This window comes from Lynx rufus, unplaced genomic scaffold, assembly GCF_022079265.1.
Source record: "Lynx rufus isolate CCGP_SWC_20201006 ecotype Redwood Valley unplaced genomic scaffold, mLynRuf1.p SCAF_10, whole genome shotgun sequence".
Taxonomy (NCBI): Eukaryota; Metazoa; Chordata; class Mammalia; order Carnivora; family Felidae; genus Lynx; species Lynx rufus.
The window spans coordinates 3,174,341-3,316,186 of NW_025814824.1; positions in this window are offsets into that span (position 1 = coordinate 3,174,341).

Here is a 141,846-nt window from a genome sequence, read left to right on the forward strand (position 1 = left end):
GTTTCCCGCAGGCACCCGAGGACAGAGACCTCCCCTTGCTCACCGAGGGACCGGCTCACCCGGGGGCCTTGTGCTGGGGAGTTGGTTGTGCACCACGTCAGGTAGCAGGTGATTGTCACCAAGGAGCTGGAAGTATGCGTGGGAACCATCCCAAGAGCCTGTTTGCCAGCTCAGCTCCGTGTCTCTGAAGGGGACGGTTTCCCCCCATTCCCCAGGAAACGGAAGAGACAAATGGGCCACTGAGGGGTTGTGGAGGTGTGGCTCCACAGGCCCCCATGCACTCCCAAGCGTCCCCAAGCGTCCCCAAGTGCCCCCAGGTACCCCAAGCACCCCCAAGCACTCCTAAGTGTCTCCAAGTGCCCCCAAGAGCTCCCAAACACCCCCAAGTCCCCTCGAGCATCCCCAAGTGCCACCAAGCACCCCCAAGCCCTCCCAAGCACCCCCAAATGTCCCCAAGCATCCCCAAGCACCCCCCAGGCTCAGGAATGCCCGTTCCCGTCTCAGGGCCACTCACTGGAGATCCCGTTTCAGCTCGAGAAAAGAGCTGAGGGCTCACTTTTCATTCAGTTTGTTTTCCTCGATAGTCTCCACGGCGGTGACCACATCCTGCCTGCCTCAGAGCCTCGAGAGGTTCGCGCGCCTGGGAAGTCGGGGGCCTGCCGGGGGGGCTTCCCACTGCCCCGTGCCTGCACCATCTGGGGAGCTGCGGGGGGCAGTCACCGTGCAGATTTGGGGGCCAGATGTGGCTTCCCTCCCCATTCAGCAGCCAGTTATCATGTGCGTCTCGAGCTTTGTGACCAGCGAGCGGAGGCTCCTTTTTCAAACGATCGGAAATCTGAAAAACTGGTCATGAAAATGATTGAGACGGGCGTCTCCTGACTTGGAAAAAAAAAAAGCTGGTGGTCACTTATGTCTTTTTAGGACTCTGGCTTCTGGGGTTGCAGCGTCGTTCGTGGCCCTATGGGCCGGGGCAGGGGGGTAACTGGGTGCCTGTGCTCACCTTGCACAGAGGGAGCCCGTGTGCTGCTGTTTGTGGGGAAGTGATGCGGGGGTCCAGTGACAAAGCTTTGAGGGGGTCTTCCCCAGGTGCTAAGCAGACCTCTGCCAAGCCCCAGGGCCTTGCTCCTCCGGTGGGGTCGCCGGACAATGCCATGGGCATCACCTGTCACAAATGCACTCAGGTGGGGTCCCTGGACCGCGGCACGGGCACCGCCTGTCAGGAACGCGGTTTCAAGCCCCGCCCTGGCTCCCTGCCTCAGCGCCTGCATCTTGGCCAGATGCCCGGGGATGTGTGGGTACCACGGACCCACCGCCACTGTCTTTGGGCTGCCGCAGGGCTCTCCTTACCAACCGGAGACTCTGAGGGCCCAGGATGGCCACGTGCACCGGGTCTGAGCAGAGCAGAATGAGCGGACAGACGTGTCCCACAAACCTCCCCTGCCAGTGTCACGTCCAGGCAGGTGGGCTCTGGGCCTCACGTGCTTGGGGCCCCAGAGGTGCTTCCTGGCAGGACCCGGGCTTGGGAGACACAGGATGACGTGTGAGAGGGTCCTGGGCGAATTGTGGTGGGGGCTGTCACGTTGTCCCCTACTCTGCACCGTGACCCTCTGGGTGGTCCCTAGCTCGCCTCCTCGGCACCGGAGGGGCAATGGTGCCCGAGACCGGGCAGCGGGATTCCGCAGCCCCGGCTCTCTGACCCGCTGGCCAGAGGCCTCCCGCCAGTGCCTGCTCCCGGCCACACGAGGGTCACAGACGCATCACAGCGTCCCCCGTGTGTTATTCATCTCTGTGCTTTTGCATAAAACAGGTTCCTGTTCTGTCGTCACCACGCTGCTGGCTGTTTCCCAAGCCCTGGGCACCAGCAGGCCCCACCTTGGTGGTAGTGTGGCTTAAAGCTTTGGTCCCAACACCGCCCACGAGGTCATCCGTGTCCTAGGGGCCCTCAGAAACCCTGCAGGCATCCCCCTGGCAACATGTCACTGGTCATTGTCACTGGTTGGCTAAATCTTTTGCAACCTCAGTTTTTTTTTTTTTAACATTTGCTTATTATTTTATTAAAAAATTTTAAATTTTATTTATTTTTGAGAGAAAGAGAGAGACAGAGTGTGAGCAGGGGAGGGGCAGAAAGAGAGGGAGACACAGAATCCGAAGCAGGTTCCAGGCTCCGAGCTGTCAGCACAGAGCCTGACGCGGGGCTTGAACCCATGAACCATGAGATCATGACCTGAGCTGAAGTCGGACGCTTAACCGACTGAGCCACCCAGCTGCCCCGCAACCCCGGTGTTTAAATCTGACAGTTTTTGCAAAATCTGCGGCACAGGCCATTGAAGGTTGTCTCCCTCAGTCCATCTTGGAAATTCTCTGGGGGAAGGATGTGGCCTCAACAACAGTAGCTGTTTTCACGACTGGTCGGCGGGCAGGACTGTCTCTAAAGACCCAGGCAGGTAGCGTGCCCAGTCCTGGGCCGGGCGTGAGATGAACTCACGGTAAGCGATCTACACGACTATTGCTGGGGGCTTGTGTTGTGATTTTCATATGCCCTCAAATATGGGCGAGTGTTTCCTAACCAACCTGGAGAGCTTCCCCCAACCAGCCGGGCACCGTCCCCAGCACATCCTCGAAGCTCCCCCAGGGCCCAGGAATCTGTATGCTAACGAGACCCCTGGGAGACGCAGAACCACAGTGGATTTGGCCCTGATGTCTTCAGGACACGTTAAGCAATATGTTGCTGACTCCATTCTACCAGGGATGGCCATGAGGCTGTGACTCAAAGTGGCCGACGTCACTAGGTGATTGATGCCCGTGCCCCTACAAGCTCCTTGCGGGGCCATCTGGCCTTGGACAGTGAGTTACGGATACGGACATGCGGGTCAAGGGCAGCAAGGGGCCTTCCTCAGGCAGAGAAGCCCTTTCTCCTCTTCTGCTGTCAGAAGGTGCAGAGCTGGCTGGGAGGTTCCAGAAGCAGGCTGGGCCCCAGGGCAGAGTCTCATGCTGGGTCCCCTCCTGTCTCTCCTTTTCCGGTCAGCATCTGAGGCTGTCTGTCTTCCCAGGCGACCAGTGAATGGCTCGTAGATACGGAGGAGAGCAAGAGAATCAGAGAAGTAGCCTTAATGAGGAAGCTGGTGTCTGGGACTGTTCCCACGGCAGGTGGATGGTGGGCGTCGTGCTCTAAGGTCAGGGGGTGGGGCCCCCGCCGCCAGGGACAGCAGCACCCCAGACAGACTCGCGGTGGGCACGAGCTAAGGCTTTCCGATGGGGTGTCCGTCCTTGGCACCGGTGGGCAAGTGCGGTCTGGTCTGATCTGCAGGACCGGGACCCGGAGGTCACGGGCGCACAGTGTTTCGGGCTTTTGAATAATTTCATGTGCCGGCAAAAGGCTTTAGGGCATCCGCCTGCCCGCGAGTCACGACCTATTCCTGCTGAGAGCCCTGTCACGGACATTGACACCTCCCGAGCCAGTGCCCAGGGCAGGAAGTGACTGGCAAGGACACCTTTCATTCGCAAACCAACCCGCTGACAGCCAGAGCCCAGCCATCTCCTCCGTCTGCCCCCCTGACCGCCCCAGGGCCGGGGACCAGGTCCCTGGGGATAGCCCACTGGAGTCACTCCAACTAGCCGCCCCCCAGCCCGCTCAGCCTGCCTCAGCCTTTCCGTCTTCTGGAAACACACCAAGGCCCTTGCCCTCATTTTCTCCCCTTGCTCAACCTCCTCACCGACCCTTGTTCCTCCCCAGGCGGCCCCACACGTGTGCCCGCGTCCCGCTTCTAAGGATCTGTTCCGTCCTTCCTGACGGTCGTTCTCGCCCCTGCGTGTCTTACCCTGTCCGATTAAAACAAGTTCCAGTTAAAAACAATATACCATGGCACACTCCTGAGCCTTGAAAAGGAAGGAAACCCGGAGCCCCACTACCGTGTGGGTGAACTGGGGGACCTCAGGGAGGTAACCTGTCACCCAACGGCCTGTGCACCACGACTGCTCTTGCGTGAGGGACCCAGAGTGGTCAAATTCGGAGAACCAGAGAGAAGATGGGGGAGGGGAGGAGGACACAGCTTTTGAGCGAGTCGGGGTCTCAGTTTGGGGAGGTGAGTTCTGGAGACGGGTGGTGGGGACGGCTGCCCTTGAGATGGTTAAGACGGCAAATTTCGTGTCGCGTGTATTTTCCACGATCTGAGACAACATCTGGGCTGCCACATTTAGCCCCCCCCCCCCCCCCCCGCGGTCTCGGGCCCCTGAGGGCGAGACACGGCATTGCCACATCCGCGCAGTGGCCGTGTGGGGGCCCGTCCCCGGAGCTCCCTGCTGTCCTCATGTCGTGTCCGCTGCCCGCTGGGACCGGGGGGCTTCGCTGGGACTCCGTGGCAGCTACAGGGTCTCCCTCTTCCCAAAGCAGGGCGGGGAGGCGGCTCCCCGGCAGATGACCCAGGAGAGGAGGGTCCGGGGCTCTGCTGGGGGCACCAATGTCGCGCTCTCTGCCTCATTTTGCTTTCCTTGCATCTGGACACCGCCTGTCCCCCTTGCCTGGAAGGCCCGGGAGGGGCTGCAGGAGAGACACTGGGTGGCGGGAGCCCCCTTGCCTCTGATGTGACGCCACGCAAGAGCACCTGCCCTTTGGTTTCATTAATTAAGTTTTCCGGTTGGAGCCAAACGAAACCACAGCCCGAGCTCTCGGCTGTGCCAAGGAGGCCGAGGACCCAGCAGAGGACCCCCAACATCACGGGCCGGAGCCGCGGGGCCTGGGGGTCTGGGGAGGCTTCAGATCCTCTGCTTCCTTTCAAGGTCCCAGGCTGCTTGGCCTCCCCTCCGGGTCTCGCAGGTTCTTTTGAAAGGCCCAGACTCCCGCTTTCAACTCCTGCCTCTGGTCTCTGATAAAAGGCAAATTAAGAATCACTTCTAACAGTCTCCCTGGGAGCTGAGAGGCCTTGTCTGCAGAGACAGAACATCAAAGCACGGGGCTCAGGTGTGCCCCTGGCGTGTGCAGCCCCCGCCTCCCTGGGGCCAGCCTTCCCTCTGCCTCTGCCCCCTGCCCCAGGCCGCATGGCCACAGGGGCCGTGCCTGGTCTCCTGAGCAGGGCTGCGACCCTGACCGCGTGCAAAAGCCGGGGCAAAGCCTGCTGGTGGCGTCGCACGGGCACTGCCCGGGAAGAGGGAGCCTGTAGGTAGAAAGTGTTTGAGCGTCAGAGCCGTGCCCCCACCCCAACCCTCACCCCCACCCCCAGCTTCCTCGTGTTCACGGCAGCCTGGTGAGGCTCCCACGGGCACGCTGGGCTCCGACGCCGTGAAATGGGAGCAGGTCTGAGATCTCAGGGCACCCCCATTTTCAGGGAGCCCCTCTCCTGCCCCTCTCTGCCCGCAGCTCCCGCTTAAAGACATCAGTGGCCCCAGGGTGTCCTCCACGCGGCTGGGCCCAGGGTTGGAGCCGGCAGGCTGGTTGAGCTCTCTCACCCGGCTGCCGTGAGGGCCCTGCCCTTGGCCGTGGGCTGTGGGGGAGTGGGGACCAGCACGCACCTCTTGTTCCACTCAGGGCTGGGGATCTGGTGGGTGGCAGGTTATTCGTACGTTTGCTTCCTTCTTCTGGAGTCTGGCCTCCCTGGGGGGGACAGCACGCATCCACTCCTTCCCCCCCTCGGCTGGGAGAGCTCCGAGCCTGTGGGACGCCCGCTGGAGGGGAGACACTCACAGGTCCAGCCACCAGACGCTGAGCCACCGCCCACCCCATACCGGTGGCACGAAACGAGCCTCATTTCACTGCGGGGCTGGATTCGGAGGCCCGGGAGTTCAGGCAGGGATTGTGGGCAGACACCCCGAAGGGGACAGGCCAGCCGGGGCCCTGGTGGCCCGGATGCACTTTGCCCACAGAGCCGTGGCCCGGGCCGGGCTGGGAGCTGCTGACTGGGCTTCCTCCCAGCCTGGCGGCCAGTGCTCGGGGGACCCGTGTTCGCCGGGGGGTAGAAGCTGCGTGGCCTTGCAGACACAGCCTCCTCGGCTGGAGCAGTGGAGGTTCACGGGAGGCAGGAGAACCCTCCGTCGGTGGGCAGGGCAGGCCCCTACTACCTTCCACAAGGAAACCGTTTGTACGTGGAAAGCCTGGCATCCAAGGTCACACACCCCGGAGGGAGTCTCCCCCTCTCGGCAGCCAGGTGACAGATGGGATGCATGTCCCACACAGGGCCCCCCACCCCATCCCCCGTGTGCGGCAGGAACCGCTCCTGATCTGGGTCAGGAATGCGCCGAGGCCTGGGTGCGGCCGGGAGGCTGCCGAGGAGAGCAGCTGCCTGGATGGGTCCTGGAGCTCTCTCAACTATGACGGGAATGTCGGCCTGAACCTCTTTAGGCTGGGACGGGCGAAACAGCCGTTTTTAGCAGCCTCTCGGTCCCTGCCCGGCCTCTGCCGAGCCCGTGGGGCTGGAGGCTCTGGAATCTGCCCGGTGGGCGTTGCACCTCGCAGGGCAGGTGGGCAGGGCTCAGCCTGTGCGCATCTCTGACAACGGTTAGGCTGGACCCCAGGAAGGAGACGCACGGGGGCTCCTTTTGTGGGGAAGCTGGAGTCCTGGGCGGTGCGGGCAGGTGGGGGGTTTGTCCCGATTCAAGGAACCTTAGAGCTGCAGGGACGGGGTCTCTGTGCACAGGAGGAGGGCTCGTGGCCACGTGGACCTCGCCCACCCCTCTGTGGGCTGCTACTGGGTCCAGCCCCAGGGATGCTGGGTCCCAGGAGGGACGAGGAGAGGGTTTGGAATGTGCTGATTCTGACCCACCTCTAACACGGATGAGATTTTATTGTTTACCCTTCTGTTTTGGTTGGTGATGGGTCGGGGGGAGCCCAGCGTACAGGGAGAGGTGGCTCAGACAGAGGCCAGGGCCTTGGCACCTGCTGGCCGCCTGGTGGTGCCCCGTGGGAGTCCTCACCTGTGAATGGGGGTGGGTTCTGGAACTCCCAGGAGGACCGGACTTGATGTTCGGGGTCATCGCAGGCCCCGTAGAGACAGGACGAGGGACGGGATGACGGCACGGGCACTCTCCTGCTGCTGGAGGAAGCAGAGGACTGCAGACCATCTGCTCAGAGCCCACGGGGGCTTGTGGTCCGGTGTCCCGTCCACACTGCTCGTGAGTCGTGCAGCCCTGGGACCTGTGGCCGGTGCACGTCCTGGTCTGTGCACCTGCTGGTCCTCCTGAGTTCCCTGCCCCTTTATTCACTTCTCTTACAACTGTTCTTTCTCCCAAACAGCCAAGAATCCCCCTACCTGCGCCTCGGAAGGGGTCCCGGTGGGGGGGCTGCTTGCCCGGCCGACCGCAGGCCCTGCACACCCACTCTGAGCCCAGCCGACCTGCTGCTCTCCCCCCTCAGCTGCCCGAGTCCTCGTCTCCGTGCTCTGACCTTGTCCCAGAGCTGTCCCAGAGACCCTGCACTGCAATTGATACGGCCTTTCCGAGGCCTCTCGGCTCGGGCTGGGGGCAGAGGAGGAAGTAAGGTCCTGAGGAGACCCCGTAATGAAAGCGACAGGGGGTCCCCCCACCAGCTCCGTGCACAGACTTGAGTGTGGCCAGAGGCACCTACTGTGGGGAACGGAAGCACAGGCCTGGACGGGCGCCCCCGGACTCCCCTGTCGGCTTCAGCTCTGGGTGGCCGAAACCACGGCTCAAAACTCAGGATCTCGGGTCCATTCCTCGCCCCGTGAAGCCGGCCCCCACGTCCACTGGTCCTGGGCTGGCACTGTCCTTCTGGAGAGACCCTGAGCCCCAGAGAGACAGGCTCAAGCCACATGGCCAGGCCAGTGTTGTCTCTGCAGGTGGGGGAGACCGGCTCAGTTCATGGTCATCAGACCCTTCAGGGACGGGAGCCCCCCAGAGCCCGAGGGTGCAGGGACGCGTGTGAAGGCATCTGCTCTGCTGGTAGCTGCTTGGGTACCATCCGGTTCAGGACAGCAAATTACAGTCACAGGATGGCCGAGCTGGGATGAAAAGGGTTCCGGAAGGTTCTGGAGTCAGTAGCAGGTCTCCGGACCCTCAGGCCGCTCTGGCTACCGCACAGCGCCCCCTGCAGCCTGAGAGGATCCGGAGGCTGGGGGGGGGGGGGGCTTGGGAAAGCTCCTTCGGGTCAGGAGTCATCACAAGGCTGGGCTCAGGGGCCTTTTGTGGGTGGGCGGGAAGGAGCTGCGAGCGTGGGCCGGGGGTCCCGCTGCCTGGAGCACCTGTTAGCAGCCCCAGGGGACGGCCCGCACCCAGCGTCCACACCTGGGCACCGTGGGTCACACATCACCCACCGCTGCGTCTCCGGGACGAAACGGGGACGCACCCTGTGTCCAGCACGACTGGTCACTCTGCGTGAACTGTCCCTTTAACGTTACAGGGGCGGGCGTGCTGGAGCAGCTCCGTGGGACCCGTGGACAGAGTGAGCGCATGTCACAGAAGACTGAGGCTTGGCGAGCTTCTGTTCCTCTTCCCGGGTGAGTGGGGCCAGGCGGCCCCCGGCCCCCCGGCCCCGAGGCTCGCGGGTGCGGGCTGGCCGGAGCTGTAGCTGTGGGATCCGGGGCCCACGGGCGCTGTGCTGGTGGCCAGGGCTGCCCGGGGCCGGCTCTGGGAAGGGACGCCCGTCCCCAGCTGTCTGCTCCGCCAAGGTGGCCGGGCCCCACTGGCAGGCAGCTGTGTGCAGGGGGCCCCACTAGCAGGGCGGGCGGCGCATGTGCTCTCTGGAGCTCATTACCGCCTCTGGCCCAGAACTGGCTGCTGCTCGTGGCTGGGCGGTCCTGCGGGGGGACCGGGCGGCTCCAGTGGGGGGGGCCACGCTGGCTCGGCGAGCCCAGAGGCCATCCAGGACCTTACGAACACGGTGGGGGAGGACCACGCAAGCAGAAGCAAGCACGAGAAAGCACCCACGTCATGTGTCAAGACGGGGAAAAAAACCTTGTGACCGTGCGAGGTGCTTCACGGCCTTGGGCTCTGCCCAGACCTCTGCCCCGGGGCCTCGCGGGGTCCACGGCCCTCCCAGCGGCGGGCGCGCGGCGGGCCACTCAGGTTCTTCCCCGGGGAATCGCTTAGACCGACTTGCTACCACTGAGCTTAAAAAAAATACAAGCGCCGTGTGGACAATGTAAAAGAATGTGATTTATTTCCTCTTTAATTTGAAAAAGTAAAGCAAAACCGTGGCTAAAAGAAAAAAAAAAAAGTTAAAAAGTAATAAAGTAATCTCTGAGCTTTCCGGGGTGTTCTCCCGGCTTACGACTGTGGATACTGTACTTTGGGGGACTGCTTATTGAAGCAGAAGGTCCACGTGGAGAAGGACACACGTGAGTCACAACTGTGCGGCGTGACCGTCCTTCCCCAGGTGACACGCGTGTGCTCAGCTCCAGAAACAACATTACTCCCCCAGAAGCGCCCCTGGCGCCCCTCCAGCCACCAGCCCCAGCAGACGCGCCCTCCTGTCTTCCCGCGGTCCCAGGGCAGCGGCCTGGCGTCCAAGCCGCGGCGTTTCCTCGGAGGACGGGAGCATCCTCGGGCCATCTTCCGACGGAGCCCACGGCTCTCTGCGGCGTCCTGGGAGGGCCGTCCTCTCCGTTTCTCCCGAAGAGGCGTGTTTCCCCACCCCCTGCTAATCTGTCTCAACGTTCAAGTTGCTCCGGGGGCGGGTCTCGCCGTTGTCAGTGAGCGGAGAAACCACACTGGGAATCCGGAACGGCCGAAGCCACGCTCGGTATCCGGGGATACCATCCAGAGGGTGGAAGCGAATTCCGCTGGGGGGTCCACAGCTGCCTGCAGGGTAAGTGGGCGCTGCTTCTGGAGGCAGGACCCCTGCAGAGGGGGTGCCGTGCGCTGCGCCCTCCCCGTCCCCAGCTCTGTCTCCTGGGTCTCACGGGGAGGGGGCGCCCACTGGGCTCGCAGTGTTAGGTGTCTAAGATCTTGCGCGGGCCTCCCTCTTGTTTCCCAGTGCGTGGCCACCAACAAAAGGGGAGGGCACAGGGCAGGCCACCTGTCCTGTGAACGCCCGAAGCCATCACGTCTACGGCCCAGAAGCTTGGTCCACGCCTACCAGTAACTCAGGCCATCTTGGCTATCTGTCCCTGTCTCCTGGGACACTCACCCCGAGACCCTGGCATCCCTGCTTTTTGTATGTGTCTCCAAGCACACCCATCCTGGGGACCCTCCTGCTCGGGTGGGGACACGCTCAGACGATGGCAACAGCTTGACGTATTGACGGACGTGTTCTCGGCCACTTAGCACGACTCCGGGCCGCGTCTTCGTTAGGCTTCTCAACATGAGCCCGAACGAGCGTCCCCACCCTCAGACCCTGCAGCGCACGCACCCTGGGGTGGTGCCACGGTCTCTCCCCCCCACCCCCAACATTTTATTACGACAACCCTCAAACAGGTGGAAAAGTCGGCACGGCTGTGCCGCGGACGCCCTCTTTGCATCCCCGGATTCTGTGATTCCCCTTCCCCGCATTTGCCTCATCGCACGCCACTTCCTGTCTCTGTCCTTCGGTCACTCGGCCATCCATCTTACGTTTTCCTGCCCAGGACGGGAGGCTGCTGTTACCAGTAGACAGCCCCGCACACACATCATTAACTGGGGTTAATATTTGTGCGGGTTCCTTGTGGGGACAAGATACATTCAGTGAAATGTCTGTATTTTAACAACACAATCTGACGCCCGCCCCGCCCCCACCTCATCCAAACCCTACCAGGATACGAAGCATGCCCGTCGCCCAGAAAGTTCCCTCACGCCCCTGCCCGGCCGATCTCTGCCCTCACCCCCAGAGGCACCCGCTGTCTGCTGTGAGCGTTGCCTCTCCCAGCCCGTCATGGGCCGGGGGGGTGGAGCACACGCTCTTCTGCGCGGGACCGATTTCTCTCCGCGTGTTTCTGACGCGTCGTGGGATGCCGGCACAGATCCGTGGTCGGTTCCTTCTTTCTGCTCGTGGGGTTCCGCGTACGGACGCGCCACGGCTCTGCCCAGCCTCCTTCCCGTCTGGGAGCCGATGAAAACCATAACAAGGATGTCGTGTATCTCCTCGGGCCATCTCTGTGTAGACACAGGCTTTCGTAACACAGGCGGGATTGGGGCCTGCACACCCGTCTCTGTGCGACATGCCCTTTCCCCGATTCCGCCTCATAGCCAGGCCCGTTCTCAAGTCCGGGACGTGGGTCCCCACGCAGGGGTGGTGTGTGGTGAGCCCGTCACGTCTGACACTTGGGGTTCCAGAGACCAGAGCTGGAGATCCAGACTTCCCTTAGAGGCTGCTTCCGGAAGCACTGGTGGGCGTGGGGAGGGGACCGTCGCCACCATGGGTGCCTGGCGTTCAGCACTGGGACCTCGGGGGCAAGCGTTCCCTCTGGGAGGTGAGGGGGCTGGGAGAGGGGTGTTTTCCCTGTGACCTCACCCTTGTCCCCATCTCTGGCTGAGCTGGGCTCCCGGCCCCGTGGCCGTCCCGGGAATGGGCTGGCCTACCTGCACAGCCCGGGACAGAGACGGCGACGTGTTCCAGGACGTGTAGTTCCCAGGAAAGGTGGGCGGGACCCCCAGCACGTCCGCCCGCCTTCTCAGGAAGCCTCCCCGACCACCTGCAGGCCGACTTCGGTAGCCTTTTCCTCCGCGCTCTGATTGCACAGGGACACATGCCTAACGGCGTTCCTCCCGCGGTGTCCCAAGGGTCTGTTTACCAGACCGTCTCCCCGCGCGAGGACCCGCAGATCCAGCACAGCCTGCTCGCGAGCACGCTCAACAACACCCCAAGCGCTCAGGTCTCACCCCCTTTCCACCCGTCCCATACCCTGAACTGCTTCCCCAACTGCCGGCCCTGGGATTGGCTGGGATTCCTGGCAAATGTCCCTGGCTCTCTGCCCCTCTTCCCTGCCAAGCAGGGCCTGTGTGCCGTGTGTAACTTCTCTCCCGTCCGCTGTCTAAAGGTTAGGCTGGAGGGGAAGTGAGGACAGCGCGTGTTGGCAGTTGGTGGACTTTTGCCAACTAGAGCAAGTTTAGTCCAGACCTTGGGTGAGCAGGACGTCGTGAGAAGGCCCCGCCTGGACGTGGGGCTGCCCGGGAGGGCCTCGGAGGCTGGGCCGCGCCAGAGGGCAGGTGCACCTGTGCCCTCCTGAACGCATCTCCCCTCTGCCGTCTGGCCACCTCCTTGCGGGTCGAGTCCCGTTTGCTTCGGGCTGAGAGTCTCCTCCAGGCCACCGTCCTGAGGATGAGTGGGAGTCCCCTGATCACCAAATCAGCTATGGGGCCTGATATTTGGAGCTCGTAATTGATCTGGTTTGCCCTTATGGACCCACATACGTGGTGCAAACAGAGACATTCTGTTCTCAGCTGTCCTAGTGACTCCATTCGTTCCGCACGGGTCCCTGGAGGCCCTCTCGGGGACAAGGTGGATGCCACGCTGGCCGGCCAGTGTGCTTGGCTTTCGCCAATGAGCCCGAAGCTTAGCGGGGGTCCCATGGTAGAAGGGGACATCTGGCTCACCCCCCTGTGTGCTGAGGGCTGGCGGAGGGTGGGCGGGGGTGTGGCACCCACGTAGTTATTCGTGGATCCGTGACCCTTCTGTGTGGGAGGGTTCTGCCATCTTCCAGGGCCTGCTGGGGACCCAGGTCCGAATCCAGGAGGCAGAGCGGAGGGGTGTGGAGGATGGGAGGAGGGGTGAGGAGGGTGGGACGGATGCGGGATCGGTTGGGATGCACACCTCGTCTGCAGGAACTACCACACAGCTCTATCCAGGAGGCTTGGGGTCACGGCCCAGCAGCGCGCTGGAGAACTGGACCTTTGCGGGCCCACGGTCTTGTCTCTGCCACGCACGGGAAGCAGGGGTTAGGGAAGCGGGTCAGCCGCAGGTGGCTCCTGAGGTAGTGATGCGGCTCGGCCACGCCTGTGTGATACAACCACCCACAAAGTGCCCTGTGCCCTCAATACAACGCCTCGACTTCTGATGGTCGGAAGCCGTGTTTCTGAGAGTGGGAGACTTCAGAAACGGAGCTCTTAGGCGCAGTGGCCTCCAGGGCGGCCAGCCTGCAGAAAGTATGGTTACAAATTCATTTTTAATGAACAAGTGAAATTGCATCAAGTTACGCTTCTCGCTGGAAATCTCAGCTTTGAGGTGGGACAGCTGGGGCAGAGGCAGGGCCGGGGTAAGGGGGTGTGCGGCCCTTCCCCGGGGAGGCTCTGGGGGGCGTGGCCAGGGTGGGGGTGCCAGAGGCCGGACGTCCCGGGACTGGGAGGACGAGGGCCTGGAGCGGCTCGGATGGAGTCCTGGGGTCGGGGCCGGAGACCTAGACGCCTCTCTTTCCATGGGGGAGGAGTCCGGCCTCTCACACCTGAAGCGTTTATTACCCTACGATTCTTCCACACTTTGTGGGCGCTCTAGGGGAGTTTTTATTAACCGAACATTGCTAATTTATCCGGGATGGCAAAGAAAGGAAAAAACGAGCATCAGGAGGGACAGCAATGACACTCAAGCGTTTTTGGGTGAATAAAAGGCCAACCACGGCGGGCTGAACGGCTTTGCTTTGCAATGAAAGGAATTAGAAGGAAGCCTTAGAAATATTCATGTCCGAGCAGCTCTTGCTTTAGAGGGATCAATTTTACCTCGAGGTACAGTGGACCCCCCCCCCCCAAGATGCTTTCGGGCCTCAAGATCTTTCTGGAACTCGTTTGTGTGGCTGAAGATCACAAACGATCTTTGCAAGATCCTGGTCGGTTTCCAGCTGAGGCCGAGGCCCGAGCTTGTCCACCATGAGAGTCTTGATTTGCTAGTGCTTGAGTTTTCTGCTTTTAGGGCGGCCGGCACGGGGGGGGCTTTGTTTGGGTGTCGACCGCTCTTGTTTTCCCGTCAGTCAATTCCTCGCTCCCTTGTGTGCCCAAGGAACCAAAGATGATCAGCAGGGAAAGAGTGAAACTCCCGGCCAAGCGGGGGGAAATACCGCCATGCTGTCACAGTGGTGCTGCGGTTATTATCTGTCTAATTATCTATTATCTCTTCTCCTTGCGCTCAAATGCTGTGGTGACATCGGAGTAGAGGGCCGAACTCTCTGTCTCCTGGGACCATTTCCACACGAGCTACTCGCTGGACTCACAGATAGGACTGAAATTGTAGCAAGGCGACCGGATCGTCATCAACATAGAACCATAAATATTTCTACTGCCCTGGAGTCCTTCTTGTTTACATCCAAACACACTTCATGCACATGCAATAGCTTTACGTGGTCAGCAGGCACAGAGAATCCAAAGACCCAGACGTTTCTGGGGACACGGGGTTCAAGGCTGGAAATAGGTTGGGCAGGTGGGGCAGGTGTGGGAAAGCAGCGACATCTGGGGGCCTAGTGAGCTGACCACAGGCCTGTGTTGGGGTCCGAGGCAAGGAGAGCGAGCCTCGGCGCTGGGTGCTGGAAAAGAGCCCTAGTGTTATCGATTGGGTAATGACAACCTCTTTTTATTGTCCTCAGTTATCACCGAGGCAATGACAACAAGCCTGTGGGGCTGATGGGCCATCTGGAGTTGGGTAACGTAGCACGTATTGATTTTGGATCAGCCGAGATGCAGGTTAATGACTGTTTTTGTTTCTGTCCCAAAGCAGCTTGCGTTATGCTTACGAAATAAACATAATATGCAATTTCTGCACTGCTGGGCCTGTCAGGTGCCGGCTCAAAGGAGGTCACCGTGACAGTAATTCCAGAACTCCATGGGCCTCCCGGGGCCCCCTCGTCCTGCCCTGCTCTGCCTCGTTCTCTGTTGAATTAAGACCTCCTCACTGCCTTCCCCGGAAGCTTACGTGACCCCCGCCCCCGCCCGCCACGCCGCTCCGTTTCTTGTAGCCTCGTGGAGGCTTCCCAGATGACAGGAGCTATGCCAAGCCCCTTCTGATGCTTACAATTCGTTTCTAAAGAGGGAGGCCAATCTTTCTTAGTTTTTGTCCACTCGTCACGTGCATCACTTAGCTCTCAGCCCCACGCGTTCCCCCATCAAACGAGAGTGCCAGGCACACACGGGGGCTACGGTTGTCACGTGCGTAGAAATATTAGGGCCCTCCCCGGTGGACCGTAGGCCCTGTGGAGAGGACGTGACGGAAGAAAAGAGCGCCGACAACAAATCTTACACCTTGGCGAGTCCTAGGAGTCTACTGAGCCCAGGGTCGTGGCGGGGGGTGGGGGGGGCGTGGCGAAGGCAGTACCTGCTGATGCTGGGTGGGTGGGAGGAGGCTTGTCTGAGCCGCTGAACCTGGGACGGGAAGCCAAGTGAGGAGAGGTTGGAGAAGTTCTAAAAAAATTTTTTTTAACGTTTATTTATTTTTGAGACAGAGAGAGACAGAGCATGAACGGGGGAGGGTCAGAGAGAGGGAGACACAGAATCTGAAACAGGCTCCAGGCTCTCAGCTGTCAGCACAGAGCCCGACGCGGGGCTCGAACTCACGGACCGCGAGATCATGACCTGAGCCGAAGTCGGCTGCTTAACCGACTGAGCCACCCAGGTGCCCCAAGAAGTTCTAAGCAGAAGGAGCAGGTAGGGTGGAGGGAGGAAGTAAGGAAGGGTCGGCGGTGGCAGATACAGCTGTGGGACCAGGAGCGGCCCCGCCAGGCCACGGCGGCTGCGTTAAGGGGCTTGGGTTTTACGCAAGACCAAGAAAACCCATTAGAGGATTTCAAGCAGGACTGACCAGATCTGGTTTCAACTTTAAGAAAACGAGGAGCTGTGGGCAGAGACTTGCTGGGGGAAAAGAAAGAGAAGGAGGGGAGGAAGAAGCTGTTTCTCGGGGCGCCGGGGCGGCTCTGTCAGTGGAGCGTCTGACTCTTGATTTTGGCTCAGGTCATGACCTCACGGTTCGTGGGATCGAGCCCCGCATTGGGTTCTGTGCTGACAGCGCAGAGCCTTCTTGGGATTCTCTTCCTCCTTCTCCCTGCCCCTTCCAGCTTGTGATCTCTCGATCTCTCTCTCTCTAAAGAAATAAATACACTTAAAAAAAAAGAAGCCCTGCTCTATTTCGGAGAAGGTGTGCTGTGCTGGGACAGAGAGAGAGGACTGGAAAGAGAGAGGAACACAGGTTTGAGGCACGATCACCTGGGAGACCAGTGGTGTCGTTTGCTGGGGGGACGATGGGGTAGGACCAGCTTGGAGAGGAAAATCAGGAGACCCAGTACGGATCTCCTTTTAGATATTTACTGCTGCTTAAAGAAACCACCCAACTTCTAGGCTGAAAACGGCAGCAGTTCTGTGCGCAGCCTGGAAGAGCCTGTCGGCTCCTGGGCCGGTCTGGCTGGGGTCTCGTGTGGCTACAGTCTGCTGGCTGCTGGGGCCGGACGTCCAAGATGGCTCGCGTCAGGTGCCTTGGGGGGTGGCCAGAGGCTGAGCCTGGCCTGGACACGGGGGCGGCCGGGCCTCTCTCTGTCTCCGTGGACTCGCGGGGCCTCTGCACATGGCCTATCCAAGGGCTAGACCTCTTCCCTGGGTACTCAGGAGCTGCGAGCTCCCCTCCCACGCCTTCTGCTGACCAGCCCAGATCCGGCGAAGGAGGGGACAGCACGGGGTCCCTTTGGGGGCTGGCCATAGAGCTCCTGGGTGCAGACGTCCGGTTGGCAGTTGAGCAGGTAAGTCTGCAGTGTGGGGACACGTCTGCACAGAAGGCGGGCATCTGAGGTTGCCAGCGTGTAGGTGGTATTTCGAGTCATAGGAAAGAGAGCGGATGAGACCCTCCAGGGAGCGTGGAATGGAAGGGGTTCGGGGAATGTCCATCATCCGGGGCTGGGAGATGGCCAGCCAGCCGGGCGTGCTGAGGAGGGAGGGCCACCACGGGGCAGGAGAGTTACAACTTGAGGGAAAGGCTCAGAGACGTGCGTGCTCACCCTGCCGGGTGCAGGCGAGGGTCGAGTAAGACCGGGTCCGTCCACGTGGGGTGCGGGCTGGGGGTGCCCTGGGAGGGACGGCGGGTGCACACAGGCCACGTGGGTGGACACAGCTGACCAGGCGCTTCCCCCGGGACGTCCTGCTGAGGGAGGGCGCAGGACGGCGCCCCAGGATGTGCTGGGGACGTGGGACCCATGGAGCTTCTCCACTGCTCCTCACTCTCTGCCCGGCTGCACTTCACATGCCCCTGTCCCTCGGCAAGTGACACGTGTCAATGTTATCTGTCTTGTCGGGGACTGGCCTGCGTCCTGGGTACTGCCCGGGTCACCAGCTGACCGTCACTACCTGTGCTGGCAGCTTCCACACAGGGGAGGTCAGGAGACAGCTCTGAGCTTTGCCCTGGCCTGAAATGTTGGGTGCGTGGTCTCCACGGACGGAGGGGCTGGAGGGACGGGGCGGGCGGGGGGCAGGTCACCTGTACTCTATACGTCACCCATCCCCGGTAGGATTGTAAATGTTTTCTTCTACTTGTGTTAACAGGACCATCTCTCCAAACAAAATTCCATGCCGATGCAAGTAGGGTGTTCTGCTGAGTTGCCGTGGCCGGTGGCATCGGCCCTGGGGGTGGGGGTAACCAGCAGCCTCTCCTGGATCGTCACCTCTTCCTGCCCTCTCCACCAGCTGGCACCCTGGCTTACGTGCAGAACTTTAAAAAAATTTTTTTTTTCTTAATGTTTTTATTTATTTTTGAGACAGGGAGAGACAGAGCATGAGCAGGGGAGGGGCAGAGAGAGAGGGAGACACAGAATCCGAAGCAGGCTCCAGGCTCTGAGCCATCAGCACAGAGCCCGATGCGGGGCTTGAACTCACAGACCGAGAGATCATGACCTGAGCCGAAGCCGGACGCTCAACCGACTGAGCCACCCAGGTGCCCCCGTGCAGAACTTTTTAAACATCATTGCCTTAGCCGAGAGGTGTGTGTGTCCTGTTCTTCTCCACGCTTTTTTTTTTAAATAATTTTTTAAATGTTTATTTATTTTTGAGAGAGAGAGAGAGAGAGAGAGAGAGAGAGAGAGAGAAACAGAGCATGAGCCAGGAGGGGCAGAGAGAGAGGGAGACACAGAATCCGAAGCAGGCTCCAGGCTCTGAGCCGTCAGCACAGAGCCCGATGTGGGGCTCGAACTCATGCACTGTGAGATCATGAGCTGAGCCGAAGTCGGATGCTTAACCGACTGAGCCCCCCAGGCGCCCCTTCTCCAGGCTTTCTAAGAAGAAACACTGCACAGCAGACGGACTTGCGTTCCCTTACGGAATTCCGAACGTGTGCGCTCTGGAAGGTTTCTCCTCTCAGCCTGCAGGCAGAGGAGGGGGCTTCGTGGAGTGCACCTTCCCCAGCCTGTCCTTGGACCGCTTCAGTCTGAGCCTCGGAGGTCAAGCGCTTCACGGCCCACAGTCATGGTACTTGTCTCACAAGTGCCTGGGGATGCCCATCGGTAACGGGGAACGCTACCCGTCGAACCCTCCAACGTAATTAGGCATCTTTGTACTAACTTGAAAAATCAAAACAGAAAGAATCTCATTAAAAGGAGCAGAGAGGAAATTTTATCTCTTTGGACGTCCTTCGGTGGCCCCCGTAGGATCCGCTCTGGATGTCCTGGCTAGGAGACAAGCTCATTGACTTCCATCTAATGAATGAATCCGTCGTTCCTCTTATCTAACAGATGACGACTAGAACCTCACGGGCAGAGAGAAATGTCAGTTGTAGGTGGAATTTCCTTCGGGCAGCCTGGGTAACAACATGCCTTCAACAGAGACTTTGCAAAAGAAAAATGCTTAATCTTGAAAGATGAACGACTCGTAAGTATGAATGATTCCTATACACTCACCCCGTACAAGCCGAGGGGATAGTATTAAATACTCACTGGGTGGCTCCATTTCTCGAGCTGCCAAGAGAATATGGCGATGTGGCCCGGGTGTGTGGCTCTCTGAAGACAGAAGCTAAGGACAGCCACATGTCCCGTCCCGCGCCCCCTCAGATGCCAATATGACGAGGCTTCTGGATCCAGCACGAGTGCCCGCGCTCATGGTGAGCGGTCAGAGGGGAACCTGGGGTGCTGGCCTCCGGCTGGACACGAAGACAGAGCCACAGCATCAGACAGCGGCCAGCAGGTGGGACACATTCCTCCACCGGATGAGAGTCACCTAGAGACACAATGTTTGCATTGACTGTGCTCGTGTTGATACATGCTTTTTAATCTAAAATTTGAAAAAAAAAAAACCACCCAGATTTATTGGGTTATTGCTCACATGCCATAAAGTTCACCCATTTTAAGTGTATAGTTGAACGATTTTAGTTCCTTTGCGGAGTTGTGCAAACGTCACCCTGAGACAGTTTTAGAGTGTTTGTGTCGCCCTGGGACACGTCCTTCAAGGCCTTGAGATTTCTGCCTCCCCCTCCCCAGCCCCAGGCAACCTCTACTCGGCTTCCTGTCTCCAGGTTTTTTTTTGCCTTTTCTGAGCATTTCGTATACCTGGAATCAAGCAAGATGTGGCCTTTCACTCAGAGCCATGTTTTCAAGGTCCGTCCGCACTGTGTGTTAGGGCTTCGCTCCGTTTTGTGGTGGGGCCCCGTCCGCTCATCTGGGGGCCCCTGCTTCTCTGCTGTAGACGCTCCGGCCACTTCCACTTTGGGGCTATTGCGAATCACACTACCTACCGAGTTGTGTTGGTATTCATGATTTCTGCTTCCTGGGTCATTTATTTATCTGGGACTGACGTCCCCAAGGTGGGCTGTTAAAAATCCAAGTGCTGATGGCGAGACTGGACATCCCAACGTCCATCTCGCGCCTTTGACGCCATCCCCCCTGAAGAGGCTTTAGGCGTGGGCAAAACTCACACATTCAGGGCCGTCGGCGGGGAAATGACAGCTGATGTGCTCGCCAAGATGGGGTCCCTTTCTTCCCCTTGTGTTTCTTCCACAGAACACAAAATTTACCATCTTAGTCACTTTTCAATATAATTTAAAAACATTTTTTTTTTCAACGTTTATTTATTTTTGGGACAGAGAGAGACAGAGCATGAACGGGGGAGGGGCAGAGAGAGAGGGAGACACCGAATCGGAAACAGGCTCCAGGCTCTGAGCCATCAGCCCAGAGCCTGACGCGGGGCTCGAACTCCTGGACCGCGAGATTGTGACCTGGCTGAAGTCGGACGCTTAACCGACTGCGCCACCCAGGCGCCCCTCAATATAATTTTTAAAGCTTATTTATTTCTTTTGAAAGGGGGGGAAGAGAGAGAGAGAGCAGGAGAGCAGGGGAGGGGCAGAGAGAGAGAGAGGGAGAAAGAGAGAATCCCAAGTAGGCTCTGTATTGTCAGCACAGAGCCCGACGTGGGGCTTGATCTCACGAACTGACCCGACATCAAGAGTCAGATGCTCAACCAACTGAGCCACCCAGGCGCCCCCCACCCAACTAAGCCATTTTTAGGGGAGCAGGTCACCAGCATCAAGTAAAGTCATGTTGTCGTGCGGCCGATCTCTGGAACTTCTTCATCTTGCAAAACTAAAACTCCTTCCCCAGTAAACTCCAGCCACTCTTTCCCAGTCGGCCCCTGGGGCCCAGCGTCTACTTCCTGTCTCCGTCGGTTTCACGACTCCCGGGATCTCTTGTAAGTGGAGTCACACAGTACTTGTCTTTTTATGTCTGGCCTCTTTCGCCGAGCGTAACGTCCTCAAGCTTCATCCACGCTGTGACACGTGGCAGAATGTCCTTGCATTTTGAAGGCCGAAGGATATTCCACTGTGTGTGTGGATGGACCGCATTTTGTTTGTCTGTCATCTGGCCACTGGACGCTTGGGTTGTTTCCACCTTTTGACTGTTGTGAATAATGCTGCTGTAAACATGAGTGTGCAGACGTCTCTTCGAGATCTTTCTTTCGCTTCTTTTGGGTGTGTACCCAGATGTGGAATTGCTGGGTCATGTGGGAATTACATTTTCTCTGGGGAACTGGTTTAGGATGGATTTTCTTTCAATGTTTATTTATTTTTGAGAGACAGACGGAGTGCAAGCAGGGGAGGGGCAGAGAGAGAGGGAGACACAGAATCCGAAGCAGGCTCCAGGCTCCGAGCTGTCGGCACAGAGCCCGAGGTGGGGCTCGAACCCACGAGCCGTGAGATCATCACCTGAGCCGAAGTCGGACACCCAACCGACTGAGCCACCCGGGTGCCCCTAGAATGGATTTTAAGTGAGACTTCATTTCTGATTATATTATTTTTCTTAGTGAGCTTTCTTTCTACAGTGTCTGTTCGGTAGCATCAATACTCAGATTTAATATTTAGAGAGGTAAGAAACATTTTGATTATTGTGCTTTGCACTGAACACAAATTTTGACACCAATGGCTAGTGTAATAAATAACTCAAAGTACCTGAGATCCTTTATTATAAAACAAGAATGCATTAATAAATCTCTTAGGGCTAAGAAAACAAGAAATCTTCATGGACTGCTCATGGGACTCTGCCCCATGGAGCTTACCCAAGGGAGTGGTCACCCTCGGGCCCCTCAGTGGCTCTGGACATCCTTTGGGTCTTCAGACCCAGCACACGCGGGGCATGGTGGGTGCCTCAGTATTTGGTTGTGGAGGTCACACGACCAGACTTGCATTTATTGTCAGGAATGCGTCCGCGAAGTAGGAATTTGGGAGAATGCTTAGACACGCCCTCCGTAACTGGACTGGGGCAGGGGGGTCCTAGGGCAAGATGGCCCTGTATCCTTGGCAGCCATGCCGAGCCAACTGGAACGACTTCTTGAAATGTTCCCCCAAAGTAAGCAATAGCAACAGGGAAAACGCGTCGGTGGCGGGGTTGAACCCGCGCGGGCGCACTCCAGGCGAGGGGCTGGAGCTGCCGAAGAGGGGCTGACCCTCCCCCCGGTCGCCAGGGGCCGGCCCCCCACCGCCCTTTGCTGCCCAAGCAGAAGTGACATCCCAAGGTGTGGCCGGAGCGTGGCCGTGGCACGTGGCCCCCACCTGGGTCTGCGGGTGTCCAAGGCTCCTTGGGGACCAGGTCCACCTGTGATCTTTCTGGAGCAGGCCAGCGTCGTGAATGGCTGCCCGCCTGCCTCCCGGGTTGCCGTGAGAATGAGGGGAGGTGAGGTGTGTAACGTGCTCTGGGGCACGACACCCTTTCCAGAAATGGCAGCAGGCACGATTATTCTGGTGTGCACAAGCGTCCGGGCAGCTGAGCGTGCTGGGGCTGGGCAGGAGCAGCGGGAAGGTAGATGACCTCTCTGGTGACCGCCTGACTGCTGCCACTCAGTGCCGGGCGATGTGGGGTCCTCCCACAGGTCCCGGTGACCTCGGGCGCTGCGAGAAGGGGCTCGGGCCGGGTTGTTCTGAGCAGGGGCGGCCTCTCTGTGGTCGGCTGGAGGGTGCGGGCGGCCGGAGTCAGGTGTGTGTGTCTACGTGCCGTGCATGGGTTTGCCCACACTGTCCCGTGTGTCAGTGTGTGTGCAGGATGTGCATTTGTGTGCACGCGTGTGTGTTTGCATCATTGGGTCTCAGTCAGGGCTGGCTGGGGTGAAGGGGTCACGTTTTGAGAGAGAGAGAGAAAGAGAAAGAGACAGAGAGAGAGAGACAGAGAGAAGGAGACACAGAATCCAAAGCAGGCTCCAGGCTCCGAGCTGTCAGCACAGAGCCCGACGCGGGGCTCGAACTCGCGAACCGCGAGATCGTGACCTGAGCTGAAGTTGGACGCTCAACAGACTGAGCCACCCAGGCGCCCCTACACTTGAAGTTTTAAGAATTTTTAAGAAGAGTCCCTATATTTAAGAGTCTCTTATGTTTTGTCTCCCTCTCTGTTTCTATATTATTTCTGCTTCCCTTTCCTTATGTTCATCTGTTTTGTATCTTAAATTCCTCATATGAGTGAAGTCATACGATATTTGTCTTTCTCTGACAAACTGAGGGTTGCTGGAGGGGTCGTGGGTCGGGGGATGGGCTAAATGGGTCAGGGGCATCAGGGCGGACACGTTCTACCCCTGAGACCACTGTTGCACTATATGCTAACTTGGATGTAAATAAAAAAAGAAAAAAACAACAAAAAAACACAGAAGACCAAAACAAAACAAAACACAACACAAAGAAGTGGCCGGTGGAACTCTGGCCGGGGACAGGAGTCTGCAGAGAGAAATGACCAGAAACGGAGCCAGAGGCCCGGCCTGGAGTGGCTGCCCGTGTGCTTTTTCTTTTCAAACACTTGACCTTCAGTTGGCTACAGCCGCTTCTCCTCGCCGTGAAGGAATCCCGGAAGCCAGCCCTGCACGCTCCCTGGGGATTTTTCTGGTCCACGGCTTTGGTGTTGGAGAGGAGAAGGCAGCCCAGAGTGGCTTGACATCCACAGTTCCTGATGCGGGAAAGGGGAATGAAAAATTGATTGTTTCCAGAGTAGATCACTTGAGTGGCCCGCTTCTGGGAAATTCAGGGGTAATGTTATTGACTCCACAAGGGATTAATTTGTCTGCTGACGGTCAGAGCCCCGCGGACCCGAGTACACACGTCTGTGGTGGGAATCTGCGGGTCTTTCTTCTGCGTGGGTCTCTCTGGGAGGGAAGGGACTGGTAGTCGGTCTTCCCCACGGCAAGGTCGAGGAGGCGGGTGGGCCTCCAGGGGCCGCTAATAGCTTGTTGTGCTTTGGGGCTGAGCGGGGCCCCGGGCAGGCCGGGGTTTTAGCCGGGCTCTGGGAGGGAGGCCAACTCCCGCCTCTCCCCTGACTTGCCCTGATGGCGTCAGTGTGGACGGCCACGGAGCCACCGCCATGGTGGGGCCAGCTTTCCTATTCAGTAAGGGCAGCCTGGAATCCCCTTGGAACGATACAGTGTTTCTTTCATGTCAATGGGTTAGGCGACTGATTCAGGTTTGTCGTCCAGTGGAATCATTAAAATGTGTCCAGTGGCCAAACTATACCACTGGAAATCACCTGCATTCTCTAAGTGAAGGGCGGTGGGGGGGGGGGGTCCAGCCGGCATCCACACTCCCTTCCTTCCTGGGGACAGAGGTCACTAGGCACGTCTCTGAACGGTCCCTGCTGCCTCAGGGCCGACGAGAGGGATGGCGTTTCTGGAGCTCTGCTCCTTGTCCTCTCCCCTCCTTTCATCTTCCTGATGGGAGAACAGTGCGAAGCCCGGCGCCACTGCAGCCCCCGTGGCACAGGAGGAGGACAGCGGCTTTCAGGAGAATGAAGCAGAAGTGGGGGTCCCTGATGGGGGTAGAAAACCTGGCCCGGAGAAACCACCGCGTCCAAAGTCACGCGGTTAGAGCGTCACAGAGCCAGACCGCCACAGAGTTACCTCTGTCACAGACCTACCTCCCGGTGGACCCCAGGGCTTCCCTCGATTATCTGTGTGCGGAGAATATCTTGCGCTTAGAGCCGCCTGGCTGTGGGTGCTTTTGGGTCTCCCACAAAATGATACGACCTGACATTAAAAATTCTCTGTGCCACGGGTACAACCCGAATCCGTGGCGGGGACATGACGGGTTGGGGCTTGGAGCCCCCGAATTGCCCGATTTGGTCTGAAAGAAATAGGTTGAAAATCGTGCTCGGTTCTGCTGCTCATTTAGCCCCGGTGCTAGAAATCTCAGGCATATTTAAGTACGGGAAATTGTGAGACAATTTGGCCACTTTACCCAGAGACATCTCTTTAAAAGTGACTTTTGGGGGCGCCTGGGTGGCGCAGTTGGTTAAGCGTCCGACTTCAGCCAGGTCACGATCTCGCGGTCCGTGAGTTCGAGCCCCGCGTCAGGCTCTGGGCTGATGGCTCAGAGCCTGGAGCCTGTTTCCGATTCTGTGTCTCCCTCTCTCTCTGCCCCTCCCCCGTTCATGCTCTGTCTCTCTCTGTCCCAAAAATAAATAAACGTTGAAAAAAAAAAAGTGACTTTTGAAGATTGCTGGTTGGCATTATTTCTTTTTTAAAGTGTATTTATACAGGGGGCGCCTGGGCGGCTCAATCGGTTAAGCGTCTGACTTCAGCTCAGGTCACCATCTCACGTTGGTGGGTTTGAGCCCCGCGTCGGGCTCTGTGCTGACAGCTCAGAGAGCCCGGAACCTGCTTGGGATTCTGTGTCTCTCTCTCTGCCCCTCCCTTACTCGTGTCCTGTCTCTCAAAAATAAATAAAGTGTGAAAACATTTTTGAAAAAAAATGTGGCACGTATTGATGAAAGTTACCCAGCATAGTTTTGTACACGCGCTAATCTCGCTTCTCCAGAAGGATACAAATCACGGATGCGCACGTCAGCCATCTTGCTGGGAAGGTGAGGAGGAGAGACTTGATGAGGACCCAGTCAGGGGAACCCAACCCCCTTTGGGCGCTAAGCTTCCCTGCACGATTCTGTGATGTTGAAATAATAGTTGTCCCCACCACCAGCCTTTTGATCATTTGCATGAGGAGTGTGCTGTGTATTCACCAAGGTCTTTGCTCGGGTTAGTACCTTAAGAACTTTCCGGGTGGGAGGTGAGCCCCAGGACAGTTCTGGTCCTGGTCGAGAGGGAGGAAGCACGATCCACTCTTCCTCGCCCGTTGGATGGAGTTCAAACACTAGATAGAAAAGCCACAGCAGCAGCCGTGTCTGGAAGGAGACCAGATGGTCCTGGGTGTGACTGGCCCGGTGGTCAGTTTCTCGTTCTTTCCTTCTTTCCTCCGGGAACACGGATCCTGGCATGAGGTACCAGGCAAGACCAGAGAGCGCTCCAAGGGAAACTTTGAGGGAGGGAGGAAATCTTTCTCCTTTCTCTTTCGTGAAAGAATACGTCTGAAAGGCATGGGTAGACGCTCCGTCATTTATGTCGCGTCTCCTTCTACCTTCCGGTGCACGGACACGCTCGGGGTAGGTATACGGCAGACCCAGAAAGCTAAAGTTTCTAGCTGGAGGAGGGGAAGGCAGGCTGTGGGAGAGCTGTGAGGAGAGGGCCGCTCCAGAAGCTGCTGCTGTGGCTTGCGTACACGTCTTGGCCTCGTGCACGGGACTGACCCCAACTGCACCAACAGCGCTGAGAGCCGTGGGGCGGGCCATCCCCAGGATTCAGACGTGCCAGGCAGGCGGTCCACACACAGAGCAGATCCGACTGGCATGGCGGGGGCTTTGACAACCCAATGGACGCAGGGCCATAGCTCACGGAAGGCTCGTGGGAAGCGCATTCTGGAACGTCGACATCTATGGCACGCCAGAGGATGTATGTCCAGCCCGCAGCCCCCAAGTCCTCAACTAGGGGACCCAGCGCGTTCTCAATGGAAAGGATGAGGAGCTCCCACAACCCCAAGGTGACCGGATGTCTGCATCGTCAGGGAGCATTGATGGAGGCCATTGGAACGTGCTCCAAGAGGGGAAGAGCGGCCAGTCTTGGGACAATGGGGCTTGTTTCCCGGGCTGGAGGAGAGGGTGGCCCTGGGACCGTGGGGCACAGGAGGCCCGATGTGTCTGCCCCAGTGTCCTGGTGAGTCTGAACTCGAGGCCCCCGGCTCCCCGGGACCCGCTTTCACCCAAGGGGGCATCTGCTCGGCAGGTGCACCGGGGATGCGCGCTTTCCCCTCTGGGCGTTTGGGGGCACGTGACTCTCCAGGGCACAAGCCTGACTGTTCCCAGAACACTTGTCTTTTCCAGGATCACGTGCAGGCTTATATCAAGCCGGGAGCCTGGGGCATTGTCCACCAGGCCGGGACCACGTCAGTGGGCACGTCTCCCCAAACACATGCTTCCCTCCCTCTCCCCAAAGGCACGGAACTCCTAAGAGGGAAAAGTCATGGCTGAGGGAGGCAGGCTGGGGGTTGAGTGAGTGAGGGGTTGGGGGTAAGCAGTATATGTGTGTGTGTGTGTGTGCATGTGGGTGAATGGGATGTGACTCTCAGGCTGAGGGAGGAGGGAGCGTCTCAGAAGCTGGGACCCTGACCCCTGCACGTGGGGGGAGCAGGCCGGCTTCCCACCTGTTCTGCGCAGGCAGAGAGCAGGCCCGGCGGGAGGAGGCCCCTACTCTACTCTCGGCCCCCAGAACATTTGCCCGGCAGCCCTTCTCGGGGCAGCTAGAAGGCCCCTGGGGATGCCTGTAGGTTGGACCCCCGGTTCTACCCCACCCTCACCTGAAACTCCGGGGGCGTCGGGGGCGGGAGTCCCGCAGGCCTCACCCTGAGCACTGCCTCCCTCAGACGCTTCCCCCCGTCCCCCCTCTCTTTTCTCCACTCCTCCCCTCCCCCTCCCCTCTCCTCTCTTCCCCTCCTGTCCCCCCAACCCTCCCGCCTCTCCTCTTCTCTTTTTTTCTGGCGTTTTGCTCATCTTCAAACGTGGGCACGTTGCCAGCACGTAGTCTGTAATCCAGGCCCGCACGTTTCGCGTAAAGGTCGCACTGGCTGTGAGTTGCCCCGCTGCAGTCTTGGGAACACCCGCTTCAGGGGCTGCTCCCCTGGCGTAGGGGTGGTGCGGGAGGGAGTCCCGTAGGCCGGGCTGACGGGCTCTCCTCCGTCGCCTCAGGGTGTCAGCACCAGCTGCTCCCAGCAGGCTGTCTAGCGGGCGCCCACGAGGAGCAGACCCCTCCGAGGAGCCGGGTCAGTTCTCCAGACCACCTTGCAAGGTCTTCCCGGGTCACGGGAAGGAACTGTGCACAGAGCAGGTTGAGTTCTGTCTGAGATCCCAGCAAAGGATCCGTGCTTGGAGCCAGGAGCTGCGATCCAGAGCCGCAGGTCGCAGTGCTGAGGGGCCTCCGGTGACCTTGACCAGTAGTGCTGCGTCTAGTCCCGGGAAAACCAGCAGCGTCCCTGGGGGACGTGTTAGAAGTCCAAATCCTGAGTTCTCTCCCTTAACTGAGCCGGAACTCGCGACCGGGCCCGCTCGGGGATTCTGACCCAGGAGAACTGAGAACCACTGGTTTTCCCCAAGGTCACCCTGCAGACGGGTGGCCTGCCTCCCTCCCCCCCCGCCTGCAGGGTTACCCATGGGCTTCCCGATTCGCTCATAGACGGTCCTGGAACACCGAGACCCCTTCCCAGGCAGGTTCTCCTGGCCAGGCTGCCCTTCTGAGTAATCGGGAAGGAAACCCAGCCAGTGTAGACGAGTGCCAGAGGAAGGCAAAAGTCTCCCGGGACCAAGAGGACCAGGAAAACCGTGGGGGAAAGTTTCCCACTCATGGTGGATTGAAAACCCGCGTCCAGATGAGCTGTCCCCAACAGCAGCGTGCCGGAGAGCTCATAGAAGTGGCCTTGTATTTGCCCTTTAGTGACTGACGGGCGTGTTTCATTTAACAGAATGTTGTCAAGTTCACGCCCGCCATGTTGGGGCAGGTGTCAGGATCTCCTTCTGTTCTAAGGCTGACTGCTCCGTTGTGTTGGCTGCACCACGTTTTATTTGTCCATTTGTCCGTCCGTTCGGGTTCTCCCCCGTTATGGCCGCTGTGGATGACAGTGCCGTGAACTTGGGGGAACAGAAATCTCTTTGAGACTCTGATTTCAATTCCTTTGAATAAATAGCCACGAATGGAATTGCTGGATCATACGGCAGCAGAGTGTGCTTTTGATCACTTTTTAAAAGACTATTATAGGGAAGCAGATTTAATGCGAACACTACCGGCCGGTCTCCGAGAATACATCGTCAGACCACGTCCTGATTCGGCCCTCCGGCTCCAGGCAGGGGGGCGTCACTGTCTTCAGAGAATCCCAGACAAAACCAGCTGGTCTGTGTGCTGTTTCCTGTCACCGCGCTGGGGATTCCAGACCACGTGGCGGTAAGATGCCGTTTGCCTCAGACAGTGGCTTCCGTGGACGTGGGATTTCAACCACATCACGGAAGCGTCACGTCGGCCTGTAATACGGCTTCCGCTTCAATGAAATCCCCTCTTCCATGGGAGTCCGTTTGGAGTTAAATTACCAGTTTACGCTCTATTACAGTTGAATAACCCAGTTACACGGCTGGCCCCCCACACGCGTGCTTGTTCCAAGAGGAAGCTCGTAGCCGCGGAGAGTCATTTCAGGTCCCCCTCGCTCTGGGGTTCGACCCCTGTGCTCACACACGTCCCTGTGCCTAAACACCCACTTTGAAAAAACCGGAGAGGACCGGTGGATACATGGACGAACAGGGCGGAGTTACAGCTCTGTCCCGTGCACGCGGGAGTGACGGCAAAGTCTCGGGTCCGGGTGCAAATCTTGGCGGATGTTTGCTCCGGGTCATGAGCGTTTCCGATATTTGTCATCATGGAGAACTGAGTTGTAAGCACACTGTGCTCACGACGCTGAGTCGCCTCTTCGCGGAGGCGGGGCTCATGGCCCGAGGGGGTTGGATGGCCCGCGTGGAGGCCGAACCCGGAGGCGCAGCGGAAGGCGGCCGGTTGCTCATTGTCAGAATCGCGGACGTTACCAGTACCTCAGTGGAGACGACCCACGTGCCTTGACGGGCACGTGTGTCTGGCCGGGAAGGCGCGAGCCTGTCCCAGTGCGAGGGGACCGAGGGAGTGAGCGGGGCTCTGACACGCCCAGCGGCAGTTCACGCACGACCTGACCTACGCGCGCCGTCTCTGTGACCATACTTGTCGCTTCACAACCGTTTTCTGAGCTTCGGCCGTGGGCGACATGGTGTGGACGTGGCAGGGAGCTCCTTCCGCTCCCCCCCTGCAGCCCCAAGCTTGCGGAGTTCCCGAGAGGCTCCAGCCCGTCCAGGGAGACGGACAGGAAACGAGGGGCTTCCTGCCGAGGTGGCCACCCCGGTGGGGGTCTGCGCTGCCGCGATCCCATCTCTGGGCTTTCCAGGATGGAGCTCCGTGCTGGCCCCTCACCGTGACGCCAGCCACAGCCCTACCGGCCGCCGACCTCCGGGGTCGCAGCCTCCGCAGCCCCTCCCTGCCCCACGACCCCTCAGTCCTTGTAATTTCCTTTGGGGGCGCTCAGCAGACACGGCCCACAGTGTCCTCACTATGGCGAACGCTTGTCATGCGGTGGGGGCTGTGCCCGCAGTCCGGGGTCAGGTCCCCCGACGCCAACATACTCCTCGTCAGGCCGGGCCGCGGCTGTCCAGGCCACACCTCTCCCTGCTCAGAGGGGACGAGGAGACGGGCTGGCTGTGGCCGAATTCATCACCGTTTCCTTGAGAAACCAGAGTAGGTGTCTCCTAGATCGGCTGCTTCACGCCCGTCACATCTGGACGGACGGGCTGAAGACTTCGGTTCTGAGCTCCTCTCCTTGGGGGTCGCGTCACTGCGTGGGTTCCCGATGCCAGTGAACGTGTCTCAGGGTGGAAAACGGCCAGTGCTCTGCAGGTTCGAGGGCGGGCACAGGAGGATCTCCTGGTTGGCCTTGGAGATCGGACGCCCTGGACCCTCAGATGCACAGGGCGGGACTGGTGGCGGTGGGAGCTGGGAGCCGTCGAGGAGCGCGGTGCCCTTGAGGCCCAGGCGGGTCGTCGCGGAGGGCAGACAGGGGCTCCCTGACGGTGGCCACGCACCGAGCAGGGTAACTAGACAGAGACTGCGTCCTTCGTGTCCTTTCGGAGCCACACGGTTCGAATACGACCACACGGCTGCACTTTTCTCTCCTCCCAAAGTTCCCGGAGCTCCTGGGCTCCTAGAAGACAAGAGGTTACATGAACGCAAACCGTCCTGCTTTCATTATGAGAGTGAAATAGCGTAGACACCTTCACGTCCACACCCCAAGGCACACACGGGATCCGACTTCCACCGTCTTAATAAAATGAAACATTTTGGAAAACAAACGCAACAAGACTCCTTTCCCTTGATCTCCCTGCCCCTCGCTTTTCATTCATTTGCTTTTTTTTTTTTTTTTTTTTTTTCTTTAGGAAATGTGGGGAAAGAGCTTTGAAGTGTCTGGGTGCCTGGAGGTGGGAAGGGGCGGCCTGTCTGCCCGGGAGCAGTGGGCTTCCCTGCCCGAGCGGAGCGCAAAGCCAACAACTGTAGCCGGACCCTTCCCTTTGATGTGAGAAGATTAAACATCATGTCAAGGGAGCGGTGGAAGCTTGACTGAAATGTGATAATATGGAAGCCTGATACCTCGGGGCCAAAGCCTTGCAAAGATAAAAATCAGATTATTAATGACAGTTTCCAGTTTGGTGTTTTTTCTAAGTCTTGCGATGTGTTTGATCAGCGGGTCCCACGCCGACAGCCCCTGCAAACACATGCAGACCACATGCTCGCGCATCGGCGGACCCCGCGTGCAGAGGGGACGCTGCAGGAGTGACGGGCCCGAGGCCCTGCGCCCCCCCACCCGCAGCATCTCAGCGGGAGGCTTAGCGCCAAGCCAAGAAGTGCCCCCCACCCTCGGCCTCTCCCACCTTGGAGGGCGCCCCGCACGGTGTCTCTGTTCGCTCGCTGAGGGCTGAGCACGCCGTCGTTCCTGCTCTGGAGCCTATGAGACTGAGGGCAAGACCCTCTTTCGCTCGCAGAATCTGCAGCTCCCCTTGTATTTGGGCGGGGGGCCAGGTGAAGGCCGGTGTGTCCGCGGGCAGAACGGGGGACTGGGACTTGAGCGGCCCCCAGAGAGCATTCCTGCCCAAGATGCATCTGTGAGGGCCCCGTCCTGGTCCTGTCTTCAAACAAGGTGGTTTCAGCTGGATGACGATATATTTGACGCACGGGGAAGACGTTACCCGAGCTGTCACAGGGACGGGCGGGGGGTGCTAGACCACGCCCCCACCGGACATGTGACTGGAGCCTCACTTCCCTCAGCTGTAACCGCAGAGGCTGACCCACGTGACGACTGTGGTCCTGGGCAGCCCAGTGCCCCACTATCAGTCATTAACAGCTTAGCATAAAGTAGTCCACCACATCATGTTGGGGTGTGCGGCTCGGTACAGACAGGGGAAAGCAAGAGACGGGAGGAGAAGTGTTCGAGGGCAGGGATCCGCTCAGCTGGGAGTTTTGGGGAGCCCTGGCCAGGTTGCAGGAGGAAGTTGGCTATGGGGCAGGAGAGGTGCCGGGAGAGAAGACACACGTGTGTGGGGTGGGGGAGGCAGACTGTAGGTGTCGTGTCGTCACCAGCCCCCTGCCTCGGGGGACACGCCAACCCTGTGTCATTTGTCTGGGATGGGCCAGCCCATCCGCTGAGTCACGATTCGAACGCCAGCGTCTTGGACACCAGGCTAGGTCTCGTGACCACAGAACATTTAACGTATCACTTGGATTTATCCACCTGCAAAGCCCACCCCTGCCCTTGGCCACCAGCCACCTTCTCTCTTCTTGGCTGCAGGCGAAAGCAGCCCCGCCCAATGAGGGAGCCATGAGGTTCTGTGAGGAACATTCCACCTGCTCGCACTAGACGGGCCGCGAAGGCCGCCTGCTGGGATGTCAGGGCCCTCGGCCCCAGCGGCACGGTGGCTCCAAGGACAGACAGTGTGGTGTGATGTGGCTTCTGGGACCGGACCTAGGGCCCCACTCTCAGGGCTCGGGCAGGCCTCCCTCCTCCGTCCTTCCCCGGTCAGCGGGACTGCTGTCATCTGGCCGTCCCTGGTGCAGGGGCTCCCGGAAAGCACGGGGTCCAGGTGTGGACATTTGATTGAACACTTCCCGAGCGCGAGGGCAGAGCCGAGCCCTTGACCGGGACGCTGGATTTGCTCCCAGGTGGGTCTTTAGTACGAGTCTGATGACAGCGGGCTCGCCCACGCAGGGTCCTCCAGGGGCGGCGCAGAAACGGCGCGGGAGAAGTGACCTCCAGCCACCGGCCCACGTGTCTCAGGAGGACAGGGACTCTGGGGACGCGGGAGCGTGAGTAGGCAGTGGAGGGCCACTTGCTGGGCCCTGGTGACTCACCTGGGGATGGAGGGCAGGAGGTGCTGGCCGTCTGCCTCCTCTGGGCTTGAATGCAGCCCGGGGCCTGGGGGTGGAGGTCAGCCCGCCTGTGCGCCCACAAGCTGCTCTCTTCCCCTGGGAGATCACCCTGCATGGGAGGGGACACAACCACAGGCCCCTCAGAAGAATCCCGCTGTGAGCCGGGCTGGAGAATCCGCTCCGAACCCCGATGTTCTCAGTTGCGCAGAAAGAAGTCCTGACCCACTTCTGCCTGGCCCGCATCACACCCCCCTGCACCTGCCACCCCTGAGGACGTCAGCCCGCCCTCGCCCCCGGGGCCTCCGGAGCCCATCCTTTTCAAAGCTTCAGGCTCCTTGCCCCGCGGCTGGGGGTCCTTGCACCGGTGCTGGCCCCTCACCCTCCTTCCTCAGGACGTGTGGCCCATTGCTGGCCAGCGGCGAGGCCACACCTTTTACCCTGACAGATGGACGGCTGTGCATTTCACGTTGAGTCGGAATCTCGCTCTGCACACGTGAGGCTTTGGATTACTTTTGTGGTGCATTGCTGACCCGGACAGGGAGATCCTCACGTGTTTCTTTCCAAAGGTGTGTGAGGATCGGTCCCAAAGTCACACACACACACACACACACACACACACACACACACACAGCATGGAGACCCATATCCGTGCTGTCTCCCCACCGACACTGTCATGACGCGGGGCTTACGGTCCAGGGCAGACGGGAGGGGCGGTGTCTGACTCCCAACTTGCCTGCCTCTCGTGTGCTGAAAAGTCGCTGTGATGTGTCCCATCGCTGTGGAGCCCGTCCCCGCCGATGCGGGCCGTGCCGCGGGGACAGGTGAGCAGGCCGCCGGCCAGAGCTGCCTGCCCGCACCGGGGCGCAGCCGCCCTGGTCGACGCTCACCAGCCGGGTCCTGGCCTCCCCTCCGGCCCCGCACCCCGGGTCACCCAATACAAGACCGTCCTCCAGTCCAGTCGCTTCCCACCGGCTTATGTTTTTGCCAGAGGCAAATGGGAATGCGGATTTCCTTCAGTGACTTCATCAGAAGAGTCGACTTCCCAAGTGGCCACGGACATAGTCTAAAGGCGTACGCAACAGTATGTAAAACTAAGCTTTTCAGCTGTAAACCCGTCCCCACCGGCCACGCCGCCTACAGGACGTCCCGAAACATGAAGAGGCAGGTCCCTGGGAGGTGGTCTCCTCTATCTTCTCTAACAAGCGCCTGGGGGCCCGGACACGCGGCCGGTGTTGATCACAAAGTCCCCGCTCGTTCGTGAAGTCTCAGAGTTGCCCCCACCGCAAGCCACCCGCACGGTTGCGCGTCACTCCCACGACTCCAGTTTTGGTCGAAAATGTTCTGACTTTCAAATTTTAATGGTATTTGATATCAGCTCTGGAATGCACGACCAAAGACAGACAATCTCACAAAAATAACCTCCCACGTATTTCAAAATCGTAGCGTTTGCTCTTGCCAACCCGTGCTCCCGGCCAAATATGGGAAGAGAGATCCACTTTGCCAAAGCTGGTCGGGGCCTGCGGGAGAGGCAGCTCCTTGCAAGGCGGCTCGGTGAGAACCTGGTTCCCTGCGAGACGGCGCGCCGCCCTTCCCATCTGCACACGGCCTGCACCTTTGAGGCCATCCACGCGCCTCGCGAGAAACCGCACCGCGTTCCAAGGTGGGATTCACAGACGGAGGAGGGTCAGGACAGCGGCTGCGTCACAGTCGGGGAACGAGGATCTCGAGGGCAAGGCTGTGAGTGGGGCCAAAGTCAGTGACCACAGCCACCTTGGCGCCCCACCTGCACCGCTCTCCGTCCCCCTGGGCTCCCCCCGCATCGGGAGGCGGCCCCCCGCTGAGTGTGTGTATTCCAGGAGAGGCAGGAAGGTCAAATGCGGGCCTTTGATGTGGCTCTACGGAAGAAAGGGAATCACATGCAGACTCCTGAAATCTTAGCAACCCCGGTGATCGCGTTGCCTTGTTCCTGGGTTTTGGAAAAGGTGATGCAGGATCACCGGGGACGTGACCATCCTTCTGTACGAGCTGAGGAACACCCCTCTTTCCTTTCTTCCCGCTTCTCCGCTGGGCGCCCGGTCAGGCATCTCGGCGGCGGCCGGGTGGCCCCGGGGCCGTGTCTACAGCTGGACTGCCAGACAGACCGACCCCTGTGAGGGATGGAAGCCAGCTCGGGCCCCCAGTCTGCCCTTCTTTCCCACCCTCGGGGTCTCTGTGAGCTGTTAGCGGGCTGTCCGTGTGTCAGGCCGCCCCGGCATCCTGACACTCCAGCCCCGGATCCCAGTGTGAAAACGCTCCTGACGACCTCCTGCCTGTTCCCACTCTCAGGCTGTGTTCACACCTGCTCGCCTCTTCTTGGGAAGCCGGGCCCCGCGGCCACACCGACCTCGTGCCGAGACCGTTTTGCTGCTTGAGGAACGAGGCAGTCTTCCTGCGCCTGGCTCGTGACTCAGTTTCCCAGGGGTTATGTCACATTTTGGGGGGAGTCTTCCTCCCCTTTGCACTGGAAAAGAGGCTGTGCTCCTACGGGGCTGGCCAGCGGTCTCGCAGGGTCAGCGACCTGTCCGGAAGGTCGTAACCTCCAGGGCAGGCTGTAACAGAGACTGCTGGGTCTCAGGGGATGGTGGATAGGGAAGGTGGCCCCTGTGGCCATCCCCAGATTGTCTATAGGATGTTGAGTGGACAAGGAAACTGGGAATCAGGACGCAGGAGCCGGGCTTGGGAAAGACCAGGAACCAGATCAGAAGCATACGTTCTGGTCCAGGATGGATGGATGGATGGAGGGACACCAGGCTCTGACAAGGGCATGCTCACAGCTGGTCACCCAATTCCAACATGGCGGGGGGGGGGTGCTGTTCCCTACATCACCGAGCAGTTCTGTGAAACCAGCTGCGTGTCCTACAATCCAACTCGATTCTGACGCCGTCCACCCAGAGACAATGTCAGGTGCCACAGCTCAAGAGCTTGTGGACTCTGAGTCCCCCACCCTGTCACCCCCAACCTCAGGGGCCAATCACAGGTCCTGGTTGTCACCCGTTCTTCTGACCGACCAGCAATAGACTGGAGGTCCCCATGACACCTGCGGATTTTAAATCCCACAATCACAACGTCCGTGTTATAGCCCAACCTGGTTCTTTTTATTTTTTAATATGTATTTATTTTTGAAGGAGAGACAGACAGAGTGTGTGCAAGGGAGGGGCAGAGAGAGAGAGAGAGAGAGCGAGACACGGAATCTGAAGCAGGCTCCGGGCTCTGAGCCGTCAGCACAGAGCCCGAAGGGGGGCTCGAACTCATGAACCATGAGATCATGACCTGAGCTGAACTTGGATGCTTAACCGACTGAGCCGCCCAGGCGCCCCGCCAATGTAGATTTCTTATTATAAATGACAACATCCCAGTGCGCAGTGCCATGGGCCTATGCTCTGGGTGGGAAGGGGCTTTCTTAAAGTCAAAACGGGCCTGAGGGCCAACAGTTTTCAGCCCAGTCCCCCCGCGTGGGGCTCCCGGGAGGGACGTGCATGAGAAAGCCCTTCCACCCCGGATCTTTGGGCGGCAAGACCTAAGGCTCCCCAGGCTGGAGACCTGGCGTTCTCATACCTCGCTGGCACCTGCACTTTGGGCCCTATTTCAAGGTCTGAGTGGGTGAGTTTGGGGCCAGGTGCCCAGATAATTTGAGCAGAGAAGGCCAGCCATTTTCACGTGAGGTCGGAATCAGCATTAGACAGTAGACACCGTCTTTATCGATGGTTATTGTTTCTTTGTCTTTACCCTGTGCACACTCCGCATACCATAGGCTGAAACTCGCAAGGAGATACAAGTCTTAGGTTGCGAACGTCTTCTCACACGTGTCCTGCAAAGCCCGGGCCCCCGCCCTATGCATTTGGCACTCCACTGAAGACAGACAGACCCCAATCATCTGCAGCAACATGGCGCACGAGACCAACCACCACGCATCCCAGGGACTTGAGTTGGCCTGTGCTGGTCCCACTGCTTGTGGGAAAACCGAAGGTTAAGAAGGGAAGGGGGTCCAAGAGATTTATTAAACACAAGCAAGGGAATTTCTAGGATGTCTTGTCAGCCACCCATGCCTTCCGGTGGTGGTTCTAGGATTACAAAGTGGGCATTCGTTATGTCAGCAGAGCGGGGGGTGGGGCTCCCCCCCCCACAAGATCCTTGACCGCCACAGGAAGTACACTGCACCTCAAGGCATTTCTTTCCGGCATACTTCAGAGGGTCAGCAGCAACAGAGATTGAAACAAAAGGGGTTTCTGCATCATTCTCAATTAAAGAGATAACGCTTTTCCAAGCCCGTAATGGTTTGCGATTATAATCAGATCAGGATGGTTTGTGGAGAACGGCTTTCTGGAAGGAAGTCCAGGAAGAAGGCACGTCTGTTTGAAAGCGTCCTGGGTGTTGTGACCCTGTGTGGCACCCACGAGCCCCAGGCGGAGTGCTGTGTTGGGCCTCCCCGGGGCTGGGTCCCCAGGGCCGATACCCTCCTGCCGTGGGTGCCCCTCGGCGGGAGGCTGTGATGCCAACGTTTGATGCCGGATTGCTGACGCAATACCTCATTTCTGGCGATGGCGGCAAACCTGGGAGGTTGGCACATCTTTTCTAACACACGTCAAAGATTCATGGCGTGAAATGCGGTGAAGACATGGTTCCGGGGGACAAGTTAAATACCAAAAAATGAAAGCTGCTTAAACATCCACCAGAACGAATATGGAGAGGAGGCAGGCATTCCCGTGTGTGCGTGTGCGTCCGGTCACCCTGGTCACCCTGGGCTGGGCGCTGAGGTGTGGCGGTCACACGGAGGCTGCCTGGTGCCTTTAGAAGAAGGAGGTGAGGGAATCTTCCGCTTCCGTCTCCGGTGTTGTTTGCTCCGATTCCCAGGTTGTTCCATTCCCGACACGGAGCTTTGCTTCTGTCAGATAGAGATTTGACAGACCACCCGGAACAGCGCAGGAACACAGCCAGCTGAGACTGCATTCATCGATACCGCCACAAACGAAGACGCGGAAAAGACACATAACTCAAACCTACGTCAAATTTTAGAGACGAAAATAGAGCTTTTATTTTTATTTTTTTGGTGCTGACGGCAAACTTGGCTACTATGCATCTATTTACGGAGAAACATCTGAGGGGCTCCAGAAAGACCGGACTAAAAGGATGGGGTCGTCTACAATGTAACACCGTCTGCAAGTTCATGGGGAATCACTCGTGGGTGCCGTTGACAGGGAAGGTCACGGGGCTCAGGACTCCCCCGGGTGACCCCAGGTTTCCGAGGAAGACTGGCGGGTGCAGGTGACAACGGCCCGCCCAGCAGGTGGGACGCAGAGGACCAGAGATTGGGTTTCAGAATGAGTCTGAGGGGGGGAGCCAGGGACGAGCGCACGAGTGATTGAGGACACGACTGATCATGGGCCCCAAGCACTGAGCATCAGGCCTGGCTTGGGGGATGGCTGTGGGATGGCAGGTTAGGGACAGGGAGGCAGGGAGGTGGCAGGTGCCTTGGCCAAAACCCAGGTCCCACTCGTTCTTCTCAGGGGTCGTGCGAGATGAGGGCAGGGAGAAGAGCCTGGCACTGTAGCCACTGAACTTGGTAGAAACATCCACAGGGTTCCAGAAAGACCGGACTTGGGGCCTGAGCTTGGGGGTTGAAACGTGTCGTCCCGCAAAGACGGGGCCGGCCTCTGTCCCTGGCTGCTGGCCAGCACCCTCCAAATGATCGGGGTTTCCCGAGCGATAGGGGTGCTGCTATTTGGGTGGGTCCTTGCACCACACCGGAGATGACGCTAATGAGGTGCCTCGGGCTGGGCACTGGTCGCACTTGGAAGACCAGCCTCAGGATTAGGGCGCTGGGGCTTTGAGCCCCGAGACGACGGCCCCACCTTGGGGAGGGAGGGGACGGAGCCTGAGGACACGAAGCTCTCCATTTGGGAACTCCCCGACGCGGCTGGTAAGTCTCTTCCCTTCACTGGTCCTGATTCGTAGCCTTTATAATAAAACGAACTTTCTTTAATCCTAAATAGAATGCCTTCCTGAGTTATCTGAGTTTTGCTAGTAAATGATGCAACCCGACGGGGTCGTGGGAGTCCCCGAACCCGCAGCCGGCTGGCCAGAACTGTGGGGTCCTGGGGACGCCCCTGCTCGTGGCTGGGCATCGATGTGGTGACATCTGGATCCTGATGAGGGGCTGCCACCAAATCAGATGGCAGGAGAAGCCTGAGCGAGGAGACACCCACCTGGGTAGTGAGTGGCCTCTGAAGGTCAAGCAGGGTTTATGGAGCTTAAATCGCTAAAGACAATAAATATTTACATTAAGAGGAAGTGCGGTGCTGACGGCCCCGCTGGGTTTATTCTCTTCCCTCCAGAGCTCCTCCTGCACTTTGATCCCTGGGCCAGGACTCTCATCCCACCTTCCCCGCACACCTTCCGCCAGCAGGTGGAGGGCGGGGCTTGGGGACTTTTGCAAGAGCCTAGTGAATTGCGGGAGGTGTGGCTCCCCAAAGGCCCCGCCCACGATGCCGTGGGCCTGCAGGGGAGAAACAGCGCCCCCCTGGCAGACAGGGGATCTCGCAGGTGACCTGCCCACGGCACGTGCTGCCGGGCCCCTCCAGGATCCCACCTGTGAACGCGAGCAGGCGCGGCCCGGGTGCCAGCATTCCCCTCCCGGGTCGTGCGCCCTTGGATGACTTTCCTCCGCAACCTGTTCTGGCCCGCCACTTCCTGCCGGGTGTCTTGAGAGGTCTGGCGCTCTGTGTTTTTGTTCCGAGTCTTTAAGGAGTGAAATGCTTCAGCCTCACCTGTGACCCCTGCATTCCCGTCCTTGTTACTTATCTCTGCTCCTAGTCAGCACCAGGCAGAAGCTGACAATTCAGGGAGAGAGGAGATTAGATAGAAACGTTATTTCCTGCTCTCGCCTCCTGGGGAACGTTCACGAATATCCTCGGCCAGACGCATCCCTTCTCTGGCTGTGGATTGTTTTCTGCTATCAAACAGTCCCCTAGCTGAGGCAGCTGGAGTTCAAAGCCGCCTCCTGGCAACAGAGCGTGTCCTTGGTGGCTTTTCTGCAGAACTGATTAATGCCCTACAGCGTGTGGTTCTTCCGGGAGCGGCCCTGTGTCGGTGTTTTTTTTAAGGCAAGTAAGACTCTGCCAGAAAGAAGGATAGATTCTCGTCGGCCCTGGGTCTCTCAGACTTGCTTCTGCAGAAGGGGGCGAGGCAAATAATCCGAGTGTTTGTGCAGCCAGAGCCGGGCCTCGGTGATGGACTGACAGAGTGCCGTCTGCGCGGTGCAGGACGGAAGCCTGCAGGCGGGGTGCCCAGGCCTGGGACCTCGGCGACTTTGGTGCAGATCGTATGTGGTTGTGATCTTCCCCTCTGCACACCCAGTCCTGTGAGCTGACGAGGAGCACACGGTGTCCCTTGTGCTGAAGCTCGGAGACAGGATGTAGCTGTCAGAATGGAATTTTGGATTTGTGGTCAGACTTCGCCAACTGAAAACTGCCATCGGGGGCGGGGGCAGGAATATCTCATCACCAGGAGTCCGGCTTTTCCAGGTGCAGCCGGGCCGTGCCCATCACCGGAGGCGGGCCTGGGACCTCCCGCCATGCCAGCCCACCCTCCTGATCTGTGTCTGGCACCGACTGCCAGTGACAATCCGGGCATCTGGCTGATGGGCGGGGTGCTGACGGAATAGCTCAGTCCACAGCCAGCTCCCGCCCGGCTGCACAGACGGCTCTCCTGGTGGGTCACCACTGGCCTCTCTCAGTGGGTGACGAGCTTGTGATGAGCGTCTCCTCTGAGCAGACCCGGGCGGCGTAGAGCGACAAGCCAGGCCTCGCTCACGACGGCTTTGTCATAACCCGCAGGGATTCCCATCACTCGTCGGCCTGGATGTTGTCGGTGATGATTCAGAAGGGCCACCTTGAAGCCTTGGCTATTTTTCTTCCTTTTAAAAATTTCTGGATGTGAATCTTAGAGAAAGCACTCTTGATTGGGCTGAATCATATAAAGAATGTTTTCTTGACTCAGCTGGGCTCCGAATCTGACCGGACTTGGAGAGAATCAGGAAAGCATTGATGGGCATGGCGTGTGCGTAGCGTTGACCCCGGGGGATGGAATTCTCATCAGGCACCTGCCTGTCCGTCATCGTGGTAGATCCTATTTTCCAAAGATGCTCGAACCTCTCTACGTACCACCCTCCATGCTCTTCTTACAATAAATAGCACGCTGGGCTCCTCCACTCAGGCAGGCCTTCTGTGTCCCCTCTGGAGCTGGCAGGCCTTGTAACTGTGTCCAATAGAACATGGCGGAAATGGTATTCGGCACCTGTGGGAACGCGATCACAAAGGTCAAAACCGTTTCCGCCATGGTTTCTTGGCTCTCCTCCCTTTGGAACACTTGCTCTTAAGGCCCTGCCACCATCTTGGGAGCAAGCCAGGGGCACATGTGGAGTCCAGCTATGGGAGTTCCAGCCGAAAGCCCAGCTAGGCTCATAGCCAATGGCCTGCACGGACTGCCGACCCTAGAAGGGAAGGGATGCAGATGCTCTCCGAGCCACTTTGAGTCCCCAGATGCCAGCAGGCAGCGACAAGCCACTCTGCCACCTCTTGCCCGAATTCCTGACGCCCGGGAGGCAGGAGAGGTGATGAAGGATCATCGTTTTAGCCACTAAGTATAGGGTAATTGGTAGTGGAGAATAGATACTAATTCAACCTTCTTGTCTAGAGTAGCGGGTGATGAGTAGCCGTGGACCCTAGCATGACCCCTTCTCCATGGCTTTTTTTTTTTTTTTTGATTAAAAAAAATTTTTTTTTCAACGTTTATTTATTTTTGGGACAGAGAGAGACAGAGCATGAACAGGGGAGGGGCAGAGAGAGAGGGAGACACAGAATCGGAAACAGGCTCCAGGCTCTGAGCCGTCAGCCCAGAGCCCGACGCGGGGCTCGAACTCACGGACCACGAGATCGTGACCTGGCTGAAGTCGGACGCTTCACCGACTGCGCCACCCAGGCGCCCCTTAAAGGATGGTGTGCACGAGCCTGGTGTGGGGCAGGAGCTCAGGGGCAGGAAGAGCAGGTCCATTCCCAAGGGCAGCTGGGCCTCCCCTCCTGGGCACGTCTTCTCTCTGCTGCCTTCAGCTCCACAGCGATTTGCCCAAACTGTCTGTGGCAGGAATTACAAAGAAAAAGCACGTGGCAGCAGGTAGAAAAGCTTTAGGGGGAAACCAGCCCAGCAGCACGAGCGCTGAATTGCGGCCGCCCTTGAACAAGCTGGGTTTGAACTGCACGCGTCTGTTTATACGCGGCTTTTTACAGTACGGACCCTAGGCGTCCTTTCTCTTGCTCGCGATTTCCTTACTGACATTCCGTTACCTCCAGCTGGCCTCACTGTAGGAACGCAGCGTATGATACGCGTCGTGCACCCCATGTGCGCAGGCAAGCGTTAACCGACCTTTCCGCAGTTGGTAAGGCTTCTGCTCGACCGTAGCCTGTTGGTAACATTTGGGGGGATTTTCACCTGCTCCACGGTGTCCAGAGTCCAGTGTCGTTCCAAGAAATACCGGGACCGACAAGAACGTCCCCATGGCCCGAGCGACTGACTTTTCCAGGCCTCATGTGTTTTCTGGCTCGTTACGTCCATCACCAGATTTCCCGCCTTCCTGCCCTTTTCTTCCCAGAATAGAGACTGGGAGTCCTAGCTTTCCGAGGCAGGGCCTGGCTGCTGTGTTCTCTGAGCAGCACGTGGAGTCGGTGCCCCCGGGGTTTCCTCGGGGTGCATCCTGGAAATGCGGGGAAGCCCGCGAGGCGTCTCACACCCCGTTACGTAGGACTGAACGTTTTCGTGACGTGTTGCCCGGCTGCACCTTTATATAGTCACGGGGCACAGATGCTATGCAGGTTCAAGGACATTAAGCTGTCTTCCCTCCCAGCTGCTGGGGAATGATGCCTGGCACATGGATGATGGATAGAATTACCAGCTCCCGAAGGGTGCTGGGAACCTATCTTTGCTTTATTTTAGTTTTTCCTATGTGGCTCAGATCAGCGGCCACGAACGGGACAGGCAAGCGTGCGTCTGGACGCAGAACCCCGCGTGTGGTGCCGTCTGCCCGGGTGATCCGGGGCAGGGGATTCTGTCCTTGCGGCCGCGTTCGGCGTCTCCGGGCAGGGAGCAGACCTGTCGCTTTGCTGGGGAGAACGGAGAGCACCTGACTGAGGAACGGGAGGGCCCTGAGCAAGCGGCCGGTCCCCCGGGGCTCTGGGTGGGCCTCCTCTGGAGCAGCTCAGTGAAGACTGACTGCAGGCGTGTGTTTCGACGGGATGGGCCGCCCGTTGCAAACCCGCACGTAGCTCCCGCTTCCCAGGACGGGCCTTCCGGAGCTGCAGGGCACCTGGCTCTGGGGACAGCCTGGGACCCCCAGATGTGGGCACAGGGCGGCCTGTCTTCTCCAGCTGCTCTGCCACTGTGTCTGCAGGGGAGCCTGGCGGTGTGGATGGGGACACGGGCCGGTGGGGGAGGGGGATAGGGCGGACGGGGTGGGGAGGTGGGGGAGTAGACGGGAAGGGGGAGGTAGGAGGAGGGGGAGGGGTGGTAGGTGGGGGAGGGAAACGGAGGGGGAGGGGGAAGGGGAGGGGGCTGGAACGCCCTCTTCTGACAGCTGGCAGCCTTCAGACGGGAGCTACACCGTCCGCTCTCTGCGGCCTCCAGCTGCCTCTGCAGACGGGGGGACTGGTCGCCTCCCGGAGCACGTGAGCCAGGACCTCAGAGTGACACCGTCTCTGCGTGTGTTCTCCAGGCTTCTCTTTCCCTGGAGAGCCCCGGCTAGCCCGGTCCGTGCGCTCCGTCACGGACATTCATCACGGCCCCCGCGCGTCCTCCCTGCTGGGACTTGGGGTGTCGGGATGGGACGGTGGACAGCCCTGGCCAGTTCCCAACAAGGCGCTGGTTCTGCCCGGGCGGCCACTGGGGGGGCTGGTGGTGGGGGGGGGCAGTGCTCGCGAGGCACCCTCGTGTGTAAGGGCTTAGGGAGCATTCTGCACCCTGGAAAGCCGTTCGCACTCGCCGATGAGATCTAAGATTCGCGCACACGACACCCAAGATACAAACGTGCGGTAGTGGAGTTCACGCGCCTTTTGGTTGGAGACACAGGCTGCTTTCACCACCCCCTCCCAGCCTGAGTCCCTGTGGGTCTCAGGTCTCAGACTCGCTACTTCTCAGGCGCGGGGGCCAGGGAGGCAAGGACCCCGTGGGCACACGCTTTCATCTGCTGGTGCAGTGTGTAAACGCGAGACAACCGGCCGTGTCCAAACAAACAAATGATACGACGGGAACCAGTTTAGACCCGAGTGTTGGGATTGTAAGAGGCCCAGAGGCAGCCACACATACGTAGAAAGTGTGCTTGGAGCTCCTTCCAGGAGGAGCTGTGTAAGACGTCAGCACGGGCACACACAACCCGCCTGTACCACTTACCTGTTGACACTGCCCGTGGCGTTGTGTCCCGGAACGTGGGGTGACCTCCGTGTCCCTCCTTCTCTGGGGCGCATTTGCGGCACTGCGGGCAACAGGTGAGGGGTAGGAGACGCCGTTCCGGGCACACGACGGTGGGCCCACGGGATCGGGGAACGGAGAGCCGTGCCCGGCCCCCACGCGATGCAGAAGGGAGAGGGAAGGCCGAGCACAGGATGGGTCAGGATGGAGATCTCCCTGTCCCTGAGCCACCACAGCCTGTGGCTTTGCCGCCAGCGCTCAGGGCAGAGGCCACCGCACCCCCCCCACCCCAGAGTGCCCTCCTGGCCTCCAGCGGGCACTTAGTTTCCCCTCCCTGACGAGCCAAAAGTCTCCTTTCCCCAAAACACAGCACGACGAAGCCCAGCTCTGAACTAGGTGGCGCCTTCCTGCCACCCCCTCTAACCACTGACACAACTCCCCTTTCCTGTGGCCGACGCTTCCTGAGCTGAGCTGAGTCCCAGCAGATAGTTCGTGAAAAACGGCTGTTTTTATGTGAAAAGATAAGATCAGTTCCTGGAAAGCTGGGGCAGCGCTTGAAGTCCGGGCGGAGGAAACGGTCCTTCCCGGAAGCCGCTGCTCTCCCAGGTGGGTCCTCCTTGCGGGGCCTCCGTGTCCACCGGGGCACCCAGGGCTCCTGTTGGGGAAAGGCCACCTTATCTCCCGTCCACACGTACTGCTTCTTGTGTTCTGAGGTTTAAGAAGGAAACCCTGAAATTGAGAGGGTCCCCAGGAACTGGCCGGAGTGCATGTTGGTCCCCTATCCACCTGCGGGGTGGGAGCCTCCTGGGCTCCCAGGTGGGAGGAGGGCAGGGTCCCCACAAGCGACCACGGGAGTGGGCTGGTGACATTGACGTGAGGGTCTTCTTAAGGAAGTCTCAGCCCCGCCTCCTTGTGTGTCCTTTGAAAAGTACATATGGCTATTTCAGGGCGGGGGACCCCACTCTCTTGCAGCGAGTGGTCGTGCCCGGGACCCCCAAGCCACGCCCTCACCTTTCTGGTTCTCCTTGGAGGATGTGGCGTGCCTGGACTGAGATGCGCACACCCTCTTGAGAACGGGCCACTAGCATCAGGGGCCAGGGAGACCCCTGGGGAGGAGCAGAGATGGTGAGGCAGAGACGATGTTTCGGGGGAGATGTCGGCCTTCTCTCTTCTCACACTGGGCTCACTCTTAAGGATCGCTGAGAACCCCTCACAGCTTGTGTTTGCATGCCCATCGGCATGCACCGCGTCACCATCCAGTCTCAGATAGCCTTCAAACGAGAGCCCACGCTCACACCTTTACCTGCCTGAATGACAGACGCGGCCCCCAGCGTTTCCGCTGCGCCCCTGTGCACACGTGCGCACAGAAGGGGCAGATCACGCACCGTTATCACCAAGTCTCGCCTTTAAACTGTCTTGAGGGCATCCCGGGGGCCCCCAGGGGCTCCCAGGCCAGCACTTCCCGTCCTTCAGGGGGTGTCTCTGGGGTCGCAGTGAGGTCCTTTTCCTCCTGGCCAGCTCCCCGCATCCCATGTGGCCCTGCCTCTCTTGGGAGGTCGTGACAGCGATGTGTCAGGGTCCCCGGGGGTCCACCTTCCTCTCTATCCAGATTCAGAACAAATTGAGAAATCACCGACTCGGCTGACGGGAACCCCGCTGCCATCCTCGTCCTGACCAAGGCCACACCGGGGTCGTGGCTTGGGATGACAGCCAGTGAGGCTCCCCAGGGACCCCGGAGTTGGGAAGGCCCACCACACTATTGCAGGCCAGCTGCGCGCTGGGAACGGTGGGAGGTGCTGACGCCCGGCCTGTGCTCACGGAGGGTTTGCCCCCTCACTGGTCCCTCTGCCTCCCCACCCTGGGCCCTGAGACTCGGGGAGGCTACTCTTGCTCTGTGCCCTTCCTGTCGATGGATGCTAACATAAGTGTGCGGCCACTCAGCATGAGAGGCGCCTTCGCGGTGGCTGAGGGCGGGGTGGCCGGTGCAGCATCAGAATTGGTGACCCTGGCAGGTGGTTTGTTTTCCAAGAGTGTGTGCACGTGTGTCTGTGTGTGCACGTCTGTGTGTGTGTGCGTGTCTGTGCGTGTGTGCACACAAACCCTCCTTTTACCATCTCAGTGTAGTTTCCGAGCTGAGCTTTTAAGCAGAATACATTTCCTGGAAGGATTTAGTCGGCTTTATGCGGGTCCGGAGAGGAGGAGGGTCAGTTTGCATCCTGGGCTGCGGGGACCCTGCAGTGCAGGTGGCTGTGGCGTCCTCTAGGAAGGGAAAGCTGTTTCTTAGGTCAGGACCCTGGTGGCCTCCTGTCCTAGAGCCTTTCCCTAAGACCCATGTGACTTTGTTTCCTTTTCCTGTTGATCTCACTGCTCGGTCCTCCTGAGTAGACGGTTGTTCGGGCGTGAGAAGGCCAAGTGTCCCCGAGCGTCAGGCCGTTTCCGGAAGGTCAGGACCGTGAGCCCAAGCAGCCCTCTGGCCGAGACTTGGAGCGGCCCCCGTGCCACAGCGAGGTCTCCACGCCACCACCAAGAGCGCCTGCCTTTCCAGGTATGGCTGCTTACACATCTGCCTTCCAGGTTCCGGAAGACATGAGGGATTCCCCGCTCCCCGTGCACCCGGAAGGGCAGTGAGTGTCATGAAGGACACACTCCTTCAACTCACATACACCGCTGCCCGGGCGGGCCACCTAGCGGGTTGGTGTAGAGCACGGAGGGGATGCCCTCTGCACGGCCGGGTGTGTGTGTTCAGTTTTACGTGGGTGGAGGCGGGGGGTCCACCCTGAGTTCTTGTGTCGCTGTCGTAGAGGCATAATTGGCGTAGAGCTGTATATTCGCTTCTGGCATATGCTGCATTTCCTTCCATCTCAGTATATCCCAGACAGGATGCCACGTCAGCACCTGCAGATTCACCTGGTTATTTATTTGTTTATTCATTTATTTATTTATTTTTGAGAAAGAAGCAGAGACAGAGAGCGAGCGGGGGTGGGGGCAGAGAGAGAGAGGGAGACACAGAATCCGAAGTGGGCTCCAGGCTCTGAGCCGTCAGCACAGAGCCGGACGTGGGGCTCAAACCCATCACTTGTGAGATCATGACCTGAGCCGAAGTTGGATGCTTAACCGACTGAGCCACCCGGATGCCCCTTACCTGGTTTTTTAAGGTGGGCACAACATACCGCACACCACAGATCAGGGTTATGTACCCAGTCCTCTGTGGACAGACGTCTGCTTGTGTCCCGCAGAAATGTAACAGAGTTGACAGTGAGGGCAGAGACTGTATGGAAGTAAGCAAAAGCCATCAGATGGTTCCTCCAATCCAGAGACCAAGAGAGGGCTGATAGAGCAAAATCCACTAAAATAGACTTGTTCTCTATTCCTGTCATAGTTTTTTTTAAAGGCATTAAATAGACCGATCCAAAAATGAGCAAAGGGTCTGATTAAATATTTCTCCAGTGAAGATACAAAAAATGGCCAATAAATCCATGAAAAGATGTTGAACACCATCGGCCAATAGGGAAGTGCGAACGAAAGCCACAGTGCGATAGCACTTTGCCCCACCTGGTGCGGTCATAATCAAAAAGATAGACAAGTGTCTATCCAGCCAAGGAGTGGAGAAACAGGAGTCCTCACGCCCTGCTGCCGGGCACACGAGGTGGTGCAGCTGCTTTGGAAAACACTCTGGTGGTTCCCCAAAAGGTTATCCACAGAGTTAACATGCCATCAGTCCAGTTTATACCCGAGAGAAATGAAAACATACGTCCTCATGAAAACATGCACACCCGTGTTCATAGCATTACTTGGAACAGTGAAAAAGTAGAAATGACTCAAACGTCCGTAAATTATGTGGATGTGTGGATAAGTAAACTGTGGCATGCCCGTACGATGGAATACTGTTGAACGGAGCACTGGCACGTGCTATGACACAGTTGGACTTTGAAGATATTATGCTAAGTGAAAGAGTAGTATTGGATAATTCAGTTTATACCAAATGTCCGGAATAGGCAAATCCTGAGAACAGAGACAGAAAATAGAGTGATGGTCATCTGGGGCCAGGATGAGAGGCCGGGGGTCCAAACGGGGAGAAGTGACTGCTGATGGGCTTGGGGCTCCTTTTGGGGGCAGTGAGAATGTTCTAGAAGCGACGGTGACTGTGTTTGCACGGTCTGAGAATATACTAGGATCCATGGAAATGTTCAGTTAACATGTGTGAATTACGTGGTATGTGAATTACACCTCAACAAGCTGTTACACATGTATGAATAATTAATAATAATAAACAGATGTATCATCTGGTGTTCACCCATTGATCTATCTATCATCTCCTGTCAACACTGGCGTCATGGCTACTTGCTGAAATCGGGACCGTTTCCCACACATATTTTCTCCTTGTTTGATTGGCCTATGTTAGATATGGCAACCAATTTTCCTCTGTTTGTTTCGAGTACTGTTTTGTTCAGGGTGAGCTGTTGGTGGTTAACACTGTAATCTAGCTCTTAGATGGTTACGGATACAGAACCCTGATGCTTATGGACCTCAGTGAGGAGTTAACATCATCAGCACTCAGTGATAGGTGCAGTGAAAGAGGAGACCTGGGTCCTCACCTGTGCGGAGAGGGTGGCTGTGCTCCAACACGGGAGAGCCGGGTAGCAGGAGAGGCTGAGCCAGGGACATTTCTTTGGTAGTGGCTCCCGAAGGCTCATCCTGGTGTCTGTTTCTCCTGTCCTGCCCGTGCTTCCTAAGCCACATCACACCTTGCAATTAATTCCTTTCTGCTCTAAACCCAAAAGAGAGGATTCTGGCTTTTGTAACTGAACCCTGACCTATACGGTGAGTTATGTAAGCACATTGCTTAACACTGACTGAAACATTTTTACATTTCTGGAAGGAACTCAACTTGGTGAGAGTGTATTCTTCTAAAATATACCGAATTACATTTGCTCATACTTTACTAAGATCTTGGCCTTGCTTTCTTAGGTGAGGCCGGTCTACTTCTCCTTCATATTGATTTAGTAGCCACGTGTTGCCAGCCTTCAAAAAAGAATCTGCACTTTCTTTCTTTGTTGTATTCTAGAAGAGCTTATGTATTAGTGAGTTATTTATTCCTTGAACATTTTCAAGATTTTCCATGTAAAGCTATCTGCATAAAGCATTTTGGGGGTCAGGATAGCTTTTAGGCAGCTTTTTCAGTTGCTTCCATCGTTGTTGATTCATTAGGCTTTCTATTTCTTTTGTGGTCAATTTTGCAGATATATGTTCACCTGAAAAATATTCTATTCTGGAATAGAATGAGTGATCCATCTCATAAAACATGTTTCTTGTTTAGTAATATAAATGTGAATGACCAGTGATTTCTTCTCATAACATTGCTGTACACATTCCTTTTGGTGGCAGTTTATTTCAATCAAATGAGCTTATCTCACCTTATTGACAGAGCAGATCAACTTGCTCTTAATTGTACCTTCTATTCGTTGTCTATTTAAAAATGTTTCTGAGTCCTGTCCTTTGCTTTCTGCCTTTTGTCATGTAGTCTGTGTTTTGCTCATTTTTGTAATTTAGAGTACTTGTTTGATTATATTTGTATATTTAAGTAATGGCAAAGTGTCTAAAGTTTGAATGATTGTTGTTTGCGGCAACGATAAGAACAGTGATTTTACTGACCCCTCACTAAAAAGAGTGAGCAAAGGACTTCACCTTTGATTCCTTCCGTCGTCTCTTCTTATTCCATCTTCGTGGAGGGACAGAATTTGTCCTGTCCAATATGGCTATGTGTAATGTGGACAGATTTTGAAAACATGAATGGTATGTTTTTAATCCTACCAATTAACAATGGGCAGACTAATAATTCTTATGCATCATGTTCTTTTGCAGCCTTTACACATTAACATCAAGCTACACAACTTATTCACTTGGGAAGGTGAGAATAGTTTCAAGGGCGGACATGACTGAGAAGTTTCTAGTTACCAGAAAGAAGAACCAGGTGGATCTTATTCCAAGAGAACTGCCCAAGGAAGAAGAAAGGAGAGTGAGAGGGCAGCTGTTTGATTTCTGTTTCTCTTCTCTCTGGATGAAAATGCCACCGGTGAGGCCTCCCAGAAGAATGGACCCCAATTCCTTTTGTGTCTCTGGGAAAAGACAGCCCAAGGCGGGCCTTGCATAAAGCTGGAAAGGCATCAGTAGAGGGGAATGTCGATGCTGCGTATTTATACCTCAGAGAAGGTGTGGACTGTGTTCTCCATAGCCCAGCCCCTTCCCCTGCTCACAGTGCGGTGCCCTGGTCCCAGCATCATGGGCGAGAGGCATCGTGTTGGGAACAGAGAGGCCACTTAGAGCCCAGGGTCAGAGGACCCGTGGTGGGCACAGGGCAAGATGACCTGGTGAGACACATACTGTTTTGAAATACGCTTTTCACTTTCCAGATACGAGGCATGTTTTTGGCTATTTTATTGTTACTGCTTGCTAATTTCATTCCCTTATGGACAGAAAATATGGTCTACATGATATCGATTGTGGAGTATGGGTTGCGGCTTCCTCTGTGGCCGAGGGGGTGGTCTTTTAGAAAACATTCCACGCATACTTGCCATGCACGTGTGTTTTCCAGTTGTTAGATGCCGGGTTCTATGCACGTCCACTAGATCAGCACAATCAATGGTATTCAAAACGGCATTCAAAACTGGCTTTTTTTGGTCTCCTTCATTTTGCTTTTTTGGAGAGAAGTAATATAATCCCTTAATATGATTATGTACTTTTCACTTTTTCTTTGAAGTTATGTTAATTTTTGTCCCTTGTGAGGCTATATGCTGTTAGCTATCCACAAGGATAAGAGTGTTATAAATTCCTGGGAAATTGTTCTTTTTATCATTAAGTTGTGACTTTTTGCCACTCTTTTGCCTCCTGTCTGATGGTGAAATTACCCTCCGGCTTTGGTTTGGAGAGTACTGACTGGCGTGGTGGACGTTGGTCCCCTATCTCTCTCCCTAGTGTCTGCCTAAGGCCTCTCCCACCCTGCAGATCTTAGTGGGAGGCAGGGTCCACCTCCCAGCGCGGATGCTGACAAGTCCAGTCTTCCCGCATCTTTGCTGTAGTCATGGCATCCAGTTTTGGCCAAAGTGAAGCTATCTCCCGGGCTTTGGATTGGGACCTGGGGATGTTCAGAAGCAGAGAGAGTGAAGGACAAGTGTCACGTGCCCACAGGCGGCAGTGGTTGTTCCAGCATCGTTTGTTAAACGACTATCATTTCTATATTGAATTGTCTTTGCTAATTTATCAAAGGTGAGCTGACTCTATTTGTGTCGATCTGTTTCTGGGCCTTCTAGTCTCTTCTACTGATTTCGTGGCTATTCTTTCGTCAGCGCCACACTGTCCTGTAGCTTGGTAATAAGTCTCGAAAGCAGGCGATGTTAGCCCTTCGCTCTTGTTCTTTGCTGCTTCTCCTCCTTCCCTTCCCCCTCCTCCTCTTCTCCCTTCAATATTGGGTTGGGTATTCTCGGCTTTATGCCATTCCTTATAAACTTCAGAAAGTATAGTTTGCTGACATTTTATTGGGATTGCATTGAATCAATACACGATGTTGGGAAAAGTGGACCTCTTAGCAAGGGTGAGTGTTCCAGCTGTGATCTCGGATTTCCTCCCTAGCGGTTTGTAATTTCCGCATATAGATCCCGTACATTTTGGGGGAATTAGATTTATACCTGACTTCATTTCTGGCGCTATTGTAAATGACACTGGGGTTTCATTTTGAATTCGAAGTATTTTTGCGGTCTATAGGAAAATGACGGACTCCAGTATATTTACCTTGCATTCTGCAACCTTGCTATGCTTGCTTATTGATTGAAAGAACTTTTCATCGCCGTTGTTGATTCTTTGGGATTTTCTACATAGACGATCATGTTATCAGTTTTATTAATTAATTAATTAATTTACTTATTTATGCAAACTGTTTTATTCATTGCCTCCCAATCTGTGTATCTTATTTCTTGTTCTTTTGTGCTTGGCCTAGCTAGTTAGCTTTCCAATACGGTATCGAATAGGAGTGGTGCCTTTGCCTTTCAGATGTCAGTTTCCCATCATTAAGTATAATGTGAACTGTAGGTTTTCCTTTGTTTGTTTTGTATTTTTGTAGATGTTATCAAGTTGAGGACATTCTGCTTTATTCCTACCTTGCTAAGACTTTTGTTTTTATACCATGGAGGGGTGTTTTGTGTTCTTTTTTAAATATTTTTTTTTTTTTGCATTAACTGATAGGATCATGATTTTTCTTCTTTAGGCCATTACTGTAGTAGATTACATGAGTTGATTGTTGAATGCTGAAGCAACCTTACGTATCCTGCAATTCCATTTGGTCTTGGTGTACAATGAAAAACAATTTTTCAAAAAAAGTTTTCTAATGTTTGTTTAATTTTGAGAGAGAGAGAGAGACAGAGCACGAGCAGGGGAGGGGCAGAGAGAGAGAGGGAGACACAGAATCCGAAGCAGGCTCCAGGCTCCGAGCTGTCAGCACGGAGTCCAGTGCGGGGCTCGAACCCATGAACCGTGAGATCACGACCTGAGCCGAAGTCGGATGCTTACCAGACTGAGTCACCCAGACGCCCCAGTCCTCCCTATATATTTTAAAAAGTTGTCCCTTTATATTTCGGTAGTTGGACTCAGAGCTTATTTTGCATTTAGATTTAAATAGTTGGTTGATTAGTTTGGGGGCAAGATGGGGTGATGTGTGCTTCCATGAAGTGGTACCTAATGTCTGCTTGTCTCTCTGTTGTGTCAGAAGCCCCTCATGTTCACGGCCCCAATACACAAACTCATTAAAGGTGCAAACCATGATGCCCTATTTCTAGCCTTGTTTCATCCCTCATTAGCTGGGCTATTTCTACAAAGAGGAAATTTTCTCCCGTGAGCTGTCTGAAACCTAGTGTAGGAGTTTATATAGGAAAGGCAACCTAAATGTTTGGTTCTTTCACTGTACTTACCAGTTTTCGAAATATTGAGTTGATCTCTGTAATGAGTTTTTAAAGCACCATCATATACTGAGGACTGAATCACCTTGTTGTGTTTATTTTTTTAAATTTTTTTTTCAACGTTTTTATTTATTTTTGGGACAGAGAGAGACAGAGCATGAACGGGGGAGGGGCAGAGAGAGAGGGAGACACAGAATCGGAAGCAGGCTCCAGGCTCTGAGCCGTCAGCCCAGAGCCCGACGCGGGGCTCGAACTCACGGACCGCGAGATCGTGACCTGGCTGAAGTCGGACGCTTAACCGACTGCGCCACCCAGGCGCCCCAACCTTGTTGTGTTTAATCCATTGCTCATGGTATCTCTGTTGTTGCTGTTTTGTCCCTTAGATGGCTAACAAGAGCCCGTTCTAGGTGATCCCTGGTCCCTGGTGATGTGACCTGAAAGTTTTGGTGGCGAACTTGCTTTCAGATGTGAGCAGGTGTTACCAATGCATCTAGTACACCTGTTGACCCGCACCTGGGGCCAGCCATTGTTCAAGGAGCCCTGGTCCCTCTTAGTGGGAAAGGTGGAGATTACAATCTGCGTGCCTAGCAGAGTTTTAACGAGGAAATGGAAGTTGCATGCAGAGACCAAGCCCGAGTGGTCCCGGAGGCCCGCATCTCATGTGGGAGGCCTGAGTCACGTGTGTCCCAGCTTGTGAAAATGTTCCCACAGAATAGTTTTGTTTTCTTTTTGCTGGGGGGCCCCCGGAGTTTCACCCATTCAGGACAAGTTTTTACATTCATTTCTTGGCTCAAGGTTCCCCGAACCACATTCACAGTGCAAATTTGGAATTCTTACATGCATGTGGTGCAGCTTGAGGCTTTGATTTCTCATGGGAAAACTCCGTCTTCCCATTCAAAGCCTCGGGCGGATGGCGGTCCTGCGTGGCACATCCGGGACCGGCGGCTGGAATTCTTCTAACCTCCTTTCCGGGGGCGGGAGGGTCCTCTCTGGATAGCTCTTCTGTTCTCCCAGCCAGACGCTGGCGGTTCGGTACTCCGTGTGGGCCCCCGTCTCCTCTCCCACCCGGAATGGGGGAAAATGCTGGGGCTGTCCCTGGGCCTGTTTCCAGGTGGTGGGGATTTGTGGGGCAGGATTTCTGCTGTCACTTGAGTCTGCTTCGTTTCTGACACACAAGGACGTCCCTTTTCTCTTCTGAGCTTGGCTAGAGGTCTTTAGGAAAGTCTTATGCAGCCTTTCAAAATCTGTCCTGACTTCTACTTCCGTATCAATCAGGGAGCCATAACATTTTACGTTGGGGGGGCTTTTCCATCTCTGATGGGGACGCATTCTGCCCGTGAGAGTGGGGAGTGGAGACACATCTTTTTCCCGGGATGCTCCCTCCCAGCCCGACTCCCCGTGTGGGGGGAAGACACCCCCAGCTTGAGGCTTCGATCTCCAGAATACTTTTTAACACATCAGGTGCACGGACCTTCTCCCATCTCTGGAAGGTTGGAGGGGGCCACGTGTCCGTTCCTCCCATACCCGACTCTGAGCGTGACGCGTGTCCCTGGTGAGCGGCACCGCCTCCACGGAGGGAGAGCTCTGTCCTCCCCCGGGGCACTTACCAAGTCCCGTGGCCCTCACGTCCTCCGCCACCTCCCCCTTCTTTACCAGGCCGCTTTTTCAAAAAGACATTTTTAGCGGGGCTCCTGGGTGGCTCGGTCAGTTAAGCATTGGACCTCAGCTCAGGTCATGATCTCACTGTTGGCGGGTTCGAGCCTTGCGTGGGGCTCTGTGCTGACGGTGAGGAGCCTGCTTGGGATTCTCTCTCTCTCTCTTCCCCTTCCATGCTCTCTCTCTCTCTCTCAAAGTAAATAAACTTAAAAAAAGGCATTTTTAGGAACATTATTGCGAACTACCCCACACGTCCTTGTCAACCAACTCTGCTTTCCTGGGAAGGGAATGCAGACACTGTCTTCAGAGGTTTCAGGGCCCAGCGGCGCCTGGGGGCATCTGGATCACACTTGACCCACTGCCGCCCCGGTGGATGAAGCAACGATGCTCTCTGGGACTCTTCCCAAGACGCGAACACAAAGGCCTGCGTTCTTTTCCCTCCAGGACGTGTTGTTGCTTCTGACACGTTTCATTACCGACCGGGGACTGATGAGCCCCTTTGTTCTTGGTTCAAAGTGGCCAGATACCAACGTGGCACCTCTCTAGTTTGTTTCCCCTAAACCTAAGAAAGCAGAGGCTGCGGACGACCGACTCCAAGTCCTGGACCAGGTTCCATATTTCCTCCTGGGGCCAAGCCTGCTTCGGTGAGCTTAGGTCGACACGTTTCCCTCGAGTTTTCGTATCGCGAAGCATTTCTCCCAAGCAGGCAGGTGTCACCTGCGGGGCATGTTGAGGCTTCTCGCGGAACGCAGCTTCCAAAGAGCCGGCGGGTGATACCCTCCGCAAAGCTTTGCGTAGACGGGGCACTTGCAAGGGAAAAAAAAAAAAAAAAGGAGCCGTGTTATGATCGAGGAACAGTTGCTTAGAGACTGTTCACACAACCGACAATTGAGGAAAAGGCAGCCGTGAAATGGAACGAACACCGGACCCAGACACAAAAGGAAACCCTCATCCATGATCTGGGCGTGATCTCGGCAAATCTGTGTTCATTCCCCATAACCTTGCCCCCTCGGCGGCAGGCCCCAGCAGGGGACAGGGCCGCCTGCCTCGCGGGAATGCGCCGCGGGCCCGACGGCCCCGCCCGAGTGAGCGACAGGACGCGCCCAGCAGAAACCACGCCAGGCCCTCGGCGAGCGTGGCAGTGGTCGGAGCCCTGGGACGGCCGTGGAGGAGACACGCCCTGTGGCCCCGGGTGGCACGGTCCTGGGGCCACGAGCCCTCCCCGTCCGTGCGTGTCTCTTTCAGACCGGCCTCCGTTTTCCCACCACCCAGCATCTTAGGCGGCAGCAACTGCTAGGGTCCCCAAGGAAGCTTGTCCGCGGGTGCACAGAGGTACTGGTGCAGATGACATGGTGGCCGCCGACCGGGCCAGTTTCTGTGGAAGCTAAGACCCGTGCTGCTTTAAAGCTGAGGGTGCGTCCATCGGCAGAGACCAGGAAGGCAGGCCTCCCTGTGGGTGGAAATGTCTCTGGCCCTCCTCAGCGTCCACACCTGTGCCTCTCGTCCAGCGTCGACAGATGCCTCCCCAGGGGCCAAAGGGGTCTGGTTCCTGTTCCAACACTCAAGTCTGGTGGCTGTGTTGACCACCCATTCTGGCGGGACACGGTTCCCGGTGTAGGAGGTGGAGGGGTGAACGTGAAACACAGGTCCCGGCCCTCCTGGGGCCGCAGCTTAACCCCCAGCGTGCCCCCGGGGTCCTACAGAACATGGGGCAGCTGTCCCCTTAGGAAAGGGACGGACACAAATGCATTTATTTATTGTGTGCAAGCCGGTGTTTAGACCATGGAGGTTGGGTTTGGACCAAACGGCAAGTTTGTATTAACTTGTATGAACACACAAGGCCCTCGTGATTTCTGAGCCTCGATTTCCTCACCTGTATGTGAGGAGTGGGAATCTGTCCTTGCAAGGGTTCCTGGGAATGATGGCACGTGGGGGGCACAGTCTGTCCCCTCCTCACTCTCCCCTCTGCTCGACCAGGTCGACACTGGATGGATGTGCTGTGCTGAAAGCCGTTGGCTACGGAACAGAACGTTGGGGCCGCCTTGAGTGTTTTCCTCCACAGTTTGGGTCCTAGGACGCTAAAAACCGTGTTCCTCGTCTCATCGGCTCCCGGTTTTAGATTAGTGGAGACGTCGTACTTTGTTATATTTGACCGGACAGCTTCCGGTTCCCAAATCAAGGACTTTTAGTGAAAATCCTGGATCCTAAGGGCATTTTGAAAATAGTGGCACACTGAACCGCTGACCTCCACACTCCTTTTACTAGTGTCGCTGTCTACGTGAGAGAGCAAAAGAAACTTTCTCTTTTGCCGAAGTCAGTGTCCTCGTTCTTTGTATATGAAGCCCAAACTACTTTGAACCACTACAGTACATAATAATTATTTGTGGGATGTTTGAGCAAATACCCTGATTTGCTAACACTTGTATATCCGACACAGTAGATGAAATACAATATATTTGACACCCCTGTTTGTCCTCGGCACCTGTGTGTATCCCACCCGTCCGGAACTCCGGGGAGGTCCCCACCTCTGTGTGTGGCTGACCCCTCCGGACATGTGCCGAGGCGCTCTTGTCTTTTCCTGTCTATGTTTTTCCGCATCTTCTTCCCTCAGATCCGACCCTCCCTCCACCTGTGTCCAGCCAGCAAGTTCCCCCTCGTCTTTTAAGATTCCCTCTGAGTGTCACCTTCTCGTGAAGCCCCCCACCTCCTCCCAGCTCCACCTCTGGTTCCTACGGCTCCCTGGGGTTGCCGCACTGTGGGGTCACTAAAGTCTCTGTTCCCAGCACTGTCTCTGCCCCGGGCTGCTGGCTGTCCCCAGGGCAAGAGCACAGTCCCTGCTGACTCACCAGGTGCCCGCTGTCCCTTCGGGGTCCCTGCCTGGCACGCTGAAGTGTCTGAGTCACCCCTTCTCCCTGCTCATGCCTCCCACCCTCTGCCCCTCCCTCTCCACCGAGCTCATGACTTCTGCCTTCCACAGAGAAGGTAGTAGCCTCCAGTGAGAATCTGAACAATCACCCCCCCCACTTCCTTTTTACAAGGGCAGGCTTGATCTGGGGCGAGCCATCAGCGCACCTGCCCAAGGCCAAGGGCTGTGGCCCATACTCGTGGCTCTTGTTTGCTGTAGCGACTCCCTTTCCTCTTGCACAGTCAATTCTCCTGTCTCCCGTCAGCATGCAGACCTGCTGGGATAGGTCTCAGAAGAAACCCATCTAGGTGCTGCCTCTTTCTCTGCTCCCGTTATAGCAAGACTCCCTGAATGACCCTCTCTTAGCTTCTCTTCCCATTCTCCCTTGAATCCATTCCGCTCAGATTCCTTTGTCCTCTCCGAGGTCATCATTGGCCTTGATGTAGCTAGATCTGGAGGTCAGTCTTCAGTCCTGGTTCCAGCTAACTCCAGCTGCATGACAATGTACTGCCATATTTAAACACCTGGGCGCCATTCACTGGTTGACTAGGGTGGTTCTAGATGGGCCTTCGTTGTGGCTCTAGTCATCTGAAGAGGAGACTGAGCTGTGCATCCAAGATGGCGGATGCACGTGGCCAGCAGCCAGTGCTGCCTGTGGACTGGGAGCTCACGGTGGACCGCTGGCCACCACCGGACCTGCACGTGGCCTCTCCCCGTGGTTTGGGCTTCTCATCACGTGGGCTTCTGTTTCATGAGACAGTGTTTCAAGGGTGAGTGTTCCAGGATACCAGTAATAGAAGCTGCCAGGCCAGTTACAGGCTCTGCCCAGAGTAGACGCCAACTCCCGGCACTGTTTCCTCTTGGGCAGAGCGGTCCAGGCATAGGATAGGACCCATCCCGATTCGACGGGTGTGGGTGAGAAAGGAACTCTGCCTCCTGGTGGTCCCCCCCCCGGGCCCGGAAGTACTCATTCACCAACGTCCGCCTCTCCTCCTTCCCCTGCCTCCCTGGCCCGGGGAGCGTGAGTTGACGTGGGGGCATGTGTGTGGCTCGGAGGCCTACCCCACGTGCAGAGAGACGTGCCCGGGCGCCTGGCAGGCTTGGGGGGACCGAGACCAGCGTGAGGCACTGAGGTTTGAGCAGGAGACCTACCACAGCATCACTGGTCTGTCATGCCTGATGGAACACAACAGGACTTCTCAGAACAATGAGGCGAAGTTCTTCCCCCCCCCACCAGTCTAAGCAGATAAGAACCTTCCCACACCCCCACACCCCCAGTACGAAACAAGAGAAGAGGAGGATTCTGAGTTTCTAAACATTGCATGCATCTTCTAAAGCCCAAACGGTTCACTGGCATTTGACATCTGTCTGCAGGTATCGGTCCGCATCCAACGTGTCCCTCCCCCAGGGGTGGAGACAGGGTCTTGCCCTGTCTCCAGCTGCACTAAGACGAGCCCACTCAAGGCAGTCACAGCACAGCTGGAAGAGTTGCACCCGGCCAAACGCAGGTATCTGGTGTATGGTGGCCTGCAGGCCGAGCACGCGACTACGCAGGAGATGCTGCCGGCTTTTCAGGAGTCTGCGATATGACGGGGCATGTGATGCGGTCATTCATTCCATCTGCAGGTGTTTAGTAAGTGGTCCATTCTGGGCACCCGGGATGCAGCGGGGGACGGGACCCATGCAGGGAGGTCCCCTTCCTGAAGCGCCTACTCCTGGGTGGGATGGTGCATGGCACGGCTGATACGAACAAGGGGGATAACAAGGCACCTGAGCAGAGACCGGATGTGAAGTGAACAAGACACCCACGCAGGGCTCTGGGGACAGAGCCTCCTAGGTGGGGGCGGGGCAACGCCAAGGCAGCGTGACGGGAACTCACGTGGGATGCGGGAGAGACCGTGATGATTCTCGGGGTCCCTAGAGTAGCGGCCCATCCTGTCGACCCTGCGTCGTGGACGCCCTATCAGGGTGACTGTCCCCGGGCGAGCCGCGTCAGGACACCCCGATTCTGTGAGCTCAGGGGGCCCGCTGCAGGGCGTGTGCTCTGGTGGGAGAAGTATTTTGATAGCATTCAAAAAATGTCTGTAGAGCCAAAGTCAATAGAACATACCGGGTAAAAATGGGGGAAGACGTCTCACGTCTTCATGAGTCTCCGAAGGCGCCCAGGGATATTTCATATCCTCAAATATTTGAACAGAGTTCAGAGGCTTAAATGCACGTTTCCTTCTTAGAGCGTCCAGGATCTGCTAGTTCCTTCTCCGCGCAGGTGGAGCTGTTCCGCTGAAATGTTTTTTTCTCCCCTGACTTCCTGAATTGCGTTTGCTTAAGAAAATCGTCCGGGAGATCCCAGCATTTAGCCGTGGCAAAGCTCGCGTGAGGCCTGCTGGGGACGCGGCGTGTCCTCCGTGAGCTCCCCCACCGCAGGCGGATCCCTGAGCTGGGTCGCTGCCCCTCTGTGTCGCCCGTGCCTCCGGGCCCGCACCTGCACAGCTGCCCCCCGGGTCCTGCGGGAGGCAGGGTCAGGTGCCCCAGGTCTCAGAGCAAAAGAGTAATTTGAAAAGGATATATTCACCGGAGATGGGTTCTCAATTCCTGAGGCCGGGGGCTCTTTGGTGCTCTCCATTTTAAATTGGATTTTTCTTTGAGGATGTGGTCTCGAAGGACAAATCATCACGCGTGTGGTTTTCTGGGGGAGGCTCCCTGGATCCTTCATGGCAAATTCAGAGCCGAGAAATGAGAGAAGGGGCAGGTGGGCGGTTTTCCAATTTGGGCTCAAGTGGGTCTCAAGGGAAAGTGCAAGGACAACGAGAAAACATCTAAAACGTCATGTGCAGAGCGTGTGCTCCGAGCGGTTTCCACAGACAGGGCACGCATCCTTGGAACTGAGATACAGCCGCTGGTAGGCCGCCCGCGGCTGGGTCCGGGACGGGTGGGGGGCAGGGCTGAGCGCCACCCCCCAAATCACACGGGCCCGGCGGCCTCTGCGTTCTCCGCCTTCGTGGCTTCTGGGACTCTGTTCTGCACAGGACGCGTGGCCACTCACTGACTTGCCCCCCGCCGTCTCACTCGTTCAGGGGTCCACGCACACCCAGCTCTCAGGGACACAAGCCCAGCTCTCGGGGAGCTCACGGCCCGCTGCCCGGTTGGCGTGGCGGAAAACATGTCCCGGGATCAGATTCTCCACTTCTTGGGAAATAAGAAAAAAAGATAAGGGATATGGCCATCGGAGTGAGGGCGTGATAAGTGATCCGCCTAAGCGATATCTAGGGCAAAGGATGCTGGTCTGCACACCCAGGAGTTGGGCTCACCCGCCGGTGGCCGGAGTCCCCGGAACACTCTGGAAAGGGCACGGCCAGAGGGCGGGCCCTCTGCAGACGGGGGACCCTGCTGTGAAACCTCCTAGTTCCTCCGACAATACAAGTCCCTCATCATCCCCTGGAAAGGGTGAGTCTGGAGAGAAGGAGGTGGCCAAGAGTGTTGTCTCCGTGGAGCAGAGTAGACATGGCACCTGGTCCCGTGGGGCCTGGGCCGGATGGAAGTCACTCTCTCACGCGAGACGCCAGCGGCCATCTTGGAGGGCCCTGCACACGCACGACAGACAGCTTACAGTCCCAGGTGCTCCTCTGGTGCATGGGGAGGGTGGCTGTCTGTCACGTGCGTGCAGTGCCCTCCAAGATCTGCCCTGACGCTTGCTGCCCCAGCCCAACAGCCAGTGTGTCCCGGGAGGCCACGGACGTTTGATCTCCTCGAAGCCCACCTGTGTGGCCGCCATTCCGGCCCCGACCCCTCTCCCACCTGCACGGCCGCTGTTCTGGGCCACGCGGCCGCCGCATCAGTGGATCAGTGCAGTGGCCTCCTGTGGCGCTCCCCCTTCCACCCTCGCTCGCCTACCGTCAGTTCCTGCAGCGCTTGGAGCGAGGCCAGGGCTCCCTTCAGCGCCAAACCCTCCAGGGCTCCCAGTTTCCCTTGGAGCAAAGACTCCTCTTCACGACAGTTCATGAGACCTAAATAGGCTTTCAAGCCCTCCCTGTTTTTCTTGACCTCGCCTGTGTTCTCTCGCTCCCTCCCTCTCTCTATATCTATCTATCTATCTATCTATCATCTATCTATCTATATCTATATATAAATTCAGATACACGGAATATGCAAACAGACAGTGAGTGACCAGACCACCCGGCCAGTAAGTCCTGCAGCAACCAGCCCAGAATGGCAGGACCTGATTGAAAACTGCCAGCTTCCCAGTTTCTTGTCCCCAACTCAGGACCAACCAGGATGCCCAACGGGCTCCCCAACCAATCACACAGGATGCCCCTGCTAGCTGGCCCACTCCCAGCTTCCCCAGGTTCACTGCCTCTGCTCAGCACATGGACCCTCCCGTTCTTTCCCTGTGTCAAGCCTCCCCGCACCCCTGCCCACCTGTGAGTCTCTGACAAAGTCAAGTGACTACAGCAAGCATCAAATAATCCCTTTGGTTGTTCTCATTTGGGTGGATGTCATGTATATGTCATGTATTCTACACACACACACACACACACACACACACAGAGTCATTTGGGGCCTTGGTTTCCGTAAATCATGGGGGATACTTTCTGAGACCCCCAGTGGATGCCTGAAACCACGCAGAGTACTGAACCCATATATGCCAGGTTTACTTTATAAAGTAGACACGATGAGAGATTAGTAACAATAGCAATAGACTAGAGCAATCATAACAATATACTATAATAGAAGCTATGTGAAGGTGTTCTCTCTCTTAGTATTTATTTATTTTGGGGAGAGTGCAAGCAGGGGAGGGGCAGAGAGGGGGGACAGAGGATCCCAAGCAGGTTCTGCGCTGACAGGCTGACAGCAGCGAGCCAGACATGGGGCTCGGACTCGTGAACCTCGAGATCGTGACCGGAGCCAAAGTCCGACACTCAACCGACTGAGCCCCGGAGGCGCCCCGAATGCGGTCTCTCTCTTAAAACATCTGCCTGTGCTGTCCTCACCCTTCTCGTGATGATGGGGGGTGATCAACACCGTGTGATGAGATGAGGAGGTGAATGAAACCGTGGTAAGTGGGAGGAACCACCGCGTAAGCACACGAGGAATGACCTGCCCACCCGTGACCCAGACCCTGTTTGCTTGTTGGCCGTGGCCTTGCTCCCGCTAAGCGAAGGCCTGAAGGACTGAGGAACCCGGGGTGGCTCCTCGCGGGGCGCCTGCTGCACGGACATGTGTCAGGGACCTGCTGCCTCAGGGTCTGCATCGTGTCCTTGTCCCCTGAAAGCCAGGGGTGGGGGGGGCTGGCCCCTGCAAGCCCCGCCCGCCGGAACAATCCTGTTTGATTTTACACCCGTGCAAAGCAAACTTTAATTACAGCTTGCAGAGCCGCGAGATTTGGGGGGCTTACCCGCTATAGCAGCTCGCCTTACCTAAACGAACCCTCCAAACAAAGACGGGAAATCGAGGACAGGGCGGAGGCCGGGACCTGCCCGGGGCTCCTGTTCCGCGCGCAGCCGGGGGTGGACAGACCTCTCCAGCACTTTGGGCGGGACACCGCTGGCACGAGGCGAGGTGGGCGGAGCCCGGAGCTTGGAGACGCAGAGAGGAGGCCAGCGCCGGGCGGTGTCGGCCAAGGGCGCCGGAGCACACACGGAGAGGGCAGAGCGAGGGAGGGCCGCACCACGAGGAAGGTGGATTTTGCTAGAGATTCGGCGGGACCCCGTGTGGAGCCAGGGCGCACGGAGTTTGCTTTGCCGTGGGAAGGACCACTCGGCGGCGGGGGGCCGGTGGGCGGGTGGACAGCCGCGGTGGGAGGCAGGGGACCGGCCCGCGGATGGGGTAGGGGGAGGCAGGGGACGGCAGAGGGGAGACACTTGTGGGAAGGAAAATGCCGTAATACTCGCCCTGGATGAGAGGGGGCTGAGGGGCACCAGCTGTGCCGCCTAAATCGTTGACCCACGAGAGAAGCGGGACAGAGGGTGGGACCGGGGTGGACAGATGTGCCATGCTGGGCGCCACACAGAGCCTTGCGGTTACTGACAGTCTCGAGCAGCGTCGCCGTGGGACACACATTCCCTGCATTTGTTTCCTTGGAATTAAAATCCCAAACCAGTGTCTGTGCAACGAGGCCTGAGGCTTCCCGCCCCGAACCCGATATTGGCAAATTCGTTTCCGCAAGACAGCATTACCTGTCACATTACATTAATGCGGCCTGTTTGTGTTTTACTGGGTCTGCTGTTTTTATAGCCTCTGATTGGACAATCGTTTTGGTTTACAGCTGTATGAAAGCTGTAGGGCGTACGAAACGCATACCTAATTTTTTGAGTCACGGTATGATGAGAATAATTAACTCAAGACAGGAGACGCATGATCCCTTTTATTTTCCTTTCTTTCTTTTTCCTTTTTTAATTTTTAAAATGTTTATTTACGTATTTTGAGGGAGAGTAGGGGAGGAGCAGAGAGACAGGGAGAGAGAGAAAGAGAGAGAGAGAGAGAGAGAGAGAGAGAGAGAGAGAGAGAATCCCAAGCAGGCTCTGTAGTGCAGAGCCCAAAACGTGAGATGACCTGAGCTGAGATCAAGAGTTGGATGCTCAACTGACTGAGCCACCCGGGCGTCCCATATTTCTTTTTCTTTTAAAGGAGCTTCGTATCTGCTTTGGGTCTTGACGACCGCTGCTTTGGTGCCCTACTAGAAAGTGCGGTGTGGGTCTCTTACACTCTCTTGCACAGAGACGGCCCCATTGGACGTGGAGGAGAGGAGATGGGCTTCTGCTCAGTGACATGGGTCCCCTGTCTTGTCCCTGTGGGGATCCAGTGCACACATCGGTAGGGTGGTGGCCGTCACTGGGCCGACACAGTGTGTCCTGTGTTGGACGCACACCGTGGTCCCCTGGGGAGTTTGAGGAACGGATACCAGCAGGTGTCTGTGAATCCCCCGCCACACACATCCGGGGTCTCGTTTAGATGCCGGGGGGTCTCTGCCTCTGTCTTCGTTCTCCTGAATGCGGGGGTTAGCATGGACGGCGCCTGGCCCTCCTGGAGGATAATTAGGAGAGCTGGCCGTTGCTGGAGGCCGTCAGGACGCTGCAAGCTGAGTGGAGACCTTCTCCCGCGCGGGGAGACCGAGCTTTCCGGAGCTGGCCGCAGCCGCTGCACCTGAACAGGAGCTGGGTGGGCAGGATGTTAGAAGCTTTCTTCCCACCTCACACCCTCCGCTTCAGTTCTATCACGTAGGCGGCTGGGGACAGACCTTCGTCAGAGCAGGCCTCTCATAGGCGAGGTGACGGGACCTCGGCAGCAGCCGGTGGCCACGTCGGACCTGCTAAATCACACACCTGCCTGTGAACAAGCTCCCCGGGGGATTTTGATGCCTGCTGGTTTGAGAGCCACTGACCTAGAATTTCTTCCATTGCTGCCATTCCATTAACTGCCTTTAATCCCGGTGTATATTTATTCAGCATCTATGTAAACAGCACCTTGACGGGCTCCAGAAGTGCAGAGATGAGGCAAAGTCCCTGACTTTGAAGGTCACACGGCCTCGGTGTGGGGGGCGGGTAGCGCACGCAGATGCTTGTTGTGCGGGGTCACGGCCGCGAAGGAGGAGCACCGGTACCGATGGAAGCACCAGGAAGGGAAGCCACGTCTCCCGGAGCATCACAGGATGCGGGCGTCGCGGCAGGGCGTACGACCTGCTCCTCGTAAAGTTCCCGATGGGCCCCTGTCGCCCCAGGTCACCATCTCCATGTGGGGCCGTGCAGCCAAGTCTGGAAGAAGGGGCGCATGAGCAGAGCTTTGGAGCCCGAAGAGAAGTCACTTAGGAGATCTGGGCAGGCTGGGGGCCAGGGGCGTGGGGTGGGGCCCGACCGCTCCAGCCTGGCTAAGTCACCTCCCCGAGACGAGACATAGCCGCGAGAGATGCCGTGCGACCGTGAAAGCAACCTCTACCGCGTCCCGCAGGCTGAGCTGGGTTTTGTCTGCCAGAAAAGTACCCCTGTCGCCATCGATCGTAACGTGCGTGCGGAACAGTCATCCCCCTCCACGTGCCCAGACGGCTCTCGCGGCCTTAAGCCCCCACGCGGGTCTGGTCGGGCACCCGGGTGGGCAAGGGGGCAGGGGGCCGGGGAGGAGGCGGCCCTCAGGGGTGGGGGTCACCAAGAGGTGCCAGAGGCAAAGCGGGTGCCAGCCCGCGGCCTGCGGGGCGGTGTCCTCCTTCATCCCGGCGTCAGGACACCTGGTCGGGTCTGTTTCCACTCGAGCCGCAGGGTTTACAAGAAGCCACCTGAGCTGAGTTTGTTACCCACTTACAGGAGCAGCAGCGTCGCACAGACAACCCGTGACGATCCATTTCCTGGACATGCCCTCCCCGTGTGCCCCAGGTTCCGCAAAACCGAAGCCACCTGCCTCCACGAGAAAGGCTCCCTCAGACTTTATGACCCACTGCTATGGGCCTGTGATGCGGGCTCTGACCTTGTGGATGGCCTTCTTGTCTACCACGTGACCTGCTAAGAGCACAGCCTGCACACTGTGGGCTCCGTGCTCTGATGCTTTTTTAAGGTTGAGTGCAAGCGGCTGCTTTTAAAAACACAGAGTTAATAATTCTCCAAGCCGGGAGCCAGGGTCTGCACCCCGGGGAGCGTTGACTTTGCCCTGGGACGTCTGCCGTGACATCCGGCCCTTGGCAAGGTTTCCGGGACGGGCAGGCTGCTGCTGCTTCCTTTCCACTCTGGAAAAAACGCTGTGGTTCTGACGACGACCGCAGCGGTGGGGGGAGACAGCACACTGTGTTCTGGGGTCCTGTACCCTCAGAGCTCGCTCTGGACGAGGTGCTGGGGCTGGGAGTCTAAGGCCGGGCATGCCCTGCCTTGGATCTGGTACTGTGCTTCTAGTCCCTTCTCCGGGCATGTCGTCTTCTGGCTCCAGGGCATGGGTGGAGTGGTTCCCTTTGGCCCAGACGCAACCGTCTCCCCCCGTGAGGCCATCTTGTCAGTAGCTAATCACGGGCCCACGAGCATCCGGACCTCAGGGCAGAGGGGCTCTCGGTCCGGCCCGCGGTGCCTCCTGGGCTTTGCGGACTGGCCTCGAACTTCTGGGGGCATGAGGGCCCCTCCCCTAGGCTTCCCTCTGGTTCTCCCACTCTGCCCCGGCTCCCCATGGCCGGCGGTGGGGGGCATCGTCTTCCTATCCTCATGGCACATTCTTGGCGATGGACGTGCATCCCCGTGGTCCTCTGCTGGGCGTGGGCTGTGGGCCCCTTCGAGGCAGGCAGGAGAGCGTGTGAGTGCTGGGAGGGGGGAGGGGGCAGCGTGAGAGCCGACCCCAGCTCTGGGCCGAGTCTGGGACACGCGGCTCTTCTCCGAGCAGCGTGCCCTCTCAAGGGAGTGATGTGTCATCACAGCAAGAGGGCCGGCGCCGGGCACACCCTGGGCGCTCACGAAATGCCTGTTACCCTCCCCCACGGTGACCTCCCGGCCGAGGGGCATGCTGGTTCCTCCCGTGCTCCTCCGAGCCAATATGCTGGGCGAGAGGACGCCCCCTGGCCCGCGAGGAGGTGGGAGGGGATCTGTCACCTTGGCTTACCTTCCAGAACCCTGAGATGCCACTCCTGCTGCAGGATTATGGGATGAAGTTACGGGTCAGGAGGAGAGGGGGTGGCTTTGCCCCCCGGGCCAGTTTTCCACTCCCTGATGGCACCAGGAAAACAGTATTAATACTTCTTGGCAAGAAACAAATAACCTTCAGCCCTGGAAAGTTGGCTCGGGGAGAGGGTGCCTGCCCCGGCTATGCTATTTGAAAAGAACAGGCTTTCCCAGCCGACACGGAATCAAACGTGATGGAATCCAAACCTCTGGCACCGTCTCCCGTGGAAATTGGGCTGCTTCTGCGGAGACGGACGATGGATGGCAGAGCCGTGGGGGGAGGACCAGGACGTCCTAAGTTCTGGGTTCTGTCTGTAAACACGCAGGCCTCCGCGTGGGAAAGGGGGTGCCCGAGCTGAGTGTGGCCTCGGGCACTGAGACAGCGAGGGGCCTGCCTGCCAAGTGTGTCCGTGCATCCGCCCTGCCTCTGGACGGACCTGCCCGGGCAGGGGTGCTGAGGGCAGGGCCTTCTCCAATGGGGGCAGGAGCCGCCGGTGTGGCCGAGGGGGCGTCTGCTCGGCCGAGACAGCAGCACGCCCAGCCCCCTTCTGTGGCCCGTGCACGGCCGGCTGGCGCGGGAGGGCGCTGTCCGGCTGTGCGACTTGGTATATGGCGCATCGTGGGGCACTTGGCGAGTATGGAACACGGCAAATTCAGTCTGGTCTTCTGTCTTTGTTCGGACGGCAATTACTTAGGCGTATTATAAACACCGGGGGGGGGGGGGGCTCCGTCTGTTAGGCGTCTGCCTTCGACTCAGGTCAAGATCCTGTGGTTTGTGGGGTTTGAGCCAGGCCAGGACGGTGGCCGCAGGTGCACAGGAGCCTTCCCACGCTGACCCCTGAGCGGGTGCACGATTCTCTGAGCCCTTTCTGTCCCTCGTCTGCGTCACGGTCCGGGCCCCAAGCTGGAGGCAGAAGGGGAGAGGCCTGCAGTACCCCTGGCTGCGGCCCCGGGGCGGGGGTCACCGCACACCCCTCCCCCTCCACGGCCACATGCGAAAGGCGAGCGGGCCGGGGCCTGGTGACGCGAACGGGGCAGACGTTTCCGAAGGCCGCGTCTGGGGGCCCGCGCCGTGTGCTGCCACGGTGGCTTCGTGCTGGCAAAGGGCAGGACGCTTGAGGGCCGAGGTTGTCCAGCAGAGGCAGCGTTGACCCCTGGAGATAGTCAGCAACACCCGGAGACGTGTGTGTGTGTCTCACAACCGGCAGGCGGCCGGAAACACGGACGACCTCGCCCGCCCAGATGTCCCCAGGGCTGGGGTTGAGCAACTGTGTCCCGAGCGCTGCCTGGAGGGCTGGTCTACCTCGTGGCCGGGCCCCCAGCCCACGGTCCCAGCAGGACAGAGCGAGAGCTTTTGGTGTCCCACCGAGGGTCCGAGGGTCGGCCTGTCCTCTGGCAGCTCCCAATGTCCTCGAAGACTGGGCGCCAAGCCCCCGGTGGCTAGAGCTCCAGGGACACCATGTCCTGCGGAGGTGACTGGGCCGGGGGGCCCTGCTCTAGTCTAAAGACGTGAAGGGGCGTCTCTGGGTGAGTCCGACGCGAGCCAGAAATAGTGTTAGGAAAACACGCGGGTATCTCATGCTCAGTCTACCTACCTGCCGGACGACGTACCCGCAGAGCTTGGGGACCTGAGACGATCTGTGGATCTGGGGGTCATTGCGGGTCAGGGAGTCAGGCGGGGCCTGGCCGGGTGGTTCCTCTGCTCCAGGAAGTTGGTGCGGGACGCCGCAGGCTCGGCTGGGCTACGACAGAGGCTCGGAGGCTCCCGCGCCGATCTCCACAACGTGCTTCAGGTCCCCCGGGGCGTCCCAGGAGACGGGAGGAGAACACAGTCGTTCGTGATGCTTGGGCCGGGAAGCTGGCATCCCGGCCTGTCTCATCTGCCATACTTACTGGTTAGAGTAGATCCAGAGGTGGTGGGGGGGCTGCAGACCCCAACCCTCTGTGGGGTGCGGGTCAAAGAAATGGCAGCTGTCTTCCATTCCTCGCTCCGGATTCACCCCGGAATGAAGGGACTGCGTGCCAGGGGTAGGGGAGCCCGGACACTGAGATACAGGGTCTTCCGGGACGGCCATGTTCTGTGGAAAGTGGCACCTGACAGACGCTTTCTCGTGGCAGGTGGTCCGCCCTTTCCTTTTTTCCCGGTGAGCACCTTCTGCCCCTCACCCCACTTTCATGCATGATTTCCCGACTCCAGAAGACCTACACACTAGTCCCCACGATCCCCAGTAATGTGGCTCCCTGGCCCAGACAGTGCCTGCCTGGTGTCAGGGTGATAAGAACGGTCCCTGAGCCTCCAAGGGGGAGTGTGGAGGAAGGGGGAAAGTTCCGGAACAAGCAAGCCCTGCACTCGCTTCCTCGTGGGCACAGCATGGCAGAGAGGACCCGTGGGGACTCGGTGATGGTCCCGGGGAAAACTGGCTGTAATGGGGAGGGCCAGCCAGCCAGCCGTAGCATGAGTACCACTATTTTGGTGTAGATGTAGGCAGGGAGGCCCACGGTTCCTGTTTGGTCTCTCGTGTTAAGTGTGTGCAATAGGGTTTGAAGTGTGTTGACACTGAGTGCCCCTGGGAGGGGGAGGAGACTGTGGCCCTGGCTTGTCCCTCACCGGGGTCCTCAGGACTCTGCCAGTGACTTCAGTCTGTGCCTGGGGCTCCTCTCCTTCCTATGTGTCACCCTTGACGCCCACATGAGCTGTGCTCTCCCTATAGACCCATCTTGGGTGTAGACCCGTCTCTGGTCATTGAAATCACTACCAATTCTCCCTATAGACCCATCTTGGGTGTAGACCCGTCTCTGGTCATTGAAATCACTACCAATTCTCCCTATAGACCCATCTTGGGTGTAGACCCGTCTCTGGTCATTGAAATCACTACCAATTCTCCCTATAGACCCATCTTGGGTGTAGACCCGTCTCTGGTCATTGAAATCACTACCAATTCTCCCTATAGACCCATCTTGGGTGTAGACTCGTCTGTGGTCATTGAAATCACTACCAATTCTCCCTATAGACCCATCTTGGGTGTAGACTCGTCTGTGGTCATTGAAATCACTACTAATTCTCCCTATAGACCCATCTTGGGTGTAGACCCGTCTCTGGTCATTGAAATCACTACCAAATATGGCAACCAACACCTGTTTGCATGGAGATTCCAGGCAGAGAAGTGGGCCAGACACATACAGACACCCGCAGAGCTGGTGGTAGGTTCCAGTCAGTCACAGACATTCCCGAGGTGCTGGGGCACGTGGGGGTGGCCGCGAGGAACACAGGCCACACCCTGACTGGCCTTCAAGATCACCCTATGTCCTGTGGCATTTATTTGCAGCCCACGGCCCCCCTGTTCTTTCCAGGACTGGAGTCTTCCTGGTGTGAGTGATAAACAGCGGTGGCTAGGCAGAGAATGGCACCCGGGACGCTCCTGCCTTCCTCCTGTGGCAAGGGCCCTATTTACGTAGCTATTTCCTCCCCCACTGGGTGTGCAGCAGAGGCTGCTGGTTTATTTACAGTAGGGCTCCCAAAGAAATCATGCAGAAAACGCCTTGTGGTGTATGCGGTCTTGTGTACTTAGTCTGTTTCTTGGGAACATATGTTCTACCGAAAAGGAAACCCGAGAACTGGACCCTCGGGGAATACTGGGAAGCGAAAGCCTTGCACCTTCCTGATCCCGCACGATAGGAGGGTGCTGTTTCTGCAGGACGTGCTCAGTGAGGTTCCGGGCGCCCCGTGCCCCAGCCTCCACCACCCGCCTGGGGGCCGCCCCAGAGAGCTACACACAACAGGGGAAAGCAAGGGGAGGAGGGGGGTTCTGTCCAGCCTCTGGGGCACCTGCAAATCACGAACGGCCTCCAGCCCAAAGATAGGGCCCCAGAGCAGCCCGTGAGGCGTGCTGATGGGAGGGATCACCCAGGGGCACTTCAAGGCCTCAGCGGCCAGGAGCTTGGTGGCCATCCCTCTGTTACCGTTCTGGGGTGCAGGGGCCAGCTGTGGCTGAGAGGCTTAACGGTTAGTGCGGGGTGTTCTCCAGACATGGTCGGCGGCCAGAGCCGGGTGGCGAGTTCGGCGATTCTAAGCCCTGACCACACGGTAAATTCACCCCCAACTTCTGGGTTGGAGCCCGGGTGCCACTTCTTTCAGATTTTCGGGGTGATCCCCAAGTGCCCTCCGGCTCGAGGACCAGCACCAGCCGGCTTCCGGCAGACGGAGGTGACGCACGTAAGCCCCGTGGTGTAAGACCTCAGGCCAGCCCCGTGGAGACGTGTCCTTGGGATTCGGTGAGCCTGGCTCTGACCGGCCACTCAGGGCACCCAAGGCTGACCGTGTGCTGGGATGGTTTGTGTGCATGTTAATTTGGCCTTTGTTGTCATGTCTATTCCCACGGGGAAAAAAGAAACACAACAAGGCACAACACAATTCAGCGAACGGGACAGATGGCCGGGCCCCTGTGGTCCTTGTTCATCTCTGGACATTTGTGTTTCTGACCCCCAGGACAGACCTGCTCTAAGTTGTATCCGGAAAAGTCTGAACTCACTGCGGGGTCCTGTTAATTCATCCTGGAGGAGCAGGGGAGGACCCAGAGTGACAGCCTCTGCGCGGGACGGACTTGGGGAGACAGAAGGGACAGGGAGAGAGCCCATGGAGGGGCAGGGACTGTTACAAGGGTCCTGGAAAGGGCAGGGTTTCACCGGGTTCAGGAGCTCGGATGGCAGGCTCCCAGCCTGGGCCCATGGTCACAGGACCTGTCCCCAATGTTCCCAATTGCTTGGGACTCCGGGGACTGTGCCCTCCCTGGGGCAAAGCTGTTTAGTGTGTAGTGAGGTCAGCCAAACACCTACTCCCAACACTCCGTGACCCAGCCATCCCGTCCTTTTATACGCACTCAAGACAAATTAGCACACGTACCCACCAAGAAGACCTGAACAAAAGTGCATATAGAAGAAACTGTGGCCCGTCCACACACGGGATAGTATTTGGCCACGAAGGTGGATGGCACACCGGCACCTGCTACCCCGCTGATGAACCTCGAAAACATCACCGGCAGCGGGAGAAGCCAGAGCCAAAGGCTGCGTGTTCGGTGACTGGAACAGGTGCACGCACAGAGTCAGGACACAGGTCGGTGGCTCCCGGGGCTGCAGGGGGCCCAGCGGGGAGGACGGGAGCTTCCGTGGTGAAGCCAAAGAACTACATGGAATGGTGTTTGCCCAACACCCTGAACGTACCAAATGGCACAGAATTCTTCACTTTAAAACGACTGGTTTTATGTTATGTGAACTTTGCCTTAATCAATTTTTAATTTTTTTAATGTTTATTTTTGAGAGAGAGATAGAATCCTAAGCAGGCTCCAGGCTCCGAGCTGTCAGCACAGAGCCCGACGAGGGGCTTGAACCCACGAACCGTGAGATCGTGACCTGAGCCGAAGTCGGACGCTCAACCCACCGAACCACCCAGGCGCTCCCACCTTAATGAATTTTGTAAACAGTTTTTAAAAAGCAAAAGCTTGCACGTAGCCGCTTTGTCCATAGCAGTCCCGAACCAGAAGTGACCCAAATGTCCACCAGTCTCAGAATAAAGTGCGTTTTATCCGAATGCTGGCATTCTGCTCGGCGAGGACAATGGGTGATTGCTCAATCACGGCGGATTCTCGAATCCCTGGTGCTGGGGAGGTAGTGCGCTTACAACGTGTGGGTCCGGGCCTTGGAGGTCAAGGGCGCACAGGACCAACCCGTGGCAGCAGGCGTCGAACTGTGGCCGTCTCTGGAGGGGATTCTGGGCTGGCGAAATGTTCCCTGTGTTGATGTAGGGACAGTGACGTGAGTGCATACAGTCGTCAAGACGAGTCAAGCTGCATCCTACGATGAGTGCTTGCTGTATGTAAATTCTACTTCAGTAAAGACGATTCCAAGAACGGGAAAAGCTCGATTTAGGGAAATAGAAACGTTAACCACGGGACGTGGACCCTCCAGCTCCAGGCTGGCCCACGCTCGCACGGGCTGTCCCATTGGCGGGTCCTCCTCTGTGCCTGGCGTCACCCGAGTCCAGCTCGGCCTCCCCGCCTCCACACGGCTTTGCCATTAACTGCTTTGTGCATCTGTCCCCAGCGGGTCTGAGATCCCTCGCTCGGGGGCAGGACTGGGTCTCACTCCCTATGGGGTCGCTGGCCTGGTGGAGCAGGGGCACGGAGGCCGTGGGGTCCCCCTGGCCACGGTGACCTCAGGTGTCCCGGCCAGACGTGGGAGGCATCCACAGCGCTGCTTGGCGTTTTCCCACATACCCACAGGAGCCCCGAGGGGGAGGGGTGTTTGGCCCAGACTCTCCGTGTCCTCTGTCCAGTGGGTGCTGACTTCCTGGCCTCACTTAGCCAACAGCCACCGCTGTCCATCACCAGCCCCGTGGACTGAGACCTTGACCCCAGGACGACTCCCAAGGGACCACTGGCCCCGCCCTAGGCTTTGGGACGGGCCCCCGGAAGCCTGGACAAGGGCTTCCCAGACTTTCCTGGACCCCCGGCCACCCAGGATCCCGGGAGCACACGGACTCTCAGAGCGTCTGACGCCCGGGCCCTCAGGCTGCCTCTGACTTTGAGGGTCTGGAAGGTCTGGCAGCCCCTCGGGTAACAGACGCCGGACATGCATGTTTGTGTGTGCGACGAGCCGGCCCCTGCGTTCGGGAGCGTACCTGAAACCGAGGCCCAGAACCCATCAGGCAGCGACCCCAGGTGACATCACCGAGGCGGGCTCACGGCGCCCAAGCCCTGAGCGTTTGCCCCATCACCCCCGCCCCCTCCCGCTCCACCCAGAACTTCCGCGCCCCTCTCTGTGTCTGGAGGCCTGCCGGGCGTCCCTCGCCACTTCCCCTCCGGCTGGAGACTGGCGGCCGGGAACGTCCCTGCAGCGACGCCACACGGGTTCACAGTTTCCAGCGGGCTATTTGCAGAATCCTGTCTTTGCCCCGTTTGAAGCTCACGCTGGCCTAGTTGGAAGGGGCACTTGCTGGGACCTTCTGTCCTACACTCACCCCGTGGGCCGCACAGAACAGAGGGGAGTGAATGTCCCCAGCTGGGGCCCTGTGCTGGCCTCAGTCCCTCCCAGGCCCCGGCGGGTGTGCGAGGAGCCCGGCCCGCAAACCAGGTCTGGTGTGGGTCAGTGCTGGGTTCTCTCTTTCCCCTGCCAGGTGTGCCGCCCCCCCCCCCCACCACCACGGGGCCTGTGGGGACCAGGGCGCCCCGGGGCCCTCTCTGCGGCCCGAACGAGGCTGAGGAAGGGGTCTGTGCAGGCCTGTGCTGGCTGGGCCTTTCTGTTTCAGGAGCGCTCTGCACCAGCCCACAGGTGGACGGTCCCTCCAGGCTCCTGTCCTTCCTGCCTGGAGAGTGGGGGGCACCATAGTCCCCGGAGGACGTGTGGCCACACAGACCGCTGGGCCCTGCCCCGGGGTCTCGGGATTCAGTCAAGTTTGGGGTTGAGCATGGAGTCCACCTGAGGTCCTCCTGCCTGTCTGGGACTCACGCTCGGAGAACCACTGGTTTGTGCCAAAGGGTCTCAGGATCCGTTGGGGGCAATGCCAGGTCTGTGGACCACATCCGTGTCTCCTGAGACTGCAGAGTGTGGACTGTGGCCCCAGAGATGTCCGGGCCCCAGTTTCTTATCCAACCCTTGCTGAGCGGGGACAGCAGGCTGCTTCCTTCCACCAAACCTCAGTCTTCCAATCTGTAAAATGCATTAACATTTCCATCTCTCGGGGTGCGGCTGCATAGGGACCACAGGGCCTCCCAGTGTGTTCTCAGGGGCGTCAGCCGACGGGCGGGGGGTCCCCGGGAAGAGCTGTCACGGGTACTGGGCGTGAGGCCTGTGGCTGTGTGTCCCGAGCTTTGCCTGGATTGCCCCGAGCCTCGACTGCTCTCTGGGAAGCAGGAGAATACCCCCCTTCAGCGCCCATTCCGCTGCCCAGAGGCCCCTCGAGGTGCTAAATTGAGAGATTGCCAGGCTGGGGTGTTCCCTGGGACCCCACGACTGCACTCCCGCGAAGGTCTGAGGCCCTTTCCGACGCCTAAACCTGGTGAACTCAGGGCACCTCCGCTCTCCCCAAGAACTCTCCAGACCTCCGGGGGTGAATTCTGCAGAATCCCTCTGCCGGAGCGCTGGCCTGGACCGCCCAGTTTGGGAGAACTGCTTGTTTACCTTGGCATGTGGGCCAGCTCGTGTTTGCTTTCCTGCCCTGGACTCCCCTCGGCCGGCCCACGCCCTGTTTCTCTGGAACAAGGCCTCTCCAGCCTGGCATCAGGCTCCCTCTTCCTGCACCGGGGACCGTGACTCCCGCACCGTGTCCCCGCGGCCCCTGACACCCGTCCCCCACACCGTAAGCGGTGCAGATTCAGTTAGCGTGGGAGGGACAGAGGCCACTCGCAGGGCGAGGTCCTGACGCTAATCAGTCCCGCCTCCGGCTGCGGGCTTCCCAGAGAGCCTCCCCTCCAGGAGCTGCGGGCAGAGGCGTCGGGCTGTGAGGTCCCCTGGAGGAAAGCCGCACCTCGAGTCATCCAGCTCTGGGCAGAAGTCACGGGAGCAGAGAGGCCGGGGATGGGAGGCTGGCGTCTGTCCCCCCAGAGGGAGCTGGCCTGGGGGATGGGGGGGTGGAGGGCGTTCGGGGCACTCTGGGCTGAGGCCTGACTCCCACCAATGGGAAGACTCCTCCATGAAAGGACACCCCAGCCAGGTCGGGACATAGCCCACCGTCGTGTGAGTTCCCAGGGCTTCAGGCGGCCTAGTTTGGATCGGGAACTTAGATGTGACCCCTGAGCCCCTGGCTTGTTGGGGTTTACTTTGAGGCTGGAGTCCAAGGCACTTCGTGACGGGGTCCCCGGAGCCACCTGTGTCTGGAGGGACGGGGACAGCTGGGCGCCAGCTGAGTGAGGCCGCCCGTGGCCCCCCCGGGCCCTGGAATCCCGTTTCCGACAGGAGCCTGGCCTCTCTGCCTTCCGCAGAGAAAGCTGCCCGACACCTCCTGCACCTGCCTTTTCATTTCTTCTATCTTTTCCGCTCTGCTTTTTCTCTGACGAAGTGGTCAGCGCCCCAGGGACGTGCCCTTACCTCCGCAGGCGCTCGGACTCCGTTTGGGAGTCTCCGTCACCTCGACTTCCTGTCTGCCGTGGTCGTGATCGGGGCAGACGAGGGAATCCGGCCCCGTGGTCCACGACGTCAAAGCAAACGCTGCTTCTGTAGAGAGAGGTCAAGGTCCTCCCCCACGAATGTTTTGTGGTCCCTGGGAGGGGGGGGTTCACCCACCAGCAAACACCCCACGCACGATGCTCCCTCTGGTTTGAGCGAGGCGTGTTGGGGTGGAGAAGCCCAAGCCCGGGTCCCGGTGTTGCTCTGACAGGTTTGGTGGGACAGCAGAGCTGTGGCCGAGGCCGGGCCGGGGGGATCAGAGGGCACTGGGGCTCACCGACCAGGGGGCAGAGGGGCCCACGTGTGTTCTGATGGCATTGGGAAGAGGTCCACCCCGTGGGGCTCCAGACACAGGATCCACCTGGCTTTCTCTCCAGCCACACCCCATACTCAGTTTCCCCCACCTTTCAAAGGGAGATAAACCTGATAGGTAGTGCCCGGGTCGCCGTGCGCACTCAGGTGACTCCATCCCTTCCGAGCGCCCCGAGCCTCCCGGGGCCCAGCTATCCACACCTGACTGCGTTTGCAACTGTCGATGGCCGTGTTCCCTCCAGGCTCCCCCTGGGGACTCACAGAACAGCGGCCTCCACCTTCTCCCGCCATTGATCGCCAAGGGGGACTGCCCTCCGCTGTGTGTGTCTCTCTCTCTATCTTTTTAACTTTACTTACTTATATGGAGGGAGGGAGAGAGAGAGAGAGAGGGAGAGAAATCCCAAGCAGGCTCCGTGATGCCAGCATAAAGCCCAACGTGGGGCCCGATCCCACAACTCTGGGGTCACGACCCGAGCCCAAATCAAGAGCTGGACGCTCACCGGACCGAGCCCCCCAGGCACTCCTCCCCTGTGTGTCTCTTCATGCAAGAGGGTGACCTTTACAACGAAAGGACTTTTCGGTAAAAATTGGGTCTCAGGCCCCACGTGGACGCACGAGGCCAGTCTGAGTGTGGAGAAACGGAGGGCACGTAGTGTGGTTTTGTCACCGGGTGTGGACCCTCAGTGCCCGGTGCACGGGCTGCGTGTTTGGCACTTGTTACGGGGCCCGAGCAACAGTGTAGGGATGTGTGGGCCCTGCATCTGCCCTGGCTTACAGGGGTGAAGGCTTGCGTGGCACCGGGCAGGCTGCCTGTGGCCGTCTCCTGCCTCAGACGGGCTCCCTTGCCGGCCCCCGTTCCTCCAGTGAGTATCGCAGGAGGACACGGGAGTCGTAGGGAAGTACCAGTAACGACACAGGACGGGACGGCTCAAGCAGCTGGCTGTCTACTCTGGAGAAGCTGGGGGAAATGTGCGTAAACGGGGGCCTGCGAGCTGCCGCCGGCCGGACGTCGGAGTCGGGGCCCGGCTGTCCCTCGCAAGGCCGAGGCCAGCCAGCCGCCACGGACGAGGGGACAACGCGCGGGGTACCCGTCAACGGCTGGCATTGCCCACACGGGCCGCCGCGTGGAAGAATCTTGAAAGCGCTGGGAGAGAAGCCAGACACAGAAGGATAAGTAGCGAACGATTCCATCCGCAGGGACTGTCCCGGCAGGCAAATCCGCGGTGATGGGAAGCAGCCTGGGGCCGGGCGAGGCCGAAGGGACGCGGGGTTTCTCTCGGGCACCAGGAAGACGTGCTAAAGCGCACGGCGGGGAAGGGTCCACACCTCTGGGGACCCACTAGCAGCCGCGGCTCCCGACGCTTCAGAGGGCCCGGTGGCACGGCACCCGCACTGCATCTCGGTAAGGCTGTTACCGGAAGCGAGGGGCTGAGACGCGATCGGCCCTTGTCGGGGTCCACTCCGGACAGAGCCGGCGTCGGCCGGAACAGCTCGGGGCAGCCCATCGGGACGTCTGCGGCCGTCTGGGACAGGGTGCGGGGCAGACGCCGCCCGGCGGCCCACGGAGGTACCGCGCTGACTTTCCACCCCGTGTCCCCAGACTTCGCGGACCTTCCTCAGGGCCACGCCCGGGGAACACAGGCCCTTGCTGCCGGCCCTGGCGCGGGGACCCGACTCCCGGCCGGCCTGTCCCGACCCCCGCACGGCGCCACACGTCCGCGGCCGGGGGATCTGGTTCGCAGGGTCGTGGGCGGAGGGCGGGGGGCAGCCGGGACACCTTCGAACGTACGAGGTTCCTCCCCGGGGCTCCGTCCCCGGGGCTTCCACATGCAGGGCCCCTCCGGGTTCTCTGGGTTCTGCTTCAGCACCTGCGGTGTGGCGGAAATGGCGCTTGGGTGGCCGGGCAGCCTTGAGGGAAGCAGACGGCTTTCACGGCCTGGAAACCGGTGACGTGGACATTGCGGGAAGCCTGGAAACCGGTGAGGTGGACGTCGAGGGAGGCCTAGAAACCGGTGAGCTGGACGTGGTGGGAGGGCTGGAAACCGCTGAGGTGGACGTCGTGGGAGGCCTGGAAACCTCTGACGTGGACCCCCAGGGAGGCCCAGAAACCAGTGAGGTGGACGTCGAGGGAGGCCTGGAGACCGTTGAGGTGGACGTCGTGGGAGGCCTGGAAACCATAGAGGTGGATGTCCTGGAAGGCCTGGAAACCTCTGACGTGGACCCCCCAGGGAGGCCTGGAAACCTCTGACGGGGACCCCCCAGGGAGGCCTGGAAACCGGTGAGGTGGACGTTGAGGGATACGTGGAAACCGGTGACATGGACATTGTGGGAAGCCTGGAAACCTGTGAAATGGACCCCCAGGAAGGCCTGGAAACCGATGAGGTGGACGTCGTAGGACGCCTGGAAACCAGAAATGTGGACGTTGAGGGAGACCTGAAAACTGATGAGGTAGACGTTTGTGGGAGGCCTGGAAACAGATGAGGTGGACGTTGTGGGAGGCCTGGAAACTGTTGAGGTGGACATGGAGGGAAGCCTGGAAACTGTTGAGGTGGACTCCCTGGGAGGCCTGGAAACCGTTGAGGTGGACGTCGTGGGAGGCCTGGAAACCATTGAGGTGGCTGTCGTGGGAGGCCTGGAAACCGTTGAGGTGGCTGTCGTGGGAGGCCTGGACACTTCTGACGTGGACCCCCCAGGGAGGCCCGGAAACTGTTGAGGTGGACGTCGTGGGAGGCCTGGAAACCGTTGAGGTGGACGCCGCGGGAGGCCTGGAAACCGGTGAGGTGGACGTCGCGGGAGGCCCGGAAACCGCTGAGGTGGACGTCGTGGGAGGCCTGGAAACCTCTGACGTGGACCCCCAGGAAGGCCCGGAAACCAGTGAGGTGGACGCCGTGGGAGGCCCGGAAACCGGTGAGGTGGACGTCGCGGGAGGCCTGGAAACCGCTGAGGTGGACGTCGTGGGAGGCCTGGAAACCTCTGACGTGGACCCCCAGGAAGGCCTGGAAACCGTTGAGGTGGCCGTCGTGGGAGGCCTGGAAACCGTTGAGGTGGACGCCGCGGGAGGCCTGGAAACCGTTGAGGTGGCCGTCGTGGGAGGCCTGGAAACCGGTGAGGTGGACGTCGCGGGAGGCCTGGAAACCGTTGAGGTGGCCGTCGCGGGAGGCCTGGAAACCGGTGAGGTGGACGTCGCGGGAGGCCTGGAAACCGGTGAGGTGGACGTCGCGGGAGGCCCGGAAACCGGTGAGGTGGACGTCGCGGGAGGCCTGGAAACCGTTGAGGTGGCCGTCGTGGGAGGCCTGGAAACCGTTGAGGTGGACGTCGCGGGAGGCCGTGAAGCCCGCCCCAGTGCAGGCGGGACCGTCACTGAATGGGACGGGCAGCTAGCGAGCCGCCCTGGCCTGGGCAGGCGCACACACCCCCCGGCCCGCCCGGACCTGTGGAGCTGATGTGCAGGCCCAGTGGCCCCGGGGCCGGGCGGACGCGGGGACAGCGAGCTGAGTCAGGGCGGACCGTCCGACGCGGCGGGGAGGCGGTTTCGCGTCCCGGGCGCAGGGAAGCCCCCGCTCTCCCCTGCTGTGTGTCTGCCCCGTGCGTCTCCTTTACCTTCACTTCTGACACTGCGGTCACCAGATGCGACCTCTCCCCACACCGAGCAGGTCTCAGACGGCAGCTGGGTGTCCAAGATTTCCGCTCAGTTCTCACACCATCTACCTGGAGACGGCGTCACATCGCGCGCGCCAGGGGCTCGGTCCCGCAAGCCCCCCTCCCCGACCCTGGAAGCCAGAGCAGGTCCAGACGGTCACCCGAGCTGCTGACCAACAGCTTACAGATCGGAGCTTCCCACGTCCCTCCTTCCTCGGGTTCCACGGATTTGCTAGAGCGGCTCCCAGAAGTCAGAGAAAACTATCACGGGCTGGATCCCCCGAGGGTGGAAGTCAGGAGCGGGGGACGGAAGAGGCGCGCGCGGCCGGGGTGGGGGAGGGGTGTGGGGCTTCCGCCCCTCCCCCGGGGGCTCCTGCCGGCCCGCAGCCGCGTCCCTTCACCTTGCGCTTGGGGGATTTTATGGAGGCTTCGCGACGAAGCTTCCGACGGAGCAGGATGGATCCTTGATTCCATTCTCAGCCCTTCCCTCTTCCCGGAGAGAATGGGGGCAGGGCTGAAAACCCCAGTCTCTAAACCTCTCCCGGTCTTTCCAGCAACCAGCCGGCGTCGGGGGGCCACCCCATGGCCCCCCCAAGAGTCGCCTCGGTAGAACAAGACGCTCTCAACACCGAGGACATCCCAAGGGTTCCGGGAGCCAGCTGTCAGGACCCAGGGTCAAACGAAAGATGCCCCTCGTGCTCTTATCGCCCGAGAAATGACAAGGGTTCCGGGAGCCGTGTGACAGGAACGGGGGCAGGGGTCCAAATGGCAGTCGCCCAAGGGCACGTGGCCTTCCTGTTACAGGCTGGAAGGTCCGTGCCAGGGCACCGTAAGGCCAGGGCGGTGTAACCTGTCATCGCAGGAAGCCTTCCTGAGCCCACGGGGGTGCAGGACCCCGCAGGCGTGGGTCCCTGCCCTCCTCCACTCAGCCCCGTCCTCCTCCTCCGTTTTTCGGGAGCCTCTCCCCCTCCTCACAGCCCTCCTGCTTCCAACCCCACCCACCACCCCTCAGGTTGTCCCCAGCCTCCCGGCCTGAGCTGCCTGGGACTCCTCCCTGTTTTAATTTCTAATTTCTAATTTTTTTTAATTTCTAATTTTTTTAGTTTTAATCTTTCTCTTTAAGGAGAGCTGCCGCGGACCTCTGGCCCACGTGCGTGAAAATGGACACCGAGGGAAGAGAACCGCGCCCCTCAGTCCACCGGGTCCTCACACAGCCCACCGGCCGGTCAACAGACCCGCTCTCTCCTTTCCGGCTCGGATGTATCTGGAAGGCTGTGCGCGGCAGGGAGAACCCAGAGGGACAGGGGCGGCCCCAGCAGGCCGAGCCAGGTGCACGGTGTCTGCGGGGACTGGCCCCCTCTGGACCAGGGCTTCTTTGCCCTCCCCTCCGACCGCCCCGCCCCCCGCCCGTAAAGATCCTCCGGTCTCCCCACGCAACTGTCCCTGTCTTTCCATTTCTTCCTTTGTCAGGTGCCAGGAACGCGGCGCATTCCTCGGAGCCTCTCCATGCTTTGCTCTGAGTCTAACACGGGGCTTACCCAGGACAGCGGCAGCCAGGCTCGGGCTCCTTGCAGCTCCCCAGCAGGAACTTGTGCATGTCCCCAAAGCCACCTGTCGTCCCCTACGTGGACACATAGCTGGTGGGCAGGTGGACAAATCACCCTCAGATTGCAGGCTGCGGATGGTGTTACGGGCTGTGTCGCGTTCCCCCAGAATTCGTAGGTTAACGTTCTCGCCCCCGGCGTCCCAGGATGTGGCTGTGTTTGGCCCCGGGGCCTTTGCAGGTGTAATCAGCGAGGCTGAGGTCGCCAGGCTAGGCCCTAATCCAACCTGACTGGGGGCCTTATCAGAAGAGGAGATCAGGACACAGAGGTGGGGGGAGAGACGACCACGTGAGGACGCGGCGAGGGTGGGGGATGGTGTCTGCACCCCACGGAGAGCGGCCTGAGGGAAAGCCGGCCCTGCCCTCGCCTGCGTCTGCACCTCCAGCCTCCAGGACTGGGAGGAAATACGTTTGTGTTGTCGAAGTGCCGATCCGTGGTGTTTGCTCTGGTCGTCCGAGCAGACTAGTACGGGTGGACCGGTCCCTCCGTTGGGGGCAGGGCCGACGGGTCAGAGGAGGGGCGGGAAGTCCCGCCCAGCCCGAGCCTCCCACACGGGCCACTGGGACCCCCTCGGAGCTCGCTTCCTGCCAAGATTCGGGCCACGTCTTCACATCCCCTTTCCGCTGTGCACGTCTGTCTCTGGGTCCGAGCCTCGCCTCCCGGTGAGGACGCTGGTCATACTGGATGACCGGTGACCTCATTTTACCTTAATGACCTTGGCCAGGGCCCCATGTCTAAATAAGGCCACGTTTCGAGGCACGGGGCGTCAGGACTCCAACATATCTTGTTTTGGGGAGACACAATTCCACCCGAAACAGTTCCCTTGGGTCACTTCGGAGGCTGGGCCCGGGGCGCCACGGTGCGAGCCCTCCAGCCCCCGCTCCTCGGAGGATGGACACGATTGTGGCACCTGAGAGGTGTTCACACCTCCCTGAGCAGAGGCCTGGCTCTAAAAGCAGGCTGTGGGTGGTGTTCGAACATTCGAGCAAGAGAGGCCAGCCCAGGGCTCGGCCGTCCAGGAGGTCAGGGTGCAAACGTTTCAGGACTCTCGGGGGGTCGGCGGGCTGAGAAGGAGGGGGCGGCGAGGCCCTGCTGAAAGCTGGGGGCCGGTGTCTCCGGGGGGTGGGGCGGACCCGAGTGGACGCGCTGTTCCCAGGCCGTGCTGGGGCCGGCTGCCTCCTGTCCCGATGCGGTAACAGCTCGAGGACCCCGGGAAGAAGAGACTGTCTTGCCAGCAGCCTGCCCCCTGGCTTTCCCTGAGCTGGAGCACGGTCACCCCCCACCCCTGCCCCCGGACAGGGCTGAGTGCCGTTGACAGCTCGAAACTGACGCTGCTGGAGGGCACCTCCAAGGTCAACACGCGCCTTTGGGCCGGAATCTGTGGGTTTCCGGGGCCTAAACGGTGATGCCCATGAGGGGGAGAGACCACGATCTTCCGGACGGGGGAGAAGGGTGGCTCGTGACGGGCTGGTTTTCCAGCGTTGGGACTGGATCCGGTGGAAGCCTCAGAACCAGTGGCCGTGTCTGGAAAGGATTTTACGATCGGGTGGGAGTCACCAGACGGGCGTCTGTCTCGACGGGGGCTGTGTGATCCCGTCCAGAGACCTGTGTCTGTTCATGCCTGTTCCGGGGGGACTTGGGCGTGATCCCACACGGCAGCTTGGGGACCCGGGGCGTGACTTCTCACGTTCTTTTAATACCCTGGAATTCTGCGATTACAAGACATCGGTGGGAGTGGCCGCCTGAGATAAGAGGAGCAACCACAAACCCGACCAGAATTGGAGATGTCCAGCTGGAGGGAGCCCTTTCCCCCGAGCCGGCACCCGAACATCTACATTCGGGCTGGTGCCCACGGGCTTGCGTTTCGGATGCGCTGCTGACACGGGGCAGGGCCGAGTGCACCTGACGGCTGACTGCTTTCTGGGAAAGCTGGCAGCCTCACGCTGCCATCCCCAGGCGTTCGGGCCACGCGGGCCTCTTTATCGCCTCTTTATCGTGAGAGATCTCCCATGAGAGACAGTACGGAGGGGCTGATGTCGGCTTCCACTGACAAAAGCACTTTGCCGTGAATTCTTCTGACTGTGCGGACGGCACAGTCACCCCCGCGAGATCTCTCTTCTCTAAAGTCTATGTTGGGATGTGAAGAATTCAGAAGCGAGGCTTCCCCACCAGAGTTTGCCTTTCAGACTTGTGTGTCTACACCTGTATTATCAGGTTGGGAGGTCAGTGGAGTGTGACCCACATTTTTTTACAAAGAGAGATAGGATGGAGGGGCGCCTGGGGGGCTCAGTCGGTTAAGCATTCGCATTGGGCTCAGGTCACGATCTCACGGCTCGTGGGTTCGAGCCCCGCGTCGGGCTGTGTGCCGACAGCTCAGAGCCCGGAGTCTGCTTCCGATTTTGTGTCTCCCTCTCTCTCTGCCCCTCCCTGCTCACTCTCTCTCTCTGCCTCTCAAATAAACGTTTAAAAAAACCCAAAAAAGTGAAATAGGAGGGAATAGAAAATACCAGCGTGCACTAAACCCTCTTTCCCCCCACCCAACACCCCCCACTCAACATAAAACCCAAGATACCGTGATGTTCAGGTTGTGCCCACTCGCCTGCTGTGAACGAGCCCTTGGCCCCCCGCCCCCGCCCCCCCCAGCCCTGTCCTTGCTCTGTCTCCCACGCAGGGGATTTCCTCCATGTTGCAAGTGGCCACCGCCTTCACTCACGTCGGTGCCCAGATGTCACCTCTTCTGAGAAGTCGCTCCGGACCCTGCTCCTTTCATTTTCACCCTTAACCCTCCTTCGTTTTTGAGATACTCATCACCACCTGCTGTGCTGTGACAGCCATGTGCCTCTTGCTGTGGGCTGTCTCTGTCCTCAGGCTATCAGCTGTGCCTGGGAAGGGCCATCGTCTTCTCTGCCGTCTGCTCGGCGGCTAGCACGATGTTTGGCACACGGCAGATCTCAACAAATATTTGTTATTCTGCAAGGATGAAATGCCATCCTGCTGTCACTGAGCTGTGGGGGGGGGGGGGGATCATCTACAATAATCCAAGTCCAAAGCCCAGAATAAAACGTTGAGGAAATACTGGGCATTCTACTGCTTTAACTTGTCTGAACTTTCAGGGTGGGAGCGTTCGTTATTTAAAAAAATTACAAATATGTCTTCCTGGGAAAGAAAGATATCCTGTGGTCTCCAACGAGATGGAGATTGGGGGATGGAATTATGTACTTTTAATTTTTTTAGAGTTAAAAAAAATTTTTATGTTTATTTTTGAGAGACAGAGAGAGACAGAGGGGCAGAGAGAGAGGGAGACACAGGATCCGAAGCCGGCTCCAGGCTCCGAGCTGTCCGCACACAGCCAGACGCGCGGCTCGAACCCACGAACCGTGAGATCGTGACCTTAACCGACTGAGCCGCCCAGGCGCCCTGGAGTCATGTACGTTTAAAGTGGGAGCGCCCAAAGAGTGCAGAGATTGACTGAAGCTTCTCATGTGATTTCCAAACGCTCTCACCCCGGGAGCCCGACAGGGACGTCCCTGTGGTCACGCTTCTGCACTTTCCGTGGTCACTAGAGCTTTGTATTTCTTTAAAAAAATTTTTTTTAATGTTTATTTATTTTTGAGACAGAGAGAGACAGAGCATGAACGGGGGAGGGTCAGAGAGAGAGGGAGACACAGAATCGGAAACGGGCTCCAGGCTCCGAGCTGTCAGCACAGAGCCCGACGCGGGGCTCGAACCCACGAACCGCGAGATCATGACCTGAGCCGAAGTTGGACGCTCAACCGACTGAGCCACCCAGGCTCCCCTAGAGCCTTGTATTTCTGAGGCAAAAGGTATTTCCAGAATGCGCTGAATATTTTCAAATCCACAAATTCCTTGGGGTCTCTGTGGCTCATTTTCAAAGTGCAGCGAATTCCCTATTTGGAGGGATGTGGGGGGAAGGCATCCCTGGACCAGGAGCTGCTACACGTCCCCGCAGAAATATTCATCTGTCTTGCATCTGCTTAATAACAGAAGCAGTTCACACTCACACGTTCACACCGAACTTAACTGCGTGGTCATGACCTGGTCTGGGAAGATGCGTTTGACCTGGGAAGGAGCCAGGGTAGGAAGGAAGGTACCCGGAGAACGCACCGGAAGGCGCCCCGGCACACTCCTGGCGGAACGTCTGGTCTCACTCATCGCCGGGCCAGACCGCATCTCAGATAAGCTTACGTGCAGTTCTCAGAGCTAAGGGGCAGCCAACCCCAGAGGCCCGGACGGAAGCGCGTTCTCACGTTGGTCTCTGAGGTGAGTGTGGGTAGAGTTGGCGGCCGGCAGAGAACAGGGGACAGCAGGGGTGCGTCCGCATCCTGCTGCGGGGACGAGCTACGTGTGTGCGAGCGTCGGCCTGGGGGACAAAAGGCCGCCCTGGCTTCCGCTTTGTCCTGCTCAAACGTTGCGGGAAAAACATCCCTAAGCCCTTAGAAGAACACCCTTCCCTTTCCTTCCCTGAACTCTTCACTATTTTCTTGCTGTTGTTGCCCCCTGGTCCGTTCCCCAGGGCACCCGTGCTGAGCGCTTGTGCTCGTTACTCCTGTTAACTCCGTCAGGCTCTCCGGGAGGCCGGTGTTCCTGCGTTCGTCTCCCAGGTGTGAACAGCGAGCCTTCTCCGCGGTTCCGTGGCCAGCAGGGACGTGGCCCCTGGCACTGGAAGCCTGGAGCCTCTTCTGAGAAGCCCGGAGCCCGCAGGACCTTCTAGGGAAGCAGGTGGCAGTTCCCGCGAGGACCCAGACAGCCCGGGCCACACGTGCATCCCGCTTCCAGGAAGCTGAATGTTGACAGCACCCCGGGGAACCGCTTCTTCCGCCCCCTCTTGTCTCTCGGGTTGGAGAGCGTGTCCGAAGGCTCCGGGGAAGCTCGGCTGGGGAGACGTTATGTCGCGATTGCACCTAGGGAAACGCGGGCTGCCGGGGGCTACTCGTGGGAATTGGTTTACATCTGGGCATCTGTGTCAGTGGGCCGACCGGTGGGGCAGACTTTGGTGCCGCGATGAGGTGCCCGGGTGCCCAAGAAATGAAGGGACACCCCCGGCAGCCCTGAGCCCACCCGGGACCACTCAAACCTAACACAGCGGGGGTTCAGGGAGAGAGGAGCAGAAAGAGAATTCCAACAACAGGTCCTGTGGGGAGAAGCCCCTGAAGGTCACCAGGCACAGCTGGGGGAAGCCCTCTCCCACAGAAGGGGAGGGTCACCTGCTGTGCTCTCGCCGGGACACGAGCACCGTCAGCCCGACGCACGCGGGAGCCACCTCCGGGGCACGGGACTTCCGTTGGATCTCCCAGGGAGTCTCCTGGGGCTTGTCCTCACCACAGCTTCAGTCCACACACAGGCTCACCTGCTCACCCAGCGGGACTGATGGGCCCGACCGTGTGCCGTGCAGAGCTGTGGCTGTGAGCAGATGACCGACGTCCTTGCCACAGGTAGGGGGGGTGCGGACCTTCAGGGTAGGGCTGGCCCACGTTTTCTATAGACATTTTAGGCTTTGGGGTCCCAGCGGTTTTGGCTACTCAGCCTCACGAAAGCACGAACGTCGAGACACGACACGAACCTGGGTGTGGCCGTGTTCCGGGACGGCTTCCTCTGGGAGACGGCGGCCGGCCCGTCCGAGGATTCGGCTCGGGCCGTGGGTTGCTGCTCCTGCTCCGGTGAACAAGATGGGAAGAGACTTTCCACGTTCAAGTTGCACCAACTTTATATTTCTAACGCCTTTGCGGGACAGCTCTGTGCCTGGGGCTGATCGTAGAGCACCCGGCCCCAGTCCTCAACCCCTTGTCACCTTGCAGGAAGAGGTCGGGACAGCAGTGGGTGTCCCAAGACACCCACTTGCAAGACATGGTCTGTTGTGGGCTGAGTTGTCGCGTCCGTGTGTTGAAGGCCTAGCTGCCAGCACCAGCACGTCAGAACGTGACCGCGCTTGGAGACAGGGCCCTGAAGGAAGCGATTACGGTACAGGAGGTCAGTGGGGTGGGTGCTAATCCCGCATGACTGGGTCCTCATGAGCAGAGATCAGGACACAGACACTCACAGAGGGATGGCCACGTGAGGACACAGGAGGACGATGGCGTCTACACGGCAGGAGGGAGGCCTTCAGGGAAGCCAGCCGTGCCCATGCCTGCCTCTGGGACTCCCGGCCTCCAGGACGGGGACAGAACAGTCTCCGTGGCCTCGAGCACCCCGTCCGTGGTGTCTCTTAAGGTCACCAAGCAAGCTTATAGCCCCGTCACGTCCCGAGTGTAGGAGACTCCCAAAAGTCAGAGCAGAGGAAGGGGCAGCCCTCCTCCCCCGGCCGATCCTACAAGTGCCGGGAAGGCTCCCGGCTCCTTCTTTCTTCGGCAACATCCCCAGAAGGGCAGCGGCCCTGCCGGCCTCTCGGCCCCTCTGGGGAAGGTACCCATTTAGACGGACAGAGAGCGTGTGTAGAGTTGAGGCTGAGAGCCCTTCCCAGGCTGCACGAGGTGGAAAATATGCCTCGGACCAGTACACCAGTGTGTGAGCGGGAGGGCCGTCGTGGCCCCAGCCGTCCCCGACCCCAGGAAGGGCCCGGCCTCTGGCGGCAGACGGCCTGCGGCAGAAACACTCGAGCCGGGTCCTGGCGTCAGAGGAGGTGGTGGCCCAAACTCCAGAGTCATTAGGAAAGCAAACAGCCAGCCGCTGAGGTTTCTGCCGTGTGGGCTTCCAGCCCAGGGTTGTTCATGAGAGCAGCCGGGCCGGTTCAAGAATAAATAATCCAATCAGTAGCTTCTAGGGTTTACGAAGGTTGAGAATCAGACTTCTAAGCTGTTGGGTTTTTTTGGTAACTAAAATTTCATTTCCAACCGTTGCTGTAACAAAATACCCGCGGTAATCCTGCAGGGAACGTGGCAACTTTTTAAGTAAACAGGGAAGAAAATTCGTGTTCCAATGGCAACTTGGGCCTGGGGAGGTTTTTATAAGGGGAGGATTCCTGCAGGGGCGCCTGGGTGGCTCGGTCGGTGAAGTGTCCGACTTCGGCTCAGGTCACGATCTCGCGGTCCGTGAGTTCGAGCCCCGCGTCGGGCTCTGGGCTGACGGCTCAGAGCCCGGAGCCTGCTTCCGATTCTGTGTCTCCCTCTCTCTCTCTGCCCCTCCCGTGATCACGCTCTGTCTCTGCCTCTCTCTCAAAAATAAATAAACATTAAAAAAAAATTAAAAAAAAGAGTCTTTCTTTCTGGAGCACCTGGGGCGCCTGGCTGGCTCAGTCAGTTAAGTCTGACATGGGCTCAGGTCATGATCGCACGGTTGATGGGTTCGAGCCCCGTGTTGGGCTCTGTGCTGACAGCTGGGAGCCTGGAGCCTGCTTCCGATTCTGTGTCTCCCTCTCTCTCTGCCCCTCCCCCAATTTGTCTCTCTCAAAAATAAACAAACATTTAAAAAATGTTTAAAAAAGGGAGAGGATTCTTACAATCAGTCCTGAAATATAAACTGTCTTATAAGCTGAGAGTCAAGGGTACCCAAGAGGTCCCGTTTCAATGCCTGGGAACCCCTCTGGGCGTCTGCTTCTGGGGCCACCACCCCGAGGGTGGGACCCTGCCAGCCACGGCTCTGCCCCTCCCGACGGCCTGACCCCCGCACAGGCCCCGGCTGAGTTGCTGGCCACGTCCCTGCAGGAAGGCGCTTCCCCTCCCGGCTGACTCTGGGATGCGGGGGGCATGTTGGCCGTCCTCGATCGCCACCCTTGCTCCACTCGAGTGCTGCCTGTGTCCGATGCCTCGAGGCTACAGGCTTCAGACTCTAAACCCTCTGCCCGGGCGCCTGGGTGTCTGGGCACGCGTGGGTCAGCGGCTCCAGGAATGGCGGGGCAGTGAACGCGGCACGCACAGCTGTCTTAGGAAGCGCCGTCCGCCGTCTCTGAGGTCCGTTCCAGGCTTGGTGGTTGTGAAGGAAGGGGTAACTGGCAGAGGCCTTGGCCCTTTAAAAATACTCTTAGGTATTACCCCCCTGCGGGGCCGGGGAGGGTGGGGGTCTGCAGCCGGGCTGGCCAGGAGGAGGCCGGCGTGGCCTCGGGAGCCTTGGGGGAGGCTGGGCTGTGTCCCGCCAGCTCGAGGGAGGGCCGGGGACAAGGCCGTGTGGGGATTTGAGGGCCACGGGGACCTTCGCAGAGGGCCTGAGGCTGTGGAGGGCATGTGTGCCCGGACCCGAGGGCGCAACATTTCTGTCACGTTCTGGCTCTTGGCGAAAAGCAAACTCAGGAGTCCCCGGGCCACCGAGGCTTTGGACGGGTGTGTGGCAAAGGGAGGCTCAGGAGCTCGAGGACCAGGACGCCAGGGGCTGCCTACGTGCGTGTCCCGCTGTCCCCCCAAGGCCCCGTTGGCCGTCAGGCTCCGCCTGCCTCACGGTACCTGGCTCAGAGGCGTGCATGGGGAAACCGAGGCCACAGCACGTGTTTCTTCAGCCTTTCCCTTCAGGCTTTTGCAGAAATAGCTTTCTACACACAGGCCTGGCCAGGGACACAGGCGTGCCCTGTGTGGAACAATGGCTGCATTTTCCCCGGGAAACGGCGTCGGGTTACCAGGGAGCTCTGCTCGGCCAGACCTCCTGTGCGCCCGGCTGCACCCCTCGGCTGCCTCCCCAGCCCCTGGTCCGTCCGGGGGAGAGCGGCCCCAGCATGGGAAGCAGGCCCCTGCCCCTGCGGTCCCGGCTTGTCCGTGCCCCGGCCCCTGACACCCCCGGAGGATGTCCTCGGAGCCCCGGAGCCAGCAGGACGCAGCTCCCCCGCTGAGCTGGGCCCTAAGTCTCAGCCTCTCCCTGCAGGTGGAAACCCCGAGGACCAACCCGAAGCAGCCCCCCGGGGAGGGGGAGAGGGAGGGGCTTGGGAACAGAGGGGAAGTCGAGGCAGCCACAGCGCCCGAGGCGCTTACCAGCTTCCGTCTGTTTGCGCTCCCCAGACTCTCTGCTAACTTCTCGCTTTTTCTGGTTCTGCCCAAGGGATGCCCGCAGCGCCGCCTGAATGCATCTGGGAAAGCTTCTGCTGCTGTCCCCCGACAGCCCCGCCTCTACGGGACGGTCTCGGCTACCTCCCCTTGCTTCACTGTGTGTGGCACCGTCGTCCCCGTGCGATCGTGCAGAGGCTTCTCCTGGTTTCATTCCTGACCCCTGACTCCCCTGCGAGGCCCACATCCCAGGGGCGCGCGTTCCCGTGCGCCCCGCGCCTTGATGCCTTTGTGTCCTTGTCAGTGTTGTTTTGCGTCTTCGTGCTTGTCTCCAGCCCCCGTGGAATGCGGGTGTGGACGCTTGTCCTCTCGCTTTGCAAGTGACCGGGGTCTTCCTCTGCTCCGCGCACGTGGCTGGCCACTTTGAACCGCTTTTGAACTGTGCCTTTCTAACCCGCCCAGCGCGATGTTGCAGAGGCTTGGTCATAAAAGCCCTGGGGCGTGTCCCCACGTGGGCTCGCCGGCGATGCCTAGATCTCCCCAGAAGTGCAGTTCCGGGCTCCTGGGCGATTAGCACGCCCGGCTTTACCAACCAGTGCCTGGTGGCTTCAGGCAGGCTTGTGCGACTGCAAGCGTGGGCCTCGCCCAGGAGCGTGATGGTTTCTCGGTCCCCAGACTCTCGCGGTTTGCCAGTCTGTGGGTTTCTGGTGGCCCGACTCGTGCGAGACACAGAGTGGCCCCTCATTGCCGTTGCGGCTCGCGGGTCTCTGATCAACAGCGACTTCTATTCATCGAACCATGAGGCCACATAGTTCTGAAGCTATGTCATTACACGCCTACGTACTCAATTCTTTAACATTTTATTTTGAGCCGGTTGTAGAGTGACTTGTGCCGTTGTGAGAAAACGGACCCCATAGACCCTTCAGTCGGTTTCCCCTAAGAGTAACATAACGACAGTGCGGAACCACAGCGGGAGGTTTATAATAGAAGGGTCCGTGGACTTCACTCACACGCTGTCGTTTCTTCGTGTAGCTGCGTGTGCAGGCACGTTTAGTTCCGTGCAGTTTTATCACATACCCGGATTCCCGTGACCACCGACAGTCCCGAGGCAGGACCGAACCGTCCCCGCAAAGGTCTCGCGTGCTCCGTTTCACGGGGACCGCCAGGTGTCTCCCCTGCCACCTCCCACCCGGACCACACTCATCCGCCTTCCGTTCTGTAATTTGTCAGCTCAAGAGCGCCGCGGAGACGGAAGTAGATAGTGTGCAACCTTCTCAGAGCGGCTTTCTCACTCGGCAGTTTTCTTGAGACCCACCCGGACTGCTCTTACCCATATTCCCATCTATCGCTCATCAGCACGCATTGTGTGGATGGACCTCTGCTCACCACCGACGGGCGTCCGGGTTGTTTCCACCTGTGGCCGTGAAAGCCTCCGTGCCTTGTGTGTGGGCGTCAGCGTCAATGTAATTTTCCATTCTTCCGGGTTAAACGTCCCGGAGCATCACTGCTGGGCCGAGTGCTAAGTGCGTGTTCAGCTTTAGGAGAAGTCGCCGTGGCCCCTTCCCAGAGCGGCCGACCCAATTCACCTTCCCGCCAGCCGTGATCCCGTTTCACCACACGCTCAGCAGCGTTTGGGGTGATCGGGGTTTCCAAACTTCACCAGTTCTGGTAGAGGCGGAGAGCTGGGTCCCCGCGGTTGTAACTGGCCGCTTGTCTACGACAGGCGCTCTGTCCTCACACACCAGGCCGCCGCCCCCCTCTGAATCTCCAGGCCTCTGTCACGGCTTCCACTGTGTCTCCAAACACAGTGCCCTGAAAACCTGGGGTTCCAAGCTGTACTTGAAGAGCTTTGAAGAACAATGTCTCAAAAGGAAGGGCCTTCTCCGTGTGGGCTGTTTGGACCACGGCTAGCCACACTGGCCCCAGGGTCTTTGCTTCACCAGCACGGGCCCCCGGCTCCGGAGAGCACGTGTGGTGTCCTTGGAGGCCCAGAGCGTGGGCTTTCCAGGGCCCGGGCTCCCGCGGAGCCTGAGCACACGGTCACGGAGGCCTGATGTGCGATCACGTCTTCCCCCGTCAGCGGTGGCCGGTTCGTCCCTGGCCCGCGGGGCAAGGCGGCCAGCGAACCTGTAGCCGATCTAAGTTTGGACCAGGAAACCTCAGACTGGGGCAGCGGCTTCTTCGCACACGGACGAGAATGGGTGCTAATGAGATGCACTGATGTAAAAACCGTGAGAAAGCCTTGGACTTTCTCATGTTCCCCGTTCAACCAAAATTTCATGATCTCAGGCGCTGTGTTAGACCCTGGGAAACAGAGAATGGGGTTTACTTTCCAGGGACGGGGGGCCGGCCCGTGCCCCCAAAGGCCACTAGGAAGGTGATGGTTTCAGACAGTGAGCGATACGCGCGCAGGAGGAATAAAAGTGGACCACGTGGGCGAGAAGGGTGCCCAGCTGGGGCTTGGTTACTTGTCCACGGAAGTGACCAGAAAAGCCTCTTTGAAGAAACCACGTGTGTGTTCTGAGCTTCGCAGGGCGAGGAGGGACTGGCCATAAATATTCGAGAGGGAAACATTCCCGTGGTGGAAAAAGCCAGCGCCAGGTTTCTGGACTGTGATCGGCTTCGGTCTGTCTGAGGAGTAGAAAGGGATCGTCGTGTTTGGAACTCGGGGAGCAAAAAAAGCCAATGAGAGACGCGATCTGGGCCGCGGGCCGCAAATCTGTGTAGGAGAGAGCCCCCCGTTACCCCGTGCGTGACGCAAATCCCCTGGGAGGACGGGACCACGTTTTTGTGCTGCTTGGACTCAAAGGTCGCTCAGGGTTATGTGCAATACAGACTGCAAGGGATCGGTTAGGGGGTGAGCGGTCTGGCGGGCGAGAGACGGTGTCGGCCGGGACTCTGGCAGCAGGACGGAAGGGATGGGTCCGGGGCATATCTGGGGGCCGCGGCTGACGAGACGCTCCACCAGTGAATGACCTGGGTGCCGCCAGCGTTGAGGGAGGAGCCGGCTGAACGGTGTTATTATCTCCTGAGATGCCGGAAGCCAGGGAGGTCACAGACTCGGTGGGTGGAGGTCCAGACTCCACTTCTGCTACAACTGGCCTGTCTCTTGGGCCCGAGCTGGGTGGGGGGCGGGGGGGATGGTCAGGGGAGAACGGCCTCAGTGAGGGAAGTGCGGGGGTTCGGGGGCCAGCATGACCACAGGGCGGGGGAGAGAGCACGCAGGGGCCCCGGACGGAGGACTGGCGTGCGGCTGGACTTGGGGTCGGCGTGGAAGTGGCGGCTGGAGGTGAGGACAAGAGAGGACAGAGCTGACGGACGTTTTAGGGTGTCAGCTTCCAGGGCGGTGTTGTGGGGGGTAGGAGGCAGGAGGCAGAGGCGGTGGAAGGAGAATCACCCGAAGGGGAAGGAGCTGAAGGTGGCCGTGTATGGGGGCTCGACTCTGGACAAGGTGGGTTCAAAGTATGCCTGGGGTGCCTGGGGGCCTCAGCGTCCAACTGTCGGTTTTGGCGCAGGTCACGACCTCACGGTTCGTGGGTTCAAGCCCTGCGTGGGACTCCACGCTGAGCACGGAGCCCGCTTGGGATTCTCTCTCTCTTCCTCTCTCTCTGCCCCCCTCCCACTTGTGCCTTCTCTCTCTCTCTCTCTCTCTCTGTCTGTCTCAAGATAAATAAATAAACCTAAGAAAAAGCATGCCTTCTGGCACTCTCCAGAGCGTACATTGATTGTGGGACCAAGCCCCAGCTTAGCGTGAGGTCTCATTTCCACCGAGTTTAATACGTCTCTCTTTTAGAAAACGGCAATTATTATTATTTTTTGATGCTAGAAGAAATACGTATTTTTTGTAAAACATTTGAAAAATTAAAAAAATAATATCTCAAAATCTGACTACCCAGAAATGATAAATAATTAAAATACTGGATATCTTACAAACACATGCACATCGTGTGACATATTCGTTTACTTATTTATTATTTTTTAATGTTTATTTATTTTTGAGAGAGAGAGCGAGCGAATGAGTACAAGCGGGGGAGGGGCAGAGAGAGAGGGAGACGCAGAATCCGAAGCAGCTCCAGGCTCCGAGCTGTCCGCACAGAGCCCGACGCCGGGCTTGAACCCACGAACTGCGAGATTGTGACCCGCGCCCAAGTCACAATCCTGACTGAGCCACCAGGAGCCCCTGAAGCGGGCCTCTCAAACATAAATAAACATTAAAAGAAAAATTAAAAGCAGATGAAAATGAAAATTCTTATCCCTTCCCTTCTTGAGGAAGCAGAAACGCAGAGCCGTGCTCCCACGTCTGCTGCTGCTCTGTGCTGCTCCTGATCCCTAACATATTTTATGAACTGTGGTGACATTTCCCACCTGGGAAGGATGTGGTTTTCCTGAAGCATCGGGGTCCCGCGGCCAAAGTCGCAATTCAAGGGAACTGACAGCCTGAGAAAATTTTCTTGGAAATCGGCAAGGATGGTGGGAGGGTCACGCTCACCAGCCTGTCTGTTCCTCTTGATGTTTCCAACTCCCGCTTGAGGCTTTCCCTCTTGATGTGTTCACAGCCTTGCAAACAAACGGGAGAAAGACAAGTCAGCACAGAAGAAAACCGGTGGTGCCCAGAGAGAATCAGGCTGGTTCAGCGGTTCCTGGGCGGGATCCTTGGTAAAGCAAGGCTGACTTTTATGTTTCTCCTGCCCGCCTGGGGCCGCAGAGCTCTGGTAGGATTCCAGCGGACAAAGTGCAGGGGGGAGGAGGGCGGTCCGGAAAGGATGGCCGGAGCCCAGGAGGGCGGCTCACCCCCGCTCCCTGATGTTTTTGCACATCGGGTGGACCCTTCGACGTTCCAAGTCTGCCCGCTTCACGGCAGGCTGGCGAAGGACATGGGCGTTTCCACGGCTGTTGTGAATATGAGGGTGTCCCCTGCGCCCAATGCGAGCGAGGTCACACCACACGGGAGGGAGACGGGCAGAGCTTTGTGATGTAAGGTGCTGCGTTTTGTCATTAGTGATATATGATTTTATTAGGTGCGTTTGGACAGGGAAACAGAACTCCTTGGCATAACACGGAATAAGATGGGTATGTGTGTGTGTGGGTGGGTGGGTGGCTGGGGGCTGGCCTGAAGTCACTGCAGGTCTGTTCTAAGAACAGCTGCACACACGATGGGCGAGGACAAGACACAGTAGAGCCCGTGAGGAGACACTTGGGGGCCCCTAAGAACAAGCTGGGACCCACGCGGAGGAAGGGGACACCCAGGCCTCTCTTCCTGCATCCGACCCGGCACCTGCCGAGGAAGCCGAAGTGCTCTGCCCTGAGCCTGTCCGCTTGCCTAGCTCGGCACTCGGAGAAACGTTAGGGGAAATTGGCAGAAAGTGTTCCTCACTGTAATTTAATTTGGGAGGTAATGGGGAGCGTTGCAGGTTTATGAGCAAAGTAAAGGCGCGACGAGGGCCGTTTCAGGGGACGGTCTTGCCTCCTCCTGCAGGATTGATTAATCTGCAGTGTTCGGATGGACTGATATTCTGGGAATAAGGAAGAACTGAACCCTTCTGGCAGTGCGACTGGGGGACAGTCAACGCCGACGAGGTCCCATGAGGTTCATCGTCCTGACCCTCGAGGGGGGGGGGTCCCTTGGCATCCAGACAGAAAAACAAAGTCACCTGCAAGCGGGAAAGTGAGTGATTGCAGATTTCGTGAGAGAATGCGCAGAGCAGAAAGTGTAGCTCGAATCCGGCCCCCACCGGTAGGTCACCGGGTGAGGGTGCCGTGGGGTCCTCCAACGTGCCAGCGCACACGGAAAGGGTGCGAAAGATCTGTTAGAAGGCATCATTCGAATGGAGAACCGAGTCAGGAGCTTCATCCAAGGACCCAACGCGGCAGTGGTCATTTGCACGAGGGGACGGCGGTGAGGTTGGCACAGACAGTCACCGGACTAGGGGGGGGGTCGGCCACGCCATCAAGGCCGTGCAGGTGGGTGGGGTGCAACACCGGGCGACGCTCCAGAATCGGGAGATTAGGGATGCAGGGGAGGGGCGTGGGCTGGGACAGGAAGCGAGCGGCTCAACACTACATCTTGTGTAGACGTTACAGAGCAAGAAAAGAGTTCTCAGGAGATTACTTGAAGTCGTAAATGTGACCACAGGCAAGAATAAAACTACGTCTGGCACTTAAACACACGGGCACACACGCAGACCTGGGATGATGTCCGATTGTGTCTCACCCAGATTTCTGGGGGAGTGCCAAAATGTGGTTGACGAAGAAATGCGTGTAGCCTTTGAATATCCGAAGACACTCGGATCTACGTTTACAGTGGAGCAACTGGAAATCAAAGACACGCTTTAGTGTGTGTGTGTGTGTGTGTGGGGGGGTGACTCAGGGCAACGATTTTGGAAAAGCATCCTTCGGTAGCTATCAAATGCAAGGACGCGTGCCACTTGCTTTCCACAGATTCCACGAGTTTAAATAGGCTGGAGCTAGATCGGACTCGTGCAGACCTTCGCCCTCCTCAAATCACGTGATTCAGCGCGGCCGTGTTCCCCTCCATCACCGTTCGAAAATTCAAATCCTGAGAACCATAAAAAACGTCCGTCTCTATGGGACAGACGCAACGAGCTGTTCTATCCGTAAGATGAACAGTGGACCACTTTTTTTTTTTTTTTTAATTTTTTTCCAACGTTTATTTATTTTTGGGACAGAGAGAGACAGAGCATGAACGGGGGAGGGGCAGAGAGAGAGGGAGACACAGAATCGGAAACAGGCTCCAGGCTCCGAGCCATCCGCCCAGAGCCCGACGCGGGGCTCGAACTCCCGGACCGCGAGATCGTGACCTGGCTGAAGTCGGACGCTCAACCGACTGCGCCACCCAGGCGCCCCATCAGTGGACCACTTTTAAAAAAGAGAAGTGTGGATCCGTTTGCACTGATATTGATGATATGCTATTAATTGTCACAGAAAGTCAAAGAGTATGGGTTGTACAGACACATAATCATTACATTGTGTAAAGGGTGCGCAGTGCGTATGTCAGATTTTGCACGAACACACATTTCACAAGAAGACACGAGAAAATGTTAGTGCTGTGTTTACCGGGGAGGAAAGGGGAATTGTATCTCTCTTCCACCTTTTGACGTTGTGACAGCTGGCATTTACTACGTTTTTTTCTGTTTTGTTTTGCTTTTTATTTAATCTTTCCCCTCCGTTTTAAAACGAACGGCAGGATACTTGACACGCGATATCACATCAGTATCAGGGGCACAACGTAGTGATTCAAGCCCCTGCGTTCCTCACGCCGTGCTCACAGGGGAGCTGCTGTCTGTCTCCGTACAACCCGATTTCGGTGCCGTTGCTACACTCCCTATACTGTGCCTTTCTCCTTGTGACCTGTTCGTTCCGTGACCGGGAGCCTGTGTCTCCCACGGCCCTTCACCCATCGTGCCCATCCCCCCACCTCCTGCCCTTCAGCCGTCAGTCTCTTCTCTGTATCTACAGGACTGATTCTGCTTTTCATTTGCTTATTCATTCCTTTTGGTTTTTAGACTCCACCTGTGAGTGGAATCACATAGTATGTCTTTCTCTGACTTATTTCACTTAGCATAATACACCCTAGGTGCGTCCGTGTTATTGCAAATGGCAAGATCTTTTTCTTTTTTGGCTGAGTAATATTCCATATCTATCTATCATCTATCATCTATCTATCTATCTATCTTGTATCTATCGTATATCTATCATCTATCCCCAAGTGAAATACGACCGATGCTGTTCTACAGACCTCTTGTATCAAAGAACACTAACCTTGAATATCTTTCAAGCACGTCTGTCTCATCCCTTTCAACATCTGCCTGGGATTTCCAATATGTGGTAGCAAGATGCATTCTTGGAAAATAGGAAAGCCTTGAAAGACTGGGGACCAGTGACTTTGGACTTGCTTCCCGGTGCAAAGACGAGCTGGGAGCTGGTGCTCTGCACTGCTGGGGTCCCGGGTGAGGGTTCCGGCGAGTGGTTCCTGGGGGTTTCTCTTCCTTGTCTCCCCAAGCACCGTGTGTGTGCGCGTGGGTTTGAAGTAACTCTTAACCAAGTGATAGGAAAGCCTTTCTCTGAGTCTGCCTGCCCCGGGGGTAATTGGACAGGAGGAGACCATCTCTGTAGCCACTGAGGTTGTTGCTTTGAGAACAAACTTGAGCTGCTCTGTCACCTGCGTCGGCTCTCACAGCCCACGGCACGGAGCCCACAGCCCACGTGCTCATTCCTCCTCCCAGCCTGTGAACGTCAGGGATCTGACCCCACCGCAGGGCCGAGACATCTGAGAGGAGCCCTACGGGTCCCACGTCCGGCAATCCTGCCCTGTTCCAGGAGGTCTCACCCAGACACCTGGGGTCCTGGCCATGGGACAGCTCTTCCCTGGGGCACAGGGTCCTGCCTCCCCTCAGTGACCGGGGGTGAGCTGTGGGCTGGGTCACTGTGCAGCAGGCCACAGCAGGTCGCAGCTGCTGGTGGGGTCAGCCGGGCACTCTTACCGGTTCCTGCTTTTATTTTTTATCTTTGCCTTTATCCAGCTCTGGAAATAAGGGCTCATTTCACATTCTGCCGGGAGGGAAGAGAGAGAGAGCCGTGGCTGGGAGGCAGGAGGACCCCAGGGCCCGGGAGACGAGGCTTCAGTTCCTCTGACTCGACGCCCTCCATGCGGATGGAGAGAAGAGAAGGGGTGAACTTGCCTGCGGGGCTCCACACCCTTGCAGGGGGCTTCCTGTGCATGCTGGGGGAGCATGACCCCCCCCCCCAGCTCGTTTGCTGCCCCGAGGGGCTTGCGCACCAGGAGGGGGCTCCAGGGTAACTGTGCTGTTTGCTTGTTTCTTAATCGCTGGTGTTCGTGCCGATCCTTCTGTGTTTGGCGGTGATCTTTCGTGCTCTGTCTCCCGTTTCCCCTGTAGGTTCCTGAACCTCAATCTGGCCCATCTGCCACCACACACTTTCCTTGTCTAGAGGCTGGTGGCCACCTAGTTGCCAAGGAGCCTGGGGCCACGCCTCACCCGGAGAGGCTGAGTTCGCCTTTGGATCTTTCCAGAATCCTTTCTGTGCGCACACTGGAGCCCCACCTCCGCTGGTCACGTGGCAAGTATGTATTTGGATAAAGCCAGCGGGTTCTGACAACACCAGTAAATTCCTCAAAGAAAATGCTGGGCACGGAGGGACGTGGTGTAGTCTGGGGTGACAAGGGGGGATCGGCTACGGTCTCGATGGGTCACTGCTGAGGAACGCCCCAGGGCCAGTGGTGGCCCCGAAAGTTTATTTCTCTCCACATAACCCTATGCTCTGCCTTCGCGAACACCTGCCTCCCAGGATGTGTGAGGGGAAGGGCAGGAGGTGTCTGTGCAGCGGCTCTCGAGGGGCTAGTCCTAAAAGCATCGCACTCACATTCCAGAATGCAAGGGAGCCCGGGACCACGGTCTATGTGCAGGAGAAGGAATAGGCCCAATACGGATCAGAAGATGTGGGCGTAAAGTATGGCTCAGCCCGATCTCTGCACGTCTCCGGTCCTATTTCTTGGGCTGCCGAGTGTGGAGGACGGGGCGGGAGAGCATAGGGCCCCTCCTGGCTCCTATGGCCACAAGCACGTATTCTCGTGGGTTAGAACTGCTAATTTTCCATGCCCGGATGAGACTCCCCAGTCCAGCTTGGCTCTCAGGCTGAGCCCGAATGTGCTGAGGCAGGTGAGGACCATTTCAGAAGAGCGACTTGTCCCTACTGGTGAAGCTTCTGGAAAGGGCTGTTTGTCCGATTGTCTGAGCAGCACCTGGGGACTTGCGTGCTCTCTTACAGCCCTCGGGGTGACCGGGGCGGTGTCAGCAGAGCATACGCAGGGGGGAGCCTGAGCAAAGGTGGTGAATGGGTGAGGGACACCTGCCCGCCATCACCTTCAGCCCCTTATAAACTGGCTGGTGTTTGCAGGTACCAGTTGGTCATGTGACAGTGGTGCCCCCGATGTCCTCTGCTCACCAGCACTAGAAGGACCAGCAGGCACTCTCTCCAATGTGAATACGATTCTTTGGTTCAGGTTTATACACAGACACATACTGCTTTCTTTTCCCAACATATAATATATTTTCAGTGTAGAAATGGCTTATAAGCACATGTAAGTACAAGGAAGAAAAACCAGTTATTACAATCCAACCCCCTGATTTTCTGTGTGCACGTATAGATGACTGCTTTTGTATAGGACATAGCTCCTTTTATAGTTTAAGTGACAAAAATAATAGCATAAATGGTAGAGGTGTAGAAGGGAACATTCATGAATTTTAATCATCTCCCTCCAGCTCGGTTTTATTTAAAAAATTTTTTTAACATTTATTTATTTTTGAGAGACAGAGAGAGACAGAGCATGAGCAGGGGAGAGAGAGAAAGAGAGAGAGAGAGACAGAATCCAAAGCAGGCTCCAGGCTCTGAGCTGTTTGTCAGCACAGAGCCCGATGTGGGGCTCAAACTCACGAACTGTGAGACCATGACCTGAGCTGAAGTCGGACTCTCAACCGACTGAGCCACCCAGGCGCCCCTCTCCAGCTCTGTTTTAAATGGCTGAGAGTGCAAAGTCAACAGGTTGCTGGGAACCTCCCCTACGTTTTCTCTTCTTACCCCAGAGAAAGTGTTTCTACCTCTCCACACACTTTGGACGTAGACTGGGGGAGAGAGAGCCTTTTACTGCTTCAGAAAAATTGAGGCATGTCATATATCTTGTTCTGAGGTTTCTTTCCACCAAAAGTGCACCGTGAAACTTTCCAATTCAATGCCTCAGAACTCTCCTTTCTCTTTCAACTGGTCAGTCATCTGTCACAACACAGATGGTCATGATCCATTCAACCGTCGTCCCGTCGGTGGTCGTTTGGGTGCTGACTGGGTCTTCCTACTGATGGCATCAGTGTGGAGGCCAAGCCTACTCACATCTTGTAAGCAGCCGCTTGTGTTTCTAGGGAGCTGACTTAGAAGTAGGAGTACAGGGTCCGAGGAGTCTAGCACATCTTGCCCATTTCCATCCTGGGAAGTTGCAAGAACTGATCTTCCCGCTCATGGTGCACAAGCCGTTTTCCTCCCTTCCGACCAACAGAGGTGGTTACGCTCATTGAAAAGTTTTGCCAGTCTGACTGATGAAAGATGACCCCTCATTATCTTAACGGGAGCCTCCATGAAACTGGCAAGGTTCATCATTCTGCCATCTGATGATTGATGTCGTGAATGGATCGTTTTGCACAGCACCGGCCTGCGAATTTGCACACCTCTCTCCCTCGCCTGCTTTTTCCTACTAGTTTGTTGGAGGGTGTGGGTTATACCGCCAATGTTTTCTCTCTTCAGTGCGTGAGAAGAAGTTTTCGGTCCGGCTTTAAAAAAAAAACATTTTGCTTATTGCGTTTTTGGTGTCAGAATTATGAGAAGTTCAGACGATTTTAGTTATTTAAATTTACAAACATTTAAATTGAAAAGACTGTGAATTTGTTGCCCACGAGGTCGCAGGAAGGCCCTTTTACCGTTTATTTCTAAAACGTAGCTTGTCATGCCTGTTAGCTGCCCACCCAGCTGCCTGGTTTCTTGGTGACATCTGTGTGGCTGACACACGGAGAGTTGGCTCCCGAGGGGCGTGCAAGGGTGTGACCTCACTCCTTTTGAATTTTCTCTCTGCCAGATCCCATCCCCGGGTGTGGCCACGCCTTTCCCCCTCCATTCTTCTAGGCTTTGCAGAAAGAAAAGAATTCAGGGAATGAGTTCCTGTTTGGAAAATTCATAGGCTTTTTGGGGGGGAAAGTGTTCTGCTTTTTTTTTTTTCTCGATAAGGGGAGAAAAGCCAGGATGGTTAATCCAGGTGGAATTAATTCTTCCAAATTTTTGTTCGGCCGAAGTGTGGGCCTGGTGAGAACGAGCCTTGGCCCCTGCAGACTTCCTGCCACACGTGGCCGGGCTCCCGAGGGGTTTGCCGTGGCCTTCCCCCTGCAGTCTCCATGGGGCGGAACTTGTCCCCACATCAGTGGCACCGCTCCCATCTGCGAAGGTGACTTTGTCAGGTTTTATCAGTGCTTTCCTTTTAGGGTAAAATGCACAGACGTAGGAAACCTTCATCAGTCTCCACTATTTTCGGCTTGGGAAAGAAGGTGACATTGCTAACACACGGGCCCTTAGCGGTGACCCCACAAGGGGCACTGTTCCCACAGACGGCCCCACGGCGGCCCCCACGCGTGGTGAGTGATAGCGCTTACGTCGGTCGCCATCGACTGCCCTGAACATCCATTATGTCACGGTTTCTTTATTTGCTCTTTTCCCCCAAACTGTATTTCGTGTTAACCGTGGAAGAAGTCAACGTAGGGTATCTAACGCAGGGCGCCCGGGCCCCGCACCCCGGGGAGGAAGGTGAGGCCTCACCGGCCACCCCCAGCTGGCCGCACCCCCCCCCCCCACCCTGCTGGCGTCCTTCGGTGCCTCGGTTTCTCCAAGGTGGCAGCTGCCCTGCCCGCAGGTCCTTCCCGTGGGGATGCTCCTCCCGTGTGTCTTGACGGCTGGCTTCTTCCCCGTGCATAGTGCTGCTTCTCAGAAGCCTTTCCTGATGGACGGTCTTGCAGAAAGCTGCGGGGTCAGCTCACAACCGTGACACCCGTGTGCCGGGTCCCTCCTGCCTCGTGGGCCAGCGTGCGCCCTGATCCTGGCGCCCGGCGCGCGGCCAACACGTCCTGCGGGACCGCAGGGTGGGCACGGTGCCTGCCTCCCGGGAGGGTGGGCTTCACGGGTGCCTCCGGGGAGGCGTCCGCACCACCTGCACGTGGGTGGTGGGGGAGGCGGCCACGGAGGCCCCCAGTAGCTCACGTCCAGACTCTACACTGGAGTTCCACACCCAGCGTTCTGTCCCTTTGCAGACGTTTTTGTGGACCGGTCCTCCGAGACAGCTGACATGCGCAGAGTCCCCTCTCGAGAAATGCACCTGTCTTGGGGATGGTGGTGGTTTCTGGCAGCCGGGCTAACCAGGCTGGAGAAGGTTCTACCCGGGTCTTTGTAAGACGGTCTGGCAGCCGGGCTAACCAGGGCACGGCTGGAGAAGGTTCCACCCGGGTCTTTGTAAGACGGAATTCGATTTCATTTCCAAGGCTTGGGATACGTGGGAACAGCAAGCTCAACACGTCTATGCATCAGAATAGGGTAAACAGGTATCAAAACGGGGCGGTCAGCCACATCCCAGAGGGCGTGCACCCCACACACCTTAGTGCTCACGCTCAGAAGCGTGCAGAGGTCAACAGTACAGGTCTTCAAGGATGCCTACGTATGTGACAGAAGTCAGAAAAGCAGAGCGGAGGGCCCGATGTCAACAACGAACATTCGGGAAATAAAATGGAGAGAGAAGCGGCCAAGGGCAGGTGGCGGCGGGTTGATTGTGGGGGCCGCCCGCTGGCGGGAAACGCTCTGCCCGTCTTGTGGCGCAGGACCCCCGGTGCGACCGCCTGAGATCACAGAGTCAGGAAGCAGTGGGTCTGGGGTTGGTCTGGCTCCCAAGCTCACGGTTTCCTGTGGGCACCAGGGACCAGCCGTCAGTAGAGCCACTCTTAGGGATGAGCTCAGAGGGCACAGTGGATAGTGAGAGGAGAGGAGGACAAGGGGGAGGGAGGGACAGCACGGGACGGGAGCTGAGGACAGGCAGCAGGGAGACCCCGGGGGTGCTGTCTCAGCGGAGTTGGTCTCATGGGATGGGGTTAATAGTGACACCCTAGGACCTCGCGACGCCTGAATCGTGACCCCCGGAAGCTGTAACCCCCCAGTGTGAAGGCTTTCCTGATGGACAGTCCTGGAGACTGGAGAGCCCACGTGCTGAAGAACAGAGAATCCCCACGTCAGAAAGAGCAGATCCATCAGGGATCGAAAAGACAGGATTAAGAGAACAGCATCCACTCCGGACCCTCAGCTCTTCCCCCACTCTGACTGCCCGGAGAAGTGCAGCCAGGCCCATCCAGCCTCCCCGGGGAGGAAGCCAGTCATCCCCAGAGAGCGTCACCAGGTGCTGGCCTCGGGAGGTTTCTTGGCGGAGAGAAACACATCGCGGCAGTCTGCAAGCCGCCCCCCCGCCCCACCTGCCCCAATTCTACCCAGCACTCGAACGCCTCGGTCAGGACAGCCAGGATCACAGACGTCGGAGAGAAAGTGTCTACAGCAAAGACGGACGCAAAGGGGCAAAACCAGAAAACAGAAACCGGCGTGCGGGAGAAGAAATAACAATACCAAGAGAAACAGAAACGATAACCAAGGTGCTAAAAAGAACAGAAAAATAAGAGTTAATATCACAGAGACTGAAGAAGGCATGGCACCCGTAGACAAAGATTCCATGGACAGAGATTTACTGACATTGGTCAAGAAGGAAGGTGGAATGTAGATATTTTCAGACATGAAAGCAAGACCTATCTGCTTATCCATCCGTCCATCCGTCCATCCTTCCGTCCATCTGTCCATCTGTCCATCCATTCACTATCTACCGATCAATCTGTTCATTCATCCATTATCTACCCATATCTATCAATTAATCTATCATCTATCTATCTATCTCTTTTCCCCTGAACTCTTTCTTTGAAGACCACTGGATAATTAATTTTAATAAAATAAGGATGAAAATTAGATAAGATGGAAATCTGGGAAAAGAGGCCCGGCAGAGGGGAGAGAAGAGAAAGGAAAAAGAGCTTTTGGAAGGCTTGGGAAAGTTCGGAGGTATTTAACAGATGTGTTGCACCTTTCAGAAATGCTACTAAGAGGGGCCCGAGGCACTGAGCAAATAAGAACACAGGGCGGTTTGTAACTTCCGGGAGAGCCCGTCAAGGCTGTGTGAGAATCGGACTGTCCGTCCACACAGCGGGGAACAATGTGTACCCCGTGTGGCTAAGGCACACTGCGGCCCGCTGTGGGGGTAGGAGGCAGGGGGCGGGGCAATGGGAGAGACGGACTCTCTCCTTTAACAGAAGGTCGATACGATACACTAACATGTTGACTGATCAAGAGATAGCAGGATGGCGTGTTCCACAAATATACAGAAATAAATGTCAGAAGGAAATCTTCATAGAGATTGAAAACGTGTTCCTCTAGGAAGTAGGGAAGGTTTGGGCACGGAGCCCAGTGCTTTTTAAATATGAGCTACTTAGACCTCTCTGATTTCACTATGTGGACGTACTTGGCTAGAAATAGAAACCTAACGCTATAGCAGAAGGGCGCGTAGAGGAATGCATACACACAGCTCCCGGAGGCCTAAAAACCGGGAAAGGTCTGCTGACAGGATTCGTGTTGCCTTTTTACTAGGGGGCCTGGCCAGTGGGGTTTACACTTCTGCGGTGGGAGCCGGGAGGAAGCCCTTCTTGTCCTCGGGGCCATACAGCCTGTGACCCTGTCCCTGAAATGCTTCTGTGATGGGATGCTTACAGCGCTAAGACTCGCCCTGCTCATCCCTGCGGTGAGGACAGACTCCTCCTGCGCGGGGCAGGCGTCTAGAAGGCCCTGGGAGCCCCGTCAGCGGAGGGAAGGAAACGTCAGTCCCCTGTTGTTTGGATAAAGCTGCCACTGTCGACCCAGGTACTTAACTGGTCGTGCACAGTGGGCTTTTACCAGTTGACAGCCTCACACCCCCCCCCCCCCATGTCCCCATCTGCTGCTCCAAACCCCATCCTACACTCGCTGCTCCGGCCCGTGGGATGGCTCACCTCCAGTCCTCTCTCGCTATCCTCAGTCGTGATCTCCTCTCACCGTCCTCCCCATGGGGGGAGACGCAATGTGGGTCGTCGGGAGGGACCCCAGCCCACCAACTGCCCCCTCCCAAACTTGTCTTCGGAAGTAGGGTGACTGGTGACACACAGAGGAGTCATTTGGGGGCAATAGAGCACACGGAACACGAAGGTCAGTGCTGGTGGGTCAGAGACGAGACCGGAGGCGCGGGCCCAGGAGGGGGGTCACGCAGGGCGAGGGCAGAGTTTGTGGCTGACTGGGGGAGGGGCCAGGAAGGGGTCCCGACTCCCCTGATGCCAGCAATGAGTGCATTGCATGCGGTTTGTGTTCTGGCTCCTTCGGGGACCGGGACCCCTGGATCCTGGCCACTTCTCGCTCTCAGACACGACCAACAAGGCTGTCCTGTTCTTATCTGGGCGACAGCAGCATGTGACCGAGGGGCAGGGGAAGTGGTGGGGCCTTAGAATGACTTTGAATAAAGTGACATTTAGACGCTTGTGTAAACACCACGTCATATCGAATGAAGTGAAAGCCCAAACCTTTGGAACCCTCAACTTTCTTTTTTTAAATCCAAGCCTATCTTGAGGTATTAATACTGCAAAACATTTTCTGTTTTTCATATTTGGAAATTTTATTTATTTATTTTGAGAGAAAGAGAGAGCACAAGCAGGGCAGGCACAGAGAAAGGGAGAGAGAGAGAGAGAGAGAGAGAGAGAGAGAATCCCAAGCAGGCTCCACACTATTAGCAAACCCTGAGATCACGACCCGAGGTGAAATCGAGCTAGATGCTCAGCCGACTGAGTGACCCAGGCGTCCCCAGCAAAACACTTTTTGAAGAACGCAGGAGACCAGGGAGGCTGGCTGCCCCAGCAAGTTGAAGCAGGTGCACAGGTCATGGGGTCCCAGGAGCAGAGCTGGCAGAAGGTGGGGGCAGGACTCCAGACACACAGTCCAGGAGCTTTGGGGGTGGACAGTGTTGTGGGCAGCTCTGTGCCCACGCTCCTGCCTGGGACCTTTGTCTTGGGTGAAGTGAAGACATCTCCCGGCCAACGCTAGTCAGCAGCCTTTGAGCAGAGACTTGGCGACCTCCGAGGACGGGCCTCAGGACCTCCAGACCAAGCAGAGCCAAAGAGCAGGGAGCCACCTCTGCAAAGAGCCTGAGGTCTGGGGAGCCCGCTCTCGGAGTGAGTGGAACAGAGTGAGCGTGGAAACTGTGGAGTACGGCCACCATGGAGGGCAGTTTCCAGATCATCCAAATGACCCCAGATGTCCCCTCCTGCTCCCTCCAGTGACAGGTGGGAGTCTTTATCAACAGTGTGCAATCTACAAAGCCGAGCCCCATGCGTATCGTGCCAAAAGGTGCTCAGAGACCTGGCGGTGACACGGGAAGGGGGAACCGTGCAGGAAGGGTGCTCAGGGAGCTGGGGGAAGATCGGGGAAACGGAGAGTCAGGACATCACCGATCTGCCCTCTCACACACTGGCCTAGGTGGCCACGGCAGAGCTCACAGGAGCCACGGGCATGTCTGCGACGGGGGCTGGCAGGCAGGAGGCTCCGGCTTCCTCCGCGCAGCTGCCCTGGTTGGACAGTGGCTGCCTGTGGGCGCCTGTGGTCTTCTGCACAACAGAAGAAGGGAAGGACCGTCGGCATCTGTCCACCCGAGACGCACGCTGTCTCCGGCTCCCCAGACTCAGGCCAGCGTCTGCTGGTGGCCAGCTCGATCCCCAGACTGTACGGGCAAGGGCAGTGGGGGACACCAGACTGGAGCTTGGCGGAGCTGAGCGTGGAGAAATGCGGCCTCAGGGCACTCAGGACGTGGGCGGGGCCCGTACCCACCTTCCTTCACGGCCACGGTCTTCCCCCCAACGCCACCAACCCACACTGGAGTCCCACGGCAGGTCCCGCTTGAATACACGGCAGAGGCTAAGTTTGAGTTCGAGCTTCTTGGCCTTTGTCCTCGATCCCTGTCCCGTGTCACCTGTCGTTCCCGATTGTCCAGTTGGGCCATCCCTCGAGAGAGTGACGTGAAGGTGCTGGGCGCTCTTCTCCCCTGGGCGTCCTCCTCTGCCAGAGAGCACCCACTCCGTGTAGACGCTTGTGGGGAGGCTGACGTTACAGTGACTGTTGCACCGCGGGGGTCACCAGAGTGGGACTCAGAGGCTCTGAAAAATGTCCTCCAAAGGCAAACTCCACCAGAAGAGAAAGGTACCCCCGTGCCAGGTCCTGACCGGTGGGGACGTTTCCCAACCTTATTCACTCGAGGGTGAGGGTCCCAGCAAGACCCCTGTGGAACGTGGGTCTGCGAGGCTGGGGCAGGGCGGGGGTCCTTGTGGCTGGGGAGGTGGCCGGGCAGAGGAGTACGGATTGCTGTACCCTTACGGTTAGGGCGATCCCTTACACTGGCGAGGTCCACGGGCGAGCTGTGATCATCATCAAAGCCTCCGAGATCGTGGTCTACAAAAAGCGACGGTTGGAGACGTCCGGGTGACCAATGCCAGTGGGGGTCAAGCAGAGCAGGGGAGGGGAAGGCGGGAGGGTTGCCTCAGCACCGACGTCCCTGCCCAGCCTTCCCGTGGTCCGTGACTCCCGCGTGCCCCCCTCTGAGACACACACGCGATCTTGGAGCCCCGTGACGAGCTTGCAACGCTTACTTGACTCATGGCGATGTTAATTCATTTGCCAAGATCGTGAGCGGTTTTCTGTCATCCTCGGGGGAGAAAAGAGACGGGTGGGGGCCTGGGGGCAGGTGATGCCGCCTCCGGCCACAAGCCCTGGTTCCCGGAGTGGAGAAAACTTGACGCCGGGGGAAGAGGATGGGGCCAGCCATCCCCGCCTGGTCACACACGTGCAGCCGGGGAAATGCCTGCCGTTCTCCCCCCCCCCCCCCCTGCTTCCTGTCCCTGCACTCACCGCCCCGTGACTTCGCCTTCCTGCCCGTGTCTCCGACGCTGCTGAGTGCAAAGGGCGCTCGAGGATGCCGGGCGGCCGGTCACCTTTGGAAGTCACGACACAGACCTGGTGTCACGTGTCTCCAGCCAGGGTTCCTCTGCATCTTGGGAGCCAGCAGCGATTCTGAGACCGCTTCTATTTCGGTCCCTCTCTAAGGCCCTGGCTTTACGGAGGTGTGTGTTGTGTGGCCTTCCGTACACAGAGGCCCGAGGGATAGGGTCCGGTTGGGCAGGCTCTGCAGGTCCGGCCGTAGCGGGGCCCTGACCTACTGTGATGCCTTGTGGCGGTTCATTCATTCGTTCACCTACTCAGTTAAAGTTTCTTGCGTGGCTGATGTACATCGGGGGCGTTCCTGGGGGAAAAGCCTGGTCCCTGACCTCACAGCATCAGGGCCGCTGGCCGGTGAGCCCGGCAGGTGTAACCCTGCAGAATGAGCATGGGGCTGAGGCGGGTGGGGTGGAGAGCAAGCCGGGGAGGGTGTGGGCGGGCTGCAGGGAACAGAAGGAAGGGGGTCTATGCCGGGCAGAGAAGTGGACTCTCGGAGGCCCACGGTGAGGGCCGCGGAGCCCTGTGTGGCTGAGCAGCAAGTATGAGGGGGTGTCTGGGGGAGGAGGTGCCGGGAAAGACACAGAGGCCGTCACGACCGGCCACGTAAAGCCGGTGAGGCTCCAGCTAAGGGCCGAGGGAGCCACTGAGGTGTTTAATGCTCTACTCATCTGGGAAGATTCTACTCATCTGGGTGCCCGGTGGAGAGTGGACTCCAGACGTTGTGCAGCAAGGCAGCCCGTGGGCAGGGTCTCCCGGCCTCTGTGCAGGGATGGAGGCCCCAGGGGGCAGGGGAGGTGGGGAGGGGAGCGGCAGAAGGCGGTGGCAGTCAGCGGAGCGTGTTTATTGTCTGACACCAGGTTCTCCAACCTCGGGGTCTGGGGGGCCACTGGGGGGGCTTGGCAGCTGCACAGGCCCCAAGAGTCTTCCCCGACTTGTCCGTGAGGGAACAAGAGGGTCACCCGAGGACCCGGCTCCGAGCAGCGAGGGGCTGCAGTTAGGGGTGTGGGTCGCGTCCCCAGGGCCCGGAACCCCAGACAGCAAGACCTCGCGCGTGGCCGCTCCTGGAATCGAGATGTGGTTCTCTCCACGGAGGGAGCAGCACAGATTGCATTAAGCGGTAATTCTTGGAAGCCAGACGCAAAAGAGCACAGACCGTATGATTCTGTTTGCACAAAATACCGGGTAGGCAAAGCTAATGCATGCTGTTCGACGTCAGGAGGGCCGTTATCCCGGCCTCGGGGCCTGGAAGGGCGCTCGGAAGGTTCCAGAGGCTGTGAATGTTGTTTCTTCGTGTGGTGCTGGCTTCATGGGTCCGTTCAGTTTGCGAAGAGTCACCAGGTCGTGATTTTACGCACACACACACACACACACACCTTCAATGAAAAATGTCTTCAAAGGATGAACCTGGGGCTCCCCAGAAATGCCAGCTTGGTGTCTCTAGGTATGTGGGCGGAACTGCTGAACGTGGGTCCTTAGGAACAACAGAGCTGAGCCTCCAGCTGTGGGCCGGGGGGCAGAGGTGACCAGGTGTGAGCTGGGGGACGGAGGCCCCACACCGGCCTCCTTCCCCCCTGCATCCCCAGGATGCTTTTCGGAGAGGCCCTTGTTGACTCAGAAGCTACAGGCTTAAGCCTCGTGCCGAGAGGTTTAGCCGGGGCTGTTGCCGATGTCTAAACGGCAAAGGGAGTCTGTCTTTCGGAAACGACAGGATTCCGGGCTGGGTCTCCTTCTCTACAGTCTCACCCACAGAGGTTCTCGGGGAATCCAGCAATGGGAGGCTTTCCAGCTGCCAATGGTGGTGACTTCATTTAAATACAACTTAAAAACGTGTCTTCGGAGCGAAGGATGGTTGACCTTGGCCACACAAAAGTCTGACCTCCCCAGCCCAAGCCGGCCCTTCCCTGGCAAAGTGTGTTCTCAGGAAACCGTTCACTGTCACCAGCTGTCCCAGCAGCGACGCCCCGTCCACTAGAGTGCCGGCCAGGTGGGGGTGCCAGGCACAGCGCTGGGGGACGGGACCCTCCTGGGACACCTGCACTTACACCCAGGAGCTGGGACTTGACTCTAGGCTCCGGCAGGTCCTGTCACGGCCGCCCTCAGAGCAGACCTCAGATCCCCCACTTCTGGTCTCAGAGCTGACACTCGGGCCAGATGGGACCTCATGGCTCAGTCCCCACTCCTGGGCACCCACTGTGCCATAGGGGGGCAGACGGCGGGCCCCACCAGCATCCCAGGAGTAGAACAGCAGTAAAGACCCCTCAGGGCTCCCCCCGACTCCCCTGGTGACTAACAGGCATGTTCCGGATTGTGGCTTCTCTGTCCACTGTGACTCGGGGCACGAGGACACACACAGATGGGACAACAAATTACCTTGCCATCTCAGGGGACTGTCCACGCAGCCCGGGCCACCCCCACTCACACCACGCCTTCCTCTGGACCTCCGACCACTGCCGGGGCTCTCCCAGCCCCTCCGGACTCCCTCCCAGCCCCCCTTTCCCCAAGACCTGCCCTGTTCCCTCTCACACGTGGAATGACATCCTCAAGTCTCCCTGACCTTCTTCCGGCCATGGACTCATTTGTGCCCGGCCCTCACCAGGAGTACCCTTCCCAGGGCTTTCTGGAAGGTTCTCCCAATGCTGTGTCCTCTGAGAGGACCTACCTGCTGTGTCTTCACTCTTTCCACTGCCTGCCCTTCAGCGATGGCGTTCTGTCCTTCACCGTCTTCTGCACGAACACTTCCTGCATCCACACCAACGTGTGTGGGCACGTCGGGGTCTCCCCACACCGCCAAGTGGTTCTCCGACGCCAGCTGGGTGTCCGAGAATCCAGCTCGCGTCTGACACAGTCTCCCTGGAGACGGCGTCAGATCCCACACACCAAGGCTCAGTCCTACAAGATGACTCTCCTCACTCCAGATGCCAGCTGTTACCTGAGCTTCAGACTGGGGAAGGCAGGGGGCTACAGACCGGAGGTTCCCATGGCCACCTCCTTGGGCTTCTCCAGTGGCTAGAGAGGCTCACAGAACTCGGGGAAACATGCTACTTACTAGATCACTGATTGATTATAACATGACAGAACTCAGGAGCCGCTGGATGAAGAGACGCACAGGGGGTGGCATGGGGAAGGGGTGCTAAGCTGCCATGCCCCCTCTGGGTACTGCCACTCTCCCCGGATCTCCCCGACCGCACTATCCTGGAAGCTATGTGAACCGGTCCTTTTGGGTTTTTACGGAGGCTCCATTATGTAGGCATGGTGACTAGATCACTGACCACTGTGAGTGATTCAGCCCCCAGCCCCCCACCCCTTCCCAGAAGTCATGGGTGGGACTGAAATTTCCAACCTTCTAATCACGTGGTTGGCTCCTTTGGTGGCCAGCCCCCCCTTCCTTGCAGGAGGGGGGGGGTGCCCGAAGCCACCTCGTTAACGTAACAGGACAGCTCCGTGGCTCTCACCATGTGGGAAAGTCCAAGGGTTTCGGGAGCTCTGTGCCACGAGTGGGGACAAAACCCAAGTAAGTATTTCTTACTGCAAATCACAGCATCACAGCGGCTGTCCTGTTTGCCGCTCTGTCCAGCACTGCAAGCAAGGGCAGTGCACGGTCTGCCTGTCCCCAGAAGTCTGCTCAAGGGACAGCGAGTCCCTGTGGTCCTGGGACCCGCAGGGAAAGCCCCTGGTGCACAGCGGGCCACTGCTTTGCAGAACGTGCAGCCGCGACGGGTGGTCCAGGCTGGTACCGTCATGGTGCCTGTTGTCTCAGCTGAGCTGGGAACTCCACAGAGGCGATGCGGCCCAGAGGTCACACGCATGTGGATGAGGAGAGGGACAAGGACGGCCCTTGTGTTGGCAGCCCCTCTTCCCATTCCATAGGGAAGACACGAGGGCTGGAAGGAGGTAGGATGTCCCCGGCCCCACAGATGGTGCCCTAAGGAGCTGATGTGGGCGGTCGGCCCGCCCACCTTCGCCCGTCACCCCTGGGAGCCCCTGTGCCAGCTCCCGGGGCAGGAAAACCACGGGTGCGTCTGGCAAGATGCATAAACAGGCTCAGGTTTACGCTCAGCCACCTTCCATCTCCAGCTGTCCCATCCAACTGAGATACTGACCTACCGCTGCCAACGTCACTTAGATCCTGTCATTACTTCTTGCTCCCTCACCCCCATCACTGCCAACTCCAGTATGCACTTTCTGGCCACATAGTCCCCACGTCCCGTAGGCTTGTACCACTCTTCCCGCTAGGGCCATCTTGGGTTGACACTCACTTCCCTTCACTCGCTCTCTGTTGTGACTTCCCTATGTGGCCCGATTAGAGTCCATGGTTTCTTTTTTCAGTAACACATTTGCTAATACCCTGAGCTCCCTTGACCTGCTTTTTATCAAACCTGATAGGCAGGACACCTCCATCCTGGGTGAACCCAAATATTGACTTGCTCTGTTTGTGCAGCCACGAAATGAAGACAGTCGCAGAAAACCAAAAACAAAGTAGGTTGATAGCACTGCAGACTGGTAATCAACAACTCCAAAGAACATCCTGATTGTACCCTGCCACATGTTTGAAAAGGGATCATATCCAAGACAGACAAAGAACTTGAACCTTTCAACAAGCGAATGACAAAAAAAATCCAGTTGTAAAACAGACAAGGCTTAGCCATTCACCAAGGAAGCTATCCCCACGGACAATAAACACATGGACAGGTGCTCAGCACCACTGTGCACCACGGAGAGGCAAACGAAATCATAGTGGCCGCCATTGCACGTACGAGAATGGCCGACCTACAAAAGGCTGGAGGTCCAAGTGCTGGTGAGGAGGGAAACCACCAGACCTCACATCCTGAGACAATGAAAACACTAGATCCGCTTGGGAAAACTCTTTGGAAGTTTCTAATAAAATTAAACATGTTGCGTATCCTGTGAGCTGGGGACTGACCCCCAGGTGTATACCTAAGAGAAAATAATGTGTACCTCCCCAAAAACTTGTCCATCGATATGACATGGACTCGTGGATGATGAGATAGATGAGAAGCTGTACTCATTGTAACCCAAACCCAAAAACAACTCACATATCCATCAACGGGAAAACAGATAAACCGATCCACTCAGTGGACCTCAACACGAAAGTAAGAAGAAAAAAGAACACCTGATAACACACAGCTTCAGCATGGGTGAATGTCAAAAGCAGAGGTTAAGCGAAGGAGGCCAAATACAGAAAAGCGTGTGCTGTACGATGATTCCATCCCGCAAACTCATCAATGCATGGAGCGCTCAGAATGATGGCTACTGCCGGAGGGGGTGATTGAGCGTTGCCTTGGGAGGGACTTAAGAGAACTTTCTGGGGAGAGGGAAATGGCCTGCAGCTCAATCGGGGTGGTGGTTACATGGGTGTATACGACTGTCGAAATTCATGAAACTGTATTCCTGAGCTTTGTGCATTTTATTCCACATAAATTACATCTCAATGAAAAATAAACCCTGCCCAGCGATACCGTAGTCCCGTGGTTATCTTCTACCGGCAGCGAACGACAGTTGTGTCATTCAACATCTTCACACGCATTTCATTTTCAGGTGTGTTTTGTTTTGGTTTGTTCTGTTTTTAGATTTTAACCATTTTCATAGGTATCACAGCTGGCTTCTCTCCCAGAACAATCTATTCAAGAGGTCGAGGCAGAGGTTTAGACCTTTATGACCTAGACTCAGAAATCAACTTGTGCAACTTTCTGTTGGTCACATGGGTCAGCCCTGATTCTTTGTGGGAGGGACCCATGTCCATGACTGTGAAGACCAGGAGGTAAGGATCAGTGAGGGTCATCTGGAGGTTGGCTACCACGTTCACATGGGTGAATTTTTTTTTAGATTTGGCAAATGTGCTGTACCAGAATGAACTATGGCATTTCTCCCAATTGCGTCCGAGTTTATCGGGGGTGCACGTTGGGCAGCTGACACGTTGACAGTCTTCCTGATGAGGTAAGAACCAAGACTTGCCTGGGACTCACTTCCTCAGGCAACCCCCATGTCCAACAAAACTAAATGCGGGCTTCTGGGACATGCAGAATGGTTGCAGAAATACGGGTTATTGTTCTGGGGGCTGGTAACTGGCTTGCTAAATCTGGTGAGTGTGAGGCCAGATCCTTGATCATCCCGTGTGTCCCATAAGCCCTTCATCTTTTCCACAAGGAGCCACGTCATGGGTTCGGCGTTGGGGAATTCAAATTCTGAGGTCTGCAAGGTTCTACATCAATTCCAGTGAGAGACAGCCCCGGTTTCACGCAAATGAATGGCATTCAGGCCCCTAGATCCGTGTACTGATAGCAAGCAGAATGGGTACTGAGGGGGACTTTAGTTTCTTTGCACTTTTCATTGACGAGGACAAGGTGATCTGGTTTTGGTCTTTACTTCCTTTGGTCTTTGGGTTTGAAATTGTCAGAGAATTTAATTTCTCCCGAAGAACATGCCGATGGGAGGAAATGTTCCCTTAAACTGGGATATTTCTAGAGTTCTTCAAATTATTTGGGGAGCATTTAAATTTTCTATTTCGTATTATTGAGGACTCTTGGTGAACTATTTGAAGGCATGCATAACCGGTACAATGGCTCCGTCTTGGGCACAGAGTGATCTTGGCGCTAATCTAGATAATGTCTTCTGAGTTGTTTCAGAGCTTTGGGGTCAAACTTTTCCTGTTTCTGTCGTTTATTGAGCACTTCCTGTCCGTTGGGATGACTACAGGCCACCTCGTCTGCCTCAACTATCTTGGCGTGGGCTCCCCCTGCCAGCACATCACTGCTTCCCTGATCACTGCTTCAACTGATTCCTGGTTGAGAATCAGCCAGTCCACCTGACTGCAGACACACACCGCGTCGTCAAGGTCGGCCTCATCAGCCACGCGTGTGCTGTTTTGGCCGCAGATGCTGGTTCCTCTGACTGATTTGCCAGACGGCTCAGAACTCACGGTGAGAAATGGTGATGACGTCTATTGGGAGCCCAGGCAAGGAACCCACCAGTGTCGAGCCTCTTCTGATGTTCTCCTATCCCCCTTGATAGAGAAAGATAGAAGCCACCAGACGGTAAATTGTTTATCCCCTAACATCCAGCGCACCTGCCCCCATGCGGAGTCACACAACCTGTCTCCTCCCCTTGTTATCCAGAGACGAGCTGCCCTCCTATAAAGCCACTCAGTGCCTCCCTCCGCCCAATACCACCCAGTATTGGGGTCTCTTGTCCCCTCACATCCTCAGCTGGGTTCTTGCAGGAAAATGCGAGGCAGCCTCAAGCGTCTCTTATGAAACGGAAACAGGAGCAAAACGACAAAACTCTACAGGCGCCATCTCTCAACTTTGCATTTCCAGGGATTTCTCACAAGATTCGTCTGCACTTTTAATTCTCCTCTTTTTACCCCCAGGCGCTGGTCACCCTCCCTAGTCTGGCATCTGCCCTCACCACTGGGACGTAGCCGTGCCTCTGGGGGATGGCTATGGGGAACCATCTTCCTGAATCTTGATTGGAGGGCCCTGGAGGAGCGGACCTCTTCTCTTTCGGCTGCTGAACTGAGATAGGAAGGCGGCTCGATTCCGGCCATCCTGTGCCCTACGCATCCTGCACACCCGACCGAAATGTTGAGAACGCAGAGCAGAGAGATAGAAAGATGGGCTATTTGGGTCATGGTGGGATTACCAACCCCTAGCCGTTCTGCCCTCCGTGTGTGAGCCAACAGTCACCTCCATTGTCCACATCGCCTCAGGTCGAGGTTTCAGCGACTTGCAGACCTTTGTGTTCTCTTGGCTTCAACTATCGTTGACTTGCAGACTATGCGCACGTTGGCACCGTGCCGGACTAATCCTCAGAGTCTGGAATGTGCAAAGCTTCAGTACCTAGTTAGGTCAAAGACTCCTTTAGCGCAGGAAGCCTGAAGACCACACTGCGATCTGTCCCCTTACACCTGTTACCCTCCCACATTCCGCACTAGACCGTGTGCTGCCCACACCCATCCTGCTACGCAAGTAGAGACCTGGACACCCTCCCTGGTACCCCCTTCTCCCTCACCCTTCCTAGCCAAACCTCCAGCCTAGAAAGTCTCTCTCATGCTGCTTCTCCTCTCGTCCTCATCGCCTGTCCCCCAGGACACGCCATCACCCCTGTCTTCCGGCCTCGGACTCCCCAGTCGCGTGTCTGCTATCAACCCTCCCCTGTCTCCCTACATGGTCATCGCATGACCCCCCGACCAGGCCTGTTTTCATTCGCCATCGCGTCTCCAGAGCCCAGCACTGTGATGTCACCTAGAACGTGCCAGTAAAGACTTGGTGCTCCCGGAGCGGGTCCCTTCCAGAGTGTATGCACCCCCGGGGCGGGGAGGCGCCTACGCACACAGTGCCAGAGGGTGGCCTAATTTCTCACGCCTCGTTGTTCCGCAGCCGGAAAGACTGACATTGGTGCAGGCAGTGTCTTGTCTGATCACGTCCCCCTTGGGTACCGGCTAGGTAACAGGCCCTCTGGGCAGATAGAGAGGACGAGGTCCACAGGGCCTGCATCAGGGGAACAGACAGGCCGAAGGAAGCGCCCCTTCACACAGCTGGGTCTCGTAGCAGCTTCACCTAAAAGGGAGGTGGAGACAGAGCACAGAAAGTCATGGTGTCTTCTCCCTGAACAGATATGACTTAAGGAGCCGGCCAGCGGCTCTGTCATCATGACGGCTATACGGCGTCCCTCCACTGTACATGCCGAAGTCACCGTGTGTCATGCTGAGCGGCCCCACCGGCAGGTGCGTTTCCGAGTCAACCTGTGGGGTGAGCCTGGCCTTAGTGGGTGAGGAAGAAAGGGGGCATGGGAATCACAGCCTTGCCCAGGGGCTGGAGGCTGGCTCCCCATTTGCCAGCAGCAGCAAAGCACCTGCAGAGAACCATTGGCCCCTCGGTCCAAGGTAAGGGCAGGAGGGAGACGATTTGTAGCCACGGCAAGAGGGGGGCTGGAGAGGCGGTGTCCTCGGGGAGCGGTGCACTCAGGAAAAGGAAGGGGAGAGAAAGTTCACAGGAGAGAGGTGGTTGAGTCTGTGGGGTCTTTGCGGGAGACTGGGAAAGGACCGTTTGGAAGGGGCTTGGACCCCGAGCGGTCCCAAGTGGGGGCATTTCGTTCCACTGTCACGCTTGGCAGAGCTATGACAATTTTGAGTTCAGGCCACCCCACGTTTCTAGGGAAGCAGCACCAACAGAGGCGGGGGCCTTGCCCTCTGACCCGACTGTCCCCAGCACGAGCGAGCGGACTGAGCTGACCCCCGTCACGTGCCGAGACAGAATGTTTCTGTTTTAGTCACTCCGTGGGTCATCGACCACAAATGCACGCACACGCGGGGGCTGGGAGGGATCTGCCCCCTCCCCGTTACTAGAGCACTGGGCCCACCCCCTCCTGTTTTAACTGTCCAAACATGAAAAGACGTTAGTACCTGGAGAATCTTCTCTCTGAGACTGAAGTTCGTTTCCTGACTGCCGACTGGCGTCCGAGCAAGGAGAGACACCTCCAAAGGGACGTCACGCGAGGGAGAAACGTCTTTTCCCTGTAAAGCCTGTTGTGAACGTCACCTTCTTGCCTGGCCCGGTGGGCTGACTGGCCCTGGGTTCTGCTCCCGCGGGCGGCGACCCGTTCGTAGACACACGGGGGGGCGGTGATGCGTCTCCGATGTCAGGGGTCCTCCTCAGGCACACAAATGTAGAATCTGTCATCCCCGGGAGACTGGTGGGGGGGAAGCCTGAGATAATCTGGGAGAATCTTCCAGGCAGCATCTGGTCGGAGGAGACGCTCTGGGTCACGAGCCACACCCTCCGGGAGCGTTCCTCTCCTGCCGACTCTGCGTTAGCCGCCGAATCCTACCACCCACCCGTCTCCCCGGCTCTGGGCTGTTTTTTTTTTTTAAATTTTTTTTTTCAACGTTTATTTATTTTTGGGACAGAGAGAGACAGAGCATGAACGGGGGAGGGGCAGAGAGAGAGGGAGACACAGAATCGGAAACAGGCTCCAGGCTCCGAGCCATCAGCCCAGAGCCCGACGCGGGGCTCGAACTCACGGACCGTGAGATCGTGACCTGGCTGAAGTCGGACGCTTAACTGACTGCGCCACCCAGGCGCCCCTAGCATTCTATTTTTTAAGTAGGCTTCCAGTGTGGGGCTCGAACTCACGACCCCATTGTCAAGAGTTGCACACTCTACCAACTGAGCCAGCCAGGTGCCCCTCGAGCCAGTTTTATATATTTGTGAATTGACAGTTTATGTCTTTTGCTATTGGTATTTTTTTCTTTTCTTTTTCTTTTACTTTTTTTTTTTTTTTTAATTTTTTTTTCAACGTTTATTAATTTTTGGGACAGAGAGAGACAGAGCATGAATGGGGGAGGGGCAGAGAGAGAGGGAGACACAGAATCGGAAACAGGCTCCAGGCTCTGAGCCATCAGCCCAGAGCCTGACGCGGGGCTCGAACTCCCGGACCGCGAGATCGTGACCTGGCTGAAGTCGGACGCTCAACTGACTGCGCCACCCAGGCGCCCCATGGGCCGTTTTTACTCTAAACTCAGATGCCTTTGGATCTCTTGCTCCAGTGGCCGTCCGCGTCGCAGGGGAGCCCTAATTCCCTGAGCGTGCAAGAGACAGGCAGCGTCTGAAGGGAGGCGGGGGAGGGAGAGACAGGGGAGGGAGAGCCACGCCAACACCAGCTTGGCCACTGAGTCACATTTCCTGAAGGAGGCACGGGAAAGTCGCCTTGCTAACCCCAGACTCAAGGTCCTGTCACCAACTCATCCTTCGGTGGGATTAGGACCCACGAACCTGCACTCTGACTTCACCACCCTGCTCTTCAGGGAGCCGTTCGCAAGCAGGTGCACAGCCTGCCCTGGCCCCAGCTGCCCTTGGGGCCACCATGCCCCCACTGGACCCCACTGGACCCCACTGGACCCCACTGGACCCCACTGGACAGAGAGAGGCATTCGCTTTTCTTCTGTGCTGTCACACCGGCTGGAATCCAGTTGCTCGGAAATAAATACGCACCGTACGTGATCCCACCTGGCGGGGAGCCACGGGCTTTGACCGATGGCAGCTGCCGGACGCGGCAAACGATTCGCTGCAGAGGGCGAGGGGCCCGTGGGGTTCAAGTGAGATGTGCCTCGGCAAGGGAGCCTGGCCGGACAACGACCCACTTTCCACGTCTGCTCCCACCCCCAACGACCGGCTACAGTCTGTAGGAGCAGCTGTTTAAACGGACCCTTTCTTGGATGCTGCTTCTCCTCTGGTCCTTCGCGAAGATGTTCAGGGACGCTGGAGACCGGAGCTGGTGCCGCTCGGGCGGGCTTCACCGTGTCAGGGCAGGCCCCCCGGGGACCTCGCTGAGCGCCTCTTATACGGAGTCTGTTGCTGGAAACGGAGCAGGTCGGAGCCGAGGGCCAGAGCCGGGAGGAGCGACGTGCCCACCGCAGGGACCGGTGTGGCCTGGGCAGCCAGGAGGGACACGCACTAACAGGGCCGGACGCCGGACGCCGGCCCCGCTGGCCCGAGATCTCACGACGGCCAAGCTCCGCTCTTCCAAAGCCGGGGGGAGCTTCCGCACGGCCTGCGTTTGTGTGGCGCCTTGTCATTTGCGAGCGCGTTCACCCAGTCACCTCACTGGACTTCAGAATCACGAGAACCGGTGAGGTATGAGTCTTGCCCCCATCACGGCGTCTTGCGTTCGCGGCTCATCGGTCTTCCTTTTTCCCGTCGCTGGAGCAGCTGAGGTGCTGTGAGGCGTCTCCATTTCAGAGTGGGGACGGGCCCCTCAGATGTCCTAGCGGACGGGAGCGTTCTGTTTCCCTAACACTTGCCTCCCTGGCGGCCAGCGTTACAGACGGTCCTGCCGTATCAGGACACGCGATGCCTGAAGTGATGCGTGTCCTTGGGCCGAAGGACCGAGCTCGCCTCCGTCCCCGGGCGTGCCAAACCCACACCGCTTGCCGTCCTCTGGGGCGGTGCTCGCTGTGAGCATCGAGAGGCGCCGCCCGCGGAAGGCAACCGTCCCCACCGACTGCCTGTCACCCAGCAGGAGGCGTCCTTTGTTCCTGCACCTTTGGTTGTGTGTGGCCTGTTGGCCGAGGGACCGCGCAGGGTGGGACTGACTCCTCGTCAGCCCGAGGCTGAAATGACCTCCCGCTTCACAGCTGGAGGAAGGCAGCTACTCTGACGGAAAGAAGAAATGGAAATAGAAGGTAGTGATCACAAAATAGGCAGAACCATAGAAAGATCCCTCCGGGCTCCCAGGAGAGCAGGTGGCCTGGGTCCAGAGGTGTGTAGCGGGGGGATGGGAGCCAGAATGCACCTGCCGGGCAGAGGGAGCGCAGGCCGTTCTCCCTGCCCCTCCTGTACCTGCAGCAAAGGCCACCCTCCAGCCCGGACCGAGTAACTCGGGCCGTGAGGGGACGCGGCGGGTGGCTCTGTCCCATCTGGGATGACCGTCTGTGGGAGGAAGCTACGTCATAGGAACCCCTGTCGGGGCCTGAACGATCCAGTATTGCACATGACTGAGGACGCTGGAGAAGGTTGTCGTCCGCGGTCGATCTCCCAGAAGGGTGGGCTTGTTGGGGCTGCGGGTGAGGGAAGGGGTCTACGCTTCTCTGTGAACGTCTGTCAGTCACCCTGACTCGTGAGTGGGGGACGTCATGAGTGTGCTGCCCCACGTGGCCTCCCTGTTCTTCCTGAGGTCAAAACGCGGAGGCTGGAGGACAGAGGGGCCCCGCGCCAGCTTGGGGAGGAGCCAGCGCCATCTGGCTTCTGTCCCTCTATGTGCTCTTGTGACAAGGACCCAGTCGTGGAGTGGTTTCTTCTCGTAAACGCGCCTGGAGAGGGGGGTGCATGGCTGTCGGCAGCCAGGAGGCGTTCTGTCCTCACTGAGTGGCAGGTGGTCGAGGGGCGCAAGGTGCCGGCTGTGCCTCGTGGTGACCGTGTTCCTGGAGCCAGGCACGTGCCGCCTGGGGCTTCCCCAGAGCCTGACTGACGTGCGACAGCATTCGTGGGGCACCTTCCTGTCCTCGCTCATGTCTTCTTCCACGTCAGAGTAGCTCCTGCTGTTATCTACGCTTTCTTCTTGCTCTCTGCCCTCGCCTCTGCGTTTTCCCCACCCGCTCCTGTAGGAGGTTTGCACCGACGGCCCGGCCAGCCGCTTCCCTCCGAGCTGAGATTGTAGACTGATTTTCCGTGATGCCGTTGACGCACAAAGTTGAGGGTTGCATTGAACGCCACAAATCAAGGCCGGGCGGGTTGGGAACAGCATTCTGCTCGGTGTCTCTGTCTCTGTCGATCTCTCTCTGTCCATCTCTGTCTCTGTCCATGTCTGTCTCTCTCTCTCTGTCTGTCTCTATCTCTGTCCATCTCTATCTCTCCCTCTCTCTGTCCATCTTTGTCTCTGTCGCTCTCTGTCCATCTCTCTGTCTCTGACTGTCCCCTTCTCACACCCTTTTGTTGTTTACAGCCCGAAGTGTCGTTGCTGTCTCATCGCCGCACGTTCTATTGTACAAGGTGGAGGATGGGGTCCTTGGGCCACGGGGCTTCCTGTACGACGGCATCCCCTGGCAGAGGGCCGCGGGGTGGAACCGCGAGCAGGGAGCACCGGCCGCGTGTCCGTTCCCGGAAAGCCCGCCAGTCCGGAGATCCGCCTCGTCGGCTCCCCCCGCCTCCTCCCTGCCCGTGTGTGTCCTCTCCCGCTGGAAACCGTCGCAGAACGGGCCGTCCCCGTGACCCTCCTCACGGTCAGACGCTCAGGGTCCCGCGGCCTCGGCCGCCAGAGCTGGTGCTGGTGCATCAGCGACATCACGCCTGTTCACCCCTCTAGGCACTGACGGGGACGCCTCCACGGTCTGCGCCCAATCCCCGCGCAGGCGGCCCCAAGGTGGCCCGGGAGCCCTCACCTCCAGGCACCCACACCCTCATGGCCCCCGCCCTCGGGTGTGGGTGGGACCTGAGGCTTGTTCCTGACGCATCGCATACGGCGTGACAGATGTCACTTCCCAGCAGGTTGTGGACAGACGGCGACCTCGCTCCTGCCCTCTCCCGGTCCCCCACGCCTGCTTGCTGCGTGGAAGCAAACAGCCATGCCGGGGGATGCCCCGTGGAGCGCCACGTGGCAGGGAGCTGGTGTCTCATGTCTGTGGCTGGAAGGACCCTGAGGACCTGCCTGCAGCCGTGGGAGTGACCTCGGAAGCTGGCCCCGCCCCCCACGCCAACCTGGAGAGGAGCAAACCCCGGCCGAGACCTTGACTGCAGCCTGGGAGTGACCTTGAGTCAGAGACACCAGCCAAGCCTGACTGCCGACCCACACGCACCATCAGATGATAAACGGTCCCTCTTTAAATCCCTAAGTTCTGGAGAAACATCTCATGCGGCCACAGAGGAGTATTAGGACGTTTCACAGAAAGTGTCCTCCGCTTTCCTGTGCGGCTGACTGCAACTACCCTGGGGAAGGGCTGGTTTGCGGTGCACGCACTTGAGGCGGCCCTCGGACACCACAGTTGTTCAGTCTACAACGTGGCCCTCAGACCCCCTTTGTAAAAAGCGCCTGTAGCCGTAGCGGTCTATCGCAGATGAAGCAGATACCACACGGGGCCCGATCATAGGGGGTAAAAGAATACAACTTTTATCTTGATGTCAGTGGGTGAGCCACCGGAGATTTGGGGCCGTGCTTCTCTGACTGGCGGAAACATCCACTTGCGTGTGAAACAAGCCCTTGCCGATCAACTGAGGGGAGACAGAACTGAGTTACAACTCCGGCAGCTTCTATTTAAGGCCTTGTGACTCACCCCGTGGCGGTGCAGAGATTGCTAAGGCCTGTGCCCTCCCGTAAACACCTGCCACTTCCCCGCTCTGCAGAAACGCTGGGGCGGATGAGGTCACGCGCGTGGAATGTACGGGAGCTTCTCGGAGAAAGGAACCAGATACGTTTGGGACGATACTACCATCACCCCAGCCGTCTGGGATTCCGCTTTCTGGCAAACCCAAGGGCCCAGAAGCCAGAAGCTACAAAATAAGGAAAAATAAAGGAAGGTGCCCGGCCCCAGAGAAAGCAGGAAGTAGACCAGGAAATGGCTGTAAGGTCAGAGATAACACGAAGCAGGATACGCCCGGTCGTGAGGGAAGCTTCGTGGCCCCTGGAGGGAATGACGGCAGCGGCCGGCCGCCCCACTGTGCACAGACCTCCCAGAAGTGAGTGATGCGGGGGTGGGGGGGTGGGGGGGATGAGCAGGATATAAAGGGAAGACAGCAGACGGGCAGGAAGTGGCAGAGACCAGAGGGTCCCGGAGGGCAGCAAGAGATGGGGGAAGCAGCTGGGCTCCCCCCGAGGGGCGTGGAAGGTGGGGAGGAGGGTTTGCACCAGTTTGGGGGCGGCGGCCAGCCTCTCCCAGGCTCGGCAGCCCCACCGTTTTGCCGACTGTCCCCCGGATCAGGGGGCGGGGCTTCCTCTTGGACAGCGTGGATGCAGCCGTGGAAGGAACAAAACAGAGGTTCTAGGGGAGCCGGTGGTGTGGCTGCGCGGGCCCGAGGGGCCCAGGGGACAGGTTGGGAGCAGTGAGAGGAGGCCGCGTGAGAGTAAAGAACGAGCGAGTGCCTGCCATCACATCATGGTCCCAGCCAGCTGCTGGAGGCACGGCGCCCTTCCCCGGGTCCTCCGGAAGCCGGCCGCCCTTCTTTACAGCACACCCCCCACCCCCCACCAGTGCTCACCGCCTCCCTCCAGCTCACGCTGCACTGCCCACACTTGGCTGCGTGTTGAAGCCATCTGGGGGCTCCTGCCTCACCCCCTCCAGCTGTGTCGGGACCCCCGGGCGAGCGCCCTGGGCAGGGCTGCGCCCCCTCCCCCTCCCCCTCCCCGGGATCTGCTCTGATACCCCTTGCCCTTTCCTGGCCGGTGGCCCGGTGGCCCGGCCGGTCCTGGCGGTGGGCCTGCCTCCCCCACCCGAGCCGAGGCTCCCCTGCAGCCCCTCCCGCCCCCCGGCTCTTAAAGGAGAATATACCTCCCGCTCCTAGAACTCGTCCTCTTTGTCACTTTACATTTGCTCGTGTCAGTTCCTTGACAAGCTGACGGTTTGCCCGATGGTCCGTAAGCCACTTGGTGGGTGTTTGATCAGCATTGCGTCCGTTGGTGCCTGTCAGCGTGTCTGGCACATAAATACAGGTGAGAAAGCAGGAGAAGGAAGAAACAAGCCTTTTCTGTAACAGCTTTGCCTCCCCCAGACATTCCCGCGCACCTTCCAGGCCTTAGCCTCATGGGCGGGCGGAGAGAGGCGGCCGCCGCTTTGTCCGCTTTCTAGAGAGTTCCGGGTCACCCTTTGGGAATATGACATTGGCAGACTCAGCAAAGCAAAGGGTTTTTAAAATGTTTCTTTTCTAACCCTTAACCTACATTTACTGTTTGGCTTTTGACGCCAATGGGCACTCGTTTTATTTACTTTTTTTTTTTTTTAATTTTTTTTTCAACGTTTATTTATTTTTGCGACAGAGAGAGACAGAGCATGAACGGGGGAGGGGCAGAGAGAGAGGGAGACACAGAATCGGAAACAGGCTCCAGGCTCTGAGCCATCCGCCCAGAGCCCGACGCGGGGCTCGAACGCACGGACCGCGAGATCGTGACCTGGCTGAAGTCGGACGCCTAACCGACTGCGCCACCCAGGCGCCCCACGTTTTATTTACTTTTTACCTGCGCATCAGGGTTCCACACATGGAAGGACTGAAATACCTCGAATGCACTCTTACTTGTTACGTCTTTTAACCACATTGGACAACATGATTCTCCTTCTGATTTCAGTTCCTCTTTCTTGATAAATCATGTATGTTCAGAAGTAACATGAAGGGCGCCCGGGCGGCTCAGGGGGTTAAGCGTCCGACTCCTGACTTCGGCTCAAGTCACGGTCTCACGGTTCGTGAGTTCGAGCCCCACGTCGGGCTCTGCGCTGACAGTCGGGTGAAGCCTACACGGCTGGAGTGATTGACGGAGACGCGAGAGAGCCGGGCCCCGATCCTGGGCAGCTCGGCCTCACGGGGCCTGCCAGGAGCGCTGCCCGGCCCTGCTCCACGGCCGGTGGCTGGCCCCCTTGCCCCCTCTTTACCAGCAGCTGGTGGTGGCTGCCTCCGGCCTCTTCTGTGAGAACAAAGTGACACGACAGACAGCCACGGCCGTGGAGCACGCACAGTAGGCCTTCAGCTCCCGGGAGCCCGGCAGTCACGCGGGACACGCGGGAACTCTGGTTCCCTCCTTCCTCTTCCTAACGACATGGGGCGGCGTCTCCTTGAGGAATGTCCCGCCCATTTGCTTGGACGACCACCCGAGGCCCAGAGCCTGGGCTCTACATTTGTTTGGGAAGGTAGACCGGTCCCAGGAGCAGGGACAGCAGCATAGAGGACACTTCACAAACGGAGGGTCAGCCCCGAAAACCTAAAACGCGGCGTCGTGTCCCGAGGCCCAGAGTAAACGGGCCTCTATTTCCCATGGAAACAAACCCGACATTAGCGAGGCCGCGCTCGCCCCGCTGCTGGAGGCTGATGTGGGTGTGAAAAGCCTCCACACAGAGGATGGTGTCCAGTGGGACACCAAGGACGGAGAGAAAGGAAATTCTTGTAAATCGCTGCACGGGATGAGACTGTGGTTTGGGGAGACACAGACAGAGCCGGGAGTGGCCGCCTGGCACTTGGCTTGGAACCCGGCCCTGACGCCCCTCTGAGCGGCTTTCCCGTTACTTCCGTGGGAACGCGCACACCCGCGCACCCCAGCCTGTGCTAAGACGTTGCTTTCGTTATGAGTTCCGCTGCTCCGGTCTCCTTCCGGATGGTTCCCCGGCCAGAAGCAACTGCACAGGTTGCAAAGGGGTGCTAACAGATCCCCCAGCTGGGTTCAGACCCACCTTGCCGCCCAGAAAGCAAAGCACCGCTTCTCTCTCTCTCTTGCTCGCTCCATGAGCTCTGAATCTATTCCAACACCGCGTCAACATTCGAGCAGGAAGGAGAGGGTGTGAACTTCGGTAACCTCCATCCCTTGCTGCTGTTCCCAGACATCTGCATCACGTCCCCGGAGCACCAGAGCAGAGGTGAGTTGCAAACGCAGGGGCTGAGCTGCGTGCGCTCTGGGCCGTCTATGCTCCTCCCACGTCATAGAGCATTTTTATGATCGTCCAAAACACTTTTGTGTTTAATGCGAAGCGGATTTCTTTGCGTAACAAAGACGGAAAGGATGTCCCTCAACAGTAGCTCTTGACTCCAAGGACGACGGCGGGATGGGACGGGGCGCGCCTGAGTCTGTTGTAACCGTGCGAGGTCGGTCCGCCGTGGGAGGCATGTGCTTACCTGGGCGCCGCTCCAGGCTCTGACAAATTCTGACTCATTACGTACAAGGACATTTCCACTCGTTGTTGGACGTGAGGTCAAATTAATCCTCAAAGAAAGTGTTCTCGAAGAAACTTCACATCGCATAAAGCTGTCATCGTTTGAAACAGGGCCTGAGGGGCAGGGACCCATCAGCCTTTGGGATTCCCTAATGGCATCTGCGGTGGCCGCCAGCCTCCCCCCTACACTGTGCAGGCCGGGCTGAATGCAGACGCTTCTCCGGGCCAGGGGCGGCAGGGGCGGCAACCGTCTGCAGGAAAGGCACAGCAGCATACGTGTGCCCCTAGGCCACCGCTTGTCCCCTGTGCTTGTGAGAACTTTGGATCAGGGTGTTCTAAGTTAATACGTACCTGATTCCTCTGAGCATCTTGTTACAACGCAGCGTCTCACCCCCTGGGTCCGGGGCATGGCCTGAAATCCTGCAACAATCCGGACAAGCTCCGGGATCTGTGGATCACGCTTAGCTCATGTGATCCTCATAACAGAACTAGGGATTAAATACTATTACCTTTTGTTTGCAAAGTGTTTTTATTTATTTTGTGGGGAGAGAGAGAGAGAGAGAGCATGAGCAGGGGAGAGGCGGAGACGGAGGGAGACAGAATCGGAAGCAGGCTCCAGGCTCCGAGCTGTCAGCACAGAGCCCAAAGCAGGGCTTGAACCCATTAATCGTGAAGTCATGACCTGAGCCAAAGTCAGACGCTTAACCGACTGAGCCCCCCCAGGCGCCTCACTATTACCCTCTTTATAGGTGTGGCTCCCAGGGTTGCCTTCCAAACCAGGTGGTCTCCCAGAGGGAGCAACCCTCTCTGCGCACAGGGGCACGGAGGAGCCAGAACAAGCAGGAGGGAGGTGGGATGGGCGGGTGGCATTGTCACTCTGCTCCCTCCCATGCATACTGCTTACCCTTTACTTTCTCTGGAAGGAGGTCAGCAGGGCAGGGAGGGAGCCGGATTCTCTCCCCAACCGTGTGCAAGAAGGCCCAGAGGGTCACCGTAAATACTGCACCCCAACGGGGTCTGCCTTCCACAGAGAGAAGGCTAGCACAGATCCAGAGTCCCTTAGGACCCCACAGGTCCAGGATGCCGCGGAAAGTCACTCGTCACCCCAAGAACAAGGAAAACCAGAACTTGAATGAGAAGCGACCATCTGCAGACATGGGCGCTGAGGTGACGCGCAGGTTGGGCCCGTCTGACGAGGACCTTAAAGCGGCCATTCTAAAACTGGTGGGACGGGCAACTCGGAATTCTCTTGAAGCCACTTCAAGTGTCAGCAAAGAAATCAATAATAGAAAAATGCCTCATGTGAAAATTACAGAACAATCTACAATCACAAAATTACCCCCAAAGCTGCTGCATGGGCCTGGAGGAAGGAGGGAATGAAGGTGACAGAGTCCGTGAACTTGAGTTCAGAGCCTTAATTTACCCACGCTAACGGCAGAGAGAAGACAGACGTGTGGAGGAAAATGACAGACACGCTCCAGGCACCTGTGGAACAAGGACAAGATCCTCCATGGGCGTCATCGGAGTTCGGCAAAAGGGGAGAGACTGAGCCTGGAAAAAACATCGAAGAAGTGTAATGGCTGGAAACTTTCCAAATTTGGCAAATAGGTGAAACCCAGAGACATTCGCGCCAGGACTCTACCTCATTAAACACGTGACGTCAGGTCCCAGAGTGTGGCGCCATCATGGGCTGAGCGTGGAGCGTCCAGGAGAGCCGTGTGACAGAGAGGAGTGCCACCGGGCACGAACCCAGCTCCTGGGGACACCTACTGAGTCCTCGCTTTCAGGGCAGGTCCTGGGCTGCAAGAACGGATGGGGACGTGCTTGCCCAGGGAGGTCACAGGCTAGCTGGGGAGGGGGACGCGTTGGCAATCCACCAAAGTGACTACAGGATGATTGTTCTGCTCCCCGCTGCTCCCCTGGGGCCTGCCGGTGACCTTAAGTCCTCCACCCTACACGTCTGTAAAGTGGGTGTCCAAAGTCCTGTGCTCGATGCCTAGAACACCGTTGTGCAAAACACCCGTGTAAAACAAAACAATGTTTTATTTATTAAAAATTTTTTAACCTAATTTATTGTCAAGTTAGCTAACAGAGTGTCTACGGTTGCTCTTTGTTTGGGGAGTAGATTCCCATGATTCCTCACTTACATATGACGCCCAGTGCTCATCTGAACAAGTGCCCTCCTCAATGCCCAGCACCCATTTTCCCCTCCCCTGTCCCCTCCCCCCACCACCAACCCTCAGTTTGTTCTCTGTATTTAAGAGTCTCTTATGCTTAATATTTTACAGAATCGAAGGCAAGTTCTCCCTGGTTTTGTGAAGCGGGGCCCTTCTGACTGCTGACTCGGGCAAGGATGTGCTTAGCCGAGTCGTCCCGTCTCTCCTGGCATCAGGGCTCCGTGCTGTGAATGCAAGAGGTGGTCGGGGAAAATGGTTCTCCGTCCTACGGCTTGATACAAGGAGGCAGGCGAGGCGTCTCGCGTGTGGGAGGAGTTTCTCACCACGTCTGGGACCCTGGTTAGGGATCTTGCGAAATTACCCGCTGAAAGTGATTTTCTTTTCCCTATAAGTTCTCTAGAATAATGGCTTGACAAACTCAGAATTTCACGGGCTCTGTAAATCAGTTCCGCCCTTGAACACTTTCTTGTACACCCGCTGGCAACTCATGAGTCCTTTCCCAAAAAAGGTAGAGTCAGTAGAAACGTGCACTGCCGCGTTTTGAGATTCATGTATGAGCCATATGAGGGCCACGCACTCATTCACTTCTGCTCGCTGCTCATCTGATCTCACCCGTGAGAAAAAGGAGGCGGTGGGCCGGGAAGGTAGGGGTGTGGAACCCAGCGGGTTCTTGGGGGAGGTGGGGACTGGCGGGAGCAGCCGTCAGGGGCATCGGAGTGGCCCCAGCAGAGACTGGGTGGGGACTGGGGGCCTCGCAAGGAGCCTGGGCGTGCCGCCGTGGTGCAGGACGGAAGGGGACCCGCACCTGCTCCAACGACCCTGAGGGCCACCCTGGACTGTTTTCCTGGTCCCAATCGGATTACTTTGTACCTTTCCTCCCCTCAAGCCCTTCTCCCTCCTCACCTGTGCTGCACTTGCAGCCGGTGAATTAGTCTCACCCCCACCTCGTCATCACAGGGTCATCAACGCTTGATTCTTCTGCACACACCTCCTTCTCCTTTCCTGGGGCAACTCCTTTCTTTCCTCAGCGTGCATCGTGGGTCCTGTCTCTTTTTTTTACTTTCTCTCTTGTTTCCGGTCTTCTGTCTCCGTGGGATCACTCCGCACGCCCTACAAATATTTCCCACCGCTACAAATAACAATGTTCCCGGAGGGGTGGCCGCTCAGCTTCTCTACCCCAGCTCCAGCGCCCGTCACATGGGCCACTTTCTTTGGGCACTCACAGATGTGCTAGACCTGGGCACTAGGTCTCAGTGAGAGGATCCGGAGAAGAGCTTCTTCTGACGGGGACTGGTCTCTGTGTCTTGCGGGAGCCCCGCCAATGGGGCCAATCTGACCTTGGCTCTTGGAAAGCGGTAATCATCTAGACCTTTCCGATCTTCAGCAGCCCTTCTTCTACTGACCAGGCTCTTTGCAACAATAACAGAGTACAGTGGGGAGATTCCATCTGTCGAAGTCGGAGATCGAAGATTTTAGGTGCTCTGCTGGAATTATCTTTCGGGGTGCAGGCTAACTGATGAATTAGGAGGGCAAGATTGGGGTGGACCTGGTTTCCCATCTAGGCAAGTTCTCTTGGCTAACAAGGACAGATCTACGTGTAAACCATTTACCACCATTGAGTTACAGGCCACCCTGGTGGACTCAACGTCTACAGGGAGACCAGAATTTTCTGTAAAAACAATTTGCAGTCTGTGGTAGTAATCGTGAACACGTTTGGCAGACTTCTATGTGCATGTCTGAGTTTCGTTCCAGACTCCTGGTTTATGAAAAGCCTTTGGGATGGCGGGGGGCAGCCTTGTGTGAATGGCCCGAGCCTGGTCATGTGAAGGAGTTGGTGGTTGATTTAACTCAAAATTCCGAAGACTGTTCAGGGCTTTGATCCAGTGCTGAGCTTGACCTCCTACAAGTGTGCGGACCAACGGATAAAGACCGAGAAGCCAACTCAGTTAAGTGTAAATTACAATATGTAATTCTTCGGCAAATCTATGAGGGTCCCCACTTCCCTAGAGGAAGCCTTTTACCACAGCTCTAAGTTCAGCGTTGGTCCATGGGTTTTGAGTGACTCGTGGTTTTGCGAGATCCTCAGAAGGCCTGATTCTAGAAGGGGGAGTTTCACGAGGCCCGGTTGGTGAAGTTTCAGCACCAGAGAAAAGGGGAGTTCGGGTGAAGGAGGGAAGGCAGAAAAAGGGAAAATGTGGGTGTGGAGGATGCAGAGAAATGTGGCTAGCGGCGGTCCAGATGGGGAAGACGTCTCTGTCACTTTTACCCCCTTCCGATTGTCTATTGGCTTCAGTTAACTTAGAAATAGGGTTTTGTTAAGAGGCACTGTAGAACCCCCGGTACTTTTAGAAGCCTCTAGGTAGCCGCTGAAATAGCTCTGACGTTCAGATTGTTTGGCTCTATTGCTGGAACCTCCCAATCGCTTCTGGAGGAAAAGCAGGTCTGGGAGGTTGTAAATTCCCATAACCCGGCACCCCCCATCCCACTCCTGAACGCCAAGGAATGCCCGTCTAAATAAAAAGGTAAACCGCGGCAAGATCGAACTTGTCAAAAAGATGACATTACTTGGGAATACCAGAGGGATTGCAATTCAGACGCTTCAGTGGCGGGGGGCTCCGGGCTAGGGTTTGGGGCAGGCTGTGTTTCTGGGCAGGGGATGTGAGGCTCGAGGAGCTCAGCGAGACTGCGTTAAAATAAAATGCAAAAAGAGACCGGTTTGGAAACCTCCCGCAGCAGAGAAAACCAGCCCATCCCACAAACAAAGGTCCAGTCAGCATATTTTGAGAGACCAGCCCGACCTGGGTCACTCCTCCCTCGGGCTTCTGGAAAACCATAGATAAAACTTCCCCAGGCCAGTATGAGGCAACTTCCCAACCGACTGCCCTACCCTGCCAGAAAGTTCCAATATTCTCAGTCTTCGCCCTACCCTGCCAGAAACTTCCAATATTATCAGCCTTCCGTAAGCCGGGCACTTGTGGGAAATCGGTCTCTCGTGCCTAAGTGTTGACTTCCTGAGAGCACACGTGTGAGGTTCCCCGTGTTACATCCCGTGGCTCTACTGCACGCTGAGATGTTTTCACAGCCGCTCAGCCCGATCTGGAGGCCTCGTGCCAGTGTCCCCTCTACACCTGCCCCGACCCTCCTGTGATGCCTGGGAGACCCCGGACCCGCCTCCGCTAGGGAGACTTGCCTGCATTCGCTCCGCGGACACGTCCTTCCTCTGCCCTCCGCACGGATGCGCAGCTGTGACATCTTGTGGAGGGAAGGCCACCCAAAGCCATCTGCATTACACCCTTGACTGGTGTTTATCCGAAACCATGCAGCAGAAAGAGGTTTGGTGTTTTGCCAGATGCTGAGTGGGCGATCCGGTGAGGAGCAGGGAGCACACACCTTTCCTTCCCTTTGTCTGGGATCCGAATGTGCCCTGGGTCATTTACCCCCGAGACACGCTAGAGTTCCTTAACGTGCTGGCCACGGCTGAGGTCACGTACGAATGAACTGTGTGTGCGAAAAGTAAAGTTGTCAGCACAGATCTGACACGGATGTTGTGAGTCCTCCGTGACTGTCCTCGGCAAGCAGCCTGACTTCGGGGATAAGCCACCCACATCACAGGGCTCGATGCCGCGCAAGCACTGCTCACTCAGGGCGCGGGGACGCCTGCACCTGGAGATTTCAGGGGTGGGCCTGGGAGGTGGGGCAAGCCACTTCTGCTCAGGCCCCACTGTCCAGAGCTCAGTCACTGCAACTCGCGTGACTCGAGGAAAGCCGCGAGACGCCCTACAGTGTGTCCTGGGGAGAGAGGTGAGCGCGGACATCGGCGAGAATAAACAGCTTCTGCCGCGTCAGCCCTGTCCCCTGAGTCCAGAAGGGACTCAGATGTGCCCATAAACAGATGCGGAAACAAAGGCTTCCCGAGATAATCTATACCAGCCGGGATCTGTCCTGACCACAGTCCCAAGCCGACGGTCAGCCTGGCCGCAGACCCACAGCTGCTTGCCATTGCCAGCGGGGACTGCCACCCCCTGCAAGGCACTGAGTCACATTGCCTGAGTCAGGTCCATCTGCTCGGGGCACCGCCACGGAACCAGGCCCTCCGTGTAGGGGACAGGTGCCAAGCCAAAGAGGGACGGTCGGGAAGTCCCAGCCCGGGCATCTGCCGTTTCATGAAGTCCTCTGGGTTGGGCCCACGGCCCAGGCAGGCCTCCCCTCCTGTTTTCCTCAACAATAGAAGAAAAGATGCTTCCAGACACTTCTGGCCGCCAGAGCCTCCCCTGTTTCTCTCTGAGGGCCTTGGACACCCCTGAGGCCAAGTTGGGGGCCGAATGCATGGCTTCCCGAAGCTCTGCTGAGACTCTCTGGGCAGAAGCCATGGTTTCCAAGGGGACAACGTGGCTTGCAAAAGAAGCGTCCAGATGATGCCCAGAGAAGCCTGGGCCGTGCCCAGGGGAAGCCAGCTCAGGGCGAACGGCAGCCTTGCACAGGAGGCAGAAGCCCGGCGAAAGAAAACGAGAAGCCGGCTGGCGTGGCTCCAGACGCGCGACGGGGAGCCGCGGTGGCGATCCCGAGGCTGGCTGGCTGGGCTGGAACCCCCCACGCCACGTGCACGAGCTGTGTGGCCCCGGGGGGAGGGTCTGGGCTCCCTCTGCTTCTGTGTCCTCGCCCGCAAAATACACGCGATCACCCGTAGTGTCATCAGGAGGACTCAGTGAGTCGCGTAAGGTGCCTGGACAGACCTCACGCCTCAGCGGGCGCTCACGGATGCCATCGGCTGTCGGTATTTACTGGACAAGCCCTGGCCCCGGAGGAGCCGAGCCCGCGTGCCCTGGCGCCCCCTCTCCGAGGTATAGGCCCAGAAGCATCTACACCTGCACCCGCTAACACCACAGTCACCGGCCACGTGAGGCCACCATCACTGACATCGGAAGTCTCTGAAATGAAATGAATCCCCCCATGTGTGATAGACACACGTGGCTAGTGGCCCCTACCTCCGGTGCCCCCGATACGGAACATTTCCACCGTCACACGCAGCCCCCGAGCAGCACCGACCCAGACAGAAGCACGTGGACCGGGAGGTGTTGCGTACCCGCCTGCCCACCCGAGTCAGGTGGGAGCGTTTCCAGGACCCCGCAGGGCTCCGTGGTGAACAGTGGTCACAGGTGCGGTGTGCGTGCAAACCCAGACAAGTCGGAGACAGACCTGTGACTGCAGGGAGTGTGGGGAGTCCGGGAGGCACAGAGGGGACCCAGCCGACACCCTGTGGCGTGCGGTGTTGGAGGAACAGAATCGGCCTGGCGGGTGGATTCTCAGACCCAGAACAAGCCAATCCCCCGAACAGAAGTGTAGGAGCTGAGACTGTGGGAAGAAACCCCCAGAACGGCGTGTAATAACAGGAAAAGCAGGTCATAATACGAAGCGTGTGGAGTGTGGCAGGCACATTGAAAGATTTTTTTTAATGTTTATTTATTTTTGAGAGAGAGACAGAGCATGAGTGGGGGAGGGGCAGAGAAAGAGCGAGACCCAGAATCCGAAGCGGGCTCCAGGCTCCGAGCCATCAGCACAGAGCCCGACGCGGGGCTCCAACTCACGGACCGTGACATCATGACCTGAGCCGAAGTCGGACGCTCAACCGACTGAGCCACGCAGGCGCCCCTCCAGGCACATTTTTAAGTAATAGGTGTCTACTGATGCATTCTAACCGGACAGTAATTCTGCGGAGAAGGTATGACAGTTATCTTCATTTTGCGGACGAGGACACTGACCCGGGCAGGTTTGGTTCCTTGCTCAAGGTCACAGAACTGCGGAAAAGCTGGACGGGGTTTGAACCCGGGCGTTTGGGCTCCGGAACGCTCACACTTGTCAGTCCCTCTGGCGCCTGAACTGCACTCTGTGCTTTCAGACTCTCCGCTCCGGAGTCCCGTCTCTGCCACGTCTGGTGACCCGTGTGTGCCCTTCTCTGGATAAGCTTCTCTAGATATTCGTATGCTTTCTCTGATTGCCTGTTTTTATCAGAAGTCACAAGCAGGCACCCTGCAGCCTTTTCTTTTTTTCTTTTTCTTTCTGATTTTTTTTTTTTTTTTTGGCCTGACGTGCCTCGGGAAAAATACAATATATATATATTACTTCCAGCTTTTCTTCAAAACTAGGACGCTCTAGCAATGCTCTGCCCACTTTCCACGGCAGCTCCCCTCCTTCCCTACCCCCAGCCACCCACACATTTCTCCTGCTGGCACTTTTTTTTTTTACAGCTTTAGAGAGATATAACTGACCTACAAATAACCACGCAAACTTAAAGTATACAATATGGTGAGTTTGGATATGTTTATACAACTCTGGCACCATTACCACCATCAAGATAATGAACACATCCATCACCCCAAAGTTTTCCTGTGGCCCCTTTTTATCCCTCCCTCCTCCTTACCCCCAGGCCGTCACCGGTCTGCTTCCTGGCATTGTAGGTTGGGTTGCCTGTCCTAGACTTGTGTCTACATGAAATCCTACCATACTCTCTTTTATCTGGCTTCCTTGGCTCAGCGTGGCTGTGTCGGGATTTATCTGTTTTATTCTTTGTGCCAGTGATATATTCCTTCTCACTCCTTCTGACTGCGGAGCCGCGTTCCATTGCACGGTGTCGCCACTGTCTGTTTACCCACTCCACTGTGGCTGGGCATCTGAGTTCCTTCCGGTCAGGCACCTGCTGATATTAGAATTTGTCACCCACGGTGTGTCTGGCAGCTGTTGGGACAGAGCTGAGGGCACAGAGCTGCAGGGACGAATGCAGAGGGAAGAGGTTTTGCTCTCACGTGTCATGCTATGATATTACAACTACGTGGGACACGGTGCTATTCCAAGCTCTCCCGCGTCCATTACTTTGTGCAATCTGAAATCCCAGATGGAGCTGGGTCGAGTTTCGTGAGGATGAGCCCCATCCTCGCAGAGGCTGGACAGGTAGCAGATTAACACCCCTCCGTGGGTCCATCAGACCACAGCGTGCAGACGTGCAGCCGCGCCTGAAGCCTGTTCTCTGGAAGAGAAGGTGGCATTTCCTAGAAACCGGGTGGTGGTATCCTTCTTACTCAGTACAGACCGTGGGTGTGTTTAAAATGTGCTGACGGATGGACACATATCCGGGTTACAGGTGTGGGAAGCGGAGTAAAGAGTAGGCAGCCGGTGGGGGTGGGGGGGTGTGAGGAAGGGGCCAGGAGAAGGATATTACCGCTGAATGGTTACCAGGGTTTCTGTTTGGGGTGATGGAAAAGTTTGGAAGCAGATAGAGATGATGCTTGTGCAATCTTGCCGGTGTGATGAATGCTACGGAATTGTACACTTAACATGGTCAAAATGGCAGATTTGAGTTTCGATCGATTTCATCACAATTTACAAAATATAATTTAATACAGCCCAAACCACAGAATGTTGCACTTTAAGTGGATGAGTTGCATGGTAGGTGAATCATAGCTCAATACAGAAAGCTATTTAAAAAAATTATTGATCGAACCTGGCCGCTCTCAATGATCTCAGATTTCACCACTTCCATCCAGGGGCGCTAGGCAGAAATGGTCATCCCTGGGGGCGCCTGGGTGGCTCAGTGGGTTAAGTGTCCAACTTCTCGGCTCAGGTCATGATCTCGTGGTTTGCGGGTTCGAGCCCCGCGTCGGGCTCTGGGCTGACAGCTCGGAGCCCGGAGCCTGCTTCGGATTCTGTGTCTCCTTCTCTCTCTGCCCCTTCCCTGTTTGCATTCTCTCTCTCTCTCTCTCTCTCCCTCTCTCCCTCCCTCTCAAAAATAAATGTTAAAAAATAAATAAAGCATTAGAACAGACCCAAAGTGAAAAAGCCAGTCACAAAAGCCACTCGTTGTGTGATTCTGTTTACTTGAATATCCAGAACAGGCGGACTCAACAGAGACAGAAAACAGATCCCTGGTTGCCAGGGGACGGGAGGAGGCGCAGGTGGGGAATTAGAGGGAGGGGTCTAATGGGAACAAGGTTTCTTTTTGGGATGATGACAGTGTTCTAAAATTAGATCCTGGTGATGGTTTTGCACAGCTTTGTAAATATACTAAAAACCATTGAACTGTATATTCTAAATGGGTGGCCTTTATGGTATATCAATTCTATATCAATAAAACCATTTGAGAAAGAGAGAGAGAGAGAGGGAATTAAGCCTCATTACTCTGTGTTCTCTGCCTTGCACTTCTCCCCAGACACCTGCTGGGATTTAATCTGTCTGTCTCTCTCACACACGCATTATGATCGTTTTCTCTTCTCTTCATCTTCCCAGAATATCAGTCAGATGGAAATCCTGTCCCCAGGACAGGGAGACAATGCCCGTCTTGTTGAAAACTCAAGTGGACTGGACAGGCAAAGGAACTTGACTTGCACAAGCAGTTCCCAGAGGGGGATGCCTAGTGGTAAACGCTTACAATAAGAAACAAGAAAGAATTCAAACACAGAACCCAACTTTATACCTCAAGAAACTAGAAAAAGAAGAGAAAACAAAGCCCAAAGTTTAGTAAAAGGAGGAGGGAAATAACAAAAAAAATCAGAGAACAAGAAAATGGAAGAGAGACTTAAAAAATAAAGGTTATGAAAACAAGAGCTTTTTTTTCCCAAAAGATAAACGAAATAGGCAATTCTTAGGGAGACTTAGCTACAAAAAGAGAGACTCAACTAAATAAAATCAGAAATGGAAGATGATACATCATAACCAACGCCACAGAAATACAAAGACTTGTGAGAGATCACAATGAATGAACGTAAGACCTGAAAATATAAAACTCCTAGAAGAAAACAACAGTAGTCAGCTGCATGAAATTGAACTTGGCAAAGATTCTAGGGATTTGTGACCAAAAAAAGCAAAATCCTCTCCCCAAAGATAAACAAGTGGGACCATATCAAACTAAAAAGCTTCTGTGCAGCAACAGAAGCCATCAACAAAATAAAAAGGCAACCTACAGAATGGGAAGAAATTGAAAATCCTATACGTGATGAGGGTTTAATATCCAAACTATACAAAGAACTACTAAAACTCAACAGTAAAAAAACCCAAAAAACCAAAAACAAAAACAAATAACTCAATTTATAAATGGGCAGAGGACCCAAATAGACATTTTCCTAAAGAAGAAATCCAGATGGCCAACAGGTACCTGAAGAGGTGCCCAACGTCACTCGTCATCAGAGAAACACAAACCTCGACCATGACGAGGTATCACCTCACACGGGTTAGGTAGGGATTCAAAAGGACGAGAGGTCCTCAGTGTTGGTGGGGATGTGAGAAAAGGGAGCCTGTGTGCACTGTTGGTGGGAATTTAAACTGGTGCAGCCACTCTGGAAAACAGTATGGAGGTTCCTCAAAAAATTAGAAAATGGAAGTCCCCAAGGGTCCAGAGATTTCATTTCTGAGCACATGTCTGAGGGAAACAAAATCACTCTCTTGAAGAGGGATCAACACTCCCATGTTTACTGCGGCATTATTTACAATAACCAAGACTTGAAAACAGCCTACATGTCCACTGACAGATGGGTGGGTAAAGAAAATGCGGTGTATGTATACACAACAGAATGTTATTCAGCCGTTGGAAAGAAATCTTGCCACATGGAACAACATGGACGGACCCTACGGGCATTATGCTAAGTCAGACAAAGAGGCGAATAATGCCTGATACTACTAATATGTGGACTCTAAAAAAAATAAAACTCATAGGAACAGAGAACAGATTGGTGGTTGCCAGAGGTGGGCGTTGGGGGTGGAGGGAATGGGTGAAGGTGGTTAAAATGAACAAACTTCCAGTTATAAATAAGTAAGTTCTGGGGATGTAACCCACCTGATGACTGTACTTAACGATACTGTATTGTATACTTGAAAGTTGCTCATGGGGCGCCTGGGTGGCGCAGTTGGTTAAGCGTCTGACTTCAGCCAGGTCACGATCTCGCGGTCCGGGAGTTCGAGCCCCGCGTCAGGCTCTGGGCTGATGGCTCAGAGCCTGGAGCCTGTTTCCGATTCTGTGTCTCCCTCTCTCTCTGACCCTCCCCCGTTCATGCTCTGTCTCTCTCTGTCCCAAAAATAAATAAACGTTGAAAAAAAAAATTAAAAAAAAAAAAAAAAGAAAGTTGCTCATAAAGTAGATGTCAAATTTTCTCATTAGAAGGAAAAAAAAAACCCACGTGAGTGTTGGATGTTAGCTCATTCTGGTGATCATGTCACAATACAGGCAACTCGTGAACAATGCGGGGTTAGGGGTGCAGACCCCCGCACAGTCAAAAACCCACATAGAACTTCTGACCCCCCATACACTTACCTACTAACAGCCTACGGTTCACCAGAAGCCATATTAATAGCATAAATAGTCGATTAACATATTTATATGTATTATACATGGTATTCTTGCAATGTAGTGAGCTAGAGAAAAGAAAATGTTAAGAAAATCATAAGGAAAAGAAAAAATATATTTACAGGACTCTACTGAATTTATAAAAGAATTCTGCACGTAAGTGGACCCACACAGTTCAAACCCGTGTTGGTCAAGGATCGACTGTACATACACATATGGAGTCTTTATGCTTAAATTAATACAGCGTTACATGTCAGTTCTATCTCGATGGAACTGGAAGCTTGCACTCAATCGTGATGATGATGATACTTCATAGATGAGATATTTTGGAGAAAATCAAATACAGTCAGTCTTGACAGCAGACAAAATCAAACACATTTCTAGAAAAATATAAATTCTCAATATCGGTTTAACGAGAGACACGTACCTGAGTAGATCTAAATATCTAGGAATAAAGGCATTACCTATAATGACTTTCATGTTTTCTAATGATGTGAAGCAATTGTTGACACAAAGTTCAAGGCTCCAAAATTTTTTATTCGTCTAAATTGTACAAATCATCTTTTCTTTTTTTTTAATGTGTATTTATTTTTGAGAGACAGAGACAGAGCATGAGTGGGGGAGGGGCAGAGAGGGAGACACAGAACCCGAAGCAGGCTCCAGGATCTGAGCCATCAGCACAGAGCCTGATGCAGGGCTCGAACTCATGAACCGTGAGATCATGACCTGAGCCGAAGTCGGACGCTCAACCGACAGAGCCACCCAGGCGCCCCACAAATTGTTCTTTTCTGATGGTCCAAGAAAATCAAGTTTCTACCAAATTCGTATTTTTTTCCACCAAATTCTCCCGTTTTTTCACTTCTTATGCCAAGCAGCACTTACACTATATTACTAGGTTTCTGAAACGATCTCCGTAACCATGTGTACAGAAGCGTGCCTCCTTCCCTAGCCTGCTCACTTGGTACCTGTGATTCTGGAGCACGTGCCAGGCTCCTCAGCGTACGTGATTTCAGCTTTTTCTCTTTTTCACGCAGCGACTGATGCCACCACATACCTTCGGACGACCACAGGGCCCAGTGTGTTGTGGGAGATTGTCCCTGGAGATTAAGAGCACCCCCCGTACACACTGTCGACAGTGACACCCTCCAATGAACAAGAGGGACACCTGCCCGTAGAGGAATCCTCTCTAATCGTGGGGTTGTGCTGCCCAGGGGGCGCCCACAGCTGTGGGCTTGACACTGGAGCTCTGTGCAGGCCAGCGACAGCCTGGGTGCCGACTGTGGAGAGCAGTTCAACGGGAGAATCCAAGCATCCGGTGCTGGGTGAAGACACAAGCGTGTAAACTGCTCTGGGGGCTTCCTGTGCCCACCGTCCGCTTGTTCTAGGGATTCTGCCTTTGGGGTAACGTTCCCAGG